At 56.6% G+C, this 130,870-nt stretch overlaps 14 protein-coding genes, 2 long non-coding RNA genes and 1 pseudogene across 26 annotated transcripts; 8 read left to right on the top strand and 9 right to left on the bottom strand.

Annotated features, from left to right (window-relative positions):
* Positions 1–2,190, bottom strand: LOC120322469 (class II histocompatibility antigen, B-L beta chain-like; the record flags this gene model as incomplete). Its single annotated transcript, XM_039389396.1, has 3 exons — positions 2,175–2,190; positions 1,173–1,274; positions 1–263 (listed from the first exon to the last, which is right to left on the bottom strand). Coding segments are annotated over exons 1-3 (381 nt in total), but the record flags the coding sequence as incomplete, so codon positions are not given.
* Positions 2,191–16,860: 14,670 nt separating this feature from the next.
* Positions 16,861–17,672, top strand: LOC113997803. The gene is made up of 3 exons (XR_003544223.2): positions 16,861–16,951; positions 17,050–17,088; positions 17,443–17,672. It is a non-coding gene; the product is annotated as an uncharacterized LOC113997803 (long non-coding RNA).
* Positions 17,673–19,084: 1,412 nt separating this feature from the next.
* Positions 19,085–19,935, top strand: LOC120324844 (H-2 class II histocompatibility antigen, I-E beta chain-like; the record flags this gene model as incomplete). The annotated part of the gene is made up of 2 exons (XM_039389395.1): positions 19,085–19,112; positions 19,619–19,935. Coding segments are annotated over 2 exons (345 nt in total), but the record flags the coding sequence as incomplete, so codon positions are not given.
* Positions 19,936–25,629: 5,694 nt separating this feature from the next.
* LOC113997788 (class II histocompatibility antigen, B-L beta chain-like) lies at positions 25,630–30,749 on the bottom strand (the record flags this gene model as incomplete). The annotated part of the gene is made up of 5 exons (XM_039389416.1): positions 25,630–25,776; positions 25,887–25,993; positions 26,509–26,790; positions 29,878–30,147; positions 30,665–30,749. Coding segments are annotated over 5 exons (753 nt in total), but the record flags the coding sequence as incomplete, so codon positions are not given.
* Positions 30,750–35,731: 4,982 nt separating this feature from the next.
* On the top strand, positions 35,732–38,171 carry LOC113997796 (annotated as a pseudogene).
* A 1,542-nt stretch (positions 38,172–39,713) lies between these two features.
* Positions 39,714–44,787, bottom strand: LOC113997800 (C-type lectin domain family 2 member D-like). 6 transcript variants are annotated; one of them, XR_005566500.1, is made up of 7 exons: positions 43,722–44,787; positions 43,350–43,412; positions 41,517–41,674; positions 41,065–41,172; positions 40,622–40,803; positions 40,229–40,329; positions 39,835–39,921 (listed from the first exon to the last, which is right to left on the bottom strand). XR_005566500.1 is itself a non-coding variant. In XM_039389410.1 (5 exons), the coding sequence occupies exons 3-5, from the start codon at positions 40,685–40,687 to the stop codon at positions 39,762–39,764; spliced, it is 327 nt and encodes a 108-aa protein (XP_039245344.1). In that variant the 5' UTR covers positions 40,688–40,803; positions 40,995–41,172; positions 41,517–41,908; the 3' UTR covers positions 39,714–39,761. The 6 variants fall into 6 exon arrangements, 5 of the variants coding, with proteins under 5 accessions (XP_039245344.1, XP_039245343.1, XP_039245342.1 ...); XM_039389410.1 differs by lacking the exons at positions 43,350–43,412; positions 43,722–44,787 and having other exon boundaries at positions 39,714–39,921; positions 40,995–41,172; positions 41,517–41,908; XM_039389409.1 differs by lacking the exons at positions 43,350–43,412; positions 43,722–44,787 and having other exon boundaries at positions 39,714–39,921; positions 41,517–41,908.
* A 257-nt stretch (positions 44,788–45,044) lies between these two features.
* On the bottom strand, positions 45,045–46,958 carry LOC113997801 (killer cell lectin-like receptor subfamily B member 1C). 2 transcript variants are annotated; one of them, XM_039389399.1, is made up of 6 exons: positions 46,794–46,958; positions 46,294–46,410; positions 46,067–46,198; positions 45,774–45,928; positions 45,440–45,555; positions 45,045–45,351 (listed from the first exon to the last, which is right to left on the bottom strand). In XM_039389399.1, the coding sequence occupies exons 1-6, from the start codon at positions 46,876–46,878 to the stop codon at positions 45,228–45,230; spliced, it is 729 nt and encodes a 242-aa protein (XP_039245333.1). In that variant the 5' UTR covers positions 46,879–46,958; the 3' UTR covers positions 45,045–45,227. The 2 variants fall into 2 exon arrangements, with proteins under 2 accessions (XP_039245333.1, XP_027595730.2); XM_027739929.2 differs by lacking the exon at positions 46,067–46,198.
* Positions 46,959–48,005: 1,047 nt separating this feature from the next.
* On the top strand, positions 48,006–52,537 carry LOC113997799 (C-type lectin domain family 2 member B-like). Of its 3 annotated transcripts, none has more exons than XM_027739927.2 (6): positions 48,006–48,201; positions 50,581–50,738; positions 50,931–51,041; positions 51,332–51,513; positions 51,786–51,886; positions 52,193–52,537. In XM_027739927.2, exons 2-6 carry the CDS (start codon positions 50,651–50,653, stop codon positions 52,350–52,352), a joined length of 642 nt encoding a protein of 213 aa, XP_027595728.1. In that variant the 5' UTR covers positions 48,006–48,201; positions 50,581–50,650; the 3' UTR covers positions 52,353–52,537. The 3 variants fall into 3 exon arrangements, with proteins under 3 accessions (XP_027595728.1, XP_039245335.1, XP_039245336.1); XM_039389401.1 differs by lacking the exon at positions 48,006–48,201 and adding an exon at positions 50,294–50,473; XM_039389402.1 differs by lacking the exon at positions 48,006–48,201 and having other exon boundaries at positions 50,506–50,738.
* A 1,505-nt stretch (positions 52,538–54,042) lies between these two features.
* Positions 54,043–56,910, bottom strand: LOC113997795 (C-type lectin domain family 2 member L-like). Its single transcript, XM_039389394.1, has 5 exons — positions 56,881–56,910; positions 55,744–55,936; positions 55,127–55,281; positions 54,796–54,905; positions 54,043–54,590 (listed from the first exon to the last, which is right to left on the bottom strand). Exons 1-5 carry the CDS (start codon positions 56,908–56,910, stop codon positions 54,422–54,424), a joined length of 657 nt encoding a protein of 218 aa, XP_039245328.1. The 3' UTR covers positions 54,043–54,421.
* A 2,515-nt stretch (positions 56,911–59,425) lies between these two features.
* Positions 59,426–61,965, bottom strand: LOC113997794 (early activation antigen CD69-like). The gene is made up of 6 exons (XM_039389400.1): positions 61,935–61,965; positions 61,087–61,257; positions 60,683–60,769; positions 60,397–60,581; positions 60,194–60,294; positions 59,426–60,030 (listed from the first exon to the last, which is right to left on the bottom strand). Exons 2-6 carry the CDS (start codon positions 61,253–61,255, stop codon positions 59,916–59,918), a joined length of 657 nt encoding a protein of 218 aa, XP_039245334.1. The 5' UTR covers positions 61,256–61,257; positions 61,935–61,965; the 3' UTR covers positions 59,426–59,915.
* A 1,277-nt stretch (positions 61,966–63,242) lies between these two features.
* On the bottom strand, positions 63,243–66,334 carry LOC113997791 (C-type lectin domain family 2 member D-like). The gene is made up of 7 exons (XM_039389407.1): positions 66,284–66,334; positions 65,909–65,968; positions 65,038–65,192; positions 64,564–64,674; positions 64,087–64,268; positions 63,714–63,814; positions 63,243–63,413 (listed from the first exon to the last, which is right to left on the bottom strand). Exons 3-7 carry the CDS (start codon positions 65,120–65,122, stop codon positions 63,254–63,256), a joined length of 639 nt encoding a protein of 212 aa, XP_039245341.1. The 5' UTR covers positions 65,123–65,192; positions 65,909–65,968; positions 66,284–66,334; the 3' UTR covers positions 63,243–63,253.
* Positions 66,335–67,132: 798 nt separating this feature from the next.
* Positions 67,133–69,849, top strand: LOC113997793 (killer cell lectin-like receptor subfamily B member 1B allele A). The gene is made up of 6 exons (XM_027739924.2): positions 67,133–67,268; positions 67,903–68,001; positions 68,275–68,403; positions 68,574–68,728; positions 68,949–69,058; positions 69,304–69,849. Exons 1-6 carry the CDS (start codon positions 67,196–67,198, stop codon positions 69,470–69,472), a joined length of 735 nt encoding a protein of 244 aa, XP_027595725.1. The 5' UTR covers positions 67,133–67,195; the 3' UTR covers positions 69,473–69,849.
* Positions 69,850–71,107: 1,258 nt separating this feature from the next.
* On the top strand, positions 71,108–72,207 carry LOC113997792 (killer cell lectin-like receptor subfamily B member 1B allele B). The gene is made up of 4 exons (XM_027739923.2): positions 71,108–71,164; positions 71,303–71,457; positions 71,685–71,800; positions 71,889–72,207. The coding sequence occupies exons 2-4, from the start codon at positions 71,338–71,340 to the stop codon at positions 72,205–72,207; spliced, it is 555 nt and encodes a 184-aa protein (XP_027595724.1). The 5' UTR covers positions 71,108–71,164; positions 71,303–71,337.
* Positions 72,208–72,452: 245 nt separating this feature from the next.
* On the top strand, positions 72,453–78,294 carry LOC113998706 (C-type lectin domain family 2 member B-like). Of its 3 annotated transcripts, none has more exons than XM_039389405.1 (7): positions 72,453–73,645; positions 73,955–74,017; positions 75,652–75,800; positions 76,140–76,250; positions 76,536–76,717; positions 76,990–77,090; positions 77,389–78,294. In XM_039389405.1, the coding sequence occupies exons 3-7, from the start codon at positions 75,713–75,715 to the stop codon at positions 77,546–77,548; spliced, it is 642 nt and encodes a 213-aa protein (XP_039245339.1). In that variant the 5' UTR covers positions 72,453–73,645; positions 73,955–74,017; positions 75,652–75,712; the 3' UTR covers positions 77,549–78,294. The 3 variants fall into 3 exon arrangements, with proteins under 3 accessions (XP_039245339.1, XP_039245338.1, XP_039245340.1); XM_039389404.1 differs by having other exon boundaries at positions 73,955–75,318; XM_039389406.1 differs by lacking the exon at positions 73,955–74,017.
* Positions 78,295–86,836: 8,542 nt separating this feature from the next.
* LOC113998700 (zinc finger protein 160-like) lies at positions 86,837–88,183 on the top strand (the record flags this gene model as incomplete). Its single annotated transcript, XM_039389413.1, has 1 exon — positions 86,837–88,183. A coding segment is annotated over one exon (1,347 nt), but the record flags the coding sequence as incomplete, so codon positions are not given.
* Positions 88,184–93,373: 5,190 nt separating this feature from the next.
* LOC113998703 (class II histocompatibility antigen, B-L beta chain-like) lies at positions 93,374–100,446 on the bottom strand (the record flags this gene model as incomplete). The annotated part of the gene is made up of 5 exons (XM_039389414.1): positions 93,374–93,388; positions 98,046–98,152; positions 98,675–98,956; positions 99,606–99,878; positions 100,389–100,446. Coding segments are annotated over 5 exons (729 nt in total), but the record flags the coding sequence as incomplete, so codon positions are not given.
* A 17,515-nt stretch (positions 100,447–117,961) lies between these two features.
* On the bottom strand, positions 117,962–118,769 carry LOC113998228. Its single transcript, XR_003544383.2, has 3 exons — positions 118,696–118,769; positions 118,559–118,597; positions 117,962–118,204 (listed from the first exon to the last, which is right to left on the bottom strand). It is a non-coding gene; the product is annotated as an uncharacterized LOC113998228 (long non-coding RNA).
* Between the last annotated feature and the right edge of the window lie 12,101 nt (positions 118,770–130,870).

Here is a 130,870-nt window from a genome sequence, read left to right as displayed (position 1 = left end):
CTCCATGCTGAACGGGGTATCAAGTTCGTAGTAGGGCCGGCAGTACGTGTCCACAGCAGACCGTGCGTACTCCAGGCTTCCTGGGAGACTGTTCAAGTACCTGGTCTGGATCTCCCCAAATGGGGTGTCCCCCACATAGACCCCCAAATCGCTGTCGAATTGCAGTTGCTGTTCCCGGTTGTAGATGTGCCTCTCCATGTACCTCACCCGCTCGGTGCCGTTGATGAAGTGACACTCAGCCTTGAACATCCTCTGGAACACCCCTGTGTGTGCAGGACACGGGTCAGGGGGTGCCCCGTCCCCCCCCATCATCCCCCAGCCCCCCACAGCAGGGTGGGAGCTCAGGGGGCCACCCCGGATCCCCCTTTCCCACCCCCCTCTGCCCCACGGACGCCCCAGCTCCTGCTCTTGGCTGGGGGGGAATCTCTCCATCAACCCTCTAGGGATGGACAGGGGGGGTTGGGGACCCCCCCAATGTGGATCCAACCCCCCCAGAGCCCCAGGGAACCGCTCCAGGGCTCAAGGGACACCCAGGGACCCCCAGGGCACCCCTCTGCCTGCTCTCCCACACCCCCTTGCCCCCCTCTCCCACCCCTTTCCTTTCACCCCCCAGACACCCCTGCCCTCACTTTGGGGCTCCCACCCCCCTCCCACTCACTCCGCCCCTTCCGACCCCCCTCGCACTCACTTTTGGGGCTCCCACACACTCTTTTCTCCCCTCTTTCCCCCCCTTTCCCACCCGACCCCCCTTCCTGCCCCCCCCTGCTCACCCAACAGCTCCTCGCCCGCAGCCGGGGGGGCTCCCAGCACCACCAGCACCGCCAGCACGGCCCCAGCTCCCCGCACACGCTCCATGCCCAGCGCCGGACAGCTGCTGACAGCCCCAAACCAGCCGGGCGGCGCCGTTTTGGGGGGTTTGGGGCGCGCTGGGCTTGGCTGAGGTGGCTCCCATCCCCAAAAGGCTCCCAAAAAACTCCCTCCCAGTTGCCCCCAGGACTCACCAAAGCCCCTCTCAGCCCTCCCAGCACCCACCAACCTCCTTCTCAGCCTCTCCATTCCCTCCCAGACCCTTTTCCTTACCCCACAAACTCCCTCCCAGTTCCCTCCACGGCCCCCAGAGCCCCTCACCCCCCTCCCAGTGTGCCCCCGGTGCTGGGGGGGCCGGGCCGTACCCCAGTCCTGGCTGAGGGGGTGCTCCAGGCTGACGTGCTCCACCCGGCACCGGGGGGGGATTTCCAGCATCCCCAGCACCTGGTAGGTCCAGTCCCCGTTGCCTCAAGAGAGCGCGGAGGAAAAGACTCCAGGCCAGGGGAGTGGATGAGATGAGATAAAGAGAGCAGGTCCTTTAGTGGAGCCTCAGGCCAGGGGAACACACACGACGGGCACCCCCCAGGCAGTGGCTCTGGGATTTTAGAACAAGGTCCATCCAACCCCAGATCTCTCCACCCCCCACTTCTGCCCCGTTCTGCCCCTGACACACCCCTTTGGGAATTGGCTTTGGGGTCTTTGGGACCCCTTCTTCCTCAGCTTCATCTTCTTCACAGCACCCACAGTCCTTGGAGTTCCTCCAGAGTTCTGGGCTTGAAGGTGGCTGTGTCTGTGTGATGTCTTCTGCTCCAGGCTTTTCTACAATTCTACCTTGAAAAGAAGACTAAACACGCTAACGGGATTTAGAGGGGTTGATATGGGATGGGGTAACAGGGTTGGGGATGTGCAAACATTATGCTACAGGGTAAGGGATAGAATGCAGCTACATTAAAATCTACAATCACTACACCACTACTTCTAAAATCTACCAAAGTTAAAAATTCCAAAAAGCTCTGAGGCATCACACCTCTTTTTTTACAGTTCTATCACAACTTTTTATAAGTCAATCATATTATATTATAGAGCTCCATTTCTATGTTGGTTAGGTACATCTTTTATATACCTTTATATACCTTTTATATACCTTTATATACCTTTTATAAACCTTTTAATGCCTTAATAAAATCCCAGGGATCTTGCTTGGAACTCCCCGGATCCAGGGACTGAGAGGATCTCCCTCAATAACACTTTCAGTGGGCACTGGAATCCTCAGGATCCTGGAACCCCTGGGGCGTCAACAGCTTTGTCCCTCCAAGGGGGTCCCAATTTGTTTCCAATGGTTCAGGAATACAAAATAAACCAAATACCAGTTTCCAAAACCATATCAACTTATAAGTCCAGAAATCACAAGTTAATATCCAAAATACCAGAAAGGATTTCTTCAAGATTCTTTCTTTGCAACCTGAAGTACCCATAATACAAAAGAAACCAAATACCTGTTTCCAAAACCAAATAAACCAAATACCAGTTCCAGAACCAAATGAACCAATGAGTCCAGACTCCCAAATTAAGATCCAAAATCATGGCTGGGCTTCGCGAACGAAGATTTGGAAGGGCTCTGCCCACATTTGCTACAAGCACACTGGTGGCTAAAGAGGCCAATACGAGACAGACACGTCCAGTTGCAAAAGGCAGAGCAGAAAGACTCCTTGGATGGGATCGACAGGACACGGTTCTTTCTGCGTTGTCTTTTCTCCTCGATGGTGATCCTGCTGCGTTCTCAAAGGAAGCAGCAGCGTTAGAGATGGGGTGTCTCCAGACCTCCCGACTGGAGGCCAGAGTAGACCAGTGATGAAGATCAATGTGGCCAAGGCTGAGATGTTGTTTCAGGCAGTCCTTGTATCTCCTCTTCGGGGCTCCTCTCTTGCAGCAGCCGGTGGCAAGTTCACCACAGAGCACGATCTTAGGGAGGAGGTGGTTGGTCCTTCATCCTGGAGACGTGCCCTGCCCAGCCCAGCTGTGTTCTCAGCAACATGGCCTCAATGCTTGTGACTGCTGCCTGTTCTAGAACAGATGGATTGGTCACATCATCTGACCAGGGGATGTTTAGGATTGTACGGAGGCAGCGTTGATGGAAGCGTTCCAGGAGTCGCAGGTGGTGGCTGTAGATGACCCATGATTTGGACCCAAATAAGAGAGTAGACAGCACAATGGCTCTGTAAACACTGATCTTTGTGCTTTTCTTCAAGTGTTTATTTCACCAAACTCTTTTATGGAGTTTTCCAAAAGCTCTCTATGCCTTTGCTAACCTGTTGTCCATCTCTCCGTCAATCTCACCATCCGAGGAGATGAGGCTCCCTAGGTAATTAAACTGCTGGACTGATTTGAGCTCTGATTGGCCAATGGTGATGTGGGGATGATGGAAGACTTCCTGAGGTGCAGGTTGATGGAGAACTTCTGTCTTCTTTAAGCTGACTTCCAGCCCAAAGAGCTCAGCAGCCTCAGCACAGCAGGATGTTAAACGCTGCAGAGCTGCTTCTGTGTGAGCGACGAGGGCGGCGTCATCAGCATAAAGCAGCTCCTGGACAAGATGGTTTAAGGTCTTGGTGTGGGCCTTCAGTCCCCTTAGGTTGAAAAGGCTTCCATTGGTACGATATCGGATGTAGATCCCGTCCTGATCATCGAGGTCTGCCGTGGCCCTTTGGAGCATCCTGCTGAAGAAGATTGTGAATAGGGTTGGAGCAAGAACGCAGCCTTGTTTCACACCATTGGTTATTAGAAAGGGCTCAGAAAGTGCATTGCCATAACTGACTTGGCCGTGCTGATCCTCATGGAGTGAGATAATCATTTTAAGGAACTTGGGGGGACAACCTAAACGTTCCAAAAATCTGCCACAGACCTTTCCTGCTCACAGTATCGAAAGCCTTGGTGAGGTCAACAAAGGTTCCATAGAGACCTTTGTTCTGTTCCCTGCACTTCTCTTGCAGTTGTCTGAGAACAAATCCCATGTCTGTGGGGCTCCTGTTGGCTCTGAAACCACACTGGCTTTCAGGGAGAATTCCTTCTGCCATAGCGGGTATTAGTCTGTTCAAGAGTATTCTTGCCAGGATTTTGCCAGCAATGGGGAGCAGAGTAATACCCCGGTAATTTCAGCAGTTGGATTGTGCTGGTTTAAAGGTAAACCAGCAGGGGAAATGAACTCAACCCAAAAGAGAGATTATAAGTCAGAATAACAATTTAATAAAATAACACAATAAGTACAATTATACAGACAAACAGTTGGTTTTAACCCACAAAACCCAAATGTATAACCCAGCACCCTGGGGCATGAACAGAGTGGTGTTTGTTGGGCCCCCTGGGCCCAAAGTAAAGGGAGAGGGGGAAAAAATCCCTCTTGGTGAGAGTGGTGGTGCAGTCTGGTCAAGAGTGGTGGTTGCAGTTCGGTTGAGAGTGGTGATCTGCAGTCTGGTTGACAGTGGTGGTCACAGTCTGATTGAAAATGGTGGTTGCAGTCTGGTTGAAGAGACATCGCTGACATCACAGGCAGAGCAGTGACATCACAGAGACATCGGTGACATCACAGAGAAAGCAGCGACATCACAAGGACAGCTGTGACAAAACAATGACAGCAGTGACATCACAGGCACAGCAGTGACATCACAGGGACATCAATGACATCACAGAGACACCGGTGACATCACAAAGACAGCAGTGACATCACAGGGACAGGAGTGACATCACAGAGACAGAGGTGACATCACAAAGACAACAGTGACATCACAGACACAGCAGTGACATCACAGGGACAGCGGTGACATCACAGAGACAGTGGTGACATCACAAAGACAGCAGTGACATCACAGGGACAGGAGTGACATCACAGGGACAGCGGTGACATCACAGAGACAGTGGTGACATCACAGGGACATTGGTGACATCACAGAGACAGAGGTGACATCACAGACACAGCGGTGACATCACAAAGACAGCAGTGACATCACAGATACATCAGTGACATCACAGACACAGTAGTGACATCACAGTGACAGCAGTGACATCACAGGGACAATAGTGACATCATAGGGACAGCAGTGACATCACAATAACAGCAGTGCCATCACAATAACAGCAGTGACATCACAGGGACAGCGGTGACATCACAAAGACAATGGTGACATCACAGAGACAGTGGTGACATCACAGGGACTGCAGTGACATCACAGAGACATTGGTGACATCACAGAGACATCAGTGACATCACAGGGACTGCAGTGACATCACAGAGACAGCAGTGACATCACAGGGACAGCAGTGACATCACAGGCACAGCAGTGACTGTTACGACCCGCCCCAGGAAAAAGGCAGGGGGGTAACTCAGGTTTTATCAATAATTCCCTTGGGGTGGATTAAAGTGAAACAACACTAAATAATCGGTGTCTGAAAACATATTGACAAGGTTTATTTTAACAATTTTGTATCAACAGGTATGCCAGCATTTTGGGGGCTGTCATATAACAAGGAGAACCTTTTGGGGGAGGAGAAAAATGCATTGGGGAGAGAAAGACAGGGTAAGAGTAAGGGAGAGCAAGAAAAAAGATGAGAGTGGTAAAAACGTCTATAGTCACCGCCCACGGGATCCAGCCATGTAAAAAGCAATGGTCTGGATCCGCAGGCGGTGGGGGGAGAAGAAGGAAAAATCCCCCCCAAACCCCCAAAGTCACCAGTCAATATCCATATCCTTTGCACCTCCCCCAAGGCGGGGAGTTGTTTTCATAGGGGGGTGTCCCCCTTTTTGGCGCGGAGTTCATGTGGAGGGCGTGGTAAACTCGGCTCTTCCCGCCTTTTGGGGGCTTGACATCTTCTGCACTGGAGGAGGGGGATGGGCCCAGTTGCCCATCAGAAAGTCAACTGAACTGAACTGCAGCTCAGCCAGACCCAACCCAAATATCTATGGCACATATTCTACAGAATCCATCCTTAGGTGTGGTGCATCTGTATTACAAATAACAAGCAATAATAAGGCAAGTGTCCTCCCTAGGGACACACACTTCAGAAGGGAACTTGCACTTGACCCCCCCCTTCAGCTTCGAGCCGCCCGGTGCCACAGAGGGGGACAGAGCTCCTGTGGAACATCCTATTCCACTGACACAGAGCAAGGAATAAACCCAAACTATCCCCTGGGTTTGTTCCTTGGGGGTCTCTGCAGCAGCAAGCACAGCCCCACACTGACTGCTCTGGGCTGTGCAGGCATTTGTGCTTCTGCCTGTCTCACACACACACACAAAAGTCTGGTTAGTGCTGCCCTCAGAAACCTCCCCCCGAAATGCTTTTCTGAGCCTCTGGGCTGGACACAGGCACAGTCTGACCTTCAACCCAAAGGAAACAAATTCCATGGCTTTGGCTGGAGCCCATGGATTTAGAGACACATTCTTTGCTGTCTGCAAGTGCAGTGGCCAAATTCAGTTCCAGTTTGTCTTTGGCCTTTCTAATTTTCCCCCTACATGACCTCACCACATCCTTGTGTTCTCCCAAGTTTCCTGCCCCTCCTTCCAGAGGTGAGACACTCTCTTTTTTCCCCTGAGTTCCAGTCTGAGTTCTCTCTTTAACCAAGCTGTGCTTTTTGCCCCCTGGCTTGTCTTAGGGCACATGGGCACAGCTCCTGGAGCTTGAAGATTTCCTTCTTAAAGCACCTCCAGCCTTCCTGGACTCTTTTGTTCTTCAGGACTGACTCCCAGGGGACTCCATCCATCATTCTCCCAGGAAAACCAAAGCCTGCCTGCCTGGTGTCCAAGGTGTCAGTTCTGCTGCCCCCTCCTTCCTTCCCCCACAATGGAAAACTCCCTCATTTTGTGTCCCTGTGCCCCAGATGGCTCCGACCACCACCTCACCCACCAGTCCCAGAATCATGGAATGCTTTGGGTTGGGAGGGGCCTTAAAGAGCATCTCAGCACCCTCAGAGGAAAGAATTCCTTCCTACTATCTCCTCCAACCCTTCCCTCTATCCGTGTGAAGCCACTGCCCCTTGTCCTGTCACTCCAGGCCCTTGTCCAAAGTCTCTCTCCATCTTTCTTGTTGGCTCCCTTCAGGCACTGGAAGGCCACAATTAGGTCACCCCAAAGCCTTCTCCTCTCCAGCCTGAACAATCCCAGTTTTCTCAGCCCTGAGATATTTCCGAACCTCCCAGAATCAGGGGGTCACTGTGACCCTGCAGGGCCTTATGGCCCCAAAGGGACCCTGTTCCACTGCGGATCCTCACGGAACAAAAGGAACAGCGGGACACTGCGAAACCCTGGGGAATCAGGAGGCCTTTAGGACACTGCAGGGCCTCCTGGAACCAAGGAGCTGTTGGGACACTGTGGAAACTCCTGGAATCAAGGGGCCATTGGGACATTACAAAGCCTCATTGAAACCAAGGAATTCTGAGACTGTGCATCCTCATGGAACCAAGGGGGCACTGGGATATGGGGGGTCATGGGACCAAAGGATTCCTGAGACATTTTGGAACCCCATGGAATCAAGGGGCCATTGTGACATGGGGGGCCTCCTGGAAGCAGAGGAAACCTGAGAATTTTTGTGGGAACAAGTTAAGGCAGCAGCAGCTGCGTTCAGTTAATCAGGATCAACAAGGAGTGTTTTGGCCTTGACTGGTGTTTTCAATCCAGAGTGCTGTTTGCCAAAGTGGAAAATCACTTGGAAGGGTCTGCATGGCAGTCTGTGTTTTTCTCTGGTGGCTGAACACAGCCAGCACATGAGGGAGGGGAATGTGTGGGATCAGGGCACTGCTTTGGGGTGATTTGGGAATTCCAGTGGACTAAAAGACAAACCCCAGGCGCTGTTTCCAAAGGAACCCCAATGAAAGGGGGATGCTGGAAAGATGGGCGGACAGGTCCCAAAATGGAACTCTGTGTGTGCAGCCTCATTTTCTCCTTCAGCCCCATCTCTGGTGTCCCCAAGGTGTGACCTGAGCTCTGGGACACTCTCCCAGCACCTGCCACTTGATGGAGGTGGGAAGTGCCGGCATTCATCCCGTGGGAATGGGACAGTGGAGCCCCCGGCACAGGGATCTGCGGAGCCCTGTCGGAACAACGGGGCAGGGAATTTCCCAGGAACACCGACTTTACTGGAAGATTTTGCAACAGGTCTTGAACACAGCAGGACAGAAGGTTATGGATGAGCAATTTCAATTTGGACACTTGAAAACGCATCTTTTAGACTTGTTGGACGACATCTCTGGGGAGGAGGAGGATGTATTCCCTGCCGTTTGTATCTGCTCTGCTGCTCAGCCTGTTGATGTCCCCGCTGACGGGGCTTTAGGGCCTCTGCTGAGGGCTCTGTCTCCCACCTTGACTCGTGGGAATCTCCCTCCTGTGGGGGGTCTCTCTCCTGCCTTCAATGGTGCTCATTTACCTCCTGTGGGGGTTTTCCACCCCCGTCCTTCCTCACAGCACTTTTGGGAAACGGGGCTGCTTTTGGCTGCGGCCGCGCCGGGGCTGGATGGCTGAAGAATGGACACACAGCCCTGGAACCACTGGATCTCCTGGAGAATTGAAGTGCCTCCAAGGGAAAGTGCACGGCCTGCCTGCCCCTCCTGAGCACCAGCTCCATCTCCTGCTCCTGCCCAGCAGCTTCCAGAAATCCAGGGCTGGGTGTGGATTGAACGCTATGGCAAGGGACAGGATAAAGTTGCTTCATTTCCAGCCTTCGTGTCTCAGTGTTTGTGATCTTGGGAATCCTCACGAACCTGGAACAGTGCCAGATTATCTGTTGTTGTAAGATATGTACGAGGAGATTGTTTTGATGTGTGTTTGAATCTTCCTTGAAAATACAACTGATAGAAAACGATGGGAAATAAAAGAAAAAAGGAAAAAAAGGAAAACAAAGAAAATAAAAAAAAAGGAAGAAAAAAGAGAAAAAGGAGAAAAAAGAGAAAAAAGAAAGAAAAAAAAAAAAAAATGAGAAAGATAAAAACAAAAAAAGAAAAAAAAATGAGAAAAAGAGAATGAAAGAAAAAAGAAAAAAGAAAAAAAGAAAGAAAAAAGAAAAAAAGGAGAAAAAAGGAAAGAAGAAAGAAAAAAGAAAGAGAAAAAAGAAGAAGAAAGAAAACCAAAAAACTGTAAATGTGGTCTTATCACTTGTAGCCTATCCCAGGTGCAAGAAATGAGTGCTCTGGATTAAAACAAAAAAGGGTGAACGTGACACCCCAAGTAAATCATCATCATCATCACAAACCTGTATTTACCCTTAGTTTTTTGAATATGAATCAACAAGTATTGAACAAAACCCCACAAGAAGACACCCAATGACAAGGTCCACTCGAGTGCTCAGTGTGGGGAAGGGCTGTGCTTGTCTTCTGTCTCCCACAGGACCCTGCTGGCTTCCAGCCCCTCTGATGGAACCTTATCCTGAGCAGACCCAGCCCGCAATCTGATCCTGCAGATGCAGAGACTGTCCCTCAGGAATCCCGGGAGCAGGCAGGGAATGCTGAGCACAGCAAGCCCTGCCCACATGTCCCATCGGGAAGACACTGTTCTAGGGGGAATTCACTGGGTCTACCAACTCTTCCTGACTGGTTAATGACTCAGCCATGGTGTGTCCCTGTCACTCAGATGCCTTCTTGGCCACACCTGACGTTGTGATCCGTGTGACTGACAATACCTTTAACACCCCTGTAAGTAATCCTTGTTATTTGAGTTGTGTCACAGCTCAAAACGTGCCTGCCCTCCATTTATCATTAATAATTCCCGTGGGCAGAAGAGCTCCTGCTGCACTGGCCATTCAGTGCAGGCCATGCCTGCAGTGCCAGTGGATGGGCACTGTGGCAGCACCAGGAGCAGGGGTTTCAGAATCTGTCTGGTTTCAATATTCCAAGTCCTCTGGAAGCGCATGGGACAAGCCCCAAGACAAGGAGCTCGGGTCCTGGCCCTCTTGGCCGTGAACTCTGCGTGTCCAAACAGAACAGGGGCAGAGGTGGGACCAAGCGGAGTCACTCTGCACCTGCCCTGAGTTCACGGGAATGCAAAGGGAGGATGGACCTTGGCTGAGTGCTTGGAGAGAGAGAAGGTTGTTTCTCCAAGTGGAAATGCTCTTTAACCAGCCTGCATGACCAGCCTGTGTTTTTCTCTGGTGGTTGAACAGCCAGCACATGAGGGGAGGGGAAGGTGTGGGATCAGGGCACTGCTTTGGGAATTCCGATGGACTGAAAGACAAACACCAGGTGCTGCTCACAAGAGAACAGGAATAAAAGGGGCACCAAAAAGTGTCGGGGGACAAGTCCCAAAATGGAACTCTGGGTGTGCAGCCTCATTTTCTCCTTCAGCACCCACAGGAGAGGGGGCAAAAAGTGGGGGTTGGGACCCCAAAACTATTCGGGGGGGAAATTGGGGATCGAGGGGACAGTGGGAGAGTAGAAGGAACAGGGAGAGGGGTGGAAAAGGGGAATGGTCTGGTGGGTCCGACGGTCCCAAGGGGGTCTTTGGGCACTGGGGGGTTGGGAAAGGGGGGTGGCCCCCCTGAGTTCCCAACTTACTGTGGGATTCTGGGGGCTGCTGGATCCAATCTCAGCCTTGCATTGTGCCAACAGTTGAAGTTTAGAGGAATTACAGAGGTGTGACTGAATCACTTTTGTCCCCTGAGTTTAATGATGACAAATAAGTTCTATTGACAGAAAATGAATTGTTTAGAGTTACAAATCATCAGATAAAAGATCTTCATCTAAATTATTTACTGCACAACATACACACTAAAACTACCAGTAGTACAGGATAAGGGAGGACAGGGCACTACACTAAAGCAATTGTTGAAGCAATTCTACTAAAGGTGACAAACAAGCAATCATTCTTAATTAGAGATGGATGGAACTCCCCCAGAGCAGCGCTCCTGGGGAGATCTCGGCTCTCAACCTCCAGCAGTGACCTTGAGGGGGTCCCCAGCCAAGGCAGGAATCTCCACACACCCCCAAGAAGGGTTCTGTTGGAAGAACCTGCCCCTGGGAAAGGGGACTGGCCCTTTCTGGTAGAAACCCAGGGACTGACAGTCCTTGGACTCCAGGGGTTCCCTCACCATCAGGGGCTTCATTTGGGGTCAAACCAGTCTGGGGTCCAACATCTCCTGCCTTGGCCTGGCCCTCTCTCAGCTCAGCACTGACCCCTTTGCAAATGGGGCATTGTCTTGGGGCCATTGCAGGGGGGATGTCCTGCCCCAGTGTCCCAGTGTTCCTTTAATTCCCAGAGGCCCTGCAGTGTCCCAGTGGCCCCTTGATTCCATGACCTTCTGAAACACCTCAGGGTTCCTTTGGTTCCATGAGGCCCCCCTGTCACAAAGGCCCCTGGATTCCATGAATTCCGCAGTGTCACAAGGTTCCTTTTTTTCCATGGGGCCCTGCAGTGTCCCAATTGTGCCTTGATTCCAGGAGTACCCAAATTCTCCCAGGGTTCCTTTGGTTTCAGGAGGTCCCGCAGTGTCCCAGCGGCCCCTTCATTCCAGGCAGGCCCAGGGAGACGAGGGCAAAGACGGAGCCCCGACCCCCGTCAGCATCTTGGGGGGGCGGGGGGGGCAGGACCCGGGAAACGGCGGCGGCTGCTGGGAAGGGACTGGGACGGACTGGGATGGACTGGGATGGACTGGGATGGACTGGGACAGACTGGGATGGACTGGGGTGGACTGGGATGGACTGGGATGGAATGGGATGCTCTGGGACAGACTGGAATGGATCGGGACACCAGGATACACCGGGACCAGGACTGGGACCCAGCAGGACCCCCCGGGAGCAGGATCTGAGCACACTGGGACCCTCCAGGACCAGAACTGGGGCAACAGGGATCATACTGGGAGCAACTGGGACCACACTGAGGCCTACTGGGAGCAACTGGAGGCCACATAGGATATAGTGGGAGGGCCTTGGAGTCACTGGAATCATACTGGTGGAAACTGGAATGTTACTGGGGCATCTGGGAGTGACTGGGAAGGACTATGAGCATGCTGAGGGCTCTACTGGGATATACTGGGAGTGTCTGCAACCATGGTGGGGGTGACTGGGACCATACTGGGAGTGACTGGGACTACGTGAAGGGGAATTAGGACCAGGCTGGGGGCAACTGGAAGGAACTGTGAGTGACTGGATCTACAATAGAAGCAACTGGGATTGAGTGGGACTGTCAGGAGGGAAGACCGGGATCATACTTGGAGTGACTGGATCTGTGCTAGGGGCAACTGGGAGCAACTGGGACCATACTGGGGTCAACTGGGATCATACTGGGATCACAGTGGGAGAAGCTTGGCCCATGAGGGGAGCAACTGAGACCACACTGAGGGTGACTGGGGTCATACTGGGATCATACCAGGAGTGAGTGGGATCATGCAGGAGGTGATTGGGATCACACTGGGAGCAACTTGGAGTGCACTGGGGATGACTGGAAGTGGCTGTGAGCAACTGGGATCATGCTGGAAGCTTCTGGGGGCAACTGGGAATGAGTGGGACCACATGGAGGAAACTGGGAGCTACTGGGAGAGACCAGGAGTAACTGGGATCATCCTGGGACTGACTGGGCGCTGAATCCGAAAAATCGGTCCGAGAAACTGCTCAGAGACTTTTTTCTCTTTAAGCAGCCAGGTATTTGTTTCTTCAACGTTGGGAGCAAGCCAGCTCGCGCTGGACAAACTTGCTCCAAGGCTTCACACCAAATCAGCATTTTTATACAATCTTCAGCTGGGATTAAATGCATATTCAAGTGATTCCAACATCTCTCTCTGCATATTAAGAATAGGCGGAGTATAGGTGGAGCTCAGGTGGGGCTTGGGGCGGTGCTTCTCTTGGCCCTCAATCCTGAGGGGACTTCCACTCTTCCTCCATGGCTCTGGGGGCTTCAACTCCTCTTCCTCAGCTTGACCTTCCTTCTCTTCCATTGTTCTTGACCCGCTCCCTGAAGCTTGGGAAAAGCCCTGGCTCCCGGCCTATTCCTCCTCTTCCAATGTCTCCCTGATCCTGCTGTCTCTCTAATTTATCCCCTCTAGGCCTAGGACATGTTCCTGTCCTATTCTCTGAAGCTTTGCTCCAGTCAGTAGAACAGAACAAGCACAGATGGTCTTGGATGTTGGGAGCTTGTTAGCAGGCCCAAATTTCTTCGTGAACTCTTTTGGGCCTGGCCTCCTGTTTCACCAGGGACACAGCCCGGGCCCGGGGGTTCCCATTCCCATTCCACGGGTTTGCATTCCTGTTCCAGGTGTCCCCATCCCATTCTAGTTGTTCCCATCCCATTCCAGGTGTCCCCATTCCCATTCCAGGAGTTCCCATTCCCATTCCAGGAATTCCCATTCCCATTCCACGGGTTTGCATTCCTGTTCCACGTGTTCCAATTTCCTTTCCAGGTGTTCCAATTTCCTTTCCAGGTGTTCCATCCCATTCCAGGTGTCTCCATTCCCATTCCTATTGTCCCTCCTCCCATTCCTGGTGTTCCCATCCCACTTCTGTTTTCCCCATTCCCAGTTCTTGGTGTTCCCATTCCCATTCCAGGTGTCTCCATTCCCATTCCTATTGTCCCCATTCCCATTCCAGGTGTTCCCATCCCACCTCTGTTTTCCCTATTCCCATTCCAGGTGTCCCCATTCAAATCCCAGATGTTCCCATTCCCATTCCTGGTGTCCCCAACCTGCTCCCAATGTTCCTATTCCCAATGTTCCCATTCCCAGCCCAGGTGACCCCATTCCCATTCCAGGTGTTCCCATTCCAGGTGTCTCCATTTCAATTCCAGGTGTTCCCATTTCCATTCCTGGTGTCCCCATTCCAATTCCAGGTGTTCCCATTCCAGGTGTCTCCATTCCAATTCCAGGTATTCCCATTCCAGGTGTCTCCATTTCAATTCCAGGTGTTCCCATTTCCATTCCTGGTGTCCCCATTCCAATTCCAGGTTTCTCCATTCCCAGTCCAGGTGTTCCCATTCCAGGTGTCTCCATTCCAATTCCAGGTGTTCCCATTCCAGGTGTCTGCATTTCAATTCCAGGTGTTCCCATTTCCATTCCTGGTGTCCCCATTTCCATTCCTGGTGTCCCCATTTCCATTCCAGGTGTTCCCATTCCAGGTGTCTCCATTCCCATTCCAGGTGTTCCCTCCCCATTCCACGTGTCCCCATTCCCATTCCTTCTGCCCCCATTCCCATTCCAGGTGTCCCCAGTCTGCTCCCAATGTCCCCATTCCCATTCCAGGTCTTCCCATTTCCATTCCTGGTGTTCCCATCCCATTGCTTTTGTCCCAATCCCATTCTTTATGTCTCCATTCCCATTGCAGGCATTCTCATTCCCTTTCCAGGTGTTCCATCCCATTCCAGGTGTCACCGCTGACATTTCCCCTGCTGGTTTACCATTAAACCAGCACACCAGGTCTGTGCCCAACGGGGGTCCCTGTGGATCATCCAACGCGGGTCCTCCCATGGCGGATGGAGTTGGAGCAGCGGCCGAAGCTCTTCCCGCAGTCGGGGCACTCGGGGCTTCCATTACTGGTGGGTCCGTGGGTGGGAGGTCAAGGAAGAGCTCTGCCTGAAGCTCTTCCCACACTCCCCACAGTGGAAGGGCCTCTCCCTGATGTGGAGGCGACGGTGGGTGTAGAGGGTGGAGCTGTCCCACGTTCCCTACACGTGTAGGGCTGTTCCCCAGTGTGGATGTGCTGGTGGCTGAGCAGCTTGGTGCTTGTGCTGAAGCTCTTCCCACATTCCAAGCACTTGTAGGGTCATTCTCTGGTGTGGATGCAACAGTGTTTGCAAAGGCTGGAGCTGTCCCTGAAGCTCTTCCCACACTCCGCACACGTGTAGGGCCTTTCCCCACTGTGGATCATCTGGTGTCGGAGCAGGTGGGAGATCTGCCTGAAGCTCTTCCCACACTCCCCACACGTGTAGGGCCGTTCCCCACTGTGGATGCGTCGATGATTGTGGAGGGTGGAGCTCTTCCTGAAGCTCTTCCCACACTCCGCACACGTGTAGGGCTGTTCCCCACTGTGGATGTGACGGTGGTTGCGGAGGGTGAAGCGGTCACTGAAGCTCTTCCCACACTCCCCACACGTGTAGGGCCTTTCCCCACTGTGGATCATCTGGTGTTGGAGCAGGTTGGAGCTCTGATTGAAGCTCTTTCCACACGCCCCACAAGTGTAGGGCCGTTCCCCAGTGTGGATGTGCTGGTGCCTCTGGAGGTTGGTTCTCTTGCTGAAGCTCTTCCCACAATCCAAACACCTGAAGGGCTTTTCCCTGCTGGGAGGCTGCTCAGGGACCACCAGCTCGCAGCTCCGCCTCAAGCTCCGGCCGCCTTCCCGGCACACGCTGGCTCTTCCCTCTTCACAGGTCCCTGGGCTGGCTTTGCAGCCCCTCCTGCGGGGGCATCTCCGGCCCTTTTCCTCCCCGCTGCCTTCCTGCGCCGGGGAGCCCTTCAAAACGGCCTCTCCCACCAGGCTCTGCCGCCGGGATTTGTCCTCCGCGCTCTCCGGCCTCACCTCGGGGCCTGGGGCAGGAAGCAACAAGAACACGCAGGGGATTTGCCTCCGGCCCACAGGGAAGCCCAAGGACAACCCCCAACTCCAGCCCCGGCAGGACGGCCACAAAAGACAAAAGACCGACCCAAAGGGGCACTGACTTCCTCCTCACCTGCCTGGGGGGCCCGCGGCATCTTCCTCTTCCTCGCAGCCTCCTCCTCCATCCGACCAAGCTTTGGGAAGCATAAATCCTGCTGGGGGGGGGAAAACAAGGTGTGAGCGCGTTGCCTTGGGGGTTCCTCCTGCCCAAGTCCAGCTCTAGGACTCACCGGGCAACTTGTGCCCATAAAAACCCCCAAAACACAAATATTCAGCCCAAAATCCCCTCCCAGAATTCCCCCTCTCTGCTCTCTGGGGTTTGGGGGGTCCCCCCTGTCTGGCCTGATGGCACTTCTGCCTGCACTGGGGGTCCCCCTTCTCCCGGCTGCCGGGGGTCTTGCGGCTCCGGGGGGTTACCACTCTCCGGGGTCCCCTTGAGTGTTGCCAGGGGGGTCCCAGGGCTCACTTCTCCCCACTCTGCCTCCCGGGGCCGGCCGGCCCTCCTCTCTCGCCTCCCACCCTCGCAAACCTCTTGGCGCTCTCGGCTCCCACCCCGCCTCAAGGCCCCCCCTCCTCTCCACACTCCAAGGCCTTCCCCCTCTCCGGGACCCCCGCTTAAGGGGCCCGGCGCTCCCTCTCTGCTCCCCCCCCCTCCAGCATTCCGGGGGTCCCCCAGCTCCGGGATCGCCCCTCTCCGCTCTCCCCACTCCGCGGCTACCGGGGTTCCCCCCCGGCTCTCACGGGGGGCCCCCAAACCGCTCTCGCCCCCCCCGCCATTGCCGAGCCACCGCCAGGACCTTTTGGCTGCTCTTCTTTGTGCTCCCGCTCGGCTCCTCCCTCGGCTGGGCCGCCGCTTTTGGCGGGTTTCCTCCCATGGGATCCGCCCCCTGCGGCCCTTCCCCCCCTGGCCCAGCCCCCTTGGGCCCCCCTTGGGCCCCCCTTGGGCCCCCCTTGCCCAATAAGTCTGATTATACAGACAAGCAATTGGTTTTAATCCACAAAACCCAAATGTAGAACCCAGCACCCTGGGGCATCAACAAAGTGCTGTTCCTTGGCCCCCCCCCAAGTCCAAAGGAAAGGGAGAGGGGAAAAAAACCTCCTGATGGGAGAGCTGTTGCAGTCTGGTCAAAAGTGGGGATTGCAGTCCAGTTGAGGGGGGTGGTCTCAGGCTGGTTGAGAGCGGTGAGCTGCAGTCCTCCTCTGGATCCCACGAGTGGTAAAAAGGTTCCGAAACTCCAGGTTTATATATTCTCCAGTTCAGGCAGGAATGCCCAGTCCTCCCCTCACAGCGGGCAATTCCATAAAAGGATGCTTAGTTCTTCCCTCAGAGCGGGGAATTCCATAAAAGGCTATGAGGGTGCTCAGTCCATAAAAGGGTAGGAGGGTGCTCAGGACATCCCCCCCACCTGGCAGACCTCTCCTGACAACAGTCCCTGGGAAAATGGCATGGAAGGCCATAGAATCCACAGTTTTGGGCTACACCCATCCAGTGAGGAATCGGTCCCAGCTGTTCTAACTAGGACACTGTGTCCGTCATCGCTGCCATCATCATCATCATCGGCCTCGTGGGAGTCGGTGTCTGGAAGCTCCGATCCGGTAACTCCCGGGATGGGGGTCGGGAAGGGGCACGGATCCGCCCGGCAGCATTCCGGGGATCCTGTGCCATGGGTGCTGATCCCGCTTTCTTTCCATAGGGAAGAGGGAGGGGAATGGATACGACCCCGCGCCCACCAGTGAGTCCCAGCAGCGTGTGTGGATCCAGATCCTCTGGGCAGGGATCCCAGGATGGATGCCGGGATTCCAGAGGGGAATGGGGGCCTAATGGCTGGAGTGGGATTGGAAGGGGATTCCAGCTCAGGGCAGGATTCCAGAGTGGGATCAGGTGGAATTGTGGACAGGGATCAGGGTTGGATTCTGGAGTGGGATTGGGGTGGGATGGATGGAGTGGGATTGGGGTGGGATGGACGGAGCAGGATCAGGAGGGATTCCAGAACCGTTCCTACTCTCCCTGGGCTCCACAGCCGGCTCCATCCCCTGGGATGGGAACAGGGACATGGTGACTCCTTTCCCTGCTCTCATCCCGGCAGGAATCACAGCCTGAGCGATCCTGGAGCTGGATCCGCCCCTTCCCTCTCCCTGCGGAAAGGCAGGAGCTGCTGGCAGAGCTCATCCCGCTGCTCCCACCCACCCCGGCCCCCCTGCGGCTCTTCCCGATGGATCAACTTCCTGCTTTTTCCCGTGTGAAACCCAGGACCACAATTATTCCTGAGGTTTTAATTTGGGTGTGAAAATCTCCTGCTTTGGGCAATAAATCCTGGCTCCCTCCTCTGGCATCTGGCAGTTCCTCTGTGGGAACCAGGAATGGGAATGGGGACAGGGATGGGAATGGGGACAGGGATGGGAACCCCAGGAATTGGAATGGGGACAGGGATGGGAACCCCAGGAATGGGAATGGGGACAGGGATGGGAACCCCAGGAATTGGAATGGGGACAGGGATGGGAACCCCAGGAATGGGAATGGGGACAGGGATGGGAACGTGTCTCTCCAGGAGTTGGTTCAATACAAAGGTCGGTCCCTGGTTCGAGGCCATGGGAAGCCCCTTCTTTGGGAATGTCTGGGAACCAGGTGTCAGAGGTTTGAAAAGAGGTGTTGGAATTGTTTCCCAGTGTACCCCCCATTCCCATCTGTGTCTCCCGGGATGGGGTGGGTTGGAGCGGAGCCGCAGGCGCTGGGCAGGGGCAGTGGGGGGAGGGCGGCTCTCGGGGACACCGCGGTGGCCGCGGGGAGGGCGGGGGGTCCTTTGTTCGGGGGCTTTTGGGGTTTGTCCGGGACCGGACAGAGCGGGAGCTGGTTTTGGCCACCTTCTTCTCTTTTCCTGAGAGGAAGTTTTTTCCCCATGGGACACCTCGTGGAGAGCGACCGAGAGAGAGAGAGAGAGAGAGAGAGAGCCCGACCCATCTGGGAGCGAGGTGTTCTGCTTTGGGGACTGCCCCTGGGAAAAGGGACTCCTTCACTGCTGGCTGCGAGCACACGGGGCTGCGAGAGCTTTGAACTGCCGGGACAGTTTCTCCCCCCCACCTGGGGATTTGGGACTTTGTTTTGTTTCTTCTGAAAGTTTTTGGTTGCACCATTTGTTGTTTATTCAGATTTTGTTAATAAAAAGCTGTTTCTTTTCCTTTTCCACACTTCCACCTGAAGTCTCTTAATTTCTAAGTTGTAATCTTGTTTAACTAAGACCCAGTGCAACCAAAAATGCTGGGAAAAGGGGGATTGGGCATCCTCAGCCCCCCATCTCCCTCTTGTTTGGGGCAACTCTGAGCTCCGGGACATCTTTATCCTCTGTTTGAGGTTCCCCTGATCTGTGGGAGCCCTGGCTGGGCATTTTTGGTGGGCCCTGAGCTCCCCCCTCCCCCGCAGCCCACGGACCCCCCCGAACCCCCCAGCCCCGGGGCTGCCGCGGGGGCCCCCAACGGCCCTCAGCCAATCCCAAAGCGCCCACGCCGCCCGCGCCCAATCCCAGCGCGCCGCGCTGATGACTCATCAGTCGCCGGGAAGACGCCTCGAAAAAAGGGCCCCAACTGCGCCCTCAGCCAAGCCCAGCGCGCCCCAAACCCCCCAAAACGGCGCCGCCCGGCTGGTTTGGGGCTGTCAGCAGCTGTCCGGCGCTGGGCATGGAGCGTGTGCGGGGAGCTGGGGCCGTGCTGGCGGTGCTGGTGGTGCTGGGAGCCCCCCCGGCTGCGGGCGAGGAGCTGTCGGGTGAGCAGGGGTGGCGGGCAGGGGGGTGGGGTGGGAAAGGAGGGGAAAGAGGGGAGAAAAGAGTGTGTGGGAGCCCCAAAAGTGAGTGGGAGTGGGGTCAGAAGGCCCAGAGTGAGTGGGAGGGTGGTGGGAGCCCCAAAGTGAGGGTGGGGGGTCTGGGGATTGTGGGGACGTTGGAAAGGGGTGGGAGAGGGGGGCAAGGGGGTGTGGGAGAGCAGGTAGAGGGGTGCCATGGGGGTCCCTGGGTGTCCCTCGAGCCCTGGAGCGGTTCTCTGGGGCTCTGGGGGGGTCGGATCCGCATTGGGGGTCCCCAATCCCCCTGTCCATCCCCGGGGGGCTGATGGGGGGTTCCCCCCAGCCAAGAGCCAGTGCTGGGGCATCCGTGGGGCAGAGGGGGTTGGGAAAGGGGGGTCTGCGGTTTTCCCCTGAGCTCCCAACGTGCTGTGGGGGGCTGGGGGATGATGGGGGGGACGGGCCACCCCTTGACCCGTGTCCTGCACACACAGGGGTGTTCCAGAGGATGGTAAAGTCCGAGTGTCGCTTCATCAACGGCACCGAGCGGGTGAGGTTCTTGGAGAGGTACATGTACAACCGGGAGCAGTTCGTGCATTTTGACAGCGATGTGGGGATCCATGTGGGGGACACCTCGTATGGGGAGAAGTTTGCCAGGAAATGGAACAGTGACCAGGAACGGCTGGAGTTTGCATGGTCTCTGGTGGACACGTGCTGCCGGCACAACTGCAAGGTGTTCACCCCGTCCAGGGTGGAGAGGAAGGTGAGCGTGGGGCAGAGCGGGTCCCCTCGGCCCCTGCCCCAGGAATGACCCTGGAGCCCCTCAAACCCTCCCTGGGAATAACCTCACACCCTTCAGCCCTCTGTGCCCGTCCTGTGGCCTTTTGCCCCCTCCCAGTTCTTCCCAGTCCATTCCAGTCCATCTCAGTCTCTCCCAGTGCCCCCCCGCGTCTCCACCCCTCTGGGGCCACCCAGCTCACGCCCCTCAGTCAATCCCAGAGCGTCTCTCTGATGACGCTCCAGTTGCCAGGCAGACCCAAACCAAAAAAAAGGGAAAACCTTTTGTTCTCGGCCTGCTCATTTGGCTGTTTGCTGGTTCCCGTTTGCCTTCGTTTCCTGCGCCCTGTTCTGCCCCCAGCCCGGACCTGCTCGGACTTCACGGGAGAGGTTTGACCCCCCTCCAAAGGAACCTTTTGGGGAGGAGGTCGCCCTTTCCCTCCTGCGCTCCCGTGTTGGCAGTGGCGTGTGTTCATCGGCCAAAAGGGGGAATTCCTGGCCACAGCCAGCCACAGACAGCGGGAGTTTCGTGGGAAGAGCCCCTTCTTCCCCTTTTCCACTTTTTCCCCTTTTTGTTGTTCTGCCAATACACAGATATCCTTTAATAAAGAGCTGTTATTTTTCCTTTCTCCATACTTCCTCAATTGGAGTCTCTTCATTTCCAATTTACAGTTGCTTACAGGGAGGAGTTTGGTTTTCCTCATAACTCATCCCCCTCAGCAAAACACTTCAGTCTCATTCAACTGAGACACAGGTGCTGCCCCATGCTCCTGCCCTTGCCATTGCACATCCCCACATCCCAGAGCCCCAGCAAGAGCCCTGAGGAATGAGGCAGGCACAGGATCTCCCTTCCCAGGGCTGGGGGTCAGGCCTTGGCCCTTTGCAAGAACAAAACAAAGCCAGATTTATTCAGCATCACAGACCCCGGGACTTTGCTTGTCCCCACCTGTCATCACTGCCTCCAGTTTTCGGCTCTGACTGGAAGCAGGGGACAATTTCTGAGTGCTGGCCCTCAGTGGGACCCATTAACGCCAGGAGAAACTGTGGACTTGGATCTGACTTGGAATTCTTCAGAGGTTTCTTTAACTTGCTCTCTGTCTGATGTTCAGGGACTCATCCCCAACCCCCGAGGGTCATTCAATGCCTGGGGCTGTGTCTGTGCTGCTGAGCTGGGCCGGGCTCCTGGCACACAGGGAGCTCCTGGCAAGCGGGCAGCGCTGCAGAGAGACAGCTCTGCCCAGGAGCAGCTCCTCTGCACAGCCCAGCAGGGCTGAGGGCATTGCTGGAGATTTCTAAGAGCAATTTTCAAGAAATGCAGCAAGGCAGGGGCATCCTGAAAGGGAAGGATCCTGTACTCCTAGTGTTCTGCTTCGGGTTCCCAGGGACGGGCAATGGGAAAGATCAATTCATGTCTCCATTCAGGAGGAAGCATGGAAAATCCAAAGCTGTTCTTCTTCGAGGGCAATGGTGCAGGGAGTGTCAGAAATCAGCCCCCTGGGCCTCACAGGCAGCAGCAGTGGTGCTTTTCCAGCCTCCTCAGGGTTGCTCTGCTGTTGCCATCAGAGCCTGCCCAGCCAGAGGTGCCCCTGGGCACCAGAGTGCCCTGTGCTGGGAGGGCTCTGCAGGGCAGAGTTGAGCACCCAGGGCTGGGATGGGCTCTGGATGCACTGCCAGGGCCCAGCCCTGGGCCCAGGGAAGCAGCTGCTGGCAGGGACAGCTCCAGGCAGCAGAGCCTGAGCACTCCTCTGCATCACCCTCTGCTCAGCTGCACAGGGAAAGAGGGAAATAGAGTTGAGAGGGATTGATATTGCAGGTGGAGTCTTCACAAAAACACACTTTTTTTCCAGGCATCTTTGAAGTGGATCATCCACCAGAGAGGTGCAAATAGCACAGGGAACCTGTGTGCTGAGCAGCAGGTCACTTGTGGGCAGAGCAGCTCTCCTGAGTCTGCCCTGGGGCACAGGGAGCCCTTTGGGACCTCAGAGCTGTCCAGGGTTCAGGCTGAGAGCAATGGGGAGGGCGAGAATTCCTGCCCGGTCAAGGAAAGTGCTCTTACCGAGCAGCACAGAGCTGAGTTGAACAAAGTTCCCCCAAAGAAATCAAAACAATTTGGAGTAGATTGTAAAGCAGCAGAGGATTGACTCAAGGCAGCCCTGCCCTGACTGTGCTGCCTCTCCTGTCCCCTCCCCAGCGCGGGACGCGCAGAGGCCGCCCGGCTCCCCCCAGCCAAGGCCTGCCGGGCCCCGCCAGCAGCGGCTGCTGGCCCAGGGCTGGGCAGATGCCGGGGCTGTAGCGCTGCGGCGCAGAGGGAGCCTCCCGGGCCCGGGCCCTGCCCGTGTCCCTCCGTGCTCGGCACTGCCGGCTCCTTGGCGTGCCGCTGGGGCTCCAGCCCCGCCAGCCGCCGCAGCCCCGGCAGCTCCTGCCCCGCCGGCGCTGGCCGCGGGCTGCGGCGCTGCTGGCCGGGCTGCCCGGCTGCCAGGGACCCCCAGCACAGGCCCTGCCCCGCTGCGGCCCTCAGCCCTGTGCCCCCGGGGCCGGGCTGCCACGGCTCCCGGGGCTCCTGCAGCTCCGGGGGCTGCGGGGCCAGCACGGCCCGGCCCCGCCCAGGGACCAGGCCCGGCCCGGCTGCCCTGAGGCTGCCGCTGCTGCAGCTGAGGGCGGCGGCAGGAGGAGGCCTGGGCTGGAGGCGGCTGCCTCGGCCCAGTGCTGGGGAGCCCGGCGCCGGCCCACCAGCGGCCTCTCCTCCTGCCCCGGCCCTCAGCTGGACTGGCCACCCGGGGGGCTCCTCAAACACCCCAGGCCAGGGCGGGGCCCAAAGGTTCACAAGGTGCCCTCGGTTCCAGGAGGCCCCGCAGGGTCACAGTGGCCCCTGGGCACCCGCAGGCCCCACATCACACAGCCCTGGCACTTCCATGGAAACGCCCCTGCCCACAACCGGCTGCAACCGGCCCGAGCAGCCCCTTCCAGCACAGCCGCTCAGGGGGGGCCCTTTCGGCTGCTCTGGGGCACCTTTTGCCCGCCGGAACCGTGTGGGGATCCCCCCCCCGCAGCCCGGACAGCGGCACAGCGGCACCTCCTTGCTGCTGACACCCCCCAGCACGGGGGAAGCTTTGCTTCAGGCCCTGCCACATCTCGGGCTCCTCCAGGGCTGCCAGGGCTCCTGTGGCACGCAGCTGTCCCCAGCTGGCCACTCCGGGAGCCAGTGCTCTGTGGGCAGTGCCCGCAAAGGGCCATGCGGGTCCTGGGGGGTGCCCACTTGGCCAGGAGTCAGCAGTGCCCTGGCAGCCAGGAGGGACAACCCTGTCCTGGGGGCATCAGGCCCAGCATGGCCGGCCAGGCCAGGGAGGGGATTGTCCCGCTCTGCTCTGCCCTGGGGCGGCCTCACCTCAATAGTGGGGCACTCGGGGGGGACACAATGGAAGGAAGAGATGGAGCCAGTAGAGAGTGTCCAAAGGAGGCCACCAGGATGGAGAAGGCTCTGCAGGGGAAGCCTTAGGAGGAGCAGCTCAGGGCACTTGGGGTGTTCAGCTGCACAAGAGGAGACTGAGGGGAGACCTCATGGCAGTTCCAACTTCCTCAGGAGGGGCAGAGGAGGGGCAGGCCCTGAGCTCTGTTCTGGGGGGACCAGGGACAGCCCCCAGGGAATGGCCTGGAGTTGTGTCAGGGCAGGGTCAGGTTGGATGTTTGAAAGAGGTTCTTCCCCCCAGGGTGGTTGGCACTGAACAGGCTCCCCAGGGCAGTGGGCACAGCACCAAGGCTGACAGAGCTCCAGGAGAGTTTGGATGATCCTCTGGGGCACAGGCTGTGACTCTTGGGGATGGGCCTGGGCAGGGCTGAGGGTTGGACTTGATGATCCCTCTGGGGTCCCTTCCAACTCGCACATTCTTTCATTCTGGGATTCTGTAACACTTTGCCTGCTTTGCTGCTTCTGTGAACACGAGTTCCTTATAGAATCATAGAATCATAGAATCAGCTGGGTTGGAAGGGACCTCCGAGATCATCAAGTCCAACCCTTGATCCAACACCGCTGCAGTTACTAGACCATGGCACTGATGCCACATCCAGTCTCTTTTTAAAAATCTCCAGGGACTGGGAATGCACTACTTCCCTGGGCAGCCCATTCCAATGTCTGACCACCCTCTCTGTAAAGAAATTCTTTCTAATATCTAACCTAAACCTCCCCTGGCACAACTTGAGACCATGCCCTCTTGTCTTGCTGATGGTTACCTGGGAAAAGAGACCAACCCCCACCTGGCTACAACCTCCTGTCAGGGAGTTGTAGAGAGTGAGGAGGTCTCCCCTGAGCCTCCTCTTCTCCAGGCTGAACAACCCCAGCTCCCTCAGCCTCTCCTCATAGGACTTGTGCTTGAGTCCCTTCACCAGCCTAGTTGCTCTCCTCTGGACCTGCTCCAGGACCTCAATGCCCTTCCTGAACTGAGGGCCCAGAACTGGACACAGCACTCGAGGTGTGGCCACACCAGCGCTGAGTCCAGGGGAAGAATCACTTCCTTGGACCTGCTGGCCACGCTGTTCCTGATTGTATTAGGGAGGGTTCAAAACCATACTGAAACTTGAAACCAAGACACCGTTAAAAGATTAACAAAAAACAATATTTATTACCAAGAGGTGGCCAACAAAATGAACAAACCGAAAAGGGAGGAAGGAGGAGAGAAATAAGCCCCCAGTTCCCAGCTGTTGCCCAAAAAGTTCTCTTACCGACCTAGCAGGCCTATAATTACCCAGAGCAGAAGCTGCATCCTTGGAGAGTCAGTAAGTTAACAAGTTGGCAGGCGTCCCCACCAAAGGCAACGTTGTCCTTGGTGTGAAGTTAGCTCTCCCCAAGAAAGCACTATCTGCTTTTTATACAATTAACTGAGTGACCACAGCTTCCCAGGTGTGGCCAGCACCGCCCAGCCCGAGGCCCTCAGTCCCACCCCCGGTTATGTCAGTGCATCTCTTCTGTGCACACGGGAGAACGTGGGAAATCCCCTCACGCACACACAGTGTGTTTTGGGGGTCTTTCTTAATTGAGTCTGGGGCCGAGCCTTCCACATCCTCCTCCTCAAACTCTCCTTCAAGCGACCTTGGAGGACAACTGGCCAATCACAGAAAACCAATTAAAACAGTTTATACAAGAAGCTCTCTTCAAGGACAACTTTCCTGTTTATCAGTGTGTTTTCCCATAACTTGGCAGGGAAAGAGCAAAGCTTTCACAGGTGGCAGGGCCAAACACAGACCAAAAGTATCAGCATAAATTCACCCTGGTACAGGGGGTCAAACCTGTCCCATGAAGTCCGAGCAGGTCCGGGCTGGGGGCAGAACAGGGCGCAGGAAACGAAGGCAAACGGGAACCAGCAAACAGCCAGATGAGCAGGCCGAGAACAAAAGGACCTCGGAGCCTCTCCAACACACCCCTTGCCTGAGTTAAGGCCAAAGTGAAGGACCTTGCCCTTTGCCCAGGAGAAAGCAAAAAACTCCACCCCCCCAGAGCCTTCTGAGGGCTCCCAACCTGCAATGTGGGCTGGGCCAGTTCTTTTGGGGGTGTGAGTCACCCAAGGCAAAGCCCCCTCCCCCATTGAACATCTTTCTTTTCCAGAGGGGCAGGGGAAAGAAAAATTCCTGCTTGTTTTTTTAGAAGAAGTAAAGCTGTGACAGGGATCCCCTCCCCCCTGCCCTCACTGCCCCCCAGTAACAGGGACTGGGGAGAACTGGGAAGCTTTCCTGGGAACACTGGGAGCAGCCAGCTGGGGTCAGAATAAAAGCAGGGAAAGGGGGGACACACGACCCCCCAAACTCAGCGTGGGGATGGACTGGGGGGTCCCGGCTGGGCCCGAGGCCACGGGGAGGGGCTGCGGCCGCCGGCGGCTCAGGAGCTCTGTGGGGAGAGAAAAGGGGGTGAGAGCGGGGTGGGGGGACAGGGGGGGCACAGAGGCTGTGGGAGAGCAAGGGGGGGGCCACGACCCCCATTTGGGGACCCCCCTTTACCTTCTCCCGCAGGTAGAAGCCGAGCCCCAGCGCCAGGAAGACCAAGCCCAAGACGAAGCCCCCGACCCCCACCAGGATCTTGCTGCGGACGGTGTCCGGTGGCATCTCTGGGGGGAGTCGGGGGGGGTCAGCACCCCCAAAACCTCCCAGAGACCACCCAGGACTCTACAAACCCCATCCTAGTCTCTCCCAGCCCACCCAGCACCCCCTGAGACCTCCTGCCAGTCCCTTCCCAGCCCCTTTGGGGGTTCCACAAAGCCCCTCCCAGTCCCTTTAGGACCCTCCAAACCCCCTCCCATCATGCCGAGGACACCCCAAAACCCCTCCTAGTCCCTTCCCAGACCCCCCACCACTTCTCAGAATCCCTCCCAGTCATGACAAGCCCCCCCAGCCTCCCTCCTGTCCCGCCCAGGCTCCCCCAAACTCCCTCCCAGCTGCTCCCAGGATTCCCCAAAGCCCCTCTCAAGCCCTCCCAACACCCACCAAACTCCTTCTCAGCTTCTCCATCACCCTTGAGCCCTTCCTATTCCCCCCAAGTCTCCTTCCCAATTGCCCCATTTTCCCCCTGAGCCCCCGTCCCCCCTGCCAGTGTGCCCCCGGTGCTGGGGGGGCCGGGCCGTACCCCAGTGCCGGCTGAGGGGGTGCTCCAGGCTGACGTGCTCCACCTGGCAGCTGTAGGTGACCCCGCGCCGGGGGGGGATTTCCAGCAGCACCAGCACCTGGCAGCTCCAGTCCCCGCTGGGGACCACGTCGGTGGCCACCACGTGCTCCGGCAGCTCCTGCCCATCCTGGAACCACCTCACCTGCACCGGCGCAGGGTAGAAATCCATCCCGGAGCAGAGCAGGAGGCCGGGGCCAGGATGGGAGCTCGACGGCACCAGCGAGATGGACACGCTGGGGGGCACTGGGAGGGACGAGGGAGACACTGGGCTGAGCTGGGGGGCACTGGGAGGGAGGGGAGAGGACTTGTAGGACATTGGTAGGGATTGGGATGGGAGTGGTAGGGACTGGGATGGCAGTGGGAGGGTCTGGGAATAGACTGGGATAGAAGGGGAGGGGCTGGGGGGTGTTACGACCCGCCCCAGGAAAAGGGGAGAGGGGGGTAACTCAGGTTCCATCAAAAATTCCTCTGGGGTGGATTACAGCGAAACGACACTAAATAATCGGTGTATGAAAACATATATGGATAAGATTTATTTTAACAATTTTGAATCAGTAGGTAAGTTAACATTTTTGGGTGCTGTAACCTTTCTAGGGAGGAGAAAAATGCATAGGGGAGAGAAAGACAGGGTGAGAGTAAGGGAGAGTAAGAGAAAGAAAAGCTGAGAGTGGACAGATGTCCATAGTCACCGCCCACGGGGTCCAGCGCTGCTTCCCTGTCTGTCAGTTGAAGTGGTGGCCTTGATCTGCTGGGGGTGAAGGAGGGAAGCCCCCATACTCCAAGAAGTTATGGGTTATAGCCATGGTTAGTGCCTCGAGCCTCCAACATCTCCTAGGTCTGTGTGTTGTGTCTTTTTGTGTCTCGCCTGGTTCCCGCCTTTTTTGATTAGCAGAGAGAGGGAGGGGCCTGATTGCTCGTCAGATGTACCAACAGTCAAAAGCCTGCAAGAGTCTCCTAGAATGCATAAATCATTAACCATTTCAGTCTCTGACACCACCCCGTGATTTATGCATTCAATAATTTCTCTTCTTTTGACGTTCACAGTGAATCTTCTTTGTGGGTCTAATAATTTTGTATGCATTAATTGGAGACATGCGGTTTTTTGTACACCTTTTACAATGTGACCAATTGTGGGTGTTTTAATTGTGTGAGGATCTCCCCTTTCTATAGGGTCTAACCCACCTGCCCAGTAGGCAGCTCTCTGGGTCAGGGACCACGGTGCCCGGTTATCATTTGTGGTTAGGAAGACCCCTGGACCCCAAAATCCTCTGGCCTCATCTTCACTTAACAAAATCCGATCTCCCCCAGTAAGGGACACCCTCCACACATATTCAGTCTCTGATTCACTGGCCTTACGACTGTATTTTTCCTGAATTTTGGCCAGTGCTTCCCCCGTGTACGGGGTAGTTCGTGTGGTAGTTTGCCTGTCTGTCCCCTGGCCAGTGGTTTCAGTTTTAATGAGGGGACGCATATGTATTGCCTCGTCCTCCGGGTAACTTTGCTTCAACTCTTCTAATTCCCCAGAGGGGTACAGGGATTTGTTAACATCTACCGGTTTAGGGTATTTTGAACTAATGTCTCGCAATTCACAATTTTTCATTTCCAGTATCTTCTTAAGCCTTTCATTTTGTTCCTCCTCATCTTGCAGAGCTGATCGAAGCAATGAGTTAATCTCTCTCTCCTTCTCCAGTGCCTGTCGTTCAGCAGTTAACTGCTGGCGTTCTTTTCCTAATTGCTCCTGTAATGCCTTCATTGTCTCTTGAAGAGACCTTATCACCTCACCGGTAGATTTTTGAATAGCCTCTTTTTCTAGCTGGTCCTGCAAAGATCTCATTGACTCTTGGAAAGATTTTATCCTTCACTTACAGATTTCTGAATAGCTGATTTTTGCTTTTGCACTGCTCTAAGGAACACGCCTAAGACAGCACCCACAAAAAACAATTCTAAACCAAGGATAGCTATCAGGAGGGAATAATCCCCATATAACTCAACCTGGGGTGTCATCCCCTTTGCCTCAGTCATTAACCCAGCTTAGGTTAATGTCTTTCTCCCCCTTAACCCTCTGAGGGCTGGTTTGACTCTCTCCTGGAAAACCTTTCAACAGGTCCAGGTACCAGAGAACCTTTCAACAGGTCCAGGCCACACCAGGAAACCTTTCAACAGGTCTGATGTGCCCGGGTCACACCGAGAGGAGAAAAATTCTCACTATAATTTTACAGCGAGGGGACGGTCACCATTTGACTCGCCCTCGGTATCAGTTTTAGAATACACCGATTACTCCACCACATCCAAAGGATCCTGCCGACTACGCCAAAAATGTTACGACCCGCCCCAGGAAAAGGGGAGAGGGGGGTAACTCAGGTTCCATCAAAAATTCCTTTGGGGTGGATTACAGTGAAACGACACTAAATAATCGGTGTATGAAAACATATATGGGTAAGATTTATTTTAACAATTTTGAATCAGTAGGTAAGTTAACATTTTTGGGTGCTGTAACCTTTCTAGGGAGGAGAAAAATGCATAGGGGAGAGAAAGACAGGGTGAGAGTAAGGGAGAGTAAGAGAAAGAAAAGCTGAGAGTGGACAGATGTCCATAGTCACCGCCCACGGGGTCCAGCGATGCTTCCATGTCTGTCAGTTGAAGTGGTGGCCTTGATCTGCTGGGGGTGAAGGAGGGAAGCCCCCATACTCCAAGAAGTTATGGGTTATAGCCATGGTTAGTGCCTCGAGCCTCCAACATCTCCTAGGTCTGGGTGTTGTGTCTTTTGTGTCTCGCCTGGTTCCCGCCTTTTTAGATTAGCAGAGAGAGGGAGGGGCCTGATTGCTCGTCAGATGTACCAACAGTCAAAAGCCTGCAAGAGTCTCCTAGAATGCATAAATCATTAACCATTTCAGTCTCTGACAGGGGGGCACTGGGGAAGAGAGTTAGGAGACCTGAGGGTGAAGTGAGAACGACTGGGAATGGAGTGAGAGGGTCTGTGAGTGACTGGTCTGGACTGGGAAGGAAGCGATGGGGACTGGGAGGCTGAGTCCTGGTGAGAGAACTGTTTGCTTTGGGTCTGCCTGGCAACTGGAGCGTCATCAGAGAGACGCGCTGGGATTGGCTGAGGGGCGTGAGCTCGGTGGGCCCAGCGGGGTGGAGACGCGGGGGGGCACTGGGAGAGACTGGGATGGACTGGGATGGACTGGGGGGCACTGTAAGGGGGCAAAAGGCAAGGGGATGGGCACAGGAAGGGCTGAGGGGTCTGGGGTGAGTCCCAGGGAGCGTTTGAGGGCTCCAGGGTCATTCCCGGGGCAGGGGCCAAGGGGACCCGCTCTGCCCCATGCTCACCTCTCCTCTCCACGCTGAACGGGGTATCAAGTTCGTAGTAGGGCCGGCAGTACGTGTCCACCAGAGACCGTGTGTACTCCAGCTTTTCCGGGATGTTGTTCCAGTACCTGGCCAGGATCTCCCCATACGGGGTGTCCCCCACAAAGACCCACACATCGCTGTCGAAGTGGGCGTACTGCTCCCGGTTGTAGATTTTCCTGTCCACGAGCCTCACCCGCTCGGTACCATTGATGAAGTTACATTCGGTCTTTACCATATGCTGGAACACCCCTGTGTGTGCAGGACACGGGTCAGGGGGTGTCCCGTCCCACTCCCTTCATCAGCCAGACCCATACAACAGGTTCGGAGCACAGGGGGCCACCCTGGACCCCCCTTTCCCACCCCTCCTCTGCCCCACGGACGCCCCAGCATCAGCCGTGGGGTGGACCCCCCCATCAGCCCCCCGAGGATGGACAGGGGGGTTGGGGACCCCCACAATGAGGATCCGACCCCCCCAGACCCCAGGGAACCGCTCCAGGGCTCAAGTGATGAGGGACACTCAGGGACCCCCAGGGCACCCCTCTGCCTGCTTTTCCACCCACCCCTTTCCCTCCTTTCCCACCCCTTTTTCACCGTCCCCCCAGTCCCCAGAACCCCCCCGCGCACACTTGGGGGCTCCCACTCCCCTCCCACTCATTCTGGGACTTCCAACCCCCCTCGCACTCACTTTTGGGGCTCCCACCCCCTCTTTTCTCCCCTCTTTCCCCCCCTTTTCCACCCCACCCCCCTTTCCCACCCCCCCGCTCACCGGACAGCTCCTCGCCCGCAGCCGGGGGGGCTCCCAGCACCACCAGCACCGCCAGCACGGCCCCAGCTCCCCGCACACGCTCCATGCCCAGCGCCGGACAGCTGCTGACAGCCCCAAACCAGCCGGGCGGCGCCGTTTTGGGGGGTTTGGGGCGCGCTGGGCTTGGCTGAGGGCGCAGTTGGGGCCCTTTTTTCGAGGCGTCTTCCCGGCGACTGATGAGTCATCAGCGCGGCGCGCTGGGATTGGGCGCGGGCGGCGTGGGCGCTTTGGGATTGGCTGAGGGCCGTTGGGGGCCCCCGCGGCAGCCCCGGGGCTGGGGGGTTCGGGGGGGTCCGTGGGCTGCGGGGGAGGGGGGAGCTCAGGGCCCACCAAAAATGCCTATCCGGGCTCCCAAAGCTCAGAGAAACCCAAAAACGCCCAGCCAGGGCTCCCGCAGCTCAAGTGAACCTTAAAGAGCGGATAAAGTTGTCCCGGAGCTCAGAGTTGCCCAAAACAAGAGGGAGATGGGGAGCTGAGGGTGCCCAATTCCCGGATTTTTGATTCTATCCTTATCCCTCTTTTCCAGGACTTTTGGGGACCTGGAGCTTCTCCGCATTTGGGGGCTTGGTCTGGTAGTGCCCAAATAGACCTTTGACCAAGATTTGTGGGCTCCCCATCAGCCCCCAGGGATGGACAGGGGGGTTGGGGATCCCCCCACTGAGGATCTGACCCCCCCAGAGCCCCAGGGAACCGCTCCAGTGCTCGAGGAAGACTGAGGGACCCCCATGGCACCGCTGCCCCCAGAGGGAGAACTGGAAATGTCAAGAATAAAAAAGTCACCCCCCTCCATTCTTCAAGAAATGTTTAGACCTCTTTCCTAAAAGCATCCAGGACTCGGGTCACCCAGTTTTCTCTCTGACAAGGCTTTGCAGGGGCTGCTTGGGAAAGGGAAGCCCTGGGGCCCCAGTGCAGATGGGGGGGCTGCACTCTGGGGGGGTCGGCCTTTGGCTCTTGGCTTCCAGGGGCCACCAGGAGTCAGTGAGCCGGGCTGGGGACGAGGGGCAGAACTGGCTGGGATTGCCTCTGGGGCCTGGCCCAGAAAATGGAAGTGTCCCCATGGGGGCAGCTGGAAAGGGCCCAGGAAGGAAATGCTGCCCCAGCGCAGGCTGTGGCAGTGGGGAGTGTGCAGGGGGAGGAGGCTGGGCCAGAGCAGGGCTGGGCAAGAAGGGCCAAGCCGCGGGTGGGTTCTCCCCCGGCCCCCAGGGCCCAGTCCCTGATGGGAGGGCCTTGGGCAGGGCCTGGGGCGACTGCAGGAACCTCCGAGGCAGCCGAAGGGCCGTGCTTTTGGCAGGTGGGTTGACAGGCCCAGCTCTCTGCAAGAGAAGTTGAGGGTTCTGAACCAGAGAGGGGATGAGAGCCGGGTACAGGCTTGGGAATTGCCGGGAGGGGAAAGGGATGTCTAAGAACAAGTCCCTCAGGAGAGGGAAGCAGAGAGGCTGAGTTTTCACCCCAACACAAGGGTCTGCAGGGCAGAGAAGAGAATATGCCCACATAAGATTCTTGTGCGTCCGTCTTTGCAGTTCTGACAGGCACTTCTTGTCACAGCCTGTCCTCTCCATTCCAGAATAGGCCCTGGCAACCAAAGAACCAACACCCCACACCACAGTGCAGACCAACCCATGTGCTTTGGGCCCTTTTGTTGTCCTATCCATTCTGGCCTATCCTCTCCATTCTGGAATAGCCTCTGGAAACCAAAGAACCAAGCCCCCCCCATGTGACAGTTCAACCCCATCCGTGTGCCAAGGGCTCCTTTGTGGTGTCACAGCCTGTCCTCTCCATTCCAGAATGGGCCCTGGCAGCCAAAGGACCAACGCCCTACAACCACAAAGTGAAGCCCCACCTTTGTGCCATGGGCCCTCTTGTGATGTCACGGCCTATCCCCTCCATTCCAGAATGGCTGCTGGAAACCAAAAAACCAATGTCTCAGCCCCTAGTGCAGCCCAACCCCTGTGCCATGGGCCCCTTTGTGATGTCACAGCCTGTCCTCTCCATTCTGGAATAGCCCCTGGAAACCAAAGAACCAACACCTCACACCCCCACAGTGCAACCCCACCTGTCTGCCACGGGACTCTTTGGGATGTCACGGCCTTTCCCCCAGGAAAGAAAGCCTGGAACCTTCAGGTTTCAGATGCAGTTGGGGGGCCACCCTGGGCACTCCATGGGCAGCAAGAGCTTTCTGTGCTGGCCCTTTTTGTCTGGCAGGAATCTTCAGCTGTGTTCAGTTTGGGCAGTCAGACTGGCAATTTCAGCACAGGGCTCCTGCAAGTGAACGACAGCCCTTCCCTCCAGGAAAGAAACCCCTTACCCTCGGTCTCTTCTCCTGTTCCCTAAAACACAACCTGCAGGGGAGCTTTCTGGGATCTCTTCTCTTGGGAATTGGGAAGACAGACCCACTCCCATGTTTAACACCTCAGGCAAAACCACCCTTTGAACACCTTTCCCAACCCTCCCCAACCTTTCCCAAAGCCCAGATTTTACAGGTGTCCTGTAATTCTGGCCCAATCTCACCCAAGCCCACAAACCAGGACAGAAACCTCTCAGCCTCACGCTGCGTCCTTCCCATTGCTGTGCCTTATGTGCAGGCAAAAGGCCTTAAAATCAAGGACCCAAAATTCATGGCCTGTTCTTTTACCCAGAAAAGAAGGCGTGGTGAACTCTCCAGACCAGGGAACTGGAAGATCTCCCCAAAACTCCTTTGGTACACGCTGCAGGGCCAACGATTCCTCTGCTCTGCCCTGTCGGCGCTGCTTTGTCTCATCCGGGTCCCCAGAAACTGTCAGTGAAAGCCGGGGAATAAAATCTCTGAGCAGTTGGTTGGGTTCCAGAGGTGACCCTACTTCATTCAGCACTGAAGGGACACAGGAATTGCTCTCTAACACCTGTACATCAGTTCTCAAAACTTTTAACTCTTTTTACATTTTAGCAGACAAAGGAATTCCTGTCCATTGGTTTACCAGTTCTCTGCAGGAATTCTTCTTCTCTCTTCTATTGGCTCTTGATCTCTCACTTTGCATGATGCTTAGTCCACAATTTTTGTCCTTTTCTTGTCTTTTCCCTAGATAGGGAGAGCCTCAGTAACTGTCTGTGTTAGTTTTGTCTTCGTCTCTGGTTTCTCTAAGGGTCTTTGTGCTCAGATGCAGCATTTCCAGAGCAGTGAGAGGGTTAAATTGGTAGGAGAAAGAAACGAATATAGGATGAGGCAGAAGGGAGTGGTGCTCCAGCACCCTGGGAGGTTTCCTAAGGACAAAGCCCAGACCTTATCCAAGATCTGAGCTGGGTCTGAAGCTAAAACAAGTATGACATGGCAATGACATGACTGATGAAGGGTTTCCTATTTCAAAAACTAAAGTATCCCAGTCACAGTTTAAGATTACAGAAGCCCCAGTGCACAAGTTCAGCCCCCTCATTTCAAGCCAAAATTTGTCCTACTTTAATTTCTGCATCACAAATGTCGACTGTACAAATTCAACAAATTCCCCTAAAAAGACCCCCGAAAATTCACGTTGTGAGACCCCCCCTGGTGCAGCCCGAGCTCCTGCCCAGGTTCAATCCTTCCCAAGCCCACCGTGGTTTCCTCCAGCTCCGCCCAAAATCACTGTTCATTCCACTCAACTGAAACAAATTAAAGTCCTTTCTGTCATATCATCATTTACCTCTTTTCACCTCTTTTCTCATTTCTCTTCCCGAGAAGCAACCCTGTCAGCAACAAGGGGCTGAAAAAAAACCAACAAAACCACTGCAGAAGCTCTTACAAGGCAGCAAAAATGACAAACCAGCACAACCCCGCAGCAGACACTCAAACCAACCCCATGGTAGCAAAAGCCTCACCAAACCCAGCTGTAAAACTGTGACTTTTGGCGTTTATTCTCCCCTTCCCCTTTAACGTGCCACGTTTAATTAATCAGGTGGTCATTGCAGCCCCCCCAGAGACAAGACCATGATGTGGGGGCTCAGCCCTGTGCCAGCCGTGGCTCACTGTGGGCAGGGAGCACCCACCACCCCGAGTTTGGCAGCCCAGGAGCTGCTCTGGAGTACTCACCTTGGCAGGGCAGCTCTCAATATGTGGAAGATTTTTCGCTAGGGTGTGTTTAGTCATAAACTAGGAAACTCTCCAATAAAAGTAATTTTAGTTGATGGCTGTTCTCCAGCAGCTTCTCAGTGTCGTTCCCAGGGCATCAGGAAATGTTGCTTCCCATTGGCTGTCGGGGCTCTCCAACGCTTCCCATTGGCTGTTTTTCGATCCCCCCCGTCTTGGCTCTGCCGTGTGGATGTGAAATGATATATGGGGGGCTCGTGGGTCTGGTTGCCTTCCTCACTTCTGGGTGGTTTGTTCTTCCCGAACTGGGCAAAACCGATTTTTGGACTTTTTGTGCCGGAACTCTGTCCCCTCCTCCACTCGGGCAAAGGGATTTGGGGCCGTTTTTTCCCCCTTTTCGGAGGGAAATCGGGTGCGTTTGTGCGCCGCGGCTGGCAGGGGATGCGCAAGAGCCGGGAATTCCCGCGGACATTCCCGCGGACGTTCCCGTGGACATTCCCGTGGACATTCCCACGGTCCTGTCCGGGCACGGGGCAAGCGGCCCCCGCACTTTTGCCCCCCCAAAACCAACTGTGGGGGCAGTCTCAGAAACCAGGACTTGGTCCCTTGAGCACTTGGAGCTGCACGAGGGGGGCAAAGGATCCCCCGGTGCCCCCCCCAGAACGGGGCCGTGTCCTGTCCGATGGGGCTGAGGGGGACAAAGGGGGTGTCAGACAAGTGGGGAAAAAAAACCCTAAATGACCGGGGGGTGTCAGCTCCTCCTGCCCTGCCTGGTTCTGACCCTTCCATGGCTGCAGCATTTCTGCCACCACCCCATCCCTGAGAGATGCTTCTTGGGGAAGCAACACCAAATACCACCTGTCACGTTTTAACCTCACCCCCTAAAAACCTCAATCAGAGGCTTTTTGAGTTAATTTAATAAATTAATTTGATTAATTTAATAATTTTCTACCATTCGACCCAACCCTGTGCATGTTCCTGCACCTCCAGGTGAGCCCCCCCCTCCTCCTCCTGGCTGGGGACAGGACCCCTTTCCCCAGGCACAGGGGAGGCTGCAGAATACAGAGATATGTTTAAAAAAAAACCCAAAGAAACATAAAAGGCCCGGTTGGTGCCATTTCCTGGGACCGGACGCGCGTTGGTCACGAGGTGAGAAGGTGTCCGAGGCTGGTGTCGCTCTCGGGACACGCCAACGACCTCCAGAGCCACCATGGCTGGGGAAATGGGTCATGCCAATCTAAGACATCCTGGGAATGAGCCTTCCCCGGCTGAGAAATGTCCTGGTGAGTGTATTTTGGGGGGAAAAAGGCTTATTTCAGGCCCTGGGAAGAGTTTTGGGTCTGTTACCTTTGGGGTCCCTTCGATTCTCCATCCCCGCGTTCAGGTTTCCAAGCTCACGGAGTGGCCTTTGAAATGGGGTCTGGGCTTGTCTAGAGCAAGACAGGGACAGGAGAGGCTGGAAAATCTCCAGAACTGGAAGAGTTTTGTTTCCCAGACCCTTCACTTGGTGGCCAAAAGGGACCCCAGGAAGCCCCAGGGGAGCCACCACCCCTGAGAGGGCAGGGAAGGGGCTGAGCCCCGTCCGGACCCCGGAGGAGTCGAGGGCTGGAGGGACCTGTGACCACCAACTCCCAGCTGGAAACTGAGCCCGTTTGGGAGTTCCCAGGTCCTGCCCTCTGGCACTGGGTCCTCGAGGCTGCTCCTGAGGCTGCTGCACCCCCTGAGCCCCCCAGTCTCCCCCGGGGGTGCTGCCCTGGCTCAAACCCTGTCAGGGAGGAACTTATGGCTTTGGAGGAAGCAAAGCAACCAGAAACTTCTGCTCGAACTCACAGCTCAGCAGAGGGGTTTTTTTTTTACTCCGAACCCCCAATCTTCATGTTTTTCTAAGCTTAAATGTGACCTCTTCCAGCTCCTGCCCTGTGCCCGTGGTGGCACAGAGTCCTCCTCACAGCCGGGGCGCTGGGGCACCTCGTCCTGCTGGTGCTGGTGGTGCTCTGAAATGTGAGTGGTGAGTAACCAGCTCTTATCTCCATCTCACACCCTGACCAGAGGCCTGGTAGAGGAAATCTGGGTTTGTTGCAGCAGTTCAGGCCCTGGAGGGTTGGTGCAGACACGAGAGCCAAGAGCAAAACCCCCTCTGGGCACACCTTTGGTGCCTTTCATTTGGGGGGTCAGGGAAGACCTTGCCCACCTTTGGGGGGTCTCATTCGTGACCTTTCCTCCTCTCCAGCTCCTGCTGGCTGCAAGCTGGCTGCCAACTCCTGCTGGCTGCCCCCAGGACTGGCAGCTCCGTGGGGAGAGATGCTACTGGCTCTCCAAGGAATCGGGAAACTGGAGTCGGGGCAGGAAAAACTGCAAAGATCAGGGCTCTGAACTGGTGGTGCTCAAGAACGAGACAAATGGTAAACAGGGAGGAAAAGGTTTGGAAAGGACCCTAAAGTCCTGGGGTTTTAGGGGGGCAGGGGAGCAAAAGGCTCCCAGCAGCAGGAGAGTTTGGGGTTCAGAGCACGGGGCCGCTCGTGTCCCATGGATTTGGGGGGTCAGGTTTCTGCTGTGGCTTTGCACCCCATGGAACTCCCCATGGAGAGATTTTTTTGGAGCAACTGGTCCCTTCCACGTCCCAGGAGAACGTCGAGAGTGTCACAGGCAGGCACCCGTGGTCGGTGTGGGTCGGGTTGAGGTCACAGCAGAAGGAGTGGACGTGGGTGGACGACACCCCCTACGACCCCCACAGGTGAGTGTCTGAGGTCTGGGGGGTAAAAAGCGGCTTTGATTCATTTGAGACCCCGATCCACGTCCACACATTGCTGGGGTCCATGCAAGGGTCTCTTATTCCTCTGGCAACACTCTGCAGACCAAGAGTCTGGGTCCTGGGGCACACTGGGGGCATGGGGCATGTTGGGGTTGGTTATGGGGTATTTGGGGTCACAGGGCACATTGGGATTGGTTATGGGGTATTTGGGGTCTTAGGGCACGTTGGGCTTGGTTATGGGGCAATAAACCCTTTGTCGTGCCGGTTTGGGGTCCTGCGGGAGCTGGATGAAGGGTGTGGGACCCTGAAAGGCAAGAGCTTGGATGTTGATGTCTGTGCCAGTGACCACAAGTGGCTTTGCCAAAAAGCCCCTTTCCAGCTCTCCCCGGCCACGGCAGGAGACGTTGGGAAGTTGGGATGATGCTTCCACCTGACACACTCGAGCAACGGACCCCGTGTGGTATAACAAAATCATTTATTACAGTTCTTTCATGGTTTATACACCCCATTACATCAGCAGTAAATTCCAGTCAGTAGCTTTTCTCTATATCCACTTTTTAGCTAAACATTCTCTACCCATGAGAAAAACACTCCCAAGCAATTTCATGCACACACGGATACATCTCACCACGTCTATATTCAGATTGCGAAGTTCCCCTTAAGTTTCTCCCAGAGTCACATAATCTCAGTCCCTACACTTAAATGTTATTTTTATGCTTTTACATTACTATAGATGACAATAAGCCAAGCGGCTCCATCCCTGCTTTCCTTTGCAACCAAACTGTCCTAAAATAAACACACATATTCCAACACCCGTCCCTTCCGTGTCTTCACTCTAAACCCACCCCACAGGATCCAAGAGTGATGGGTCAAACAGCCAAATAGTCCCGTCCTCAATGGGTGTCACCGACAGGTGGAAATGGTGGTTCTGTGAGTGCGACTCTGTGAGGGCAGTTCTGTGAGGGCGTTTTGCCATCTTGGCTCCCTCAGGGTGAACGTGCCCACCGCGGCACCCGCAGACATTTCCTCGGGCCTTTCCCCGCTCAGCACGGGGCGAGCGGACCCCGCAGCTCCCGCCCCGACCAGGACACAGGGACAGCGGTGGGGTCATACAAACTTTAATGCAAATGGAATAAAAGGAGAAGAAGAGAGAAGCACAGCGGCAGCACTGATACAGTAACTCTGCTGAGGCCACAATCAGGACATTGTACATTCACATTCACAGTTTCATATAGCTTTCAGCAATGGAAAAATACTTCACATGTGCACATTCAAGCACTATAGTGCTTGAATATAGTGCATACAGTGTTATGGATGTAGACTCCTAGCGTGTAAATATAAAGTAAATATAACTAGAGGATGAGGAAGACTTCTGGAGAAAGAAACCCCTAGTCCACGAAGGCACAAATCCACTTTCACATCATGTCCCTGCAGGTTCACCTCCTTGAGACCAGCTACTGAGGTGAAAATGACAAAAGGCACCGAGGTTACTGAGGTTGTGCTGAGAAGAAACCCCCCCCGTCCTGTTCCAGCGCTGCGCCGCTCCATCCCCCCCTCCTGAGTCTCCCTTTCCAGGGAGAAACAGATGGGGGGGATGGAGGGGATGGACAGGGGGAAAACGGGACACTAGGGAAAAAAATTCCAACATCTCTCTTCAAACCCAGGACAATATTAAACAGGGCAATATTAAACAGGACTGGGCCCAACGCTGATCCCTGGGGGACACCACTGGTGACCGGATCCCAAATGGATGCAGCTCCATTCCCACCACTCTCTGGGCCCGACATTCCAGCCAGTTCCTAACCCAGCACAGAGGGCCCTGTCCAGGCCATGGGCTGCAGCTTTTCCAGGAATGTGCCCTGGGAGACAGTGACCAAGGCTTTGCTGGAGGACCTTCAAGGTCCCTCTGGATGCCGACCCCAGGGAACAGCTGGAGCTGTGCCAGGGCAGGGTCAGGTTGGGTCTCAGGAAAAGAATCTTCCTCCAGAGGCTGGTTGGGCACTGCCCAGGCTCCCCAGGGCAGTGGGCACAGCCCCAAGGCTACCAGAGCTCCAGGAGGGTTTGGATGATCCTCTGGGGCACAGGGGGTGACTCCTGGGGATGGGCCTGGGCAGGGCTGAGGGTTGGACTTGACGATCCTTGTCAGGTCCCTTCCAATACAAGATATTTTTGAGATATTCAGCGAAAATTTCCCAGCCAGACAACTGAGATGTTCCCCCAGCAGTTTCAGTTGCAGTGCTGGCGTGGAGCTCCCTCATCTGGCCGGAGATTTAGGTTGAAAGTCCCAGTTTGGGGTCTCTTAATTTCCCCTCCCACAGGACGAAGTTGTCAGGGCGGCTGCAGATCCAGTTCTTCTCCGTGTGGCACAGGGACGAGCTGATCCACCAATAGTACAGGTACCCACAGGGTCCCTCACCCCGCACCTCAAACCTGCAAATGGCAACGGGACCAGAGTCAGAAAGGGAAAAGGAAAAGAAGGAAACTCCCCCTCAAAAAGAAATTAAGAAGAGTTGGGATTTCCCCTCCGGCAGAGAAGAGCTTTGGCTGGGGGGGGGTCTCTAATTCTCTGATCAGGGTTGGGGGGCAGCGACCTCGGCCCATCCCAACCCCCCATGGAAAGACAGGAGCTGCCTGGACACGGGGCAGGAGAAGGTGCCCATCCCAGGATGGGGCATCCCAGACTCCAGGAAATCCCTGGGGCCCACCCCGGGGCTCCAGCACGGACACAGGGACCCACCTGCCGTTCAAGGCCGTGCCATTGATCCACTCCCAGCCGTTATCCCTCATTCCCAGCCCGATCCAGTGGTTTGCTTCGCCTTTATAGCGCAGAAGGAAGGCCTGGAAGGCAAAGAAATGTTGGCTTTGGCCAGTCTTGCCTTCCCCACCTCCTCTTTCCCTCCTGTGTCCACCCCCAGCCAGACCTGGGGCTTTTCCCAAGGGGTTGGCTCCCGGCTCCAGCACTGGCAGCACTTTGGGGCCAGCCTGGGGGGTTTGGGGCTGGTTTTATCCTCTTGGTTTCCCTGTGTTTCCCACCCCGGTGCTGCTGCAGAGGCTCAAGCCCAGTCCTCACCAGTTCATCCCAGTCCTCACCAGTTCATCCCAGTCCTCACCAGTTCATCCCAGTCCTCACCAGTTCCTCCCTCGTGCTTATGGTGGCCAGGGAAGCTCCCAGGGCCTCACACCTTTCCTGGCCCATGGTCCAGTTGCCCTCAGGCTCAGAAAAATAATAGCATTTTCCTTGGAAACCAGGTCAGGTGTCTGGGCACACGTGGGAGAATTCCGGCTCAGAGAACTGGCATCTCACACTGAGAACTGAAACACAGAAAGCTGAGTCAGACACGTGGGCAGCCCTGAAAAGCAGCAAAATGGGATTGATTCCTTGTTGGTTTTTTTTTTTTCTAGCAAAGGAGATTGGGGGATGATTGTCTTGGGAAAAGGAATGTTGTGACCAAGCGAGGAGCAGGTGCCTGGACCAAAGAGCAGGAAAAAAGGGAGTCACCCACTTTGGGAGCCTCCCTTGATGCCAGGAAGGTCCTGGAATCCTCCCCGTGAGGGTGCCTGGGTGGGACTCACCAGTCAGTGCCATGAGCAGGCTGAAGGTGAGGATCCCCAGGGACACACTCAGAGCGAGAACAGGCACCTTGGGGGATGTTCTCCAGTCTGACTCGGTTCTGTAGGACCCTGGGGCAGGAAAGAGCAGGGTGAGGATGGCCTGGCTCCTCTCCCCTCTGCTTTGCCCTCCTGTGCTGGACCCTCAGTCCATCCCCAACCCCACCCAGGCCCATCCAGGGACACCTCTGGGGGCTCAGGAGTCCTTCAAAGCCACTGATGTGTTTGAGGCCCTGGAGACGGATCTTCAGCCTCCAGAGGTGAATTCCACAGCATGGAATTCAGTGCAGCTGTGCCTGGGCTGCTCCACACCCACCCAAAGGCTCCATCCCCATCCCACTGGTGCCGCCCCGGAGTGAGATGCTCTTCCTACCCTCTGCCCTCCCTCGGAACGTTTGGGGTTTTCCCAGCATTACCCCATTTGCACTGTTTCTCTGGATGGCCGTAGGTGTACAATGTTTCTTCCTGGATTGAAGAATTTGGCTCTTGGATTCCCTTCCCCATCGTGGCACAGAAGTCTCAGGGCCCAGGGCTGACATTCCCTGGGCTCTGTGGGGTGGATGCATTCAGCAGCCTGGGGTGGAAGGAGAGGAGAGGCTGAGGGGACCTGCAGGCAGCTGAGACCCCCTGGGCCACAGCCCAGCCAGCCACAACAGCCCCTGTGGGGTTGGCACTGGCTCTCAGCGTTATCTTGGTGCCAAGGGGCACCATCGGACAGGGCTGAACCCACATCTGGGAGAGGAGGCAGCACAAAGGACAGAGGGAGGGGAGGGGAAAAGGTAAGGAAGGGAAAGAGAGGGGAGGGTGAAAGATTAAAGAGGAAAAAACAACCCCAACAAATTAAGCAGAAAGGAAAGAGAAAGACAAGTTTAAAAGCACTTTAACTATTAAATAAATAAGTCATTGAGAGCTCGCAGGTCAAAGGCAGCTGAAGTGTTTGCAGGGGACAGGAGCCCATTCAGGGCTCAGAAGAGGCACCGAGGGCTCGGAGCACAGTTTGTGCTTTGGGGGCCCTTTTGCAAAAACACACAGGGTGGAAAATAGCCTGTGACAGTTCACAGCACCTGTTCTGCTTGGGTTTTCTGTTTGTGGTTCCCCACAAGCTTGTTTTGCTCACAGGAAACCCTGCTCTGGTTCCTTTGCTCACAGGAAACCCTGCTCTGGTTCCTCCTCCCGTGTTGCAGGAGCACAACCTGGTTCCCCAGACCCCAAACCAACAGGGGCAGCAGCTTTTGGTCCTCTGGGGTCTTGTGTAAGTTATTACCAGCACCAAACGTACCAACAGAAGCTCATCAGGAACGTGTCCTGACAAAACAGCAATATTTCACTGCAAAAGTCAGCTCTGAAAGCTGCAAAGGGGCAGGTTTGATTGCTGGTGAATAGATGTGAAAAAAGCACAAAGCAGTTCCCTCAGAGGGGATTTGCAGGAGGAAACTCAAGGACCTGCTCAGATAACAGCGTTTCCAGAGCAGTGGGAGGGTTAAATTGGTAGGAGAAAGGAACAAACACAGGATGAGCCAGAAGGGGGTGGTGCTTCAGCACCCTGGGAGTTTCCAAAGTGACAGGACAAGGGGCAGACCTTGCCCAAGCTCTGAGCTGGATCTGAGCCCAAAAGTGGGGGAGGGATCGTTAGATATGAAGGTTTGTTATTTCAGAAACTTAAATATCAGGTGCCTGGAGCTGCTTGACATGGCAGAAGTCTCAGTGCGCAAATTCCTCCCCCTCATTTCAAGCCACAATTTCAGTCCTGCTTTAATTTCTGCCTCACAGTGACAACTGAACAATTCAACAAATTCCCTTAAAAAGACCCCCAAAGGTTCACCTTGTAAGACCCCACCTGGTGCAGCCCGAGCTCCTGCCCAGGTTTAATCCCTCCCAAACCCAATTCTGAGCCAGAAACCAGTGGGCTGGTGAAGGTTTTAACATTTGCAAAACTGAACTACCAATTTGAATCTAAAAGAGACCCAGTGCAGTTACTGATTCACCCACTCCCACCATCATTTTTGCTCCTTTATGATGACTAATTTCTGCCTCCCAGTGTGACTGTACAAATTCAACAAATTCCCCTAAAAGGACCCCCGAAGGTTCACGTTGTGAGACCCCCCCTGGTGCAGCCCAAGCTCCTGCCCAGGTTCAATCCCTCCCAAGCCCACCGTGGTTTCCAGCTGGTTCGCTCCAGCTCCCCCCAAAATCACTGTTCATTCCACTCAACTGAAACAAATTAATGTCCTTTTTATATCATTATTTACCTCTTTTCACCACGATTTTCTCATTTCTCTTCCTGAGAAGCAACCCCTGTCAGCAACAAGGGGCTGAAAAAAACCCAACAAATTCACTGAAGAAGCTCTTACAAGGCAGCAAAAATGACAAACCAGCATACCCCGCAGCAGACACTCAAACCAACCCCATGGTAGCAAAAGCTGTAAAACTGTGACCTTTGGTGTTTACTCCTCCCTGCCCTTCAACGTGCCACGTTTAATTAATCAGGTGGTCATTGCAGCCCCCCCAAAGACAAGACCATGATGTGGGGGCTCAGCCCTGTCCCAGCCGTGGCTCACTGTGGGCAGGGAGCACCCACCACCCCGAGTTTGGCAGCCCGGGGGCTGCTCTGGAGTACTCACCTCGCAGGGCAGCTGTCAATGGGTGGCTGATTTCTCGGAACTGAGTCTGTTGAGCCACAGACAGGACGGGAGTCAAACACAGAGGCGTGGTTTTCAGTTTACAGCTCTTTGGCTGTTTTGCTGTTCTCCAACAACTCTCAGTGTGGTTCATTTTTGAAGGAACAAAGTCCATTTTTTGCACCTTGCTTACTTACAAATATTTAAGAGTTCCCAACCAAGGGATCTGTGATGGGCTGGCCCTGGTTGGTGCCAGATGCTGCTCTGTCACCCCCCTCCTCACCCGGGCAGGGGACAGAATTATTCCAAACTGTCACCTCGTGAAAGCTGCACAGTTTGGAGCCAGAAGAAATGAGAAGCTCTTGGGGATGTATGACCAGCATTGTGACATCTGAGAAACCCAGGGGGAGGCTGTTGGCTGAAGGGGTCCCACGTGGTTGCTCATAAGGCTGGGATGGAGGCTCTGCACTTTAAATACCATAAAAGATGGACCGGAATGCACCCAACCAAGCACAAATATTGACATAATAGTACTTATGACCTTGTTATACAGCCTTTCATTGCCAAGGGGAATTATTTCCGTGAAGAAAAGCTCAACAGTCGTGATGAGGGAAGTGGGGAAAGGTATCTCAGGATTGTACCCAGTGGCTCCTGCCCCGGCAGTTTGGAGCCCAGGGGCACCGAGCGCTGGCACAGCCCATTTGTGTTACTGCTTGTAAAATGTGCCGGGGACTGGCAGGAAAAGCAGCTGCGCGCGTCGAAACTGTTTCCCGGCATTTCTTGGCTCCGCGGGGGCGTTAAAATCGCTGCGAGGGGTTCCCACCGCCCACGTCTGAAAGAGCCGCAGCGAGCGTGGGAACAGAAGAAAAGACAAGAAATAGAGTAAAACAGAATAAAAGGCTGCACCGAGGGGTCCCCCCGCCCCGTGTCACTGAACGGGCGGTGTCGGGGGTGGCCAGAAGGGCTGCGCCGAGCGGGGTGGGAGCTGTGAATAAAATATAGAAAATAGAATTAAACGTGACAGCAGAGCCGCGGCGGTGCTGCAGGAGCTGCCCGGAGGGACAGACAGACCCTGCCTTGGCTCGTGGGACCCACCCCCTGTCACTGAAGAGCTGCGACGAGGGGCGGGCGAGGAGCGGCGGCGGCGAAAGAGCCGCCCCGGGGCGGGGAGATGGGGGGGTTGAACGGAAAAAAAAGAGAGAGAAGGCAATAAAAGACCCGCACGGGGGGTGACCGAAACAGCGGCACCGGTGGGAGGTGGGAATCGGGGGGTTGTTCGCAACCGGCTCCCCCGGAAAGTGAATTTTACAAGTCATTTTTAGTTTTTATTCTTTTCGCAGTTCGATTTCTCCTCCGCCTCCCCCCGCCGCCCTCGCCTCGCCCACCCAGGGCGACTTTCCCCGGCCGCGGTCCTGCCCCTGTCCCGGAAGCTGTCCCGTGGGTGCCGAACCCGCGGGAATCGGGATTTTCTCCCGCATTAACGGTGGGTTTTGGGTGCGATGGAGATTCTCAGATCCGGGCGGACTCCGTCTGGCAGATCCACTGCAGCCCCGTGTCGCAGGCGCGGGGGTCGATCCTGTCCCCCTTGAGCGCCCCGCAGGCTCCGGGACCCTCCCCGAGGTCCTGCGGGAACCTGCGTGTGCGGGAGGGGGCCCGTGTCATCCCCGGGGGGCCCTCGGGGGACAGGGGGGTGCCCACCCCGACCCCCCAGCGCTCCTCACCGGCTCCAGTCCGGGCGGGAGCCGTTCACCCACGTCCAGCCCATCCCGGGCGCGGGCACCGAGAGCCCGATCCAGAAGTGGCGCGTGGGTTTCCTCAGGGTCTCATTGAGGGAATCCTGGCCCGGGGAAAGGGGCAGTGGTGGCGCTGCCGGGCCGGGGATGGTCACCCTAAAATAGGCTCCGTCCTCACCCCGGGACCGAGCCAGACCCATGTCCCTCCCCCCGGTCTGCCACGGGCACCGCGGGGAATGAGGGGTGTGATCCCAGGCTTCTGGGGAGCCCTTCGCCCTCCCCTGGGGTGCCTCCAGCCCCTCTGTCCCCTTGGTCCCTTCACCAGCTCGTCCTTGTCCCACGGCATCGCCATCGCGGCCCCGCGGTCCCCGCAGTCCTCCCGGCTCCCGTGCCACGAGTTCATCCTTTCCGAGACCCAGTAACACTTGGTCCTGCCCAGCATCCAGCCCACGGGGCAGAGCCTGCACCCCTCGGCCTCTGTGGGACAGACAGACAGACAGACAGACAGATGGACCCTGGCGCGCTGAGGTACCGTGGGAGGACAGGGGGAGGCTCCAGCCTGGCTTAAGTTTGGGGAGGGGGCATCGATGGGACCCCCGGGGGGTGGGGGGTTACCTCGCAGGGGGCACAGGATCCTCCTCAGCTCCCTGAAGGTGCCGTCCAGGCTGGCACAGGGGGGTCCCAGGGAGGTGTTCCCCCACCCCGAGGTCGCCTCGGGCTGTGCCCTCTCTGCCACCCACCAGGACACTGGGACAGGAGGTTGCCCAGCCCGGTCAGGGGCACTGGGGGGGGTGGGAAGGGGCAGAGGGGTCCGGGTGCCCCTTCCCACCCCCCAAACTCACCACACAGCACCAGGGACAGCGCCAGGGCAGCCGTGAGGGCCCCGAGGAGGCAGCGGGGACGGTGCGGGGGGGCTGTGGTGGGGACCCCCCGGGGTTCTGGAAAGCCAGATCCTACAGCTGGGGGGTGGAAAAGAGCACCCATCACCTCCTCACCCACCCAGAGCCCGGGGCAGGGGGTCCTGGGGCAAAGCACCCTGGTGAGACCCCCCCCAAACCCCTGCAGCCCCCCCTGCCCAGGAGCAGGAGGAGCTGGGTGCCCCCAAAACATCCCTCTGCTCCCTCTGTTGGGGGGTCCCAGCTCGGAGGGTGGGACAGCAGCCAAACACAGCCTCGAGAAAACCCCCCAGCCCCTCCTCCCTCAATTCCTGCCTCAGTTTCCCCACCCTGAGCAGCTCTTGGGGACCCCAGGGGTGACATCACCCCACCCCCAGCACCCCCCCCCGAGTCCCTCTTCCCCCCCCGATCTGGGGGGGGCCAGCAGACACGACCCCCCCCAGTACCTGCCCCCGGGGAGGACGGGGGGCTCCCCGCAGCCCCTCGTTTCCTCCACTGCTCTAAGGCCGTGTAGCCGTCCTGGTCCTCCATGTCCCGCCGCTCAGCGCCGGGGACCCGCAGTGGTCACAGGAGGAAGGGACAGGAAGCCAAAGCGCCGCTGCCCCCCCGGGCTGGTGTGAACAGGCAGCGGGTTCGGAGCTTCCTGTACCCAAACCAAAGCCCCACAACTGCTGGGGGGACTCGTCCTGACGGTCCCTTGAGGGGTGGGGGGGTCGGGGGTCTGTGCCCAGAGGAAGGAAACCCACGGGAAGGGACAAGGAGGACAAGGAGCCACAGCACGAGGTGCTGGGAGAGAGAAACCACTCCTCACACCCCCCTCCTAAAAATGGTGAAAATAAGAGATCAAGGTGTTGATCGAGATCTCTAAGAGATAAGAATCAATAAAATATCATCAAAAGGAGAGCAAAATGAGAGAATTGCTGAATAAAGCACCAGTTCTGTCCAAAAATAGACGCAGTTTCACGGAGCTCATGCCTGGTTTTCCCAGCCATGTCTGTAGGGTAACATCGGCTCAGCAGGAAGCCCCACTTCTCTTGACCTCTAATGAGGAGCAATTTTATTAGGCTAATTAGCCACTGATGAATTAGTCCCTGATCTCCTTTTTTTCTCTGCCAGGCACAGGCCAGCCCAGGCTCCGCAGGCTGCAGGGCTGCTGCGTCCTGCTGGGGCTTGACCCATCGGTTTTATTTGCCCCAAAAAGGGAAAACGGCCCCGAATCCCTTTGCTCGAGTGGAGGAGGGGGAGAGAGTTCGGGCAGAAAACTCCAAAAATCCGTTTTGCCCAGCCTGGGAAGAACAAACCACCCAGAAGTGAGGTGGGACCTCCCAGCAGCCCTTGTGTGCCGTCTCCCCCCCGAAGCCCTCCCCGGGGTGCTGGAGGGTGACTGGGCACACTGGGAGCACTGGGAAGGGGCTCAGCCTCCCGTCACCCCCGGGAGCTCCAAGGCTCCGAGAGCCGGGATGGAACGCGGCGGAGGGAGAAGGGGAAGGGACAGGGCTACCGGCGCTGGACGGGGCACGAGGGACAGGTGGGGAAGGCAATAAACAGTAAAACGATGACGAAAGAAAAAGCTCGGCGGCGGCGAAAGGGCCAGTGAGTCACACACGTCCCGTTTCACACCCACACGGCAGAGCCAGGGAGGGAGATCGGAGAACAGCCAATGGGAAGCGATGGAGAGCCCCCGACAGCCAATGGGAAGCGATGTGTCCTGATGTCAATTAAACCACACTGAGAAGCTGCTGGAGAAGAGCAAAAAACAATTGAAATTGTGTCAGTTGCGGAGTTTGTTTCCTAGTTTATGACTAAACCGACCCTACCGCGAAATCTCACAGTCACTGAGAGCTGCCCTGCGAGGTGAGTTCTTGAGAGCAGCTCCTGGGCTGCCAAACTCGGGGTGGTGGGTGCTCCCTGCCCACAGTGAGCCACGGCTGGGACAGGGCTGTATAACAAGGTCATAAATATTATTATGTCAATATTTGTGGTTGGTTGGGTGTATTCTGGTCCATCTTTTATGGTATTTAAAGTGCAGGGCCTCCATCCCAGCCTTATAGGCCAGCAGCCACATGGGACCCCTTCAGCCAAAAACCTCCCCCCAGGTTTCTCAGATGTCACGATGGTGGTCATAAATCTCCAACAGCTTCTAATTTCTTCTGGTTCCGAACTGTACAGCTTTCACGGGGTGAAAGTTTGGAATAATTCTGTCCCCTGCACAGGTGAGGAGGGGGTGACAGAGCAGCATCTGGCACCAACCAAGGCGAGCCCATGACATCTCACTTGGTTGGGAACCTTTAAATATTTTTAAGCAAGCAAGGTGCAAAACAAATGCCTTTGTTCCTTGGATGAATCACACCAGGATCTGCTGGAGAACAGCCAGTACTGCCCGATTTGTAAAAGTATGAAACATTCCCCCATGGCTTTGCAAGGGAACAGGCCAGAGAGCTGTAAAGTCAAAACCAGGCCTCTGTGGTTGACTCTCCTCCCCAGCTCAGTGGCTCAAATGACTCAGTTCAGAGAAATCTCCCACACATTGAGAGCTGCCCTGTCAAGGTGAGTACTCCAGAGCAGCCCCTGGGCTGCCAAACTCGGGGTGGTGGGTGCTCCCTGCCAAGTAAGCCGCGGCTGGGACAGGGCTGAGCCCCCACATCATGGTCTTGTCTCTGGGGGGGCTGCAATGACCACCTGATTAATTAAACGTGGCACATTGAAGGGGAAGGGGAGAATAAACCCCAAAAGTCACAGTTTTACATCTGGGTTTGGTGAGGCTTTTGCTGCCATGGGGTTGGTTTGAGTGTCTGCTGTGGGGTTGGGCTGGTTTGTCATTTTTGCTGCTTCTTCAGTGGTTTTGTTGGGTTTTTTCAGCCACTTGTTGCTGACAGGGTTGCTTCTTGGGAAGAGAAATGAGAAAGTCGTGGTGAAAAGAGGCAAATAACGATATAAAAAGGACTTTAATTTGTTAAACAGTGATTTTGGGGGGAGCTGGAGCAAATCAGCTGGAAAACACAGTGGGCTTGGGAGGGATTGAACCTGGGCGGGAGCTCGGGCTGCACCAGGGGCGGTCTTACAACGTGAACCTTTGGGGGTCCTTTTAAGGGAATTTGTTGAATTGTTTTGTTGACACTGTGACGCAGAAATTAAAGTAGGACTGAAATTTTGGCTTGAAATGAGGGGGCTGAACTTGTGCACTTGGACTTCTGCCATCTCAAGATATGACTTCTTTTCATTTCTGAACTTTGTCCTGTTCAGCTTTGGAAAATCTGAGGGTGCTGAAGCACCACCCTCTTCTGGCTCATCCTGGTTTTGTTCCTTTCTCCTACCAATTTAACCCTCTCACGGCTCTGGAAATGCTGCATCTGAGCACTCCTTGAGTTTCCTCCTGCAAATCCCCTCTGAGGGAACCGCTTTGTGCTTTTTTTCACATCCATTTACCCACAAACAAATCTGCCCCTTTGCAGCTTTCAGAGCTCACCTTGCAATGAAATATTGCTGTTTTATCAGGACATGTTCCTGATGAGCTTCTGTTGGTCCATTTGGTTCTGGTAACTTACAGAAGACCCAAGAGGACCAAAAGCTGCTGTCCCTGTTGGTTGGGGGTGCAGGGAACCAGGTCGTGCTCCTACAACAGTGGGCACGGGGAGGGGGGGGAACCAGAGCAAAAGAAGCTCATGGGGAGCCACAAACAGAAAACCCGAGCAGAACAGGTGCTGTGAACTGTTACAACCTACTTTCCACCCTGTGTGTTTTTGCAAAAGGGCCCCCAAAGCACAAACTGTGCTCCGAGCCCTCAGTGGCTCTCCTGAGCCCTGAACAGGCTCCTGTCCCCTGCAAACCTGCGAGCTCTCAATGACTTATTTATTTAATAGTTAAAGTGCCTTTAAACTTGTCTTTCTCTTTCCTTTCTGCTTAATTTGTTTGGGATTGTTTTTTCCTCTTTAATCTTAGTCCCTCCCCTTTCTTTCCCTTCCTTATCTTTTCCCCTCCCTCTGTCCTTTGTGCCGCCTCCTCTCCCAGATGTGTGTTCAGCTTGGGACAGACCCTACCCTGTCAGGGCTGCCCCAAGAGCCAAATTCTTCAAGCCAGGAAGAAACACTGAACACCTGCAGTGATCCAGAGAAACAGTGTGAATGTGGTAATGCTGGGAAAACCAAACACTCCGGGGGTGGCTGACTGGGCTGTGGCCCAGGAGCTCTCAGCTCCCTGCAGGTCCCCTCAGCCTCTCCTCTCCTTCCACCCCAGGCTGCTGAGTGCATCCACCCCACAGAGCCCAGGGAACGTCAGCCCCGGGCCCTGAGGCTTCTCTGCAAGGATGGGGAAAGAAACCCAAAAGCCAAATTCTTCAAGGCAGGAGGAAGCCCTGAACACCTGCAGTGATCCAGAGGAACAGTCCAAATGTGGTAATGCTGGGAAAACCAAAAGCTCCAGGGGAGGGCGGGGTGTGGAAAGAGCATCTCGCTCTGGGGCAGCACCAGTGGGGGGGCCTGGATGGGCCTGAGTGGGGCTGGGAATGGACTGAGGGTCCAGCACAGGAGGGCAAAGCAGAGGGGAGAGGAGCCAGGCCATCCTCACCCTGCTCTTTCCTGCCCCAGGGTCCTACAGAACCGAGCCAGACCGGAGAACATCCCCCAAGGTGCGTGTTCTCCTCACTCTGAGTGTGTTCCTGGGGATCCTCAGCTTGAGCCTGGCTGGAGCAGTGACTGGTGAGTCCCACCCAGGCACCCCCTCGGGGAGGATCCGGGCCAGGCACCTCTGTTTTGGGAGATGGGAGGATCCTGGGACTTTCCCAGCATCAAGGGAGGCTCCTAAAGTGGGTGACTCCCTTTTTCCCTGCACTTTGCTCCAGGCACCTGCTCCTCACTCGGTCACACCTTTTCCAAGAGCATCATCCCCCAATTTCCTCTTCCAGCTGCTGGAATAAACCAAGGAATCAACCCCATTTTGCTGCTTTTCAGGGCTGCCCACGTGTCTGACTCAGCTTTCTGTGTTTCAGTTCTCAGTGTGAGACCCCCTTTCCGTGAGCCGGAATTCTCCCACGTGTGCCCAGACACCTGGCCTGGTTTCCAAGGAAAATGCTATTATTTTTCTGAGCCTGAGGGCAACTGGACCACGGGCCAGGAAAGGTGTGAGGCCCTGGGAGCTTCCCTGGCCACCATAAGCACCAGGGAGGAACTGGTGAGGACTGGGATGAACTGGTGAGGACTGGGATGAACTGGTGAGGACTGGGCTTGAGCCTCTGCAGCAGCACCGGGGTGGGAAACACAGGGAAACCAAGAGGATAAAACCAGCCCCAAACCCCCCAGGCTGGCCCCAAAGTGCTGCCAGTGCTGGAGCCGGGAGCCAACCCCTTGGGAAAAGCCCCAGGTCTGGCTGGGGGTGGACACAGGAGGGAAAGAGGAGGTGGGGAAGGCAAGACTGGCCAAAGCCAACATTTCTTTGCCTTCCAGGCCTTCCTTCTGCGCTATAAAGGCGAAGCAAACCACTGGATCGGGCTGGGAATGAGGGATAACGGCTGGGAGTGGATCAATGGCACGGCCTTGAACGGCAGGTGGGTCCCTGTGTCCGTGCTGGAGCCCCGGGGTGGGCCCCAGGGATTTCCTGGAGTCTGGGATGCCCCATCCTGGGATGGGCACCTTCTCCTGCCCCGTGTCCAGGCAGCTCCTGGCTTTCCATGGGGGGTTGGGATGGGCCGAGGTCGCTGCCCCCCAACCCTGATCAGAGAATTAGAGACCCCCCCCAGCCAAAGCTCTTCTCTGCCAGAGGGGAAATCCCAACTCTTCTTAATTTCTTTTTGAGGGGGAGTTTCCTTCTTTTCCTTTTCCCTTTCTGACTCTGGTCCCGTTGCCATTTGCAGGTTTGAGGTGCGGGGTGAGGGACCCTGTGGGTACCTGTACTATTGGTGGATCAGCTCGTCCCTGTGCCACACGGAGAAGAACTGGATCTGCAGCCGCCCCAATGACTATGTCCTGTGGAAGGGGAAATTAAGAGACCCCAAAACAGGAGTTTCACCCTAGATCTCCAACCAGATGAGGGAGCTTCACCCCAGCACTGCAACTGGAACTGCTGGGGGAACATCTCAGTTGTCTGGCTGGGAAATTTTCGCTGAATATCTCAAAAATATCTTGTATTGGAAGGGACCTGACAAGGATCGTCAAGTCCAACCCTCAGCCCTGCCCAGGCCCATCCCCAGGAGTCACCCCCTGTGCCCCAGAGGATCATCCAAACCCTCCTGGAGCTCTGGTAGCCTTGGGGCTGTGCCCACTGCCCTGGGGAGCCTGGGCAGTGCCCAACCAGCCTCTGGAGGAAGATTCTTTTCCTGAGACCCAACCTGACCCTGCCCTGGCACCGCTCCAGCTGTTCCCTGGGGTCGGCATCCAGAGGGACCTTGAAGGTCCTCCAGCAAAGCCTTGGTCACTGTCTCCCAGGGCACATTCCTGGAAAACCTGCAGCCCATGGCCTGGATAGGGCCCTCTGTGCTGGGTTAGGAACTGGCTGGAATGTCGGGCCCAGAGAGTGGTGGGAATGGAGCTGCATCCATTTGGGATCCGGTCACCAGTGGTGTCCCCCAGGGATCAGCGTTGGGGGCAGTCCTGTTTAATATTGTCCTGTTTAATATTGTCCTGTTTAATATTGTCCTGTTTAATATTGTCCTGGGTTTGAAGAGAGATGTTGGAATTTTTTTCCCTAGTGTCCCGTTTTCCCCCTGTCCATCCCCTCCATCCCCCCCATCTGTTTCTCCCTGGAAAGGGAGACTCAGGAGGGGGGGATGGAGCGGCGCAGTGCTGGAACAGGACGGGGGGGGTTTCTTCTCAGCACAACCTCAGTAACCTCGGTGCCTTTTGTCATTGTCACCTCAGTAACTGGTCTCAAGGAGGTGAACCTGCAGGGACATGATGTGGAAGTGGACGTGTGCCTTCGTGGACTAGGGGTTTCTTTCTCCAGAAGTCTTCCTCATCCTCTAGTTATATTTACTTTATATTTACACGCTAGGAGTCTACATCCATAACACTGTATGCACTATATTCAAGCACTATAGTGCTTGAATGTGCACATGTGAAGTATTTTTCCATTGCTGAAAGCTATATGAAACTGTGAATGTGAATGTACAATGTCCTGATTGTGGCCTCAGCAGACTTTCTGTATCAGTGCTGCCGCTCTGCTTCCCTCTCCTCTATTTATTCCATTTACATTAAAGTTTGTACGACCCCACCGCTGTCCCTGTGTCCTGGTCGGGGCGGAAGCTGCGGGGGCTGATTGACCCATGCAGGGTGGGGAAAGGTCCGAGGGAAAGTCCGCGGGTGCCGGGGTGGCTGAAGGAGCCCTGAGGGAGCCAAGATGGCGGAACAGCCCTCACAGAGTCCCCCTCACAGAACTGCCCTCACAGAACTGCCCTCACAGAACTGCCCTCACAGAGTCCCCCTCACATTCGCCCTCACAAAACCTCCCTCACAGAACTGCCCTCACAGAGTCCCCCTCACATTCGCCCTCACAAAACCTCCCTCACAGAACTGCCCTCACAGTCGCCCTCACAGAACTGCCCTCACAGAATTGCCCTCACAGAATTGCCCTCACAGAATTGCCCTCACAGAATTGCCCTCACAGAATCGCCCTCGAGTTGCCCTCACAGAATCGCCCTCACAGAACCATCATCACAGAGTTGCCCTCACAGAACTGCCCTCACAGTGAAGACACCGAAGGGACGGGTGTTGGAATATGTGTGTTTATTTTAGGACAGTTTGGTTGCAAAGGAAAGCAGGGATGGAGCCGCTTGGCTTATTGTCATCTACAGTAATGTAAAAGCATAAAAATAACACTGAAGTGATGGGAAGCGAGATTATGTGACTCTGGGAGAAACTTAAGGGGAACTTGGCAATCTGAATACAGACGTGGTGAGATGTATCCGTGTGTGCATGAAATTGTTTGGGAGTGTTTTTCTCCGGGGCAGAGAATGCTTAACTAAAAAATGGATATAGAGAAAAGCTACTGACTGGAATTTACTGCTGATGTAACGAGGTGGATAAACCATGAAAGAACTGTAATAAATGATTTTGTTATACCACACGGGGTCCGTTGCCTGAGTGTGTCAGGTGGAGGCATCATCCAGCTTCCCAACGTCTCCTGCCATGGCCAGGGAGAGCTGGAAAGGGGCTTTTTGGCAAAGCCACTTGTGGTCACTGGCACAGACATCAACATCCAAGCTCTTGCCTTTCAGGGTCCCACACCCTTCATCCACCTCCGGCAGGTCCCCAAACCTGCACAACAAAGGGTTTATTGCCCCATAACCAACCCCAACGTGCCCTGTGACCCCAATGTTCCCCAGGACCCCAACTCTTGGTCTGCAGAGTGTTGCCAGAGGAATAAGAGACCCTTGCATGGACCCCAGCGATATGTGGACGTGGATCAGAGTCTCAAATGGACCAAAGCTGCTTTTTACCCCCCCAGACCTTGGACACTCACCTGTGGGGGTCGTAGGGGGTGTCATCCACCCACGTCCACTCCTTCTGCCGTGACCTCAACCCAGCCCACACCGACCACGGGCGCCTGCCTGTGACACTCTCGATGTTCTCCTGGGACGTGGAAGGAACCAGTTGCTCCAAAAAAATCTCTCCATGGGGAGTTCCGTGGGGTGCAAAGCCACAGAACAAACCTGACCCCCCAAATCCGTGGGACACAAGCGGCCCGTGCTCTGAACCCCAAACCCTCCTGCTGCTGGGAGCCTTTTGTTCCCCTGCCCCCCTAAAACCCCAGGACTTCTGGGTCCTTTCCAAGCCTTTTCCTCCCTGTTTACCATTTCTGCCTCGTTCTTGAGCACCACCAGCTCAGAGCCCTGATCTTTGCAGCTTTCCCGGCCCCGAGTCCAGTTTCCCGATTCCTTGGAGAGCCAGTAGCATCTCTCCCCACGGAGCTGCCAGTCCTGGGGGCACAACTTGCAACCAGCAGAGGCTGGAGAGGAGGAAAGGCCATGAATGAGACACCCCAAAGGTGGGCAAGGTCTTCCCCGACCCCTCAAATGAAAGGCACCAAACCCTTGAGTTATTTCCCACCCTTGTGGTTTTTCTTCTCTGCCACCACGAAGGAGGAGGAGGAGGAACAGGAAGAGTAGGAGGAGGAGGACGAAGAGAAAGAGGAGGGGGAGGAATGGGAGGAAGAAGATTCAGTTGGGTGACGAAAAGGACACAGTGGGTGGTTGGGGTGCAGGAAGGGTGGTGAGAAACATCCCCCCTTGGGCTGACCGTGCTTCTCCGGGGAGGTAGGACCGCCAAAAATCACATGGAAAAGGGAATTCTTCCTTGAAAATGCTCCTTTTTGCCAAAGAACCCTCAATGCAGGGTCTCCTCACAGGAGGAGCCCCCCGAGGTCCCACCTGAGCCTCTCCCAGCAGAGCCAGGTGGGAAGGGGGCTCACCTGGGGGGCTCTGCCCCTGGGGCTGGCAGAAGTACTGCACCAGGGACGGGAAGATGCATCGCTCCGTCTGGTTCCTGGCCTGGATCTCAACTCTGGTGTCACTTTCAGGACCTGGAGAGCCCTGAAAAACTGGGAGCAAAGTGAGAAGTTGAAGCCAAACCACAAACCCCACAGAGACAGGTCGGGTTTTGCCCTGCAGTTAATGAAATAGGCCCGAAGCCCACGGGTCTTGCCCTCCTCCCTTGTTCCTGGGGATGCTCCAGGTGTGCCCAGAGGGGGTTTTGCTCTTGGCTCTCATGTCTGCACCAACCCTCCAGGGCCTGAACCGCTGCAACAAACCCAGATTTCCGCTCCCAGGCATCTTGTCAGGGTGTGAGATGGAGATAAGAGCTGGTTACTCACCACTCACATTTCAGAGCACCACCAGCACCAGCAGGACGAGGTGCCCCAGAGCCCCGGCTGTGAGGAGGACTCTGTGCCACCACGGGCACAGGGCAGGAGCTGGAAGAGGTCACATTTAAGCTTAAAAAACATGAAGAAGACTGGGGGGTTAGAGAAAAAAAAACAAAACCAAACCCCTGTGCTGAGCTGTGAGTTCAAGCAGAAGTTACTGGTTGCTTTGCTTCCTCCAAAGCCATAAATCCCCCCTGACAGGGCTCGAGCCAGGGCAGCACCCCCGGGGGAGATTGGGGGGCTCAGGGGGTGCAGCAGCCTCGGGAGCAGCCTCAAGGACCCAGTGCCAGAGGGCAGGACCTGGGAACTCCCAAACGGGCTCAGTTTCCAGCTGGGAGTTGGTGGCTGTGGGTCCCTCCAGCCCTCGACTCCTCCGGGGTCTGGATGGGGCTCGGCCCCTTTGCTGCCCTCCCAGGGGTGGTGGCTCCCCTGGGGCTTCCTGGGATCCCCTTTTGGCCACCAAGTGAAGGGTCTGGGAAACAAAACTCTTCCAGTTCTGGAGATTTTCCAGCCTCTCCTGTCTCTGACTTGCTCCGGACAATCCCAGATCCCATTTCAAAGGCCACCCCATGAGCTTGGAAACCTGAACGCAGGGATGGAGGAGCGAACAGATCCCAAAGATAACAGACCCAAAACTCTTCCCAGGGCCTGAAATAAGCCTTTTTCCCCCCAAAATACACTCACCAGGACATTTCTCATCTGGAGAAGGTCCATTCTCAGGATTTCTTAGATTGGCATAACCCATTTCCCCAGCCACGGTGGCTCTGGAGGTCGTTGGCGTGTCCGGAGAGCGACACCAGCCTCGGACACCTTCTCACCTCATGACCAACACGCGTCCGGTCCCCGGAAATGGCACCAACCGGGCCTTTTATGTTTCTTTGGGGTTTTTTTTTAAACATATCTCTATATTCTTCAGTCTCCCCTGTGCCTGAGGAAAGGGTTTAGGGTGTCCCCGGCCAGGAGGAGGAGGGGGGGGGCTCACCTGGAGGTGCAGGAACACGCGCAGGGTTGGGCCGAACAGGTGGAAATTTATTACATTAATCAAATTAATTTATTAAATTAACTCAAAAAGCCTCTGATTGAGGTTTTTTGGGGGGTGAGGCTGAAACATGACAGGTGATATTTGGTGTTGCTTCTCCAAAAAGCATCTCTCAGGGATGGGGTGGTGGCAGAAATGCTGCAGCCATGGGAGGGTCAGAACCAGGCAGGGCAGGAGGAGCTGACACCCCCCGGTCATTTAGGGGGGTTTTTCCCCACTTGTCTGACACCCCCTTTGTCCCCCTCAGCCCCATCGGTCAGGACACGGCCCGGTTCTGGGGGGGCAGAGCTGCTCCTGGGGACACCGGGGGATCCTTTACCCCCCTCGTGCAGCTCCAAGCGCCTGAGGGGCCAAGTCCTGGTTTCTGGGGCTGCCCCCACAGTTGATTTTGGGGTCCCGCGGGGGCTGCGGGGGCCGCTCGGGGCCGGGACAGGACCGAGGGAATGTCCGCCGGAATGTCCGCGGGAATTCCCGGCTCGTGCGCATCCCCTGCCGGCCGCGGCGCACAAACGCACCCGATTTCCCTCCGAAAAGGGGGAAAAAACGGCCCCAAATCCCTTTTGCCCGAGCGGAGGAGGGGGACAGAGTTCGGGCAGAAAAGTCCAAAAATCGGTTTTGCCCAACTCGGGAAGCACAAAACAAACAGAAGTGAGGTGGGACCCCCCCCAGCAGCACTTGTGTGCCATCGCCCCCCCTGAAGCCCTCCAGGGTGACTGGGCAGACTGGGAGCACTGGGAAGCAGCCCCACGTCACCCCTGGGAGCTCCAAGGCTCCGACATTTGGGATGGAATCATGGAAAGTGGCAGGGGGAGCAGGGGAAGGGACGGGGGGGATTTCCCAAGGTTTTATTGCAAAAGTGAACGTGGGATCTCCTGCTTCACTCCGGATAGGCAGCATCATACATGTATACAGGGTTAGGGTACAACTGTGGACTGTTAGAGAAGCAGGATGAGTTCTGGGATGGTTCTAGAAGGACAAAGAAACCCAGAGTCCCCACTTCAGGCAGCCACACATGGGCTTCCACATCATCTCCCCTCCCTGCAGGCTCATCCCCTTCACACCAGGCACTGAGGTGACCCTGAGGGGTTGCACTGAGGTATCCGTGGCACCAGGCTCTGAGGTGGTGCAGATAAACAACTGCAAGGCAGGTGGAGAGCTGAGGTGTGCTGGGAGAAGATGCAAAGCTGTTGAGTCTTCAGGATGGAGGAAAAGGTCCCCTTCCCACCATTTATTCCAGGCGATCCTGGGGTCCTAGTGGTCTCTCACAGAATCATCGACCAGGTTGGAAAAGACCTCCGAGATCACCAAGTCCAACCCTCGATCCAACCCCACCGTGCTTCCCAGACCATGGCACTGATGCCACATCCAGTCTCACCTTCAACACCGCCAGGGACGGGGACTCCAGCCCCTCCCTGGGCAGCCCATTCCAATGGCTGATTACTCACTCTGCAAAGAATTCCCTCCTAATATCCATCCTAAACCTCTCCTGGCACAGCTTGAGACCGCGCCCTCCTGTCCTGCCGCTGCTTCCTGGGAGAAGAGCCCGAAGCCCACTCGGTTGCCCCCACCTGTCAGGTAGTTGTAGAGAGTGAGGAGGTCTCCCCTGAGCCTCCTCCTCTCCAGGCTGAGCCCCCCCAGCTCCCTCAGCCTCTCCTCAGAGGACCTGTGCTCTCACTGCGTTACGGAACCATTTGGGCTGAACGGGACCCCAAATCCACCTTTAAAACGCGGGGAAGGACCAAACCGCCAGAACCCCCGAGCGCCTCCAGCCCCAGGAGAAGCGAGCGCGGGTCTCACCTGGGCCGGGGCCACGTCCGAGCTCCTCACCCACCGCCTCACCGGGGTCCGGACACTGCCGTCGCTCCCGGTGCTGTCAGGACTCCGGGGACGACGACTGCGTGGACTCCTTCGTGGGAGTGCCCCACCCTCACGGCCGTGACCAATCAGCGCGCGGGAGCCAAGAGTGACGGGTCAAACAGCCAATAAGAGGCTTTGCCCCCCCCCCCCGCAGTGGGTGTCGCTGATTGGTGGAACCGTGAGGGCGTTCCGCCATCTTGGCTCTCTCAGGGCGAACGTGCCCCCCCCCCTCCCCCGGCACCCGCCGGGACGTTCCCTCGGGTCTTTCCGGGCCCCGCACGGGGCGAGCGGCCCCCGCAGCTCCCGCCCCGACCAGGACACGAGGGACAGCCGTGGGGTCGTACAAACTTTAATATAAATGTAAAAAAAGGAGAAAGAGAGAGAAGCACAGCGGCAGCACTGATACAGTAACTCTGCTGAGGCCACAATCAGGACATTGTACATTCACATTCATAGATTCATACAGCGTTCAGGAATGGAAAAATACTTCACACGCGAGCATTCAAGCACTATAGGGCTTGAATATAGTGCATATAGTGTAAACTGTTAAAGTAAATATAAATAGAGGATGAGGAAGACTTCTGGAGAAAGAAACCCCTAGTCCATGAAGGCACACGTCCACTTCCACATCATGTCCCTGCAGGTTCACCTCCTTGAGACCAGCTACTGAGGTGACAATGACAAAAGGCACCGAGGTTCCTGAGGTTGTGCTGAGATGTGTCACAAAGCAAATGTTCATCTGTGGAAGGACATCCCTGTGCTAGTGGAAGAAGGAAAGTTGTGAGTCTTCAGGATGGAGAAGGTCCTTTCTCCCTCACTTCTATTACAGGTGAGGTTGGGGTTTGCTGCAGAGATACGGCAGCTGTTTTGAACAGTCCTCACTCCTGAGTTTATGATCCGCCAGGTACACACACTCTGAATTGCCAAGGACCTCCAGCCTGCAATGAGGAGCAGAGACAGTGCTGTTACAGGGCAGGGCTGTTAACAGGACAGGTCGTCTCTGCCCATTCCCCCCAGCAGATGAGGAGACAAGCGCTGCCCAGGAGGGACAGTCCCAGCAGCCTCATCCCCCCCATCCCCTGCCCGTCCCCCGGGACTCACGAGGAGTTGTAGCTGCTGCCGTCCACCCACTGAAACCTCTCGCCCTGTCTCCACAGCCCGAGCCAGTAATCCAGGTTGCCATTGAGGCGGAAGAGGAAGCCCTGGGAGGGAGAGAGGAGCAGGCAGTGAGAGCTGCCCCAGCCCAGGAACCCCCCTCAGCCTCTCCTCTGTCACCCATACACCCCCCAGAGCCCCTCACTCACCATTGCCTTGTCGCTGAGCACGGCTAGGGAGGCCCCGAGCTCAGAGCATCGATGCTGAGCCTGCTCCCAGGTCCTCCAATCCCATGAGAAGTAGTTACAGACCCTGTTGTACCCGACCCAGTCCTCAGGACAAGCCACAAACTGTGGACCCTTAGGTGTAACTGGAATCTCTCCATGACTTTTTCCTGGAGAGAGAAAGGGAGAACGTCTGAGGATTCCCCTCCACAGGGAGCCCTGCCCTGTGCCCAGAGCTGCCTCTGTGCTGAGGCAGCTGCTCCTTCCTTACCTGACAGCACAGCCACGGCCACCACGTTCAGGAGCACAGACAGCACCAGGAGCACAGTCACCACTCGGCGGGATCTGAACCAATTGCCTGGAGGAGGAAGAGCCACTGGATGTGAGGACAGGGCTTTGCTGAGCAGGCCCAGCCCTCACATCCCCCCAGCCAACACTGGGGCAGCCAAGGGTGTTGGTACCAGCCACTGACAGGGCCGAGAGGCCTCTTCCAGACCCCTGGAGCAGCCTCACACTTGCCGGCCCCATCCTCTGTTGGCACCAGCCACTGTTGTTGGTGCCAAGCAGAGCACGAGGCCTCTAGCAGACCCCTGGAGCAACCTCCCACTTGCCAGCCCTGCCCTCGTGGGGTGACACTGTCCCCTCTCTACAGGACACAGGTGGCCCTGCACTCACCCAGATGTTTTCTGAGGGTCTTCCTTGTTTCTGATCCATCCTGGTGACTCAGGGGCTCCTCTGCATTCTCACCATTCCAGTTGCGTTCACCGTCCATATCTTGAATCACTGCAAACTTAGAAGAGGCACCTTCCTGACCAGGACAAGCCCCGTCTTGAACCTGAGGCATCGCTAGGGGTGAAATAAAAACCCTCTTTGAGTGCAGATTTAACAGGAGCACTGTGTCAGACTGTAGAGAATACATAGAGAACAGTCCAGAGAGGGGGACTGTGCCCAGCGGCTCCTGCTCCAGAAGTTTGGAACCCAAGGCCCCTGAGCGCTGACGAATGAGTCACTGCCGGGGACCAGAAAGAAAAGCAACGCTGCGATCGTTCCAGGATGGCTGCAAGATTGCATGAATTCAATCCAAGAATGGTTTGGGACGGGAGGGACCTTCAAGCCCATGCCATCCCCCCGCTGCCCCGGACACCTCGCAGCAGCTCCGGTGGCTCCAAGCCCGGTCCCACCTGGCCGAGAACACTCCCGGGGACGGGGCAGCCAACTCTGCCCGACCGGGAGGAAGCGGGACGATCCCCGACGGGGGCGCACGGTTGGGTACAGGGACAGCCCCGCCGGCCCGGTCGGTGGCCCCCTCCCCGACCCCGCGGCCGATGAGGCGCGATGAGCGATCGGGCTGCGCGGGGCCGGGCTGAGACCCGGTGAGAGCCACCGGGGGCGGCCGCTCCAAACTCTTCACCCCCGGTGCCTGCCAGAGCCCGCTCCCAGCACCGCCGGCACTCCTCCGGCCCAGGGCAGACTCCCCTTTTCGCCCCCTCCCGCTCCCCGAGCCCCGGCGCTTCCATCTGCACCTCGAACATGCGCTCGCTGCCGCCTCGATTTCTTGATGGCCGGAGCATTTTATCGCGACGGGCCCGTGACGTCGGCGAGGAAGGCGGGGACGAGGCAGAGCAGAAATTTTCGCTGAGGAAGGAAGCGACGAGGCAGAGGAGAGATTTTCGCTGAGGAAGGAAGCGACGAGGCAGAGGGGAGATTTTCGCCGAGGAAAGTAGGGACGAGGCAGAGGGGAGGTTGCACTGCACAGACCGCCCTCACAGACGGGAACCTCCAGCGGGAAACGGTGCAGGAAAAGGGCAAGAGAAACACCCCTTTGTCTCCATTGCGGCAGGACTGGGACACTTTTTGCTCCTCTCAGCCAATAAACCCTTTGTCGTGCAGGTTTGGGGACCTGCCGGAGGTGGATGAAGGGTGTGGGACCCTGAAAGGCAAGAGCTTGGATCTTGATATCTGTGCCAGTGACCACAAGTTGGTTTGCCAAAAAGCCCCTTTCCAGCTCTCCCCGCCCACGGTTGGGAAGCTGGATGATGCCTCCACCTGACACACTCGGGCATGGACACCATGCGGTACAAAAAAAAAATTTATTACCGTTTTTTCATGGTTTATGCACCCTGTTAAATCAGCAGTAAATTCCTGTTAGTGACTTTTCTCTATATCTACTTTTTAATTAAGCATTTACAGAGCAGGAGTAAAATACTCCCAAACAATTTCACACACACATGGATACATCTCACCATGTCTGCATTAAAGTTGCTGAGCTCCCCTTGAGATTCTCTCAGGGTCATATAATGTTGGTTCCTGATACTTAAGAGTTATTTTTATGCTTTTATATTACTATAGATAATAATAAGCCAAGCGGCTCCATCCCTGCTTTCCTGTGCAACCCTGTCCAGGCCATGGGCTGCAGCTTTTCCAGGGGTGTGCCCTGGAAGACAGTGTCCAAGGCTTTGCTGGAGGACTTTTCAAGGTCCCTCTGCATGCCAACCCCAGGGAATGGCTGGAGCTGTGTCAGGGCAGGGTCAGGTTGGATACCAGGAAAAGGATCTTCCCCCAGAGGGTGGTTGGCACTGACCAGGCTCCCCAGGGCAGTGGGCACAGCCCCAAAGCTGCCAGAGCTCCAGGAGGGTTTGGATGATCCTCTGGGGCACAGGGGGTGACTCCTGGGGATGGGCCTGGGCAGGGCTGAGGGTTGGACTCCATAATCCTTGTGAGGTGCCTTCCAATTCAACATATTCTGGGGTTCAGTAAATATTTCATGGCCAGACAACTGGGATGTTCCCCCAGCAGTTCCACTTGCAGAGCTGGGGTGAAGATCCCTCATCTGGTCAGAGATTTAGGCTGAAAGTCCCAGTTTGGGGTCTCTTAATTTCCCCTCCCACAGGACGAAGTTGTCAGGGCGGCTGCAGATCCAGTTCTTCTCCCTGTGGCACAGGGATGAGCTGATCCACCAGTCATCGAGGTACCCACAGGGCCCCACACCCCTCACCTCTAACCTGCAATGCCAACGGGACCAGAGTCAGAAAGGGAAAAGGAAAAGAAGAAAACTCCCCCCAAAAAATTAAGAAGAGCTGGGATTTCCCCTCCCGCAGAGAAGAGCTTTGGCTGGGGGGGGTCTCTAATTCTCTGATCAGGGTTGGGGGGCAGCGACCTCGGCCCATCCAACCCCCCATGGAAAGCCAGGAGCTGCCTGGACACGGGGCAGGAGAAGGTGCCCATCCCAGGATGGGGCATCCCAGACTCCAGGAAATCCCTGGGGCCCACCCCGGGGCTCCAGCACGGACACAGGGACCCACCTGCCATTCAAGGCCGTGCCATTGATCCACTCCCAGCCGTTATCCCTCATTCCCAGCCCGATCCAGTGGTTTGCTTCGCCTTTATAGCGCAGAAGGAAGGCCTGCAAAGCAAAGAAACGTTGGTTTTGGCCAGTCTTGCCTTCCTCACCTCCTCTTTCCCTCCTGTGTCCACCCCCAGCCAGACCTGGGGCTTTTCCCAAGGGGTTGGCTCCCGGCTCCAGCACTGGCAGCACTTTGGGGCCAGCCTGGGGGGTTTGGGGCTGGTTTCATCCTCTTGGTTTCCCTGTGTTTCCCACCCTGGTGCTGCTGCAGAGGCTCAAGCCCAGTCCTCACCAGTTCATCCCAGTCCTCACCAGTTCATCCCAGTCCTCACCAGTTCATCCCTCGTGCTAATGGTGGCCAGGGAAGCTCCCAGGGCCTCACACCTTTCCCGGCCCGTGCTCCAGTTGCCCTCAGGCTCAGAAAAATAATAGCATTTTCCTTGGAAAACAGGCCAGGTGTCTGGGCACACGTGGGAGAATTCCGGCTCACGGAAAGGGGGTCTCACACTGAGAACTGAAACACAGAAAGCTGAGTCAGACACATGGGCAGCCCTGAAAAGCAGCAAAATGGGGTTGATTCCTTGGTTTTTTTTTTTCCAGCAGAGGAAATTGGGGGATGATGATTTTGGGAAAGGGAATGTTGTGACTGAGTGAAGAGCAGGTGCCTGGAGCAAAGTGCAGGGAAAAAAGGGAGTCACCCACTTTAGGAGCCTCCCTTGATGCCGGGAATGTCCTGGGATCCTCCCATCTCCCAAAACGGAGGCGCCTGGCCCGGATCCTCCCCATGGAGGTGCCTGGGTAGGACTCACCAGTCACTGCCACGACCAGGCTCAAGCTGAGGATCCCCAGGAACACACTCTGAGCGAGGAGAACACGCACCTTGGGGGATGTTCTCTGGTCTGACTTGGTTCTGTAGGACCCTGGGGCAGGAAAGAGCAGGGTGAGGATGGCCTGGCTCCTCTCCCCTCTGCTTTGCCCTCCTGTGCTGGACCCTCAGCCCATCCCGAGCCCCACCCAGGACAGGGACCCCTCTGGGGGCTCAGGAGGGCGGGAGAGCTGAGAGGGTCCTTCAGAGCCACCAACGTGTGTTTGAGGGCCTGGAGACTGATCTTCAGCCTCCAGAGGTGAATTCCACAGTGTGGAATTCAGTGCAGCTGTGCCTGGGCTGCTCCACACCCACCCAAAGGCTCCATCCCCATCCCACTGGTGCCGCCCCGGAGTGAGATGCTCTTCCCACCCCCTGCCCTCCCCCAGAGCATTTGGGGTTTTCCCAGCATTTCCACATTTGCACTGTTCCTCTGGATCACTGCAGGTATTCAGGGCTTCCTCTTGGCCTGAAGAATTTGGCTTTTGGGTTTCTTTCTCCATCCTTGCAGAGAAGCCTCAGGGCCTGGGGCTGTCGTTCCCTGGGCTCTGTGGGGTGGATGCACTCGGCAGCCTGGGGTGGAAGGAGAGGAGAGGCTGAGGGGACCTGCAGGCAGCTGAGACCTCCTGGGCCACAGCCCAGCCAGCCAGGACAGCCCCTGTGGGGCACTGACGCACAAGGTGAATCAGCCTCTGGCACGGGTGGTGGGTCAGAAAGGACAGAGGGACAGGAAAAGAGAGGTGATTTGCAGGAGGAAAGCTCAAGGATGTGCTCAGATACAGCATTTCCAGAGCAGTGAGAGGGTTAAATTGGTAGGAGAAAGAAACGAATATAGGATGAGGCAGAAGGGGTGGTGTTCCAGCACCCTGGGAGGTTTCCTAAGGACAAAGCCCAGACCTTATCCAGGCTCTGAGCTGGGTCTGAAGATAAAACAAGTATGGCATGGCAATGACATGACTGGTGAAGGGTTTCCTATTTCAAAAACTAAAGTGTCACAGTTTAAGATTACAGAAGCCCCAGTGCACAAAGTCAGCCCCCTCATTTCAAGCCAAAATTTCTCCTACTTTAATTTCTGCCTCACAATGTCGACTGTACAAATTCAACAAATTCCCCTAAAAGGACCCCCGAAGGTTCACGTTGTGAGACCCCCCCCCTGGTGCAGCCCAAGCTCCTGCCCAGGTTCAATCCCTCCCAAGCCCACCGTGGTTTCCTCCAGCTCCCCCCAAAATCACTGTTCATTCCACTCAATTGAAACAAATTAAAGTCCTTTCTGTCATATCATCATTTACCTCTTTTCACCTCTTTTCTCATTTCTCTTCCCGAGAAGCAACCCTGTCAGCAACAAGGGGCTGAAAAAAACCCAACAAAATCACTGAAGAAGCAGCAAAAATGACAAACCAGCCCAACCCCGCAGCAGACACTCAAACCAACCCCACGGTAGCAAAAGCCTCACTAAACCCAGCTGTAAAACTGTGACTTTTGGGGTTTATTCCCCCCTTCCCCTTTAACGTGCCACGTTTAATTAATCAGGTGGTCATTGCAGCCCCCCCAAAGACAAGACCATGATGTGGGGGCTCAGCCCTGTCCCAGCCGTGGCTCACTGTGGGCAGGGAGCACCCACCACCCCGAGTTTGGCAGCCCAGGAGCTGCTCTCTAGTACTCACCTTGACAGGGCAGCTCTCGGAGACTGGGAGATCTCCCGGTAGGGTGTGGTTAGTCATAAACAAGGGCAAAAGGGATTTGGGGCCGTTTTTTCCCCCTTTTCGGAGGGAAATCGGGTGCGTTTGTGCGCCGCGGCCGGCAGGGGATGCGCACGAGCCGGGAATTCCCGCGGACATTCCCGCGGACATTCCCTCGGTCCTGTCCCGGCCCCGAGCGGCCCCCGCAGCCCCCGCGGGACCCCAAAAACAACTGTGGGGGCAGCCCCAGAAACCAGGACTTGGCCCCTCAGGCGCTTGGAGCTGCACGAGGGGGGTAAAGGATCCCCCGGTGTCCCCAGGAGCAGCTCTGCCCCCCCAGAACCGGGCCGTGTCCTGACCGATGGGGCTGAGGGGGACAAAGGGGGTGTCAGACAAGTGGGGAAAAACCCCCCTAAATGACCGGGGGGTGTCAGCTCCTCCTGCCCTGCCTGGTTCTGACCCTCCCATGGCTGCAGCATTTCTGCCACCACCCCATCCCTGAGAGATGCTTCTTGGGGAAGCAACACAAAATATCACCTGTCACGTTTCAACCTCACCCCCTAAAAACCTCAATCAGAGGCTTTTTGAGTTAATTTAATAAATTAATTTGATTAATTTAATAATTTTCCGCCTGTTTGGCCCAACCCTGCGCGTGTTCCTGCACCTCCAGGTGAGGCCCCCCCCTCCTCCTCCTGGCCGGGGACACCCTAAACCCTTTCCCCAGGCAGAGGGGAGGCTGCAGAATATAGAGATATGTTTAAAAAAAAAACCCAAAGAAACAGATGAAAGGCCCAGTTGGTGCCATTTCCTGGGGCCGGACGCGCATTGGTCACGAGGTGAGAAGGTGTCCGAGGCTGGTGTCGCTCTCCGGACACGCCAACGACCTCCAGAGCCACCATGGCTGGGGAAATGGGTCATGCCAATCTAAGAAATCCTGGGAATGAGCCTTCCCCGGCTGAGAAATGTCCTGGTGAGTGTATTTTGGGGGGAAAAAGGCTTATTTCAGGCCCTGGGAAGAGTTTTGGGTCTGTTACCTTTGGGGTCCCTTCACTTCTCCATCCCCATGTTCAGGTTTCCAAGCTCACGGAGTGGCCTTTGAAATGGGGTCTGGGCTTGTCTGGAGCAAGACAGGGACAGGAGAAGCTGGAAAATCTCCAGAACTGGAAGAGTTTTGTTTCCCAGACCCTTCACTTGGTGGCCAAAAGGGACCCCAGGAAGCCCCAGGGGAGCCACCACCCCTGGGAGGGCAGGGAAGGGGCTGAGCCCCGTCCGGACCCCGGAGGAGTCGAGGGCTGGAGGGACCCACAGCCACCAACTCCCAGCTGGAAACTGAGCCCGTTTGGGAGTTCCCAGGTCCTGCCCTCTGGCACTGGGTCCTTGAGGCTGCTCCCGAGGCTGCTGCACCCCCTGAGCCCCCCAATCTCCCCCGGGGGTGCTGCCCTGGCTCGAGCCCTGTCAGGGGGGATTTATGGCTTTGGAGGAAGCAAAGCAACCAGAAACTTCTGCTCGAACTCACAGCTCAGCACAGGGGTTTGGGGTTTTTTTGTGCTCTAAACCCCCAATCTTCTTCGTGTTTTTTTAAGCTTAAATGTGGTCTCTTCCAGCTCCTGCCCTGTGCCCGTGGTGGCACAGAGTCCTCCTCACAGCCGGGGCTCTGGGGCACCTCGTCCTGCTGGTGCTGGTGGTGCTCCGAAATGTGAGTGGTGAGTAACCAGCTCTTATCTCCATCTCACACCCTGACAAGATGCCTGGGAGCGGAAATCTGGGTTTGTTGCAGCGGTTCAGGCCCTGGAGGGTTGGTGCAGACACGAGAGCCAAGAGCAAAACCCCCTCTGGGCACACCTGGAGCATCCCCATGAACGAGGGAGGAGGGCAAGACCCATGGGCTTCGGACCTAATTTATTAACTGCAGGGCAAAACCCGACCTGTCTCTGTGGGGTTTGTGGTTTGGCTTCAACTTCTCACTTTGCTCCCAGTTTTTCAGGGCTCTCCAGGTCCTGAAAGTGACACCAGAGTTGAGATCCAGGCCAGGAACCAGACGGAGCGATGCATCTTCCCATCCCTGGTGCGGTACTTCTGCCAGCCCCAGGGGCAGAGCCCCCCAGGTGAGCCCCCTTCCCACCTGGCTCTGCTGGGAGAGGCTCAGGTGGGACCTCGGGGGGCTCCTCCTGCGAGGAGACCCTGCACTGAGGGTTTGGTGCCTTTCATTTGGGGGGTCGGGGAAGACCTTGCCCACCTTTGGGGTGTCTCATTCATGGCCTTTCCTCCTCTCCAGCCTCTGCTGGTTGCAAGTTGTGCCCCCAGGACTGGCAGCTCCGTGGGGAGAGATGCTACTGGCTCTCCAAGGAATCGGGAAACTGGACTGGGGGCAGGAAAAGCTGCAAAGATCAGGGCTCTGAGCTGGTGGTGCTCAAGAACGAGGCAGAAATGGTAAACAGGGAGGAAAAGGCTTGGAAAGGACCCAGAAGTCTTGGGGTTTTTAGGGGAGCCGGGGAGCAAAAGGCTCCCAGCAGCAGGAGGGTTTGGGGTTCAGAGCACGGGCCGCTTGTGTCCCACGGATTTGGGGGGTCAGGTTTGTTCTGTGGCTTTGCACCCCATGGAACTCCCCACAGAGATTTTTTTGGAGCAACTGGTCCCTTCCACGTCCCAGGAGAATGTCGAGAGTGTCACAGGCAGACGCCCGTGGTCGGTGTGGGTCGGGTTGAGGTCACAGCAGAAGGAGTGGACGTGGGTGGACGACACCCCCTACGACCCCCACAGGTGAGTGTCCAAGGTCTGGAGGGGTAAAAAAGCAGCTTTGATTCATTTGAGACCCCGATCCATGTCCACATGTCACTGGGGTCCATGCAAGGGCCTCTTATTCCTCTGGCAACACTCTGCAGACCGACAATCGGGGTCACAGGGCACACTGGGGTCATGGGGCACATTGGGGTTGGTTTTGGGGTATTTGGGGTCACAGGGCACGTTGGGATTGGTTATGAGGCAATAAACCCTTTGTCGTGCAGGTTTGGGGACCTGCCGGAGGTGGATGAAGGGTGTGGGACCCTGAAAGGCAAGAGCTTGGATGTTGATGTCTGTGCCAGTGACCACAAGTGGCTTTGCCAAAAAGCCCCTTTCCAGCTCTCCCTGGCCATGGCAGGAGACGTTGGGAAGCTGGATGATGCCTCCACCTGACACACTCAGGCAACGGACCCCGTGTGGTATAACAAAATCATTTATTACAGTTCTTTCATGGTTTATCCACCTCGTTACATCAGCAGTAAATTCCAGTCAGTAGCTTTTCTCTATATCCACTTTTTAGTTAAGCATTCTCTGCCCAGGAGAAAAATACTCCCAAGCAGTTTCACAGACACACAGATACATCTCACCACGTCTGTATTCAGATTGCCAAGTTCCCCTTAAGTTTCTCCCAGAGTCACATAATCTCGCTTCCCATCACTTCAGTGTTATTTTTATGCTTTTACATTACTATAGATGACAATAAGCCAAGCGGCTCCATCCCTGCTTTCCTTTGCAACCAAACTGTCCTAAAATAAACACACATATTCCAACACCCGTCCCTTCGGTGTCATTACTGTGAGGGCAGTTCTGTGAGGGCAGTTGTGTGAGGGCAACTCTGTGAGGGCCACTCTGTGAGGGCGACTCTGTGAGGGTGATTCTGTGAGGGCAACTCTGTGAGGGTGACTCTGTGAGGGCAACTCTGTGAGGGCAACTCTGTGAGGGTGGTTCTGTGAGGTCAGTTCTGTGAGGGCGTTTTGCCATCTTGGCTCCCTCAGGGTGAACGTGCCCACCTCGGCACCCATGGGCGTTCCCTCGGACCTTTCCCCACCCGCACAGGGCAAGCGGACCCCGCAGCTCCCGCCCCGACCAGGACACAGGGACAGCGGTGGGGTCGTACAAACTTTAATGCAAATGGAATAAAAGGAGAAGAAGAGAGAAGCACAGCAGCAGCACTGATACAGTAACTCTGCTGAGGCCACAATCAGGACATTGTACATTCACATTCACAGTTTCTTATAGCTTTCAGCAATGGAAAAATACTTCACTTGTGCACATTCAAGCACTATAGTGTTTGAAAATAGTGCATACAGTGTTATGGATGTAGACTCCTAGCGTGTAAATATAAAGTAAATACAAATAGAGGATGAGGAAGACTTCTGGAGAAAGAAACCCCTAGTCCACGAAGGCAGAAATCCATTTTCACATCATGTCCCTGCAGGTTCACCTCCTTGAGACCAGTTACTGAGGTGACAATGACAAAAGGCACCGAGGTTACTGAGGTTGTGCTGAGAAGAAACCTCCCCCTGTCCTGTTCCAGTGCTGCCCAGCGTCTGTGGCTCCACTCCATCCCCCCCTCCTGAGTCCCCCTTTCCAGGGAGAAACAGATGGGGGGGATGGAGGGGATGGACAGGGGGAAAACGGGACACTAAGGAAAAAAATTCCAACATCTCTCTTCAAACCCAGGACAATATTAAACAGGACCGGATCCCAAATGGATGCAGCTCCATTCCCACCACTCTCTGGGCCCAACATTCCAGCCAGTTCCTAACCCAGCACAGAGGGCCCTTTCCAGGCCATGGGTTGCAGCTTTTCCAGGAATGTTGCCTGGGAGACAGTGACCAAGGCTTTGCTGGAGGACTTTTCAAGGTCCCTCTGGATGCCGACCCCAGGGAAGGGCTGGAGCGGTGCCAGGGCAGGGTCAGGTTGGGTCTCAGGAAAAGATTTTTCCCTCAGAGGCTGGTTGGGCACTGTCCAGGCTCCCCAGGTGGGCGACCTTGGGATGGGGGAACACCTCCCTGAGACCCCCCTGTGCCAGCCTGGACGGCACCTTCAGGGAGCTGAGGAGGATCCTGTGCCCCCTGCGAGGTAACCCCCCACCCCCCGGGGGTCCCATCGATGCCCCCTCCCCAAACTTAAGCCGGGCTGGAGCCTCTCCCTGTCCTCCCACGGTACCTCAGCGCGCCAGGGTCCATCTGTCTGTCTGTCTGTCTTTCTGTCCCACAGAGGCCGAGGGGTGCAGGCTCTGCCCCGTGGGCTGGATGCTGGGCAGGACCAAGTGTTACTGGGTCTCGGAAAGGATGAACTCGTGGCACGGGAGCCGGGAGGACTGCGGGGACCGCGGGGCCGCGATGGCGATGCCGTGGGACAAGGACGAGCTGGTGAAGGGACCGAGGGGACAGAGGGGCTGGAGGCACCCCAGGGGAGGGCGAAGGGCTCCCCAGAAGCCTGGGATCACACCCCTCATTCCCAAATTCCCCGCGGTGCCCGTGGCAGACCGGGGGGGAGGGACATGGGTCTGGCTCGGTCCCGGGGTGAGGATGGAGCCTATTTTGGGGTGACCATCCCCGGCCCGGCAGCGCCACCACTGCCCCTTTCCCCGGGCCAGGATTCCCTCAATGAGACCCTGAGGAAACCCACGCGCCACTTCTGGATCGGGCTCTCGGTGCCCGCGCCCGGGATGGGCTGGACGTGGGTGAACGGCTCCCGCCCGGACTGGAGCCGGTGAGGAGCGCTGGGGGGTCGGGGTGGGCACCCCCCTGTCCCCCGAGGGCCCCCCGGGGGTGACACGGGCCCCCTCCCGCACACGCAGGTTCCCGCAGGACCTCGGGGAGGGTCCCGGAGCCTGCGGGGCGCTCAAGGGGAGACAGGATCGACCCCCGCGCCTGCGACACGGGGCTGCAGTGGATCTGCCAGACGGAGTCCGCCCGGATCTGAGCCTCCACCGCACCCAAACCCCACCGTTAATGCGGGAAAAAATCCCCGATTCCCGCGGGTTCGGCACCCACCGGCAGCTCCCGGGGCAGGGGCAGAACCGCGGCTGGAGAAAATCGCCCTGGGATGGGCGATGCGAGGGCGGCCGGGGTGCGAGGGAGGAGGAGAAATCGAACTACGGAAAGAATAAAAACTAAAAATAACTTGTAAAATTCACTTTGCGGGGGAGTCGGTGGCGAACCACCCCCCGATTCCCACCTCCCACCGTTGCCAGAGGGCGGAGCGGACCTGCCTGTCCGTCGGGGCAGCTCTTTTAGGGACGCGGGGCAGGGGACGCTCCCCGGTGCCGCTCATCCCCCCTCACAGCGCTCGGTACCGCCGCGAGTGTCCCTCGGTGTCGCAGTTTCGGTCGCGGGTCTTTTATTGCCTTCTCTCTTTTTTTTCCGTTCAACCCCCCCATCTCCCCGCCCCGGGGCGGCCCTTTCGCCGCCGCCGCTCCTCGCCCGCCCCTCGTCGCAGCGCTTCAGTGACACGGGGTGGGTCCCACGAGCCAAGGCAGGGTCTGTCTGTCCCTCCGGGCAGCTCCTGCAGCACCGCCGCGGCTCTGCTGTCGCGTTTAATTCTATTTTCTATATTTTATTCGCAGCTCCCACCCTGCTCGGCACAGCCCTTCTGGCCACCCCCAACACCGCCCGTTCAGTGACACGGGGCGGGGGGACCCCTCGGTGCAGCCTTTTATTCTGTTTTACTCTATTTCTTGTCTTTTCTTCTGTTCCCACGCTCGCTGCGGCTCTTTCAGACGTGGGCGGTGGGAACCCCTCGCAGCGATTTTAACGCCCCCGCGGAGCCAAGAAATGCCGGGAAACAGTTTCCATGGTCTGGAGCCAACGCGCTGCTGCTTCTCCTGCCAGTCCCCGGCACGTTTTTACAAGCAGTGACTCAAATCGTCAGCGCTCGGTGCCCCTGGGCTCCAAACTGCTGGGGCAGGAGCCGCTGGGCACAATCCTGAGATACCTTTCCCCACTCCCCTCATCACGACTGTTGAGCTTTTCTTCACGGAAATAATTCCCCTTGGCAATGAAAGGCTGTATAACAAGGTCATAAGTACTATTATGTCAATATTTGTGCTTGGTTGGGTGCATTCCGGTCCATCTTTTATGGTATTTAAAGTGCAGAGCCTCCATCCCAGCCTTATGAGCAACCACGTGGGACCCCTTCAGCCAACAGCCTCCCCCTGGGTTTCTCAGATGTCACAATGCTGGTCATACATCCCCAAGAGCTTCTCATTTCTTCTGGCTCCAAACTGTGCAGCTTTCACGAGGTGACAGTTTGGAATAATTCTGTCCCCTGCCCGGGTGAGGAGGGGGGTGACAGAGCAGCATCTGGCACCAACCAGGGCCAGCCCATCACAGATCCCTTGGTTGGGAACTCTTAAATATTTGTAAGTAAGCAAGGTGCAAAAAATGGACTTTGTTCCTTCAAAAATGAACCACACTGAGAGTTGTTGGAGAACAGCAAAACAGCCAAAGAGCTGTAAACTGAAAACCACGCCTCTGTGTTTGACTCCCGTCCTGTCTGTGGCTCAACAGACTCAGTTCCGAGAAATCAGCCACCCATTGACAGCTGCCCTGCGAGGTGAGTACTCCAGAGCAGCCCCTGGGCTGCCAAACTCGGGGTGGTGGGTGCTCCCTGCCCACAGTGAGCCACGGCTGGCACAGGGCTGAGCCCCCACATCATGGTCTTGTCTTTGGGGGGGCTGCAATGACCACCTGATTAATTAAACGTGGCACGTTGAAGGGCAGGGAGGAGTAAACACCAAAGGTCACAGTTTTACAGCTTTTGCTACCATGGGGTTGGTTTGAGTGTCTGCTGCGGGGTATGCTGGTTTGTCATTTTTGCTGCCTTGTAAGAGCTTCTTCAGTGAATTTGTTGGGTTTTTTTCAGCCCCTTGTTGCTGACAGGGGTTGCTTCTCAGGAAGAGAAATGAGAAAATCGTGGTGAAAAGAGGTAAATAATGATATAAAAAGGACATTAATTTGTTTCAGTTGAGTGGAATGAACAGTGATTTTGGGGGGAGCTGGAGTGAACCAGCTGGAAACCACGGTGGGCTTGGGAGGGATTGAACCTGGGCAGGAGCTCGGGCTGCACCGGGGGGGTCTCACAACGTGAACCTTCAGGGGTCCTTTTAGGGGAATTTGTTGAATTTGTACAGTCACACTGGGAGGCAGAAATTAGTCATCATAAAGGAGCAAAAATGATGGTGGGAGTGGGTGAATCAGTAACTGCACTGGGTCTCTTTTAGATTCAAATTGGTAGTTCAGTTTTGCAAATGTTAAAACCTTCACCAGCCCACTGGTTTCTGGCTCAGAATTGGGTTTGGGAGGGATTAAACCTGAGCAGGAGCTCGGGCTGCACCAGATGGGGTCTTACAAGGTGAACCTTTGGGGGTCTTTTTAAGGGAATTTGTTGAATTGTTCAGTTGTCACTGTGAGGCAGAAATTAAAGTAGGACTGAAATTGTGGCTTGAAATGAGGGGATGGAACTTGTGCACTGAAACTTCTGCCATATCAAGCAGGTCCAGGCACTTGATAGTTTCGTTTATAAAATAAGAAGCCCTTCATCTGTAACGATCCCTCCCCCACTTTCGGGCTCAGCTCCAGCTCAGAGCTTGGGCAAGGTCTGCCCTTTATCCTGTTGCACTTCAGAAACCCCCCGGATGAGGAAGCACCCCCCTCTTCTGGCCCATCCTGTGTTTGTTTCTCCTATCAATTTAACCCTCTCACGGCTCTGGAAACGCTGTTATCTGAGCACTCCTTGAGCTTCCTCCTGCAAACCCCCTCTGAGGGAATCGCTTTGTGCTTTTTTCATGTTTGTTTGCCCACAATCAAACCTTTGCAGCTTTCAGAGTTCACTTTGGCAATGAAATATTGCTGTTTTATCAGGACACGTTCCTGTTGAGCTTCTGTTGGTACGTTTGCTGCTGCTAACTTAACATAAGACCCAAGAGGACCAAAAGCTGCTGTCTCTGTTGGTTTGGGGTGCAGGGAACCAGGTCGTGCTCCTGCAACAGTGGGCACGGGGGAGGGGGAACCAGAGCGGGGTTTCCTGTGAGCAAAACAAGCTCGTAGGGAGCCACAAACAGAAAACTTGAGCAGAACAGGTGCTGTGAACTGTCACAGGCTACTTTCCATCCTGTGTGTTTTTGCAAAAGGGCCCCAAAGCACAAACTCTGCTCCGAGCTCTCGGTGCCTCTTCTGAGCCCTGAACAGGCTCCTGTGCCCTGCAAACACTTCAGCTGCCTTTGAGCTGTGAGTTCTCAATGACTTATTTATTTAATAAAGTGTTTTAAAACTTGTCTTTCTCTTTCCTTTCTGCTTAATTTGTTTGAAGTTGTTTTTTCCTCTTTAATCTTAGTCCCTTCCCTCTCTTTCCCTCCCTTATCTTTTCCCCTCCCTCTGTCCTTTGTGCTGCCTCCTCTCCCAGATGTGTGTTCAGCCCTGCCAGATGGTGCCCCTTGGCACCACGATAACACTGAGAGCCAGTGCCAACCCCACAGGGGCTGTTGTGGCTGGCTGGGCTGTGGCCCAGGAGATCTCAGCTGCTTGCAGGTCCCCTCAGCCTCTCCTCTCCTTCCACCCCAGGCTTCCACCCCACAGAGCCCAGAGACACATCAGCCCTGGCCCCTGAAGCTTCTCTGCAAGGATGGGGAAAGGAAGCCAAAGGCCAAATTCTTCAAGCCAAGAGGAACCACTGAACACCTGCAGTGATCCAGAGAAAGAGTCCAAATGTGGTAATGTTGGGAAAACCCCAAATGCTCTGGGGGAGGGAAGGGGGTGGGAAGAGCATCTCGCTCTGGGGGGGGCAGCAGTGGGATGGGGATGGAGCCTTTGGGTGGGTGTGGAGCAGCCCAGGCACTGAATTCCACACTGTGGAATTCACCTCTGGAGGCTGAAGATCTGTCTCCAGGGCCTCAAACACACGTTGGTGCCTCTGAAGGACTCCTGAGCCCCCAGAGGTGTCCCTGGATGGGCCTGGGTGGGGCTCGGGATGGGCTGAGGGTCCAGCACAGGAGGGCAAAGCAGAGGGGAGAGGAGCCAGGCCATCCTCACCCTGCTCTTTCCTGCCCCAGGGTCCTACAGAACCAAGTCAGACCAGAGAACATCCCCCAAGGTGCGTGTTCTCCTTGCTCAGAGTGTGTTCCTGGGGATCCTCACCTTGAGCCTGGCTGGAGCAGTGACTGGTGAGTTCCACCCAGACACCCCCATGGGGAGGATCCGGGCCAGGTGCCTCCCTTTTGGGAGGTGGGAGGATCCCAGGACCTTCCCAGCATCAAGGGAGGCTCCTAAAGTGGGAGCTTTGCACTTTGCTCCAGGCACCTGCTCCTCGCTCAGTCACACCTTTTCCCAAGAGAATCATCCCCAGTTTCCCTCTTCCAGCTGCTGGAAAAAAAAACCCCAAGGAATCAATCCCATTTTGCTGCTTTTCAGGGCTGCCCACGTGTCTGACTCAGCTTTCTGTGTTTCAGTTCTCGGTGTCAGACCCCGGTTCTCTGAGCAGGAATTCTCCCACGTGTGCCCAGACACCTGGCCTGGTTTCCAAGGAAAATGCTATTATTTTTCTGAGCCTGAGGGCAACTGGACCACGGGCCGGGAAAGGTGTGAGGCCCTGGGAGCTTCCCTGGCCACCATAAGCACCAGGGAGGAACTGGTGAGGACTGGGATGAACTGGTGAGGACTGGGATGAACTGGTGAGGACTGGGCTTGAGCCTCTGCAGCAGCACCAGGGTGGGAAACACGGGGAAACCAAGAGGATAAAACCAGCCCCAAACCCCCCAGGCTGGCCCCAAAGTGCTGCCAGTGCTGGAGCCGGGAACCAACCCCTTGGGAAAAGCCCCAGGTCTGGCTGGGGGTGGACACAGGAGGGAAAGAGGAGGTGGGGAAGGCAAGACTGGCCAAAACCAACGTTTCTTTGCCTTCCAGGCCTTCCTTCTGCGCTATAAAGGCGAAGCAAACCACTGGATCGGGCTGGGAATGAGGGATAACGGCTGGGAGTGGATCAATGGCACGGCCTTGAATGGCAGGTGGGTCCCTGCGTCCGTGCTGGAGCCCCAGGGTGGGCCCCAGGGATTTCCTGGAGTCTGGGATGCCCCATCCTGGGATGGGCACCTTCTCCTGCCCTGTGTCCAGGCAGCTCCTGGCTTTCCATGGGGGGTTGGATGGGCCGAGGTCGCTGCCCCCCAACCCTGATCAGAGAATTAGAGACCCCCCCCAGCCAAAACCCTTCTTTCCCAGAGAGGAAATCCCAGCTCTTCTTATTTTTTGAGGGGGTTTTCTTCTTTTCCTTTTCCCTTTCTGACTCTGGTCCCGTTGGCACTGCAGGTTTGAGGTGAGGGGTGGGGGGCCCTGTGGGTACCTGAACCAGGGCAGGATCAGCTCGTCCCTGTGCCACACGGAGAAGAACTGGATCTGCAGCCGCCCTGACAACTTCGTCCTGTGGGAGGGGAAATTAAGAGACCCCAAACTGGGACTTTCAACCTAAATCTCTGACCAGATGGGGGAACTTCACCCCAGCACTGCAACTGAAATATTCGGGGTGAATCCAAAAAATCAGGTACAAGGAACCGGTGCTATCCCCCATCCTTTGGATCTTTTGAGCAGTAAATGCCAGGACCAAGTGTGGTTTGCACCACAGAAAACTTGCTCAAAAGGTTCATGCAAATGCAAGTGATATTTATACAATTTGCTTTAAGTGCACATTTATATGAGTACAACATTTATGTAGCCATATTAATAATAGGTGGAGAATAGGCGGAGCTCTGGCCGGTGTTTCTCTTGGCCCTCCATTTTGGTGGGGGGTAAATCAGCCTCTTTTCACGCTTTTTTCAGCCTTATTTCAAGCTTTTTCTGCGGTGGCCATGGTTTGGGGGCGGTTTTGGGGTGAGAAAGGAGCCTTTTAGTGCCCGTTCTCACCCTCCTGGTACTTCCACTCCACTCCCGCTCTTCTCTCCCTTTAAAAACCCTCAGCACGTGCTGATTGGCCGATTAAACCGCACCCCCTCACTCCCATTGGCCGCTCCTCCCCGCGCTCCGCCCCTTCCCTTTCCCCGCCCTCAGGTCGGACCTGGGTGGGAACTGCGCCCCCCCGCGGGCATTCCAGGAAAGGCGGGGGGCGGACGTGGCTGAAGACTGCGAGAGTGGGGTCCGTTTTAAGTAGAAAAAGGCGGATTTTGGGGCCGGGTTTGCAACGTTTCACGTTAATAAAAAGCAAGTGTTTATAAAACTGAAGCTTGAAAGCTGCTTTTTAAAATCATTGTTTTGTTATACACAAAAAAACAACCAGTTTGGGTGTATTGTCAATGATTTGTGATGCCCCCAAACCACCAATTATTAATTGTGAATTAATAACTGTGTCCTAATCATTGTGTCAATAACTGATTTTTATATCCCAAACCCACCATTTGGGGTGAATTGATGACTAATTTAATATACCCCAAACAATGGGGGGAACCCCCCCAAAATCCTCTGGGGAGTGGGTGCCGACTCCAGGTAGGACCTGGCTGACCAAAACAACCTCAATTTTGGGTGAGATCTCCATTTTTTACCTTTTATTCTGCAAAATAACCTTTCAGCACCACGAGTGGTGGTGACAGAACAACGCTCAGCTGGGGCACCAAACCCCTAAAATAACGAGGGGAACCCCCCCAAAACTTTTTCAGGAGCAGGTGCCAACTCCAAGCAGGAGCCATGGGTGGGAATTCTGAGGCAGAATTTCCGTTTTCGACCTTTTATTCTGCAAAACCACCTTTGGCCCCCATTCTGAAATGGCCTCTGGAAAACAAAGAACCAAGCCCCCACCATGTGACAGTTCAACCCCATCCGTGTGCCAAGGGCTCCTTTGTGGTGTCACAGCCTGTCCTCTCCATTCCGGAATGGGCCCTGGCAACCAAAGAACCAACGCCCTCCAACCCCAAAGTGAAGCCCCACCTTTGTGCCATGGGCCCTCTTGTGATGTCACGGCCTATCCCCTCCATTCCAGAATGGCTGCTGGAAACCAAAACACCAATGTCTCACAGCCCCTAGTGCAGCCCAACCCCTGTGCCATGGGCCCCTTTGGGATGTCACAGCCTGTCCTCTCCATTCTGGAATAGCCCCTGGCAACCAAAGAACCAACACCTCACACCCCCACAGTGCAGCCCCACCTGTCTGCCACGGGACTTTTTGGGATGTCACGGCCTTTCCCCCAGGAAACAAAGCCTGGAACCAGGTCTCAAAAATAGATTTCTCTGCCAGGTCTCTGACCACTGAAATATGGCAGGCCTTAAACTTTTACTTTGTTTTTCTAACAAATGGCCATGGCCCAGAACTTGTCCATCATCCATTGTCTCTTGCCCCCATTCAATCTCCTGCCAGCAGTTTCTCCCCACTGCTGGGTGGGCTCCTTTGTCAAGCACTAGAACTTGTTGGGTAACAGGCCCAGTCCTGTTGCATATTTTTCGTGGGGATGTGCAGGAGGGCATTGAGTCTTCCAGGAGCAAATTGGCAGAGGACCCCAAGCTGGCTTGCAGTGTGGATGTGCTGGAGGGTAGGAAGGCTGTGCAGAGGGACCTGGACAGGCTGGACCTCTGGGCCGAGCCCGTGGGCATGAGGTTCAAGAGTGCCTTTGGTGCCTTTGGGGCCTCTGGCCACAAGAACCCCCTGCAGCTCCAGGCCAAGGGCAGAGGAGCTGCAAAGGGTCCCCGTGGGAGAGGCCCTGGGGGTGCTGGTGGACAGAGGCTGAACCTGAGCCAGCGGGTGCCCGGGTGGGCAAGAAGGCCAAGGGCAGGCTGGCCTGGATCAGAAAGAGTGTGGCAGCAGGAGCAGGGCAGTGATGCTTCTGCTGGACTGGGCACTGGTGAGGCCACAGCTGGAGTGCTGTGTCCAGCTCTGGGCCCCTCAATTCAGGGAGAACCTTGAGGGGCTGCAGTGGGTGGAGAGCAGGGCAATGGAGCTGGGCAAGGGTCTGCAGTGCCTGGCCTGTGAGGAGCAGCTGAGGGAGCTGGGCTTCTCCAACCTGGAGAAGAGGAGGCTCGGGGCTGACCTTCTCCCTGTCCACAACTTCCTGACAGGAGGCTGGAGCCAGGTGGGGGTCAGCCCTTTCTCTGAGGCAACAGGCGACAGGACAAGAGGACACGAGGACCTGCCTGTCAGGGGCTGTTTGTCAGGGACAGGAGCAGGACTTTTTGGAGAGAAACAGGGATTAGGTATTGAAATGGGCTGCCCAGGGAGGTGGTGGAGTCACCGTCCCTGGAGGTGTTTAAGCAAAGCCTGGCCATGGCACTGAGTGCCGTGGTCTGCTTGACGTGCTGGGGATGGGGCGTAGGCTGGACGCCGGTTGATCTCACAAGTCTCTGCCAAGCTCAGGGACTCTGGGCTTCTGTGCCAGCCCAGCCTTTGGGGACAGCGTGCTGGTGGCTCCGAGGCTCCGTCCTTGCCTTGCCTTGCCCATCTCCTGGCTGCCAGGCAAGGGCCTTGTGACATCACAGCCTCTGTGGAACAGCGCGGGGGCTGAAAACTGTCAGTGCTGCGTCCCCGTGCCCAGAGCCTGGGCAGAAGTCGGCTGGCAGGGACGGGCAGAGACTGTGCAGAGGTGTCAGCTCGTCCCGCAGCAGCACGATGCCCAGCCAGGGCATCTCCTGGCTCCTCAGGCTCTCGCTGCTCCTGCTCTTGCCTGGCCCACTCGAGCCTTGCAGCCGTGCCACAGGTGCCATTGCTGAGAACCGGGCTTTTCCTTGGATGGCCCCTTGCCAGAAAAGGCAGGAGAGGCTGGAGAGAGGGGAAGGAGGGGGGTCAGGCCGCTGGGATGGTGCCGGCGGGCCGTGAGCCCAAAGCCAGCAAGGCCTTGGGCCCACACGGTGTCAGGGGAGGACTGAGAGCCCCCAGGGAGGAGGAAAGCTGGGCAGGCCCCAAGGCTGCTGGGCCTCTTCCTTGCCAGCCCTTTGGCCAAGGCCCCGAGGCAGAGGTGGGGCTCAGCCCCTCCCAGCAATGGGGCACAGGCTGAGCCCCAGGGACACCAGAGCCAGGCGGCCTGAGCTCTTCTTCCTGCAGCGTCTGCCTGGGGCAGCCCAGCCAGGCCTGAGTCTCTGCAGGAGAGGCCAAGCCCAGCCAGAGAGGGCTCAGCCCTCTGAGGCTGCACTCACTGCAAAGGGAACAAAACATTGGCCCACAGGACATCCTGCCCCCAAAGGGAGAACTGGAAAGGTCAAGAATAAAAAAGTCATCCTCCTCCATTAGTCAAGAAATGTTCAGACCTCTTTCCTAAAAGCATCCAGGAGTCAGGTCACCCAGTTTTCTCGCTGACAAGGATTTTTCCATGGTCCCCTCAATTCCCAGCCCACCCAGGATCACTTATAAGGTCCCAACCCCCACTATTTCCCCCCTCATCTACCCCCCTACACACCATTCCCCCAATCCCCAGCGCCCTCATGCTCAGTTTGGGGGTCCCACCCTCCCCTTTTCCCCACTCTTCTGACCTCTCCCTCCCCTTTCCCATCTTCCCCCAATCCTCAGTCCTCCTCCACCTCCACTTTTGGGGGGTCCCAATCCCCCACTAAGTTTGGGGTCCCACCACCCCTTTTATCCCCTCTGACTCACCGACCCCCCCTTCCCAACACCCCCTCTCACCCAAGAGCTCCTCGCCTGCAGTGGGAAGGGCTCCCAGTAACACCAGAGCCCATGAAAGTTCCCCCAAAAAAGGGTTAGGTGGAGTCCTAGATGGACTCTGAGTGGGTTTGGAGGTTCCTTGGGGGCTGTGGGGTGGTTTAAGGGGGTCCTGCACACTTTGGGATGCGTTGGATGCCGTGTGGGGGTGCAGATGTCCCCCCAAAGCTCCCCCAGAACAGGGTGACACAAGGGGGGGGACAGAGGGGTTCCCATTCCTGATCCATCCTGGAGCAACCACACTGGGGGCAACTGGGATCAGAGTGGGAGCAGCTGGGCCCCTGCTGGGCTCATACTGGGATCATCCTGGGAGTGACTGCATAATACCGGGAGTATGTGAGAGGCACTGCAACCATACTGGGAGTGACTGGGATCAAACTAGATTCTTACTGGAAGTGTCTGGAAGTTCCTGGGATCATACTGGAGGTGACTGGACTCATAGTGGGATCATACTGGGAGCAACTGGGACCATGCAGGGGCAAATGGCATCGTCCAGGCAGTGACTGAAAGTGCCTGTGACCAGACTGGACTCAGACTGGGAGTCCCTGAGAGGGAAAGGAACCATCCTGGGGGGGGGACTGGGAGCAACTGGGACCACCTTGGGGGAAACTGCGATCCTATTGGGAGTGACTGGGAGTGACTGGGATGATAGTGGGAGTGACCAGGACCATACATGAACCATCCTGGGAGTGACTGTCAGTGACCGGGATCATACTGGGAGCAACTGGGATCGTGCTGGCGGCACAAAGGACAGAGGGAGGGGAGGGGAACAGAGAGGGGAGGGAAAGAGAGGGGAGAGGGAATTTTAGAAAGGATAAAGAGGAAAGGAAAACAAAAGAAAAGAAGAAAAGTAAGAGAAAAAGCCGAGTTTAAACATTCAGTAAATGTGTGAGTCACTGAGAGCTCCCAGGTCAAAGGCAGGTGAAGTGTTTGCAGGGGACAGGAGCCTGTTCAGGACTCAGGAGCTGCTGCTGCCCAAAGGGAGGAAACGCCCCGAGGGCTCGGAGCAGAGTTTGTGCTTTGGGGCCTTTGCCAAGAACCCGCAGGAGGGAAAGCAGTTCCAGCCAGGGGGGCCCAGGGGCTCCCAGCACGGGCCCAGGGGCTCCCAGTCACCCCCAGGATGGGCCCAGTCACCCCCAGGATGGACCCAGTCACGCCCAGGATGATCTCAGTCACTTTTAGTCACTCCCAGTCTGATCCCAGAATGATCCCAGTCACTCCCAGTCTGATTCCGTTTTCTCCTAGTAGGATCCAAGTTATCCCCTGCAAGTTCCCAGTTCCTCCCAGTCAGTCCTGGTGTCTCCCACTATATCCCAGTTGCCCCCAGTGTGGTCCCACTCACTCCCAGTTGTTCCCAGGTACCTTCCAGTATGATCCCAGTTGCTCACAGCCACTCCCAGTCACTCCCAGTGTGCTCCCAGTCGCTCCCACTATGTCCCCAGTTGCATCCAGCATGATCCCACTTGCTCCCAGTATATCCCAGTTGCGTCAGCACAGCATCAACTGCCCTCAGAATGCTCCCAGTCACTCCCATTATGACCCCAGTCACCCTCACTGTCAGCCCAGTTGTCCCCAGCATGGGCCAAGCTGCTCCCACTTGCCTCCACCACAGATCCAGTCAATCCAAGTGTGGTCCCAGTCTTCCCCCAGCATGGTCCCAGCCAATCCCAGTTGCCCTCTTGTACATCCAGTCACTCCCAGTTGATTCCAGTTGCCCCCCACATGGTCCAAGTCACTCCCAGTGTGATCCCAGTCACCCCCAGGATGGTTGCAGACTCTCCCAGTATATCCCAGTTGCCCTCAGCATGCTCACAGTCATACCCAGTTACTTCCACTTGCCCCAGGATGCTTCCATTCCCATCAGTACAATCCCAGTCACTCCCAGTCTATGCCAGTTGCCTCCAGAATGCACCCTGTCACTCCCAGTTACTCCCAGTTCCACCATACTTCCAGCATGGCCCCACTGGTTCCCAGTTCCCCCCTGAATAGTTCCAGTCACTCCAAGTATGATCCTGGGCACTGACAGTCACTCCCAGGATGGTTCCAGTATGGTCCTGGTCACTCCCACTATCATCCCAGTCACTCCCAATAGGATCGCAGTTTCCCCCAAGGTGGTCCCAGTTGCTCCCAGTCCCCCCCCCAGGATGGTTCCTTTCCCTCTCAGGGACTCCCAGTCTGAGTCCAGTATGGCCCCAGGCACTTTCAGTCACTGCCTGGACGATGCCATTTGCCCCTGCACGGTCCCAGTTGCTCCCAGTATGATCCCACTATGAGTCCAGTCACCTCCAGTATGATCCCAGGAATTTCCAGACACTTCCAGTGGATTCAGTGAATCCAGTTTGATCCCAGTCATTCCCAGTATAGTTGCAGTCCCTCTCACATACTCCCAGTATTATTGCAGTCACTCCCAGGATGATCCCAGTATGAACCCAGCACGGGCCCGATTGCTCCCAGTATGATCCCAGTTGCCCCCAGCGTGGTTCCAGTTGCTCCCATTCACCCCTTCTGTGCTTCCACTCACTCCCAGTATCATCTCAGTCACTTTTAGTCATGTCCAGTATCATCCCACTATTATCCCAGTCACTCCCAGTCTGATACCAGTCTCTCCAAGTAGGATCCAGGTTACCCCCTGCATGGTCCCAGTTGCTTCCAGTCACCCCACTAGAGTTCCACTCCCTCCCAGGACCATCCCAGTAGGATCCCAGTGACACCCCAGTTGGTGGCACTCACACCCAGGATGAACCCAGACATGCCCTGGCACTCCCAGGATAAAGCCATTTGCCCCCAGCAGGGTCCCAGTTCCTCCCAGTCACTGACTATGGTAAAAGTTGTTCCCAGGATGATCCCTGGCACTCCCAGTCACTCCCACTATAATCCCAGTCAGTCGCAGTATGATCCCAGTCACTCCTGGTCTCTCCCAGTATATCCCAGTTGCCTGCAGTGTGGTCCCACTCACTCCTGGTTGCTCCCAGTAGCTTCCAGCATAATCCCAGTTGCTCACAGCCACTCCCAGACACTCCCAGTGTGCTCCCAGTCACTCCCACTATGATCCCAGTCACCTCCAGAGTGATCCCACTTGCTCCCAGTATATCCCAGTTGTGCCAACATGGTCCCAACTGCCCTCAGAATGCTCCCAGTCACTCCCAGTATAACCTCAGTCACCCTCACTGTGGCCCCAGTTGCTCCCAGTATGGGCCAAGCTCTCCAGCTGTTATCCAAGTATGATCCCAGTACTCCCCAGCATGGTACCAGTTGCTCCCAGTTTCTCCCAGTGTGATCCCAGTTGCTCCAAGTTGCCCCTAGGACTGACCCAGTCACTCCCTGTAAGATCCCAGTCTGATCCCAGTATGACTCCAGCAGGGGCCCAGCTGCTCCCAGGATGATCCCAGTTGCCCCCAGCGTGGTTCCAGTTACTCCCATTCGCCCCCCCCCCATGGTTCCACTCACTCCCAGACACTCCCAGTATATCCCAGTTGCCCCCAACATGCTCCCAGTTGCTCCCAGTATGATCCCAGTTCTGGTCCCGCTGGCTCCAGTCCAGGTCTTGGTGTATCCCGGTGTCCCCCCTTCCCCCCACCCCGCTCTCACCCCCTTTTCTCTCCCCACAGAGCTCCTGAGCTGCCGGCGGCCGCAGCCCCTCCTCATGGCCTCGGGCCCAGCCGGGACCCCTCAAACTCTGCCCTGATTTTGGGGGGTCGCCTGTCCCCCTCTGGCCCTGCTTTTATTCTGACCCCAGCCGGCTGCTCCCAGTGTTCCCAGTAAAGCTTCCCAGTTCTCCCCAGTCCCAGATACTCAGGGCAGGGGGAGGGGGCTTGTGGAGACCCCCCTCTTGTGGAGACATCGGGGGAACCGTGGTTGGGTGGGGGGCAGAACCGGCTCCGGGATGGATCGGGAATTTCAATCCCCGTGTCACCCCCTTCTGGGAGGGCTCTGGGGGGCACCTGCACCCCAACACGGCACCCAGCGCTCCACAAAAGGGGACGGGATCCCCGACACCACCCCACAGACCCACAAGGACCCCCCAACCCGCTCAGACCCCGCCCAGAGCCCCCAAAGCCCAACTGTGGGGAGACCTTTCTGGGCACTGGGGAGCTCCCCCGGCTGCGGGGGCAACTCCTCCGTGTGCAGGTAGAGCCGCAGCGCCCAGCGCTCCCCACCTCGAGCCCACCAGCGCCCCCCCCTCGCCCCCAGCGCCCCCCGGGACGGCGATTTGGGCAGGGGGGAGGGGGGGGCGCCCAGGCCTTGGAGTGTGGAGAGGAGGGGGGGCCTTGAGGCGGGGTGGGAGCCGAGAGCGCCAAGAGGTTTACGAGGGTGGGAGGCGAGAGAGGAGGGCCGGCCGGCCCCGGGAGGCAGAGTGGGGAGAAGTGAGCCCTGGGACCCCCCTGGCAACACTCAAGGGGACCCCGGCGAGTGGGAACCCCCCGGAGCCGCGAGACCCCTGGCAGCCCGGAGAGAGGGGACCCCCAATGCAGGCAGAAGTGCCATCAGGCCAGACAGGGGGGACCCCCCTAACCCCAGAGAGCAGAGAGGGGGAACTCCTGGGAGGGGTTTTTGGGCTGAATGTTGGTGTTTTGGAGGTTTTCACAAAAACAAGATGCCCAGTGAGTCCTAGAGCTGGACTTGGGAAACGCGCTCACCCCTTGTTTTTTCCCCCCCAACAGGATTTCTGCTTCCCAAAGCTTGGGCAGATGGAGGAGGAGGCTGCGAGGAAGAGGAAGATGCCGCGGGCCCCCCAGGCAGGTGAGGAGGAAGTCAGTGCCCCTTTGGGTCGGTCTTTTGTCTTTTGTGGCCGTCCTGCCGGGGCCGGAGTTGGGGGGATGTCCTTGGGTTCCCTGTGGGCCGGAGGCAAATCCCCTGCGTGTCCTTGTTGCTTCCTGCCCCAGGCCCCGAGGTGAGGCCGGAGAGCACGGAGGACAAATCCCGGCGGCAGAGCCTGGTGGGAGAGGCCGTTTTGAAGGGCTCCCCGGCGCAGGAAGGCAGCGGGGAGGAAAAGGGCCGGAGATGCCCCCGCAGGAGGGGCTGCAAAGCCAGCCCAGGGGGCTGTGAGGAGGAAAGAGCCAGTGTGTTCCGGGAAGGCGGCCGGAGCTTGAGGCGGAGCTGCGAGCTGGTGGTCCCTGAGCAGCCTCCCAGCAGGGAAAAGCCCTTCAGGTGCTTGGAATGTGGGAAGAGCTTCAGGCAGAGCACCAACCTCCTCAGGCACCAGCACATCCACAGTGGGGAACGGTCCTACACGTGTAGGGAATGTGGGAAGATCTTTAGTGACAGCTCCACCCTCCGCAACCACCGTCGCATCCACACTGGGGAACGGCCCTACATGTGTGGGGAGTGTGGGAAGAACTTCAAACGGAGCTCCCACCTCGTCAGCCACCAGATGATCCACAGTGGGGAAAGGCCCTACACATGTGGGGAGTGTGGGAAGAGCTTCAGGAAGAGCTCCAACCTCTGCACCCGCCATCGCATCCACAGTGGGGAACAGCCCTACACGTGTGGGGAATGTAGGAAGAGCTTCAGCACAAGCACCAACCTCCTCATCCACCAGCTCATCCATGCTGGGGAACGGTCCTCCACATGTAGGGAATGTGGGAAGAGCTTCAAACGGAGCTCCTACCTGCTCCGACACCAGATGATTCACAGTAGAGAAAGACCCTACATGTGTGGGGAATGTGGAAAGAGCTTCAACCAGAGCTCCCACCTCCTCATCCACCAGCACACCCACAGTGGGGAAAGACCCTACAGGTGCTTGGAGAGTGAGAAGAGCTTCAGCACAAGCACCAAACTCCTCAGCCACCAGCACATCCACAGTGGGGAACGGCCCTTAACGTGTAGGGATTGTGGGAAGAGCTTCAAACGGAGCTCCCATCTGCTCCGACACCACATGATCCATACTGGGGAAAGGCCCTACACATGTGAGGAGTGTGGGATGAGCTTCAATGAGAGCTCCCACCTGCTCCGACACCAGATGATCCACAGTGGGGAAAGGCCCTACATGTGTGGGGAATGTGGGAAGAGCTTCATTGAGAACACCAGCCTCCTCAGCCACCAGCTCATCCACACCGGGGAACGGCCCTACAAATGTAGGGAATGTGGGAAGAGCTTCAAGGACAGCTCCACCTTCTACACCCACCGTCACAGCCACACAGGGGAACGGCCCTACAAGTGCTTGGAATGTGAGAAGAGCTTCATCAAGAGCACTGACCTCCTCAGCCACCAGCACATCCATACTGGAGAACGGCCCTACACGTGTAGGGATTGTGGGAAAAGCTTCAGAGACAGCTCCACCCTCCGCACCCACCGTCGCATCCACAGTGGGGAACGACCCTACAAGTGCTTGGAATGGGGGAAGAGCTTCAGTGACAGCTCCAACCTCCACAAGCACCAGTGCATCCACACCGGAGAGAGGCCCCACAAATGCAGGGAGTGTGGGAAGAGCTTCATCCGGAGGGCTGCCTTGACCAAACACCAACGGAGCCACCCATAAGGGAAGCCCCGAGTGCCCCGACTGCGGGAAGAGCTTCGGCCGCTGCTCCAACTCCATCAGCCATGGGAGGACCGCGTTGGATGATCCACAGGGACCCCTGTTGGGCACAGCCCTGGTGACCAACATTCCTGGTGACCCCTGTTTAGCAGAGATCTGGTGCTGGAATAGAGTTCAAACCTGGAAGAAGAAGAAGGACTGGCACATCTGATGAGAAAGAGAAGACTCCAGTTCCCAGATAACATGAAGGTCCTGATGGTCTCCCCAAAGAAAAACCCTGAGAGACACCTGGTGTGAAAGGATGTACTGAGGGATGGGGCCAGTGAAGGTCCCACAGCCTTTCTTCACAACCATCCTGCAGGGTGGGAATAGGGAACCTTTTTGACCTCTGTTATTTTCCTTTTAAAAAGAATAGATGCCTGTCACGCTACCCCAAATTTAGCTTTGTGACTAAAGTAACTCAAAAGTCCACCTAAACCTGGAAAAATAGTCTAAAAAGAAGTCAAGGCTAAGGAGAAATGGAAGGAAGATTTGCATTGAAAGTGCTGGATGGGCTGAGGGACTGATCCTGCCTTCCCTTCCCCTTTCAGGTGGCTCATGGGGTGAGAAATTTAAAGTTCTGCATGCTGATTCCTTGCTTTTACAGAACTAGAGTTTGCTTTTGCTTCCCAGTGTTTTAGTAGATTGCTGGTGTGGTTTAGAGTTTGTGCTTTGGTTGCTTTGTGGTGTTCTTGCTGTGTTTGAAGTGTGTTTTTGTAGCCAAAGCCTCTCAGCAAGACCTACGAGTTTTTCTGAGCTGGTCAAGGTTTGTCTTGATCAAGAGTGTTATTGGGTGAGCTGCTGCAGGGATTCCTTTGTAAAGGTGCTGCCAGTTTGTGGGCAGTGGAATAAGTGGTGGGAGATTGTGCTGAGGGAGTTTCCCTGTCCCTGGGAAGTGGCAGTGCCCGAAAAGGGTGATTGTACCAATTGTTCTTCAACCTTCAGCAGTCCCACAGCAGAGGGGTCCTCTGAGAGACCAGGCAAGGTGTTCAACTGTCTAATTTCCTCCGTCTCCACAGCAGCTATGCCAAAAGCCCAACGAAGTCCTTTTGGGTCTTTGAAATACCCACTCCTCAGGTAATCTATGCCAAGGATGCACGGGGCCTCTGGGCCAGTCACGATGGGGTGTCTGTGCCATTCCTTCCCAGTCAGGCTCACTTCAGCTTCCAGTACAGTCAGCTGTTGGGATCCCCCTGTCACCCCAGAAATGGAGATGGATTCTGCCCCTACGTATCTTGATGGCATTAAAGTACATTGTGCGCCGGTGTCCACTAAGGCCTTATACCTTTGTGGCTCTGATGTGCCAGGCCACCGAATCCACACTGTCCAATAGACTCGATTGTCCCTCTCCTCTACCTGGCTAGAGGCAGGGCCCCCCTAGTCCTGGTCATGGTACTCATTGTGCTCTTCTTGTGGGTATGACCTGGAGGTCCCTTCAAGAGGATCAGACGTATCATCATTCCTGTACCGTCTGGAGTCTTGCCCACGAGAGACTGGAGCAGCGTTTACCCTTGAAGAGTTCCTTGTGGTACTTGTTCCTCTTTTCAGTTCACATACCCGGGCTGCTAAGGAAGGGGTGGGTTTCCCATCCCACTTCCTCATATCTTCTCCGTGCTCACGGAGGTAAAACCATAGATCGCCACGTGGAGTGTACCTTCTCTCCTTAGCTGGGGGACGCTGGCTCCTAATAGCAGAGACTCTTGTTTGTCCTGGTGAGATATGGAAGATCCCTTCCTTAATTTCCTCTCTTAGCTTCTGGTGGCCCTCTTCAATTTTCTCTTCCAGGCTTCGGACGTGTTCAGCCAGTTTGGTTTCCACAGATGAGACGTGGGCTCGTAATGGGGCGGTGACAGTGTCTTCATACATCCTGAGTTTACTAACCAATGCTCCCACCTTGTCCTCTCCCTCCCTCCATTGCAGCGTTGCTAAGTAGCGGGAATACATTTCTGGCCCGAGTCGTGCAAACTTTAACCACATCTGGGAGGTGCACTGTACGCCATCTGGACTTTTAGGGAATCTTTCATCCTCTGAAAAGATTATCTCCAGTACAGCTAACTCCCTTAAGCACCGGATACCTTGTTCCATCGTGTTCCACTGTCCTTGCTGTACGTGGAGGTCCTCCTTGCAAAGGTATCTCTCCCTCACACTGCACAACAGTCGCCGCCAGAGGCTGAGAGTTTCCTGCCTCCTTCCAATCCCCTGATCAATGACTACATCTCGAGACAGGGACCCCAGCTGTCTGGCTTCACTCCCATCTAGGATTGTATCGTTAGCTGCGGCATCCCGGATTCGGAGCAGCCAGGTCAGAATGGACTCGTTCGCCTGTCGTGTGAACTCTCTCCGGAGCTCGCGTAGCTCACCCAGGGATAGGGACCGAGTGATTATTTCTGGCTCTGTCTCCTCCAGTGGATGTGAAGGTCCTGCCTCTCCGTCATCATTTGCTATATGGACTGATTTAGTCTTTGATTTCCTTTTCTGGACAGGGGCGACTGCTATTGGTTTTGGTTGTTCTTCTGGCTCCTCGATGGTTTGTGTGGACACGGTGCCGGTTGGTTTATTTCTTTCTCCCTCTGACTCAGCTGTGGTTTGGGTGGACGTGGTGCCTGCAGATTTGGTCCTTCTCTCCTCCCCCTGACAGTGCTGTACCATGTCACGTAGTGTCCGGTAGGCAGTGGCCAGGGCCCAGCAGGTTGCTGTGAGCTGGCCATCTCTGGAGCTGCCAGAGCATTTTTCCTTCACCAGTCTTATCATGCTAACAGGATCCTGCAGTTGTTCAGGGGTGAATTTCCAGATCATTGGAGGAGAAAACTTCTCCAAATACTGGCTGATGTCCTCCCACTTCCCGTGCCACTCAGCATTATCTGCTCCCAGGGCAGGTGTCCAGACAACCTCCCTAGAAGGCCCTGTTCTGACCCTAAACATTGTGTACACAGTACAGAGCAGACAGAGCAACACTAACAATAACATTATACTGTCCTTAACATCAAAAGGGAACTCAATATTTTCAAAAACTGTTGTAGCAGGTCTGAAGGGGAAGAAGGAGGTGAGAGGCTGGAAACAACCATCCCCCCCTGTTCCCCCAAAGGGCTGGGTACGATTTTTAATGAAGCCACAGAGGTAGCAACCCAAACCAGGACAGGCAAACAGGACTGGATACACATTTACAATGAAACTCATTGCTTCTGATGTTAGAATGACATAAACATAATATACTAATAAAGCGATTTGGATCCCTCTCCCTGGTCTTAAAGAGAGCATCAAAACAGGCAAATAGTTCCCCATCTGTGGAAATATGAACAGACTCAAATACAACATCCATGTGAATGCATCAAACAACATGGTGATCAGGGAGTTTCTATATCCAAATAGACAAATGCTTAAAGTGAAATTGTGATTCTGACTTCTCTCTCTCTGCCCCACGTTGGGCGGCCAAAAAATTGTGCTGGTTTAAGAGTTAACCAGCAGGGGAAATAAACTCAACTCAAAGGAGAGATTATAAGTCAGAATAACAATTTACTAAAATAATACAGTAAGTACAATCATACAAACAAACAATTGGTCTTAACCCACAAAACCCAAATGTATAACCCAGTACCCTGGGGCATGAACAACGTGGTGTTCCTTGGGCCCCGCTTGAGTCCAAAGTAAAGGGGGAGGGGAAGAACCTGCTGGTGGGAGAGCTGTTGCAGTCTGGTCAAAAGTGGTGATTGGAGTCCAGTATAGGGTGGTGGTCCAAGTCTGTTTGAGAGCGATGAGCCGCAGTCCTTCTCTGGATCCCACAGAGTGGTTCCAAATGTTCCAAGACTCCAAGATTATATATCCTGCAGTTCAGGCAGAAATGCTCAGCACTTCCCTCAGGGCGGGGAGTTCCACAAAGGGTGTGAGGACAGGAGCATCCTCCTATCTCACAGGCCTCTTAACACCTAGTTTATAGCCTGAGGCGTCAGGCTCTATGGGCAGATGGTGTAAATGGTTCATTGATAACAGTTTCTGGGAAATGGCATGGAAGGCTATAGAATACACAGTTTTGGGTTACACCCATACCCTGATGAACTGGTCTCAGTTGTCCTAACTAGGACAGTGATGGAATCCCCTGGCCTTGTGAATGTGTTTGGGGCAGAGTTGGTGTGGGGAACAGCCGAGAGCCCAGATTGGACTGATATGGTTTTGGCTTCCCTGGGGCACTAAGAGGCAAAGAGACCTTTGAAGAGTGGGGTAAATGTGCCCTGACCCTCTGTTTTCCGTGACCCCCCCCTGTGTTGAACCCCCCCTTAAAGGGGTGGTTGAGGTACATCCTTAAATGCCATCATTAAAGCCTGGGGGAGAAATGTGGTTCAGTCACCCCTCTGGAATTGCACTAAATTTCAACTGTTGGCACAATGCAAGGCTGAGATTGGATCCAGCAGCCCCCAGCACCCCAGAGGAAATTGGGAGTTCAGGGGGACCACCCCCCTTTCCCAACCCCTTGGTGCCCAAAGACCCCCATGGGACCGTCCATCCCTCCAGACCACCCCCCCTTTTCCACCCCTCTCCCTGTTCCTCCCACTTTTCCATGGTCCCCTCAAGCCCCAGCCCCTCCCAGATCGGATTTGGGGTCCCAACCTCCACTTTTCCTCCCTCTCCCACCCCTTACACATCATTCCCCCAATCCCCAGCCCCCTCAAGCTCAGTTTGGGGGTCCCACCCTCTCCTTTTCCCCACTCTTCTGACCTCTCCCACCCCTTTCCCCATCAGCCCCCCAATCCTCAGTCCCCCTCCCCCTCCACTTTTGGGGGATCCAACTCCTGTCCCATTCAGTGTTGGGGTCCCACCACCCCTTTTCTCTCCTTTCCACACCCCTTTTCCCACCCATCCCCCTCTTCCCACCCCCCACTCACCCCAGAGCTCCTCTCCCGAAGCTGGGGGGGCTCCCAGTAACACCAGAGCCCATAAAAGTCCCCCCAACAATGGGGTTAGGTGGGGTCCTGGGTGGGATTTGAGTTGGTCTGGGGGGTCCTTGGGGAGCTGTGGGCGTTTTAGTGGAGTCCCAGCACCTTTTGGGGTGTGCTGGGTGCCGTGTTGAAGGGCAGGTGCCCTCCCAAAGCCCCCCAAAATCAGGGCAGGGTTTGGGGGTCCCGGCTGGGCCTGAGGCCACGGGGAGGGGCTGCGGCCGGCGGCGGCTCAGGAGCTCTGTGGGGAGAGAAAAGGGGGTGAGAGCGGGGTGGGGGGACAGGGGGGACACTGGGATACACTGAGACCTGGACTGGAGCCAGCGGGACCAGAACTGGGGCAACAGGGATCATACTGGGAGCAACTGGGAGCATGTTGGGGGCAACTGGGATATACTGGGAGTGTCTGGGAGTGAGTGGAACCATAGTAGGAGTGAATGGGAGTGACTGGAACTACATAGGGGAGAATGGGAGCAACTGGGATCATGCTGGAAGCAAGTGGTAGTAACTGGGAGTGATAGGGTGCATGCTGAATGCAACTGGCATAGACTGGGAGTGACTGGGATTGTATTGATGGGAACTGGAAGCATCCTGAGACAAGTGGTAGTAACTGGGTATGACTGTGAGCATGCTGAGGGCAACTGGGATATACTGGGAGAGTCTGTAACCATCCTGGGGGTGACTGGGACCACCCTGGGAGTGACTTGGACCCTGCTGGGGGGGAATTGGGAGCAACTGGGAGTGACTGGATGTACAAGTGGGCAACTGGGATTGGCTGGGACCATGCTGGGGGAAGACTGAGACCACACTTGGATTGACTGGATCTGTGTTGGAGGCAACTGGGAGCAACTGGGACCATGCTGGGGTAACTGTGATTGTATTGAGATCATACAGGGATCACAATGGGATCATACTGGGAGCGACTGGGTCTCTGCTAGGGGTAACTGGGAGCAACTGGGATCACACTGGGAGGAACTGGGATCAAGTGGGACCACGCCGGGGACAAGTGGGATCACACTGGGATCACAGTGGGAGCAGCTTGGCCCCAGCTCGGGCACCTGGGCCCACAGTGAGGGTGACTGGGGTCATACTGGGAGTGACTGGGAGCATTCTGAGGGCAGTTGGGATCATGCTGGCACAACTGAGATATACTGGGAGCCGTGTATACAGAGGTCCATGTGCTGCCTGCCTGCCACCGGAGACTGGAACCCTGCCCTGCTGGAGAGGACTGAGAACCTCTGTGCCATAGATGGGAGTCAAATCTTATTTCTCCACCCTGACTGTATTTCTGAAGGCCCAAAGGAGTGGCTGAATGAGACTCTGCAGGGCCTGAGATCCAGCCCTGCTTGAGCAGTGAAACCACATCCTGGCTGCATTCCAGAGAGCTAAAACTGTGAAGACCCCCTGCAGCTAAAGAGAGAACATCAACAACAGCAGAGACAGAAGAAAAAAAAGGCAGAAAAACTGCTTCTTCCCCCACCCCCACAGACCAGCTGGAAGGAAAGGTAGTTTTTGGTGGTATCTTTTCTCTGCTTCTAGAATTAATCTTTGCATTTTCTAACCTTTTCTTATTTTTTCCTCTTTCTCTTTGCATCCTTTAGCAATTAATAAAATCAGGTTTGGTATCAACAGATAACTTGTATGAGTTTTAATTTTGCTCAAGGAAATATTGGAATCCGAAGTTCTTTCTGCACATTTTAAGCAGATTGTAACAAGGCCGTCCCAGGGCAGAGCAGAGCGGGACAATCCCCTCCCTGGCCCGGCCGGCCATGCTGGGCCTGATGCCCCCAGGACAGGGTTGTCCCTCCTGGCTGCCAGGGCACTGCTGACTCCTGGCCAAGTGGGCACCCCCCAGGACAGGGTTGTCCCTCCTGGCTGCCAGGGCACTGCTGACTCCTGGCCAAGTGGGCACCCCCCAGGACCCCCAGGGCCCTTTGCCGGCACTGCCCACAGAGCACTGGCCCCCGGAGTGGCCAGCTGGGGACAGCTGCGTGCCACAGGAGCCCTGGCAGCCCTGGAGGAGCCCGAGATATGGCAGGGCCTGAAGCAAAGCTTCCCCCGTGCTGGGGGGTGTCAGCAGCAAGGAGGTGCCGCTGTGCCGCTGTCCGGGCTGCGGGGGGGGATCCCCACACGGTCCCGGCGGGCAAAAGGTGCCCCAGAGCAGCCGAAAGGGCCCCCCCTGAGCGGCTGTGCTGGAAGGGGCTGCTCGGGCCGCTTGCAGCCGGTTGTGGGCAGGGGCGTTTCCATGGAAGTGCCAGGGCTGTGTGATGTGGGGCCTGCGGGTGCCCAGGGGCCACTGTGACCCTGCGGGGCCTCCTGGAACCGAGGGCACCTTGTGAACCTTTGGGCCCCGCCCTGGCCTGGGGTGTTTGAGGAGCCCCCCGGGTGGCCAGTCCAGCTGAGGGCCGGGGCAGGAGGAGAGGCCGCTGGTGGGCCGGCGCCGGGCTCCCCAGCACTGGGCCGAGGCAGCCGCCTCCAGCCCAGGCCTCCTCCTGCCGCCGCCCTCAGCTGCAGCAGCGGCAGCCTCAGGGCAGCCGGGCCGGGCCTGGTCCCTGGGCGGGGAGGGGACAGGAGAGGCAGCACAGTCAGGGCAGGGCTGCCTTGAGTCAATCCTCTGCTGCTTTACAATCTACTCCAAATTCTTTGGATTTCTTTGGGGGAACTTTGTTCAACTCAGCTCTGTGCTGCTCAGTGAGAGCACTTTCCATGACCGGGCAGGAATTCTCACCCTCCCCATTGCTCTCAGCCTGAACCCTGGACAGCTCTGAGGTCCCAAATGGCTCCCTGTGCCCCAGTGCAGACTCAGGAGAGCTGCTCTGCTCACAAGTGACCTGCTGGTCAGCACACAGGTTCCCTGTGCTATTTGCACCTCTCTCTTGCTGGATGATCCACTTCAAAGATGCCTGAAAAAAAAACTGGGTTTTTGTGAAGACTCCACTTGCAAAATCAATTCCTCCCAACTCTTCCCTCTTTCCCTGTGCAGCTGAGCAGAGGGCGATGCAGAGGAGTGCTCAGGCTCTGCTGCCTGGAGCTGTCCCTGCCAGCAGCTGCTTCCCTGGGCCCAGGGCTGGGCCCTGGCACTGCATCCAGAGCCCATCCCAGCCCTGGGTGCTCAGCTCTGCCCTGCAGAGCCCTCCCAGCACAGGGCACTCTGGTGCCAGGGGCACTTCTGGCTGGGCAGGCTCTGATGGCAATGTTAGAGCAACCCTGAGGAGGCTGGAAAAGCACCACTGCTGCTGCCTGTGAGGCCCAGGGGGCTGATTTCTGCCACTCTCTGCACCATTGCCCTTGAAGAAGAACAGCTTTGGATTTTCCGTGCTTCCTCCTGAATGGAGACATGAATTGATCTTTCCCATTGCCCGTCCCTGGGAACTCGAAGCAGAACACTGGAAGTACAGGATCCTTCCCTTTCAGGATGCCCCTGCCTTGCTGCATTTCTTGAAAATTGCTCTTAGAAATCTCCAGCAGTGCCCTCAGCCCTGCTGGGCTGTGCAGAGGAGCTGCTCCTGGGCAGAGCTGTCTCTCTGCAGCGCTGCCCGCTTGCCAGGAGCTCCCTGTGTGCCAGGAGTCCGGCCCAGCTCAGCAGCACAGACACAGCCCCAGGCATTGAATTACCCTCAGGGGTTGGGGATGAGTCCCTGAACATCAGACAAAGAGCAAGTTAAAGAAACCTCTGAAGAATTCCAAGTCAGATCCAAGTCCACAGTTTCTCCTGGCGTTAATGGGTCCCACTGAGGGCCAGCACTCAGAAATTGTCCCCTGCTTCCAGTCAGAGCCGAAAACTGGAGGCAGTGATGACAGGTGGGGACAAGCAAAGTCCCGGGGTCTGTGATGCTGAATAAATCTGGCTTTGTTTTGTTCTTGCAAAGGGCCAAGGCCTGACCCCCAGCCCTGGGAAGGGAGATCCTGTGCCTGCCTCATTCCTCAGGGCTCTTGTTGGGGCTCTGGGATGTGGGGATGTGCAATGGCAAGGGCAGGAGCATGGGGAAGCACCTCTGTCTCAGTTGAATGAGACTGAAGTATTTTGCTGAAGGAGGATGAGTTATAGGGAAAACCAAACTCCTCCCTGTAAGCAATTGTAAATCTGAAATGAAGAGACTCCAACTGAGGAAGTATGGAGAAAGGAAAAATAACAGCTCTTTATTAAAGTATATCTGTGTATTGGCAGAACAACAAAAGAACACAAAACCAACCAATCAATGATCCTGTCCCCAAAAATCGCCTTCCAAAGGGAAGAGTTGGGAACTTTCTGCCTTTTAGCAATTCCAATCACGGCCAGCAGGGGCGCTGTTGGGCGGCAAATGGAGATTCCCCCAAAGCGAGGAGGGAAAAGGGGAAAAAGGGAAAAAGTGGGTTCTTCCCACGAAACTCCCGCTGTCTGTGGCTGGCTGTGGTCGGGAATTCCCCCATTTTGGCCTATGAACACACGCCACTGCCAACACGGGAGCGCAGGAGGGAAAGGGCGACCTCCTCCCCAGAAGGTTCCTCTGGAGGGGGGTCAAACCTCTCCCGTGAAGTCCGAGCAGGTCCGGGCTGGGGGCAGAACAGGGCGCAGGAAACGAAGGCAAACGGGAACCAGCAAACAGCCAGATGAGTAGGCCGAGAACAAAAAGCCTGGGGAGAGCTGGGAAGCTTTCCTGGGAACACTGGGAGCAGCCGGCTGGGGTCAGAATAAAAGCAGGGACAGAGGGGACACACAAGCCCCCAAACTCAGCGCAGGGTTTGGGGGGTCCCGGCTGGGCCCGAGGCCACGGGGAGGGGCTGTGGCCGCTGGCGGCTTAGGAGCTCTGTGGGGAGAGAAAAGGGGGTGAGAGAAAAAGGGGGTAGGGGGACAGGGGGGTCACAGAGGCTGTCGGGGAACAAGGAGGGGGACACAACCCTCGGAGACTACTCTTTACCTTCTCTAGCAGGTTGAAGCTGAGCCCCAGCGCCAGGAAGACCAAGCCCAAGACGAAGCCCCCGACCCCCACCAGGATCTTGCTGCGGACGGTGTCTGGTGGCATCTCTGGGGGGAGCCGGGGGGGTCAGCACCCCCAAAACCTCCTCCCACGCACCCCCCGGCACCCCACAGAGCCCGGCCCGCTCTCCCCCAGCCCACCCGGGGGTCCCTGAAACCTTCTGCCAGTCCCTTCCCAGCCCCTCTCGGATCCCACCCAGCCCCTCCCATCCCCTTTAGGATCCTCTATCCCTGCTCTCATCACCCCCAGGGCCCCCCCAAAATCTCTCCCAGTCCCTTCCCAGCCCCCTCAAGACTTCTCTGAACCCCTCCCAGTCAACCCAAGACCTCACAAACTTCCTTCCAGCCTTTCCAGACCACTCCTGCAAACTCCCTCCCAGCTGCCCCCAGGACTACCCAAAGCCCCTCTCTGCCCTCCTAGCGCCCACCAACCTCCTTCTCAGCCACTCCATTGCCCCCTGAGCCCTTCCTGTTCCCCCCCAGTCTCCTGTCCAGTCGCCCCCAGTTGCCCCCTTTCCCCCCCGGCCCCCCTGCCAGTGTGCCCCCGGGGCTGGGGGGGCCGGGCCGTACCCCAGTGCCGGCTGAGGGGGTGCTCCAGGCTGACGTGCTCCACCTGGCAGCTGTAGGTGACCCCACGCCGGGGGGGGATTTCCAGCATCACCAGCACCTGGCAGCTCCAGTCCCCGCTGGGGACCACGTCGGTGGCCACCACGTGCTCCGGCAGCTCCTGCCCATCCTGGAACCACCTCACCTGCACCGGCACAGGGTAGAAATCCATCCCGGAGCAGAGCAGGCGGCCGGGGCCGGGCTGGGAGCTCGACGGCACCAGCGAGATGGACACGCTGGGGGGCACTGGGAGGGATGGGGGAGACACTGGGCTGAGCTGGGGGGCACTGGGAGGGAGGGGAGAGGGCTTGTAGGACATTGGTAGGGATTGGGATGGCACTGGGAGGGACTGGGATGTCACTGAGAGGGACTGGAATGGCACTGGGAGGGACTGGGAATAGAGTGGGGGAGAAGGGGCTGGGCTGGGGGGGCACTGGGGAGAAAGTTGGGAGATATGGGAGTGAAGTGAGAACGACTGGGAATGGACTGAGAGGGTCTGGGAGTGGAGTGACGGGGACTAGGAATGACTGGGAATGACTGGAAAGGACTGAGAATGACTGGTCTGGACTGGGAAGGAAGCGATGGGGACTGGGAGGCTGAGTCCTGGTGAGGGAACTCTTTGGTTTGGGTCTGCCTGGCAACTGGAGCGTCATCAGAGAGACGCGCTGGGATTGGCTGAGAGGCGTGAGCTCAGTGGCCCCAGCGGGGTGGAGACGCGGGGGGGCACTGGGAGAGACTGGGATGGACTGGGATGGACTGGGACGGGGTAAAATGGCATGGGGATGGGCACATGAAGGACTGAGGGGTCTGGGGTGATTCCCAGGGAGGGTTTTAAGAGGCTCCAGGGCCATTTCCGAGGCAGAGCCTGAGGGTACCCGCTCTGTCCCACGCTCACCTCTCCTCTCCACGCTGAACGGGGTGACCAGCTCGTAGTTGTGCCGGCAGACCGTGTCCGCCACAGCCCGCATGCGCTTCATGAATTTTTTGTCTCTGTTCCGCGGCCTGGCCCACATCTCCTCCCCATACGGGGTGTCCCCCACATAGACCCCCACATCGCTGTCGAAGTGCACGTACTGCTCCCGGTTGTAGATGTACCTGTCCACGAACCTCACCCGCTCGGTGCCGTTGATGAAGTGACACTCGTACATTGTCAAGTGCTGGAACACCCCTGTGTGAGTAGGACACGGGTCAGAGGCTCCCCCGTCCCCCCCATCATCCCCCAGCCCCCCACAGCAGGGTGGGAGCTCAGGGGGCCACCCCGGACCCCCCTTTCCCACCCCCCTCTGCCCCACGGACGCCCCAGCACCGGCTCTTGGCTGGGGGGAACCCCCCCATCAGCCCCCCGGGGATGGACAGGGGGGTTGGGGACCCCCCCAATGTGGATCCGACCCCCCCAGAGCCCCAATGACCGCTCCAGGGCTCAAGGGACACCCAGGGACCCCCATGGCACCCCTCTGCCTGCTCTCCCACACCCCCTTGCCCCCCTCTCCCACCCCTTTCCCACTGTCCCCACAATCCCCAGACCCCACCCCCCCTCACTTTGGGGCTCCCACCACCCTCCCACTCACTCTGGGCCTTCTGACCCCCCTCCCACTCACTTCTGGGGCTCCCAACCCCTCCTATCTCCTGCCTTTCCCCCCTTTCCCACCCGACCCCCCTTTCCCACCCCCCTGCTCACCCGACAGCTCCTCGCCCGCAGCCGGGGGGGCTCCCAGCACCACCAGCACCGCCAGCACGGCCCCAGCTCCCCGCACACGCTCCATGCCCAGCGCCGGACAGCTGCTGACAGCCCCAAACCAGCCGGGCGGCGCCGTTTTGGGGGGTTTGGGGCGCGCTGGGCTTGGCTGAGGGCGCAGTTGGGGCCCTTTTTTCGAGGCGTCTTCCCGGCGACTGATGAGTCATCAGCGCGGCGCGCTGGGATTGGGCGCGGGCGGCGTGGGCGCTTTGGGATTGGCTGAGGGCCGTTGGGGGCCCCCGCGGCAGCCCCGGGGCTGGGGGGTTCGGGGGGGTCCGTGGGCTGCGGGGGAGGGGGAGCTCAGGGCCCACCAAAAATGCCCATCCAGGGCTCCCAAAGCTCAGGGCAACCCAAAACCGCCCATCCGGGGCTCCCGCAGCTCCCACGGGCCCCCAAAATGAGTTGAGGGCGTTCTCTGATTGGCTGAGCTCGGGGACGGCTCCGTTCCGGACGGGTCTGCCCGGCAGCTGATGACGCGCCAGCAGCGCTCGCTCCCATTGGCTGCTGCTGCTGACCCTCCCCGGGCCTTGGGGGTTCCAAGGTGGGTTTGGGGGGTTCCAGGATTGCTGTGGATGGGGTTTGGAGTTTCGTGGATAGGTGGAAATGAGGGTCTGGGATGCTGGGTGTGCCCAATAACCCTCTGTTCATGAGATTTTGGGAGTCTGGGAGTGTTTGAACCCCCCTGTTCTCAAGAGTTTTAGGATCTGGGAGTGTCCTAACTCCTCTATTCTGATATTTTGCCCAAACCCTTGTTTTCACATTTTGGGGTCCTGGGAGTACCTAAACTTCTCTTTTCCAGGATTTTTTTGGATCTGGGAACACCAGGAGACAATGCGGAAAGGGATGGGGACACCAGGAGCAGGATGGGAAGACCAGGAGAAGGTTGGGGACACCAGGAACTGGGAATGGGGATATCAGGAGTTGGGAATGGCAACACTGGGAATGGCAACACCAGGAATGGGGACATGGGGGACCAGGATGGGGTCATGGGGAACAGGTTGGGCATTACCAGGAACTGATAATGGGAACACCAGGAGTGGGAATGGGAACGTGGGGGACCAGGATGGGGACACTGGGGACAGGAACGGGGACACTGGGAGCAGGCTGGGCATTACCAGCAATGGGAATGGGCACGGCAGGAATGGAAATGGGCACAGCAGGAACTCTGTGTCTCTGCTGGCCCCCCGGGCTGTGCCTTGGAGCCCTGACAGCTCCTGCAGGTCGCAGCTTTCCCAAGGCCTGGCAGCCCTCGCTGCCGTTGCCGGTCCTGCAGCGCCGGGCGGGACGCGCTGCGGATCCCGCCGGGCTCCGGCGCTGCCACGGAACCCGCCGGCACCGTCAGCCCGCACGGCACCCACGGCAAGGGGCACCACGGCCGGGCAGCTGCTCCCCACGGCATCGCCAGCCCACAGCACCCGGCAGCTCCCATTGACTCACTGCAGCAGGAGAGCAGCAAAGCCTGGCAGCAAACTCCCAGGGCAATTCTAGGGGCCAAAGGGACGCTTCCAGCAGCATTCCGGACTTGAGTATTCCCGCAGAATTCCTTCTCCAGCTCTGCAGCCTCTCCTGCTGTTCCAGGACTGTCGGGTTTACACTGCCCTCCTGCTGCTCCTGGCTCAGGGCTCGCCAGGTTCAGTGCCCCCTTGGCAGCCCCGGACAAAAGGAGGGCACTGCTCTGCTCTGCTTTCTGCTGCTGAACATCTTCATTCTCCTCCTCGCAAGGACCCACAACTCTCCCGCTTTACAAAGAGCAGCAGCACTTGGCAGGCCCGGCAGGATCTTCCCCACAAAGGCCGTGGCACTGCCCTGTGCTCGTCCTGCCACAGGAGCTCAAGGCTTCTGCACAGCACAACTTCCCAGCAGTGACCTCCCTGCTCCAGAGGGATGAGGAGCCTCTGCTGAACTGCAGAGATTCACACACTGCAACCACTGCACTGCCTGCATTTCCTGCCATTCTGCAGCACTTGGGCATCTACTGTGGCTCTTCCTGCTGTTTAAGAAGGAGGTTTGCAAACTCGGGGAGCTGGATGGAGTTTTGTTCCAGCTGCCAGCTAAGGAAGTTTTCAACCTGTTACACAATACATGCAATGAAAGCTACAGTGATTTAAGAACTTGGACTCCAGCAGAACTGTTGGATTATTTATTTCATCAGGAAAAATATACCAGGAAATAAAGCCATCCCTTAATATATGGAAGTCAAATGAACTCATTTACGTAAATAAATAGGCTGTAAAAAGGAAGTTACTGACTTTTATACATGGATACATTAGAGAAGGGAGCAGGATACAGGGCTTGGGATGCTCCTTGGAATACTAGTCCAGAAATGTCTTAGTACAGAGCATTAGACTCCACAACAGAATCCTGCCAAATAATTATATCCACAAAGGAAAGTGAATTGTTGGTGATCCTGACCTGGCTTTTGGAGGTATCAGGAGCTCCTAAAAAACAAGTATCTTAAACTGAAAGCTTAATTCAAGTAGCTGAATCTACCCAGCACAGGGCCTTCTACAGCTCATGGTGAGCTTTCTTTCAAGACAGAAAACCCCAAACAGGCACAATCTTCCACTCCAAAGTCTCACCCAACTGCCTTCGTCTCATCCCTGCCCTCCCCCAAGAAGATTCCACCAGCCAAGCCCAGGGCACTCCAAGGGAAACCCTTGTGTGACCTTGTCTGGTGTTCCCTGGGCACTGAGGGAAGAAGAGAAGTTTATCAAGGTGTCAAATGCCCACGGAGATCCTGGAAATCAGCTCTCCAGGATGCTTTGCAGCCCTTCTCAGTCAGCTTGAGCTCTTCAAATACACTTGTCCTCAGCGTTTCTCTGAAAGGGTCACTATGGTCTGAAGGGTCAAACTCAGAAGTGTCTGAACCTGCAGACAGTCCTTCCTCCCGGGCAGAGATGCAGCTGCTTGGGAATGTTATTCCCTGCTGGCAGCTTCCCACAGAGCTGTGGGCACACATTCTCCAGGCAGTTCACTGAATGCAGAGTTTCCTTCCAACCTGAAGGGAGTCTTTGCTCTACAACATCTCTGCCAGGTGGCACTGTGTGATTGCAGGCTGGTTCTCCTGGCTCTGCCTGTGTCCTGCTCTCCTTGGAAAGCACCATGTCCGTAAGGATACAGATGTTAATCCTGATCTCGAAGACAATCAATAAAATATCATTAAACAGGCATAAAATGTCAGGAATCGATGAATGAAATGCCAGATCTATCTGAAAATAGACACAAATACAGTGTTGTGGAGCTCCTGGCTGGCCTTTCCCAGCCATGTGCATTGGTCGGGAAGCCCTGGGGCCTCACTTCTCTGCCCCCTAATTAGGAGCAATTTATTAGGCCAATTAACCACTGAGTCATTTGCCCCTGGGCTGCTTTGTTCCTCTGCCAGGCACAGGCCAGCCCGGGCTCCGCAGGCTGCAGGGCTGCTGCGTCTGTCAGTGCTCAACACCTCGGATTTATTTGCCCCCAAAAAGGGAAAACGGCCCCGAATCCCGTGGGCCGAGCGCAGGAGGGGACAGAGTTGTGGCACAAAACTGCAGCCGCCGGGTTTGCCCAGCCCGGGAAGAACCAAGGGCCCCGCAGTGAGGTGGGACCCCCCAGCAGCCCCTGTGTGCCGTGCCCAGCTGAAGCCCTCCCTGGGGCGCTCGGGGCTGGCTGGGCACACTGGGAGCGCTGGGAAGGGCCCCGGCTCGGGGCGGGGGCGGCGGGTGCCCAGCAGTGACTGAGGGGAAGGGCCTTCACAGGGACCCCCCACGCCCCTGGCTGCCCACGGGAAGGGTTTTTGGTCCCTCTGAGCGATTTGGCGGCGTTTCTGGGCTCGGCGGGGCCGGGCAGGCGGTAGCGGGACACGCGGGGCCCGGGCCGTGCGGCGGAGCCGGTTGGGAACTGCGGGGCGGCCCCAGCGGGGCCCGAGGGCGGAGCGGAGCCGCTTGGGAACGACCCCCGATCCCCCCGGGGCCAGGTCTGATGCCGGGAAAAGCACCACTGATAAGAAGGAGTATCTTGGCCAGCCCCCAGAGCTGGGAAGCATTCCAGAAGAAGAAACTGGTTTTTCAGGCCTGTGACCAAAGAAGGATAATTTGGAGAAGGGATGTTCCCCAAAGGGCCACCAGAGACCCTCAAGAGACCCCTACTCTGATGTAAATGAGTTCTGAAACTGATTCAAATGTGTAAGAGAATCTGTGGGAGTGTTTAGTACATATGCATGAGTTTGGGGAAGTGTAATGCACATGTATTAGTTACATCCACAGAAACCAGGGTGTGAGACAGCCCAGTGTGGGGGTGATGGGATGAGACCTCCCCACCCACGCACCTGGTGCTTAAAAAAATAAAACCGCTTTCTAATCCTGACATTCCAGTGACAGAGAGTTTTATTCCCGTTTGGTGACAGTCCCAGTTGCTCCCAGTATGATCCCTGTTGCCCCAGTTCTGGTCCCAAGGGGTCCCAGTCCTGCTTTTGCTGTATTCCAGTGTCCCAGTCCATCCCAGTCCGTCTCAGTTCATCCCAGCCCATCCCGGTCCCTTCCCAGCAGTCGCTGCCGTTTCCCGGGTCCTGCCCCCCCCGCCCCCCCAGAGCTGCCGCCGGACGCCGCCCCCCCAAGATGCTGACGGGGGTCGGGGCTCCGTCTTTGGCTTCGTCTCCCTGGGCTGGGGCTCGGCCTCCGCCCGTGGGAGGAGCTGAGGGGGGTCCCCGGGGGTCGTGTGTCCCCCCCGGAGCGTGTGTGCCCCCCCGGGGCCCCCATCCTGCTGTCCCCCCCTTTTCTCTCCCCACGGAGCTCCTGCCCCAGCTCCCGCTCCCCCCTGGCAGGGGCTTTGGGAGCCCCCCTTTGCCTTGACCCCGAGCTCCCCTTGAATCCCCGTTCCTGGGCACTGAGACCCCCCTGCATCTCCTTCCCCAGCTCCGGGACCCCCCTGCACCCCCGTATCCAGCTCCACAACCCCTGCAATCCCTTTCCCAGTCCCTGCATCCCCCTGTGCAGGGGGGGCTGCAGGGCTTTGGGGGGTCTCACCAGGGCTTTGCCCCAGGACACCCTGCCTCGGGCTCTGGGGGTGGGGGGTGACCGGTGCTCTCGAGCCCCCCCTTTTTTCCGCACCCCTTCCCCACCCCCATTCTGGATCTGCCATTCCAGAGCCGTGGGGGGGCCTCGCCGCAGCCCCCCCGCTGTCCCCGCTGTCCCCTCGGGGCCCTGACGGCCGCCCTGGCGCTGTCCCTCGGGCTGCCCGGGGAGTTGCCCCCACGGGCTCTTGGGGCGGGGCTGGAGGGGTCCCGCTGCCCCTCTGCTGTGTTCAAGCACCTGAGGAACAGGGAGCAAACCCCCAGGTCGGGTTTCCCGGCTGCAAAGCTCGGCGGGGCTGCCCCACCAGGAGGAATTTGGGGCTTGGGGACAGGAACAAAACACAGCATCAATTAAACCTTATAAAAATTCAAGCATTGGGAAAGGAAGAAAATCATCCTTTGGTGTCTTCCCTTTGCAAACACAGACAGAGGGTTCTCACCTGGGGAAGTACCAGCCTGGTAATAATTTTATTTACACTAGTGATGCCAACAACTCCTGCTGTGCATTGATGGGGGGGGTTATATAGTTTTAGTAAGTATAGAAACACTTTGCAGTTGCCAGTGACTCAACAGCAGCATCCACAGGTATTTTAGTCTCTGTCAGTTGATCCTTGGTCTGGTTTTTTGACTTTTTTTCTTTATAAATATTCCACAAATCACTCCTATGGAACCAGTTTTGCTTTGCTGAGGAGAGCTGTGACTGCTGGGCCCTTGGGGGATTATGAGCTTTTTGTGTTTTTATTTGAGGAGCACAGGAGCATCCTGGTAAAGCCCCAGGAGGGAGCAGGACCTGCCCAGGCCCCGGGAGCTCGGGCTGTTGTCCCAGCTCAGCTTGTGGCAGGAGGAGCTGAGGGTGCCCCTGTCCCCTCTGTGCCCCCCAGGGGTGGCAGAAGCCCCTCAGGAGGCAGGTCCAGAGGCACCATCCCCTGTCCCGGGGGCTCCCCGAGCTGCCCTGCACAGGGTGGGCACACGGGGGGTGGGCTCAGGTGGGTCTGAAGGGCCGTCCAGCACCTTGGGGGGTGACCTGGGGGGCTGGGACTGAAAACCCCTCGGAGCTGTGCAAGTCCTTGAGACAACGAGCTCCTGCTTTTTTAATGAACAGCCTGAAGAACAACCCAAGTGGAATCCTATTTTTGTTCTCCAACTTTCAGAGAAAGTCACAGACCTGCATTAGGGCCAGGAAGGACAATTCCTGTGCCTAAAGCCCCTCTGTGTGGCCCCACAACCAGCAGTGCTGAGTGAGACCCTTGGAGCTCTCTGGGGCCGCAGCAGCTGCAGGGACTCTGCTCCAGCACGGGCTTCCCACGGGCTCACATCCTTCTTTGTGGGCATCCCCTGCTCCACCGTGGGCTCCTCCTTGGGCTGCAGGGGAATCTCAGCTCCAGGCCTGGAGTACCTCCTGCCCCTCCTCCTGCACTGCCCTGGGGGTCTGCAGAGCTGTTCCTCTCCCCTATTCCCACTCTGCTCCTCTCTGCACCCAATTCCATCTGCACAAGGACTTTTTCCTCCTTAAATACATTATCCCTGAGGCCGCAGTACACTGCCCACCATGGATCACCTGGAATGTGGGTCACCAGGTCTGTGCCCAATGAGGGTCCCTGTGGATCATCCAACGGCTGATGGAACCTCTTCCCGCAGTCGGGGCACTCGGGGCTTCCATTACTGGTGGGTCCGTTGGTGGTAGGTCAAGGCAGAGCTGTAGGTAAAACTCCTCTCACACTCGTCACACTTGTAGGGCCTCTCCCCGGTGTGGATGCGACGGTGGATGACGAGGTGGGAGTTGCGTTTGAAGCCCTTCCCGCAGTCGCTGCAGCGGAAGGGCCTCTCCCCCGTGTGTGTCTGTTCATGCATGAGGAGATGGGAGCTGGTTCTAAACCTCTTCCCGCACTCGGGGCACTTGTAGGGCCGTTTCCCACTATGGATCTTCTGGTGGTGGATCAGGTCAGAGCTCTGGCTGAAGCTCTTCCCACATTCCAGGCACTTGTAGGGTCGTTCCCTGGAGTGCAGGCCCAGGTGGGTGCGGAGGTTGAATCTCCGGTTGAAGCTCTTCCCACATTCCCCACACGTGTAAGGTTGTTCTCCAGTGTGGAGGATCTGGTGGCGGATCAGGCAGGACTTCTGGCTGAAGCTGTTCCCACATTTCCCACACGTGTAGGGCTTTTCCCCACTGTGGATCATCTGGTGTCGGAGCAGGTGGGCGCTCTGCCTGAAGCTCTTCCCACATTCCAAACACCTGAAGGGCTTTTCCCTGCTGGGAGGCTGCTCAGGGACCACCAGCTCGCAGCTCCGCCTCAAGCTCCGGCCGCCTTCCCGGCACACGCTGGCTCTTTCCTCCTCACAGCCCCCTGGGCTGGCTTTGCAGCCCCTCCTGCGGGGGCATCTCCGGCCCTTTTCCTCCCCGCTGCCTTCCTGCGCCGGGGAGCCCTTCAAAACGGCCTCTCCCACCAGGCTCTGCCGCCGGGATTTGTCCTCCGCGCTCTCCGGCCTCACCTCGGGGCCTGGGGCAGGAAGCAACAAGGACACGCAGGGGATTTGCCTCCGGCCCACAGGGAACCCAAGGACATCCCCCCAACTCCGGCCCCGGCAGGATGGCCACAAAAGACAAAAGACCGACCCAAAGGGGCACTGACTTCCTCCTCACCTGCCTGGGGGGCCCGCGGCATCTTCCTCTTCCTCGCAGCCTCCTCCTCCATCCAACCAAGCTTTGGGAAGCAGAAATCCTGCTGGGGGGGAAATCAAGGGGTGAGTGTGTTGCCTTGGGGGTTCCTCCTGACCAAGTCCAGCTCTAGGACTCACTGGGCATCTTGTGTCCATAAAAACCCCCAAAACACCAACATTCAGCCCAAAAACCCCTCCCAGAATTCCCCCTCTCTGCTCTCTGGGGTTTGGGGGGTCCCCCCTGTCTGCCCTGATGGCACTTCTGCCTGCATTGGGGGTCCCCCTTGTCCGGGCTGCCGGGGGTCCCGCGGCTCCGGGGGGTTCCCACTCGCCGGGGTCCCGTTTAGTGCTGCCAGGGGGGTCCCAGGGCTCACTTCTCCCCACTCTGCCTCCCGGGGCCGGCCGGCCCTCCTCTCTCGCCTCCCACCCTCGCAAACCTCTTGGCGCTCTCGGCTCCCACCCCGCCTCAAGGCCCCCCCTCCTCTCCACACTCCAAGGCCTTCCCCCTCTCCGGGACCCCCGCTTAAGGGGCCCAGCGCTCCCTCTCTGCTCCCCCCCCTCCAGCATTCCGGGGGTCCCCCAGCTCCGGGATCGCCCCTCTCCGCTCTCCCCACTCCGCGGCTACCGGGGTTCCCCCCCGGCTCTCACGGGGGGCCCCCAAACCGCTCTCGCCCCCCCCGCCATTGCCGAGCCACCGCCAGGACCTTTGGGCTGCTCTTCTTTGTGCTCCCGCTCGGCTCCTCCCTCGGCTGGGCCGCCGCTTTTGGCGGGTTTCCTCCTCCGGGATCCGCCCCCTGCAGCCCTTCCCCCCCTGGCCCAGCCCCCTTGGGCCCCCCTCGGGCCCCCCTCGGGCCCCCCTTGCCCCCCCCTTGCCCCCAAAGCCATGGCCTCCCGCGGCAGGAGCAGGGCTGGAGCTGGGGCAGGTCGGGATGGGGCAGCGCTGGGCTCTTGGCCGCTCCCGCCCGCACTCGGCCCCCGCCGCAGCCGCCACGGCCGGGACAGCGCGGGGGGGCCCGGCCTGGGCGCCCCCCCCTCCCCCCTGCCCAAATTGCCGTCCCGGGGGGCGCTGGGGGCGAGGGGGGGGCGCCGGTGGGCTCGAGGTGGGGAGCGCTGGGCGCTGCGGCTCTGCCTGCACACGGAGGAGTTGCCCCCGCAGCCGGGGGGGCTCCCGGCACCCCCAGTGCCCAGAAAGGTCTCCCCATAGTTGGGCTTTGGGGGCTCTGGGCGGGGTCTGAGCGGGTTGGGGGGTCCTTGTGGGTCTGTGGGGTGGTGTCGGGGGGTCCCGGCCCCTTTTGGGGAGCGCTGGGTGCCGTGTTGGGGTGCAGGTGCCCCCCCAGAGCCCCCCCAGAACGGGGTGACACGGGGGGAACTCCGGGTGGTCCCCATTCCTGATCCATCCTGGAGCAACCAAGCTGGAGGCAACTGGGATCATACTGGGAGCGACTAGGACCACACTGGGACTGACTGGGAGCATAATTGGTGTGACCCGGGAGCATGCTGAGGTCAACTGGGACAGACTGGAAGTAACTGGGAGAGACTGGGAGAAACTGGCAGTGACAGGGATCATACTGGGAGGGACTGGAACTGTAGTGGGGTGACTGGGAGCAACTGGGACCATGCAGGGATAACTTAGATCCTCCTAGGATAGAGTGGTATTGTACTGGGAATGGCTGGGATCATACTGGGAGTTACTGGAACCAGAGAAGTGGTTAATGGGAGCAACTGGAACCATGCTGGGGGCAACTGGGATCAGAGTGGGAGCAGCCAGGCCCCCGCTGGGCTCATACTGGGATCATCCTGAGACTGACAGGGATCATCCTGGGAGTGACTGCAACAATACTGGGAGTATGTGAGAGGGACTGTAACAATACTGGGGATGACTGGGATCAAACTGGATTCGTACTGGAAGTTGTCTCCAAGTTCCTGGGATCATAGTGGGTGTGACTGGACTCATAGTGGGATCATCCTGGGAGCAACTGGGACCATGCAGGGGCAAATGGCCTCCTCCAGGCAGTGACTGAAAGTGCCTGGGGCCAGACTGGACTCAGACTGGGAGTCCCTGAGAGGGAAAGGAACCATCATGAGGGGGAATGGGAGCAACTGGGACCACCTTGGGGGCAACTGGGATCCAATTGGGAGTGACTGGGATCCTAGTGGGAGTGACCAGGACCGTACAGGAACCATCCTGGAAGTGACTGTAGGTGACTGGGATCATACTGGGAGTGACTGGAACTACCCACAGGGGAACTGGGATCCAGTGGGGCCATGCTTGAAGGCAACTGGGGACACACTTGGAGAAACTGGGATCAACCTGGAAGAAAGTGGGAGTGACTGGGAGTGACAGGGTGCATTCTGGAATCAACTGTCATAGACTGGGAGTGACTGGGATCCTACTGATGGGAACTGGAAGCATCCTGGGCCAAGTGGCAGTAACTGGGTATGACTGTGAGCATGCTGAGGGCAACCGGGACATACTGGGAGAGTCTGCAGCCATCCTGGGGGTGACTGGGAGCACACTGGGAGTGACTTGGACCGTGTTGGGGGCAACTGGGAGCAATTGGGACCATGCTGGGGTAACTGTGATTGTACTGAGATCATACAGGGATCATACTGGGATCATAATGGGAGCAACTGAGTCTCTGCTGGGAGCAACTGGGATCACACTGGGAGGAACTGGGAACAACTGCGACCACACTGGGGATAACTGGGGTCATACTGGGACCACCGTGGGAGCAAGTTGGTCCATGCTGGGGGCAATGGGATCATCTTGGGAGCCACTGGGCCCACAGTGAGGGTGGCTGGGGTCATACTGGGAGTGACTGGGAGCATTCTGAGGACAGCTGGAACCATGTTAGCACAACTGGGATATACTGGGAGCAAGTGGGATCATACTGGGAGTGACTGGGATCATACTGGGAGCAACTAGGACCATATTGGGGGTGACTGGGAGTGGCTGTGAGCAACTGGGATTATGCTGGAAGCTACTGGGAGCAACCAGGAGTGAGTGCGACCACATTGGCAGCAACTGGGATATAGTGGGAGAGACCAGGAGTGACTGGGATCATACTGCGACTGACTGGGATCACAGTGGGAGTGACTGGGAGTGCCAGGGATCATCCTGGGAGCAACTGGAACCATAGTCAGTGACTGGGAGGAACTGGGACCCTGCTGGGGGCAAATGGCTTTATCCTGGGAGTGCCAGGGCATGTCTGGGTTCATCCTGGCTGTGAGTGCCACCATCTGGGGTGTCACTGGGATCCTACTGGGATGGTCCTGGGAGGGAGTGGAACTCTAGTGGGGTGACTGGGAGCAACTGGGACCATGCAGGGGGTAACTTGCATCCTACTTGGAGAGACTGGTATCGTACCGGGAGTGACTGGGATCATAGTGGGATGATACTGGGCATGACTAAAAGTGACTGAGATGATACTGGGGGTGACTGGGAGCCTGTTGGAGGCAAGTGGGATCTACTGGGAGTGGCTGGGAGTGACAGGGATGATACTGGGAGTGACTGGAAGCACAGTAGGGGTGAATGGGAGCAACTGGAACCACGCTGGGGGCAACTGGGCTCATACTGGGATCATCCTGGGAGTGACTGCAATAATACTGGGAGTATGTGAGAGGGACTGCAACCATACTGGGGATGACTGGGATCAAACTGGATTCATACTTCAAGTTCCTGGGATCATACTAGGAATGACTGGACTCATAGTGGGATCAGACTGGGAGCAACTGGGACCATGCAGGGGCAAATGGCATCGTCCAGGCAGTGACTGAAAGTGCCTGGGGCCATACTGGACTCAAACTGGGAGTCCCTGAGAGGAAAAGGAACCATCCGGGGGGGGACTGGGAGAAACTGGGACCACCTTGGGGGCAACTGGGATCCTATTGGGAATGACCAGGACCATACTGGAACCATCCTAGGAGTGATTGGGAGTGACCAGGATCATATGGGGAGTGACTGGAACTACAGAGAGAGGAACTGGGAGCCAGTGGGGCCATGCTCCAAGGAACCCCCAAACTCACTCAGAGCCCACCCAGGACCCCACCTAACCCTTTTTTTTGGGGGGACATTTATGGGCACTGGTGTTACTGGGAGCCCTTCCCACTGCAGGTGAGGAGCTCTGGGGTGAGAGAGGGTGTTGGGAAGGGGGGGGGGGTCAGTGAGTCAGAGGAGATAAAAGGGGTGGTGGGACCCCAAAGTGAGTGGGAGGGGAGTGGGACCCCCCAAAAATGGAGGGGGAGGGAGACTGAGAGGAGGGAGACTGAGGGGGGGGGTCAGTGAGTCAGAGGAGATAAAAGGGGTGGTGGGACCCCAGAATGAGTGGGAGGGGAGTGGGACCCCCCAAAAATGGAGGGGGAGGGAGACTGAGAATTGGGGGCTGATGGGTAAGGGGTGGGAGAGTTCAGAAAAGTGGGGGAAACGGGAAGGAGGAACCCCCAAACTGAGCATGAGGGGGTTGGGGATTGGGGGATGATGGGTAAGGGGTGGGAGAGGGGGAAAAAGTGGGGGTTGGGACTTCATAAGTGATCCTGGGTGGGCTGGGAATTGAGGGGAACCATGGAAAACTCCTTGTCAGAGAGAAAATTGGGTGATCCGAGTCCTGGATGCTTTTAGGAAAGAGGTCTGAACATTTCTTGAAGAATGGGGGAGGTGACTTTTTTATTCTTGACCTTTCCAGTTCTCCATTTGGGGGCAGGATGTCCTGTGGGCCAATGTTTTGTTCCCTTTGCAGTGAGTGCAGCCTCAGAGGGCTGAGCCCTCTCTGGCTGGGCTTGGCCTCTCCTGCAGAGACTCAGGCCTGGCTGGGCTGCCCCAGGCAGACGCTGCAGGAAGAAGAGCTCAGGCCGCCTGGCTCTGGTGTCCCTGGGGCTCAGCCTGTGCCCCATTGCTGGGCAGGGGCTGAGCCCCACCTCTGCCTGGGGGCCTTGGCCAAAGGGCTGGCAAGGAAGAGGCCCAGCAGCCTTGGGGCCTGCCCAGCTTTCCTCCTCCCTGGGGGCTCTCAGTCCTCCCCTGACACCGTGTGGGCCCAAGGCCTTGCTGGCTTCGGGCTCACGGCCCGCCGGCACCATCCCAGCGGCCTGACCCCCCTCCTTCCCCTCTCTCCAGCCTCTCCTGCCTTTTCTGGCAAGGGGCCATCCAAGGAAAAGCCCGGTTCTCAGCAATGGCACCTGTGGCACGGCTGCAAGGCTCGAGTGGGCCAGGCAAGAGCAGGAGCAGCGAGAGCCTGAGGAGCCAGGAGATGCCCTGGCTGGGCATCGTGCTGCTGCGGGACGAGCTGACACCTCTGCACAGTCTCTGCCCGTCCCTGCCAGCCGACTTCTGCCCAGGCTCTGGGCACGGGGACGCAGCACTGACAGTTTTCAGCCCCCGCGCTGTTCCACAGAGGCTGTGATGTCACAAGGCCCTTGCCTGGCAGCCAGGAGATGGGCAAGGCAAGGCAAGGACGGAGCCTCGGAGCCACCAGCACGCTGTCCCCAAAGGCTGGGCTGGCACAGAAGCCCAGAGTCCCTGAGCTTGGCAGAGACTTGTGAGATCAGCCGGGGTCCAGCCTACGCCCCATCCCCAGCACGTCAAGCAGACCACGGCACTCAGTGCCATGGCCAGTCTTTGCTTAAACACCTCCAGGGACGCTGACTCCACCACCTCCCTGGGCAGCCCATTTCAATACCTAATCCCTGTTTCTCTCCAAAAAGTCCTGCTCCTGTCCCTGACAAACAGCCCCTGACAGGCAGGTCCTCGTGTCCTCTTGTCCTGTCGCCTGTTGCCTCGGAGAAGGGGCTGACCCCCACCTGGCTCCAGCCTCCTGTCAGGAAGTTGTGGACAGGGAGAAGGTCAGCCCTGAGCCTCCTCTTCTCCAGGTTGGAGAAGCCCAGCTCCCTCAGCTGCTCCTCACAGGCCATGCACTGCAGACCCTTGCCCAGCTCCATTGCCCTGCTCTCCACCCACTGCAGCCCCTCAAGGTTCTCCCTGAATTGAGGGGCCCAGAGCTGGACACAGCACTCCAGGGGTGGCCTCAGCAGTGCCCAGTCCAGCAGAAGCATCACTGCCCTGCTCCTGCTGCCACACTCTTTCTGATCCAGGCCAGCCTGCCCTTGGCCTTCTTGCCCACCCGGGCACCCGCTGGCTCAGGTTCAGCCTCTGTCCACCAGCACCCCCAGGGCCTCTCCCACGGGGACCCTTTGCAGCTCCTCTGCCCCCGGCCTGGAGCTGCAGGGGGTTCTTGTGGCCAGAGGCCCCAAAGGCACCAAAGGCACTCTTGAACCTCATGCCCACGGGCTCGGCCCAGAGGTCCAGCCTGTCCAGGTCCCTCTGCACAGCCTTCCTGCCCTCCAGCACATCCACACTGCAAGCCAGCTTGGGGTCCTCTGCCAATTTGCTCATGGAAGACTCAATGCCCTCCTGCAGATCCCCACGAAAAATGTGCAACAGGACTGGGCCTGTTACCCAACAAGTTCTAGTGCTTGACAAAGGAGCCCACCCAGCAGTGGGGAGAAAGTGCTGGCAGGAGATTGAATGGGGGCAAGAGACAATGGATGATGGACAAGTTCGGGGCCATGGCCATTTGTTAGAAAAACAAAGTAAAAGTTTAGGGCCTGCCCTATTTCAGAGAACCGGCAGAGAAATCTATTTTTGAGACCTGGACACCAAGAAGGCAGAATTTCTAAACCACAAAGACCCTTAGAGAAACCAGAGATGAAGACAAAACTAACACAGTTACTGAGGCTCTCCCTATCTGGGGAAAAGACAAGAAAAGGACAAAAACTGTGGACTAAGTATCACGCAAAGTGAGAAATCAAGAGCCAATGGAAGAGAGAAGAAGAATTCCTGCAGAGAAGTGGTAAGCCAATGGACAGGAATTCTTTTGTCTGCTAAAATGTAAAAAGAGTTAAAAGTTTTGAGAACTGATGTACAGGTGTTAGAGAGCAATTGCTGTGTCCCTTCAGCGCTGAATGAAGTAGGGTCACCTCTGGAACCCAACCAACTGCTCAGAGATTTCATTCCCCGGCTTTCACTGACAGTTTCTGGGGACCCAGATGAGACAAAGCAGCGCCAACAGGGCAGAGCAGAGGAATCGTTGGCCCTGCAGCGTGTACCAAAGGAGTTTTGGGGAGATCTTCCAATTCCCTGGTCTGGAGAGTTCACCACGCCTTCTTTTCTGGGAAAAAGAACAGGCCATGAATTTTGGGTCCTTGATTTTAAGGCCTTTTGCCTGCACATAAGGCACAACAATGGGAAGGACGTAGCGTGAGGCTGAGAGGTTTCTGTCCTGGTTTGTGGGCTTGGGTGAGATTGGGCCAGAATTACAGGACACCTGTAAAATCTGGGCTTTGGGAAAGGTTGGGGAGGGTTGGGAAAGGTGTTCAAAGGGTGGTTTTGCCTGAGGTGTTAAACATGGGAGCGGGTCTGTCTTCCCAATTCCCAAGAGAAGAGATCCCAGAAAGCTCCCCTGCAGGTTGTGTTTTAAGGCACAGGAGAAGAGACCGAGGGTAAGGGGTTTCTTTCCTGGAGGGAAGGGCTGTCGTTCACTTGCAGGAGCCCTGTGCTGAAATTGCCAGTCTGACTGCCCAAACTGAACAGAGCTGAAGATTCCTGCCAGACAAAAAGTACCAGCACAGAAAGCTCTTGCTGCCCATGGAGTGTCCAGGGTGGCTCCCCAACTGCATCTGAAACCCAAAGGTTCCAGGCTTTCTTTCCTGGGGGAAAGGCCGTGACATCCCAAAGAGTCCCGTGGCAGACAGGTGGGGCTGCACTGTGGGGGTGTGAGGTGTTGGTTCTTTGGTTTCCAGGGGCTATTCCAGAATGGAGAGGACAGGCTGTGACATCACAAAGGGGCCCATGGCACAGGGGTGGGGCTTCACTTTGGGGTTGGAGGGCGTTGGTTCTTTGGTTGCCAGGGCCCATTCTGGAATGGAGAGGACAGGCTGTGACACCACAAAGGAGCCCTTGGCACACGGATGGGGTTGAACTGTCACATGGTGGGGGCTTGGTTCTTTGGTTTCCAGAGGCTATTCCGGAATGGAGAGGATAGGCCAGAATGGATAGGACAAAAAAAGGGCCCAAAGCACATGGGTTGGTCTGCACTATGGTGTGGGGTGTTGGTTCTTTGGTTGCCAGGGCCTATTCTGGAATGGAGAGGACAGGCTGTGACAAGAAGTGCCTGTCAGAACTGCAAAGACGGACACACAAGAATCTTATGTGGGCATAGTCTCTGCTCTGCCCTGCACACCTTTGTGCTGGGGTCAAAACTCAGCCTCTCTGCTTCCCTCTCCTGAGGGACTTGTTCTTAGACATCCCTTTCCCCTGCGCTCCTTTCAAAAGCCCTCCTGGTAATTCTCAAGCCTGTACCCGGCTCTCATCCCCTCTCTGTCCTCTTCCCTATCCCCTGGTCAATCCCAACATCCCAGGACAGGGATTCCAGTTGCTTGGCTGCACTCCCACCTAGTTCCATATGCTGGGCCATGATATCCCAGCACTGGAGCAGCCAGGTCAGCAGGGGCTCTCCCAGCTGGAGGCTGAAATCTTTTCATATCTCTCACAGCTCATCTGGGGATGGGGATCGGGTGATTATCTCTGGCCCTGCCTCTTGCTCCTGTTCTGAGGGCTCTGCTTCCCCTTCATCCCTCACTAACTGAGCTGATTTGGTCTTGGATTTCTTCTGTAGAGGGGCAGCTGCTACTGGCACAGGTTGTTCCTCTGCAGTCTGAGTGGCCACGGTACCTCTTGGTCTCCTTTCCTCCTCCTCCCCCTGAGGGCACTGGGTCTTAGTTTAACAAGATTCCAACTTAGAAATTAAGAGACTTTAGGTGGAAGTGTGGAAAAGGAAAAGAAACAGCTTTTTATTACCAAAATCTGAATAAACAACAAATGGTGCAACCAAAACCTTTCAGAAGAAACCAAACAAAGTCCCAAATCCCCAGGTGGGGGGGAGAAACTGTCCCGGCAGTTCAAAGCTCTCGCAGCCCCGTGTGCTCGCAGCCAGCAGTGAAGGAGTCCCTTTTCCCAGGGGCAGTCCCCAAAGCAGAACACCTCGCTCCCAGATGGGTCGGGCTCTCTCTCTCTCTCTCTCTCTCTCTCTCTCTCGGTCGCTCTCCACGAGGTGTCCCATGGGGAAAAAACTTCCTCTCAGGGAAAGAGAACAAGGTGGCCAAAACCAGCTCCCGCTCTGTCCGGTCCCGGACAAACCCCAAAAGCCCCCGAACAAAGGACCCCCCGCCCTCCCCGCGGCCACCGCGGTGTCCCCGAGAGCCGCCCTCCCCCCACTGCCCCTGCCCAGCGCCTGCGGCTCCGCTCCAACCCACCCCATCCCGGGAGACACAGATGGCAATGGGGGGACACTGGGAAACAATTCCAACACCTCTTTTCAAACCTCTGACACCTGCTTCCCAGACATTCCCAAAGAAGGGGCTTCCCGTGGCCTGGAGCCAGGGACCGACCTTTGTATTGAACCAACTCCTGGAGAGACACGTTCCCATCCCTGTCCCCATTCCCATTCCTGGGGTTCCCATCCCTCTCCCCATTCCCACTTCCTGCTGTGCCAACCTGCTCCCAGTGTCCCCGTTCCTGTCCCCACTATCCCTATCCTGGTCTCCCATGTCCCCATTCCCATTCCCGGTGCCCCAGTTCCCATTCCTGCTGTCCCCAACCTGCTCCCAATGTCCCCATTCCCATTCCTGGAGTTCCCATTCCCATTCCTGCTGTCCCCAACCTGCTCCCAGTGTCCCCATCCCTGTCCCCAATGTCCCCATCCCATTCCCCCCTGTCCCCATTCCTATTCCTGGTTCCCACAGAGGAACTGCCGGATGCCGGAGGAGGGAGCCAGGATTTATTGCCCAAAGCAGGAGATTTTCACACCCAAATTAAAGCCTCAGGAATAATTGTGGTCCTGGGTTTCACACGGGAAAAAGCAGGAAGTTGATCCATCGGGAAGAGCCGCAGGGGGGCCGGGCTGGGTGGGAGCAGCGGGATGAGCTCTGCCAGCAGCTCCTGCCTTTCCGCAGGGAGAGGGAAGGGGCGGATCCAGCTCCGGGATCGCTCAGGCCGTGATTCCTGCCGGGATGAGAGCGGGGAAAGGAGTCACCATGTCCCTGTTCCCATCCCAGGGGATGGAGCCGGCTGTGGAGCCCAGGGAGAGTAGGAACTGCTCCGGATTCCCTCCTGATCCTGCTCTGTCCATCCCACCCCAATCCCACTCCATCCATCCCACGCCAATCCCAGTCCAGAATCCAGCCCTGATCCCAGTCCACAGTTCCACCTGAGCCCACTCTGGAATCCTGCCCTGAGCTGGAATCCCCTTCCAATCCCGCTCCAGCCATTAGGTCCCCATTCCCCTCTGGAATCCCGGCCTCCATCCTGGGATCCCTGCCCAGAGGATCTGGATCCACACACGCTGCTGGGACTCACTGGTGGGCGCGGGGTCGTATCCATTCCCCTCCCTCTTCCCTATGGAAAGAAAGCGGGATCAGCACCCGTGGCACAGGATCCCCGGAATGCTGCCGGGCGGATCCGTGCCCCTTCCCGACCCCCATCCCGGGAGTTACCGGATCGGAGCTTCCAGACACCGACTCCCACGAGGCCGATGATGATGATGATGGCAGCGATGAGGGACACAGTGTCCTAGTTAGAACAGCTGGGACCGATTCCGCACTGGATGGGTGTAGCCCAAAACTGTGGATTCTCTGGCCTTCCATGCCATTTTCCCAGGAACTGTTGTCAGGAGAGGCCTGCGAGGTGGGGGGGATGTCCTGAGCACCCTCATAGCCTTTTATGGACTGAGCATCCTCATAGCCTTTTATGGAATTCCCCACTCTGAGGGAAGAACTAAGCATCCTTTTATGGAATTGCCCGCTGTGAGGGGAGGACTGGGCATTCCTGCCTGAACTGGAGAATATATAAACCTGGAGTTTCGGAACCTTTTTACCACTTGTGGGATCCAGAGGAGGACTGCAGCTCACCGCTCTCAACCAGCCTGAGACCACCAACCTCAACTGGACTGCAATCACCACTTCTGACCAGACTGCAACAGCTCTCTCACCAGCAGGTTTTTTTCCCCTCTCCCTTTACTTTGGACTCGGGGGGGGCCCAAGGAACAGCACTTTGTTCATGGCCCAGGGTGCTGGGTTCTACATTTGGGTTTTGTGGATTAAAACCAATTGCTTGTCTGTATAATCAGACTTATTGGGCAAGGGGGGCCCAAGGGGGGCCCAAGGGGGGCCCAAGGGGGCTGGGCCAGGGGAGGAAGGGCTGCAGGGGGTGGATCCCGGAGGAGGAAACCCGCCAAAAGCGGCGGCCCAGCCGAGGGAGGAGCCGAGCGGGAGCACAAAGAAGAGCAGCCCAAAGGTCCTGGCGGTGGCTCGGCAATGGCGGGGGGGGCGAGAACGGTTTGGGGGCCCCCCGTGAGAGCCGGGGGGGAACCCCGGTAGCCGCGGAGTGGGGAGAGCGGAGAGGGGCGATCCCGGAGCTGGGGGACCCCCGGAATGCTGGAGGGGGGGGAGCAGAGAGGAGCGCCAGGCCCCTTAAGCGGGGATCCCGGAGAGGGGGAAGGCCTTGGAGTGTGGAGAGGAGGGGGGGTCTTGAGGCGGGGTGGGAGCCGAGAGCGCCAAGAGGTTTGCGAGGGTGGGAGGCGAGAGAGGAGGGCCAGCCGGCCCCGGGAGGCAGAGTGGGGAGAAGTGAGCCCTGGGACCCCCCTGGCAACACTCAAGGGGACCCCAGAGAGTGGGAACCCCCCGGAGCCGCGGGACCCCCGGCAGCCTGGAGAAGGGGGACCCCCAATGCAGGCAGAAGTGCCATCAGGCCAGACAGGGGGGACCCCCCTAACCCCAGAGAGCAGAGAGGGGGAAATCCTGGGAGGGGTTTTTGGGCTGAATGTTGGTGTTTTGAAGGATTTTATGGGCACAAGATGCCCAGTGAGTCCTAGAGCTGGATTTGGGCAGGAGGAACCCCCAAGACAACGCGCTCACCCCTTGTTTCCCCCTCCAGCAGGATTTCTGCTTCCCAAAGGTTGGGCGGATGGAGGAGGAGGCTGCGAGGAAGAGGAAGATGCCTTGGCCCCCCAGGCAGGTGAGGAGGAAGTCAGTGCCCCTTTGGGTCGGTTTTTGTCTTTTGTGGCCGTCCTGCCGGGGCCAGAGTTGGGGGGATGTCCTTGGGTTTCTCTTTGGGCCGGAGGCAAATCCCCTGCGTGTCCTTGTTGCTTCCTGCCCCAGGCCCCGAGGTGAGGCCGGAGAGCGCGGAGGACAAATCCCGGCGGCAGAGCCTGGTGGGAGAGGCCGTTTTGAAGGGCTCCCCGGCGCAGGAAGGCAGCGGGGAGGAAAAGGGCCGGAGATGCCCCCGCAGGAGGGGCTGCAAAGCCAGCCCAGGGGGCTGTGAGGAGGAAAGAGCCAGCGTGTGCCGGGAAGGCGGCCGGAGCTTGAGGCGGAGCTGCGAGGTGGTGGTCCCTGAGCAGCCTCCCAGCAGAGAGAAACCCTTCAGGTGTTTGGATTGTGGGAAGAGCTTCAACAAGAGATCCAACCTCCTGAGGCACCAGCACATCCACACTGGGGAACGGCCCTACACATGTAGGGAATGTGGGAAAAGCTTCAGTGACAGCTCCACCCTCCGCAAGCACCGTCGCATCCACAGTGGGGAACGGCCCTACACGTGTGGGGAGTGTGGAAAGAGCTTCACTCAGAGCTCCCAACTGCTCCAACACCAGATGATCCACAGTGGGGAAAGGCCCTACACGTGTGAGGAATGTGGGAAGATCTTCAATCACAGCTCCACCCTGCTCCAACACCAGATGATCCACAGTGGGAAAGGTCCTACACGTGTGCGGAGTGTGGGAAGAGCTTCAGGGACAGCTCCAGCCTTTGCAAACACCGTTGCATCCACACCAGGGAATGGCCCTACAAGTGCTTGGAATGTGGGAAGAGCTTCAGCACAAGCACCAAGCTGCTCAGCCACCAGCACATCCACACTGGGGAACAGCCCTACACGTGTAGGGAACGTGGGACAGCTCCACCCTCTACACCCACCGTCGCCTCCACATCAGGGAGAGGCCCTTCCACTGTGGGGAGTGTGGGAAGAGCTTCAGGCAGAGCTCTTCCTTGACCTCCCACCCACGGACCCACCAGTAATGGAAGCCCCGAGTGCCCCGACTGCGGGAAGAGCTTCGGCCGCTGCTCCAACTCCATCAGCCATGGGAGGACCCGCGTTGGATGATCCACAGGGACCCCCGTTGGGCACAGACCTGGTGTGCTGGTTTTAAGGTAAACCAGCAGGGGAAATGACAGTGGAGACATCACTGGACATCGATGACCATCACATGGACATCGATGGACATCACATGGACAGGTGGTGAAATCCAAACAGGGACAGCGTTGACTCCAGGGACTGGGTGACATCAACGGACAGCGGTGGACATCACGGGGGACAGTGGTGGACATCACCAGGGTGTAATTTTGGTTGAAAATCCGCCTGCTTTGAGCAATAAATTCTGGTTCCTCCTCCGGCATCCGGCAGTTCTACGTTGGGAACCAGGAATGGGAATGGGGACAGGGGGAATGGGAATGGGGACACCTGGAATGGGAATGGGAACACCTGGAATGGGAATGGGAACATTGGGAGCAGACTGGGAACAAGAGGAATGAGAATGGAGACATCAGGAACTGGGAATGGGGTCACCTGGATTGGGAATAGGGACACCAGGAATTGGAATGGAGACACCAGGAACTGGGATGGGAACACCTGAAATGGGAATGGGAATTCGTGGAATGGGAATTGGAACACGTGGAATGGAAATGGGAACATTGGGAGCAGACTGGGGACACCAGAAATTGGAATGGGGACACCAGGAATGGGAATGGGAACACCTGGAATGGAAATGGGAACATTGGGAGCAGACTGGGGACACCAGAAATTGGAATGGGGACACCAGGAATGGGAATGGGAACACCTGGAATGGGAACAGGGAAAACAGAGGTGGGATGGGAACACCTGGATTGGGAATGGGGACAATAGAAATTGGAATGGAGACACCTGGAATGGGAATGAGAACATCAAGAACTGGGAATGGGGAAAACAGAAGTGGGATGGGAACACCAGGAATGGGAGGAGGGACAATAGGAATGGGAATGGGGACACCTGGAATGGGATGGAACACCTGGAAAGGGAATGGAAAACATTGAATGGGAATGGGAACACCTGGAATGGGAATGGGAACACCTGGAATGGGAATGGGGACACCTGGAATGGGATGGGAACAACTAGAATGGGATGGGAACACCTGGAACAGGAATGCAAACCCGTGGAATGGGAATGGGAACCCCCGGGCCCGGGCTGTGTCCCTGGTGAAACAGGAGGCCAGGCCCAAAAGAGTTCACGAAGAAATTTGGGCCTGCTAACAAGCTCCCAACATCCAAGACCATCTGTGCTCGTTCTGTTCCACTGACTGGAGCAAAGCTTCAGAGAATAGTACAGGAACATGTCCTAGGCCTAGAGGGGATAAATTAGAGAGACAGCAGGATCAGGGAGACATTGGAAGAGGAGGAATAGGCCGGGAGCCAGGGCTTTTTCCAAGCTTCAGGGAGCAGGTCAAGAACAATGGAAGAGAAGGAAGGTCAAGCTGAGGAAGAGGAGTTGAAGCCCCCAGAGCCATGGAGGAAGAGTGGAAGTCCCCTCAGGATTGAGGGCCAAGAGAAGCACCGCCCCAAGCCCCGCCTGAGCTCCACCTATACTCCGCCTATTCTTAATATGCAGAGAGAGATGTTGGAATCACTTGAATATGCATTTAATCCCAGCTGAAGATTGTATAAAAATGCTGATTTTGTGTGAAGCCTTGGAGCAAGTTTGTCCAGCACGAGCTGGCTTGCTCCCAACGTTGAATAAACAAATACCTTGCTGCTTAAAGAGAAAAAAGTCTCTGAGCAGTTTCTCGGACCGATTTTTCGGATTCGGCGCCCAGTCAGTCCCAGGATGATCCCAGTCACTCCTGCTCTCTCCCAGTTGCTCCCAGTTTTCTCCATGTGGTCCCAGTTGCCCCCAGAAGCTTCCAGCAGGATCCCAGTTGCTCACAGCCACTTCCAGTCATCCCCAGTGCACTCCCAGTTGCTCCCAGGATGATCCCAGTCACCTCCTGCATGATCCCACTCACTCTTGATATGATCCCAGTATGACCCCAGTCACCCTCAGTGTGGTCTCAGTTGCTCCCAGCATGGCCAAGCTGCTCCCACTGTGATCCCAGTATGGTCCCAGTTCCTCCCAGTTACCCCTAGCACAGATCCAGTCACTCCAAGTATGATCCCAGTCCTCCCTCCTGACGGTCCCAGTCAATCCCAGTTGCTTCTATTGTAGATCCAGTCACTCACAGTTCCTTCCAGTTGCCCCCAGCCTGGTCCTAATTCCCCTTCATGTAGTCCCAGTCACTCCCAGTACAGTCCCAGTTACCCCCACCATGGTTGCAGATACTCCCAGTATATTCCAGTAGAGCCCTCAGCAGGCTCGTAGTCCTTCCCAGTCACTCCCAGATGCCCCAGTACTATTCCAGTTTCCCCCAGAATGATCCCAGTGACTCCGAGGCACTCCCACTATATCCTATGTGGCCTCCAGTTGCTCCCAGTAGGCCTCGGTGTGGTCCCAGTTGCTCCCAGTAGGATCCCTGTTGCCCCAGTTCTGGTCCTGGAGGGTCCCAGTGTGCTCAGATCCTGCTCCCAGGGGGTCCTGCTGGGACCTACCCCTGGTCCCGGTGTATCTCGGTGTCCCAGTCCATCCCAGTCCATCCCAGTCCATCCCAGTCCATTCCAGTCCATCCCAGTCCATTCCAGTCCATCCCAGTCCGTCCCAGTCCATCCCAGTCCATCCCATTCCATTCCATTCCATTCCAGTCCATCCCAGTCCATTCCAGTCCATCCCAGTCCATCCCAATCCATCCCAATCCATCCCAGTCCATCCCAGTCCATCCCAGTCCATTCCAGTCCATCCCAGTCCATCCCAGTCTGTCCCAGTCCATCCCAGTCTGTCCCAGTCCATCCCAGTCTGTCCCAGTCCATTCCAGTCCATCCCAGTCCATCCCAATCCATCCCAGTCCATCCCAGTCCATCCCAGTCCATCCCAGTCCGTCCCAGTCCCTTCCCAGCAGCCGCCGCCGTTTCCCGGGTCCTGCCCCCCCGCCCCCCCAAGATGCTGACGGGGGTCGGGGCTCCGTCTTTGCCTTCGTCTCCCTGGGCCTGCCTGGAATGAAGGGGCCGCTGGGACACTGCGGGACCTCCTGAAACCAAAGGAACCCTGGGAGAATTTGGATACTCCTGGAGTCAAGGCACAATTGGGACACTGCAGGGCCCCATGGAAAAAAAGGAACCTTGTGACACTGCGGAATTCATGGAATCCAGGGGCCTTTGTGACAGGGGGGCCTCATGGAACCAAAGGAAGCCGGAGGTGTTTCAGAAGGTCATGGAATCAAGGGGCCACTGGGACACTGCAGGGCCTCTGGCAATTAAAGGAACACTGGGACACTGGGGCAGGACATCCCCCCTGCAATGGCCCCAAGACAATGCCCCATTTGCAAAGGGGTCAGTGCTGAGCTGAGAGGGGGCCGGGACAAGGCAGGAGATGTTGGAATCCAGACTGGTTTGACCCCAAATGAAGCCCCTGATGGTGAGGGAAGCCCTGGAGTCCAAGGACTGTCAGTCCCTGGGTTTCTACCAGGAAGGGCCAGTCCCCTTTCCCAGGGGCAGCTTCTTCCAACAGAACCCTTCTTGGGGGTGTGTGGAGATTCCTGCCTTGGCTGGGGAACCCCCCAAGGTCACTGCTGGAGGTTGAGAGCAGAGATCTCCCCACGAGCGCTGCTCTGGGGGAGTTCCATCCATCTCTAATTAAGAATTCTTGCTTGTTTGCCACCTTTAGTAGAATTGCTTCAACAATTGCTTTAGTGTAGTGCCCTGTCCTACCTTATCCTGTACTACTGGTAGTTTTAGTGTGTATGTTGTGTAGTAAATAATTCTGGTTTAGTCCTTTTGTCTGATCGTTATTAGTAATAAGTAGTTCATTGCTATAAATATATCTGCTTTTCCATCATTAAAACCTGTGGGACAAAACTGGTTCAATCTCATCTCTATAATTCCTTAAATTCAAAGCATTGGCATAACCCAAGGCTGAGATTGGATCCAGCTGCCCCCAGGCCCCTCTGGGAGCAGGAGTTTAGAAAGCCAGGGAGTCCGTTCTGCACCTCGGGACTCCAGGGCAGGACTTCTCCAATCAACTTTGTCTAAGCCTTGAACTCCCCCTGCCACAGGGGGGATGGGGGAAAGGGAGCAGGAAAGGGGACAAAAGGTGGGAAAAAGGGGGGGTAGGACCCCTTCAGCTGAGGGGCCAAAGGGGTGGGACCCCCAAAGGGAGCACAGGGAAACTGTGGTTTAGTGGGACAATAGGAAAGGGGTGGAAAAGAAGGGAAAAGAATTGGGCTGAGACCCCCAAAACTGAGTGTGAGGGGTGTTGGGACCCCAAAGTTATTGAGAGTGGGGTGGGAGCCCCAAACTGAGTGCAGGGGGGATGTGGGGGTTGTGGGGACCATAGGAAAGGGGTGGGAGAGGGGCAGAAAAGGGGGGTGGGACAGCAGGAAGAGGAGTCCCAGGGAGGTCCCTTGGTGTCCCCATCACTTGAGCCCTGGAACATTTCCCTGGGGCTCTGTGGGGGTTGGATCTGCACTGGGGGGGTCCCCAACCCCCCTGTCCATCCCTGAGGGGCTGATGGGGGGTTCCCCTCCACCCAACAGCTGGTGCTGCAGTGGCCACAGGGGAAAAGGTGGGAAAAGGGGAGTCTGGGGTGGCCCCTGAGCTCCCACCCTGCTGTGGGGTATCACAGCCAGCACGGTTTCCCCAGAAAAAAGGCCTGCTGATCAAACCTGAGTTACTTTATGACAACGTCACCCCCTGGTTGATCAAGGGAAGGCAGTTGATGGGATCCTTTTGGGTTTCGGTGAAGCTTCCCATAGTGTTCATGCCCAGATCCCTCTGGACAAAGTGTCCAGCCCAGAGCTGGATAAACACACCCTGTGCTGGGCGAGCAATGGGCTCCCGGGTCGGGCCCAGAGGGTGGCAGTGACTGGGGGGACATCAGATGGGGGTCACTAGGGGGGTTCCCCAGGGCTCCATCTGGGCCCTGTGCTCTCCAACATCTCCATCCATGACTTGGACGCAGCACTGGAAGGGACACGGAGCAAGTTTGCAGATGACCCCAACCTGGGAGGAGCTGCTGAGTCCCTGGAGGGCAGGGAGGCCCTGCAGAGAGACCTGGACAGATGCCAGGGCTGGGAATCACCACCCATGGAAGTTCAACAAGGGGCAGTGCTGGATTCTGCCCCTGGGATGGGGCAACCCCAGATGTGGGGACAGAGTGGGAATGAGAGGCTGGAGAGCAGTGCTGGGTGGGGACAGAGTGGGAATGAGAGGCTGGAGAGCAGTGCTGGCAAAGGGCCCTGGGGGTCCTGGGGGGTGCCCACTTGGCCAGGAGTCAGCAGTGCCCTGGCAGCCAGGAGGGACAACCCTGTCCTGGGGGCATCAGGCCCAGCATGGCCGGGCCAGGGAGGGGATTGTCCCGCTCTGCTCTGCCCTGGGGCGGCCTCACCTCAATAGTGGGGCACTCGGGGGGGACACAATGGAAGGAAGAGATGGAGCCAGTAGAGAGTGGCCAAAGGAGGCCACCAGGATGGGGAAGGCTCTGCAGGGGAAGCCAAAGGAGGAGCAGCTCAGGGCACTTGGGATGTTCAGCTGCACAAGAGGAGACTGAGGGGAGACCTCATGGCAGTTCCAACTTCCTCAGGAGAGGCAGAGGAGGGGCAGGCCCTGAGCTCTGCTCTGGGGGGACCAGGGACAGCCCCCAGGGAATGGCCTGGACTTGTGTCAGGCCAGGCTCAGGTTGGATGTTAGAAAGAGGTTCTTCCCCCCCAGGGTGGTTGGCGCTGAACAGGCTCCCCAGGGCAGTGGGCACAGCCCCAAGGCTGACAGAGCTCCAGGAGAGTTTGGATGATCCTCTGGGGCACAGGCTGTGACTCTTGGGGATGGGCCTGGGCAGGGCTGAGGGTTGGACTTGGTGATCTCAGAGGTCCCTTCCAACCCAGCTGATTCTATGATTCTATAAGGAACTCGTGTTCACAGAAGCAGCAAAGCAGGCAAAGTGTTACAGAATCCCAGAGTGAAAGAATGTGCGAGTTGGAAGGGAGCCCACAAGGATCATCAAGTCCAACCCTTGATCCAACACTGCTGCAGTTACTAGGCCATGGCACTGATGCCACATCCAGTCTCTTTTTAAAAATCTCCAGGGACTGGGAATCCACCACTTCCCTGGGCAGCCCATTCCAACATCTGACCACCCTCTCTGGAAAGAAATTCTTTCTAATATCCAACCTAAACCTCCCCTGACACAGCTGAAGACCCAGCCCTCTTGTCTTACTGATGGTTGCCTGGGAAAAGAGACCAACCCCCACCTGGCTCCCCCCTCCTGTCTGGGAGTTGTAGAGAGTGAGGAGGTCTCCCCTGAGCCTCCTCTTCTCCAGGCTGAACAGCCCCAGCTCCCTCAGCCTCTCCTCATAGGACTTGTGCTCCAGCTCCTTCCCCATCCTCATTGCTCTTCTCTGGACCTGCTCCAGCCCCTCAATGTCCTTCCTGAACTGAGGGCCCAGAACTGGACACAGCACTCCAGGGGTGGCCTCACCTGCACTGAGTCCAGGGGAAGAATCACTTCCTTGGACCTGCTGGCCACGCTGTTCCTGATTGTATTAGGGAGGGTTCAAAACCATACTGAAACTCGAAACCAAGACACCATTAAAAGCTTAACAAAAACCAGTATTTATTACCAAGAGGTGGCCAACAAAACAAACAAACCCAAAAGGGAGGAAGGAGGAGAGAAATAAGCCCCCAGTTCCCAGCTGTTGCCCATAAAGTTCTCTTACCGACCTAGCAGGCCTGTAATTACCCAGAGCAGAAGCTGCATCCTCGGAGAGTCAGTAAGTTCACAAACTGGCAGGTGTCCCTGCCAAAGGCAACGTTGTCCTTGGTGTGAAGTTAGCTCTCCCTGAAGAAAGCACTATCCTCTTTTTATACAATTAACTGAGTGGCCACAGCCTCCCAGGAGTGGCCAGCACCGCCCAGCCCGAGGCCCTCAGTCCCACCCCCAGTTATGTCAGTGCATCTCTTCTGCAACGTGAGAACTTTGGAAATCCCCTCATGCACGCGTAGTGTGTTTTGGGGGTCTTTCTTAACTGAGTCTGGGGCCGAGCCTTCCTCATCCTCCTCCTCAAACTCTCCTTCAAGCAACCTTGGAGGACAACTGGCCAATCACAGAACACCAATTAAAACAGTTTATAAACAAGTTCTCCCTCCAAGGACGAATTCACTGTTTTATCAGTGAACTTGGCAGGGAGAATATAAACTCCTGCAGGTGGCTGGGGCCAAACACAGACCAAAAGTATCAGCATAGATTCCCCCTGGTACAGATAGGCAGGCGCAGGGAAAGCCACGTGTGCGCAGAAGAGATGCACTGACATAACCAAGGGGTGGGACTGAGGGCCTCGGGCTGGGCGGTGCTGGCCACACCTGCCAAGGTTGAGGTCACTCAATTAATTGTATAAAAGCAGATAGCTCTTTTTTTGGAGGGGAGCAAGCTCCACATCAAGGACAACGTTGCCTTTGGCAGGGACACCTGCCAGTCTGTGAACTTACTGACTCTCCAAGGATGCAGCTTCTGCCATTGGTAATTACAGGCTTGCTAGGTCATTTAGATAACTTTATGGGCAACAGCTGGGTGACTGGGGGAGGTCATACTAGGGGCTTATTTCTCTCTTCCTTCCTCTCCTTTGGGTGTGTTCGTTTTGTTGGCCACCTCTTGCTAATAAATATCAGTTTTGTTGAGCTTTCAAAGGTGTCATGGTTTCAGCTTCAGTATGATCCGAATTCCTCCCCAATACAGCCAGCCAAAGGGATGATGGGTTGACAGGCCCAGTTCTCTGCAAGAGAAGTTGAGGGCTCTGAGCCAGAGAGGGGATGAGAGCCGGGTACAGGCTTGGGAATTGCCAGGAGGGCTTTTGAAAGGAGCGTAGGGGAAAGGGATGTCTAAGAACAAGTCCCTTAGGAGAGGAAAACAGAGAGGCTGAGTTTTGACCCCAGCACAAAGATGTGCAGGGCAGAGCAGAGAATATGCCCACATAAGATTCTTGTGTGTCCGTCTTTGCAGTTCTGACAGGCACTTCTTGTCACAGCCTGTCCTCTCCATTCCAGAATAGGCCCTGGCAACCAAAGAACCAACACCCCACACCATAGTGCAGACCAACCCATGTGCTTTGGGCCCTTTTGTTGTCCTATCCATTCTGGTCTATCCTCTCCATTCTGGAATAGCCTCTGGAAACCAAAGAACCAACACCTCACACCCCCACAATGCAGCCCCACCTGTCTGCCACGGGACTCTTTGGGATGTCACGGCCTTTCCCCCAGGAAAGAAAGCCTGGAACCTTTGGGTTTCAGATGCAGTTGGGGGGCCACCCTGGGCACTCCATGGGCAGCAAGAGCTTTCTGTGCTGGCCCTTTTTGTCTGGCAGGAATCTTCAGCTGTGTTCAGTTTGGGCAGTCAGACTGGCAATTTCAGCACAGGGCTCCTGCAAGTGAACGACAGCCCTTCCCTCCAGGAAAGAAACCCCTTACCCTTGGTCTCTTCTCCTGTTCCCTAAAACACAACCTGCAGGGGAGCTTTCTGGGATCTCTTCTCTTGGGAATTGGGAAGACAGACCCACTCCCATGTTTAACACCTCAGGCAAAACCACCCTTTGAACACCTTTCCCAACCCTCCCCAACCTTTCCCAAAGCCCAGATTTTACAGGTGTCCTGTAATTCTGGCCCAATCTCACCCAAGCCCACAAACCAGGACAGAAACCTCTCAGCCTCACGCTGCGTCCTGCCCATTGCTGTGCCTTATGTGCAGGCAAAAGGCCTTAAAATCAAGGACCCAAAATTCATGGCCTGTTCTTTTTCCTAGAAAAGAAGGCGTGGTGAACTCTCCAGACCAGGGAACTGGAAGATCTCCCCAAAACTCCTTTGGTACACGCTGCAGGGCCAACGATTCCTCTGCTCTGCCCTGTCGGCGCTGCTTTGTCTCATCTGGGTCACCAGAAACTGTCAGTGAAAGTCGGGGAATGAAATCTCTGAGCAGTTGGTTGGGTTCCAGAGGTGACCCTACTTCATTCAGCACTGAAGGGACACAGGAATTGCTCTCTAACACCTGTACATCAGTTCTCAAAACTTTTAACTCTTTTTACATTTTAGCAGACAAAGGAATTCCTGTCCATTGGCTTACCAGTTCTCTGCAGGAATTCTTCTTCTCTCTTCTATTGGTTCTTGATTTCTCACTTTGCATGATACTTAGTCACAGTTTTTGTCCTTTTCTTGTCTTTTCCCTAGATAGGGAGAGCCTAAGTAACTGTCTGTGTTAATTTTGTCTTGTTAATAATGTGGCAGCAGGAGCAGGGCAGTGATGCTTCTGCTGGACTGGACACTGGTGAGGCCACCCCTGCAGTGCTGTGTTCAGCTCTGGGCCCCTCAATTCAGGGAGAACCTTGAGGGGCTGCAGTGGGTGGAGAGCAGGGCAATGGAGCTGGGCAAGGGTCTGCAGTGCATGGCCTGTGAGGAGCAGCTGAGGGAGCTGGGCTTCTCCAACCTGGGGAAGAGGAGGCTCGGGGCTGACCTTCTCCCTGTCCACAAC

The sequence above is a fragment of the Pipra filicauda genome, unplaced genomic scaffold (genome assembly GCF_003945595.2).
Source record: "Pipra filicauda isolate LSUMZ 115617 unplaced genomic scaffold, ASM394559v2 scaffold725_size179387_pilon, whole genome shotgun sequence".
Classification (NCBI taxonomy): domain Eukaryota; kingdom Metazoa; phylum Chordata; class Aves; order Passeriformes; family Pipridae; genus Pipra; species Pipra filicauda.
The sequence above is the reverse complement of the archived record's forward strand: the minus strand, read 5'-3'. Positions and strand labels throughout refer to the sequence as shown.

What these genes read in the sequence shown, in the direction of transcription:
- LOC113997801 (XM_039389399.1), bottom strand. Translation starts at nt 46,878, where the DNA reads ATGGAGGACCAGGACGGCTACACGGCCTTAGAGCAGTGGAGGAAACGA. An exon ending in CCCGTCCTCCCCGGGGGCAG is followed by an intron (nt 46,411 to 46,793) that starts GTACTGGGGGGG and finishes TCCACCCCCCAG; the next exon opens with CTGTAGGATCTGGCTTTCCA. An exon ending in CGTGGGACAAGGACGAGCTG is followed by an intron (nt 45,556 to 45,773) that starts GTGAAGGGACCA and finishes TCCCCGGGCCAG; the next exon opens with GATTCCCTCAATGAGACCCT.
- LOC113997791 (XM_039389407.1), bottom strand. Translation starts at nt 65,122, where the DNA reads ATGGAGAAAGAAACCCAAAAGCCAAATTCTTCAGGCCAAGAGGAAGCC. An exon ending in TCCAGAGGAACAGTGCAAAT is followed by an intron (nt 64,675 to 65,037) that starts GTGGAAATGCTG and finishes TTCCTGCCCCAG; the next exon opens with GGTCCTACAGAACCAAGTCA. An exon ending in CCTGGTCGTGGCAGTGACTG is followed by an intron (nt 64,269 to 64,563) that starts GTGAGTCCTACC and finishes TCTGTGTTTCAG; the next exon opens with TTCTCAGTGTGAGACCCCCT.
- LOC113997792 (XM_027739923.2), top strand. Translation starts at nt 71,338, where the DNA reads ATGCTGGGCAGGACCAAGTGTTACTGGGTCTCGGAAAGGATGAACTCG. An exon ending in CGTGGGACAAGGACGAGCTG is followed by an intron (nt 71,458 to 71,684) that starts GTGAAGGGACCG and finishes TCCCCGGGCCAG; the next exon opens with GATTCCCTCAATGAGACCCT. An exon ending in TCCCGCCCGGACTGGAGCCG is followed by an intron (nt 71,801 to 71,888) that starts GTGAGGAGCGCT and finishes CCGCACACGCAG; the next exon opens with GTTCCCGCAGGACCTCGGGG.
- LOC113997800 (XM_039389408.1), bottom strand. Translation starts at nt 41,666, where the DNA reads ATGCATCCACCCCACAGAGCCCAGGGAATGTCAGCCCTGGGCCCTGAG. An exon ending in AGAGAAACAGTGCAAATGGG is followed by an intron (nt 40,330 to 41,516) that starts GTAATGCTGGGA and finishes TTTGCCTTCCAG; the next exon opens with GCCTTCCTTCTGCGCTATAA. An exon ending in GGCACGGCCTTGAACGGCAG is followed by an intron (nt 39,922 to 40,228) that starts GTGGGTCCCTGT and finishes TGCCATTTGCAG; the next exon opens with GTTTGAGGTGCGGGGTGAGG.
- LOC113998706 (XM_039389406.1), top strand. Translation starts at nt 75,713, where the DNA reads ATGGGGAAAGGAAGCCAAAGGCCAAATTCTTCAAGCCAAGAGGAACCA. An exon ending in AGAGAAAGAGTCCAAATGTG is followed by an intron (nt 75,801 to 76,139) that starts GTAATGTTGGGA and finishes TTCCTGCCCCAG; the next exon opens with GGTCCTACAGAACCAAGTCA. An exon ending in GGCACGGCCTTGAATGGCAG is followed by an intron (nt 77,091 to 77,388) that starts GTGGGTCCCTGC and finishes TTGGCACTGCAG; the next exon opens with GTTTGAGGTGAGGGGTGGGG.
- LOC113997799 (XM_027739927.2), top strand. Translation starts at nt 50,651, where the DNA reads ATGGGGAAAGAAACCCAAAAGCCAAATTCTTCAAGGCAGGAGGAAGCC. An exon ending in AGAGGAACAGTCCAAATGTG is followed by an intron (nt 50,739 to 50,930) that starts GTAATGCTGGGA and finishes TTCCTGCCCCAG; the next exon opens with GGTCCTACAGAACCGAGCCA. An exon ending in CCTGGCTGGAGCAGTGACTG is followed by an intron (nt 51,042 to 51,331) that starts GTGAGTCCCACC and finishes TCTGTGTTTCAG; the next exon opens with TTCTCAGTGTGAGACCCCCT.
- LOC113997793 (XM_027739924.2), top strand. Translation starts at nt 67,196, where the DNA reads ATGGCTGGGGAAATGGGTCATGCCAATCTAAGAAATCCTGGGAATGAG. An exon ending in CCCGGCTGAGAAATGTCCTG is followed by an intron (nt 67,269 to 67,902) that starts GTGAGTGTATTT and finishes GGTCTCTTCCAG; the next exon opens with CTCCTGCCCTGTGCCCGTGG. An exon ending in CCAGGGGCAGAGCCCCCCAG is followed by an intron (nt 68,404 to 68,573) that starts GTGAGCCCCCTT and finishes CCTCCTCTCCAG; the next exon opens with CCTCTGCTGGTTGCAAGTTG.
- LOC113997795 (XM_039389394.1), bottom strand. Translation starts at nt 56,910, where the DNA reads ATGGACCTTCTCCAGATGAGAAATGTCCTG. An exon ending in TCCAGATGAGAAATGTCCTG is followed by an intron (nt 55,937 to 56,880) that starts GTGAGTGTATTT and finishes CATTAACTGCAG; the next exon opens with GGCAAAACCCGACCTGTCTC. An exon ending in TCAAGAACGAGGCAGAAATG is followed by an intron (nt 54,906 to 55,126) that starts GTAAACAGGGAG and finishes TCCACGTCCCAG; the next exon opens with GAGAACATCGAGAGTGTCAC.
- LOC113997794 (XM_039389400.1), bottom strand. Translation starts at nt 61,255, where the DNA reads ATGCCTCAGGTTCAAGACGGGGCTTGTCCTGGTCAGGAAGGTGCCTCT. An exon ending in GGCCGTGGCTGTGCTGTCAG is followed by an intron (nt 60,582 to 60,682) that starts GTAAGGAAGGAG and finishes TTCTCTCTCCAG; the next exon opens with GAAAAAGTCATGGAGAGATT. An exon ending in GGCAGCAGCTACAACTCCTC is followed by an intron (nt 60,031 to 60,193) that starts GTGAGTCCCGGG and finishes TCCTCATTGCAG; the next exon opens with GCTGGAGGTCCTTGGCAATT.